At 42.1% G+C, this 139595-nt stretch overlaps 4 protein-coding genes across 4 annotated transcripts in view; 1 reads left to right on the top strand and 3 right to left on the bottom strand.

Annotated features, from left to right (window-relative positions):
* The window catches only part of TGM4 (transglutaminase 4), a 13295-nt gene extending 5222 nt beyond the window's left edge, over window positions 1–8073 (bottom strand). The window contains exons 1-8 of the mRNA XM_066572016.1: window positions 7743–8073; window positions 4477–4656; window positions 4238–4341; window positions 3789–3918; window positions 3025–3143; window positions 1602–1709; window positions 875–1049; window positions 235–373 (exon numbers count right to left, since the gene is read on the bottom strand). Coding sequence (XP_066428113.1) covers window positions 235–373; window positions 875–1049; window positions 1602–1709; window positions 3025–3143; window positions 3789–3918; window positions 4238–4341; window positions 4477–4656; window positions 7743–7758 — 971 coding nt within the window. The 5' untranslated portion in view covers window positions 7759–8073. The remainder of the gene's footprint in view (window positions 1–234; window positions 374–874; window positions 1050–1601; window positions 1710–3024; window positions 3144–3788; window positions 3919–4237; window positions 4342–4476; window positions 4657–7742) is intronic.
* A 10446-nt stretch (window positions 8074–18519) lies between these two features.
* TMEM42 (transmembrane protein 42) lies at window positions 18520–25511 on the bottom strand. The gene is made up of 3 exons (XM_066572003.1): window positions 25395–25511; window positions 20696–20842; window positions 18520–19907 (listed from the first exon to the last, which is right to left on the bottom strand). Exons 1-3 carry the CDS (start codon window positions 25509–25511, stop codon window positions 19767–19769), a joined length of 405 nt encoding a protein of 134 aa, XP_066428100.1. The 3' UTR covers window positions 18520–19766.
* A 993-nt stretch (window positions 25512–26504) lies between these two features.
* On the bottom strand, window positions 26505–60218 carry KIF15 (kinesin family member 15). Its single transcript, XM_066571990.1, has 35 exons — window positions 60200–60218; window positions 58611–58653; window positions 57249–57432; window positions 56038–56114; window positions 54850–54887; window positions 54621–54718; window positions 54070–54249; window positions 53203–53412; window positions 52979–53104; window positions 51512–51634; window positions 50690–50813; window positions 48932–49023; window positions 47908–48117; window positions 46659–46836; window positions 46111–46252; window positions 43680–43821; window positions 43152–43340; window positions 42157–42264; window positions 41288–41393; window positions 40608–40773; window positions 39594–39744; window positions 38506–38591; window positions 38047–38122; window positions 37696–37782; window positions 36634–36738; window positions 35657–35779; window positions 34079–34225; window positions 33006–33110; window positions 32673–32837; window positions 32113–32219; window positions 30182–30254; window positions 29526–29563; window positions 27725–27890; window positions 27260–27391; window positions 26505–27003 (listed from the first exon to the last, which is right to left on the bottom strand). The coding sequence occupies exons 1-35, from the start codon at window positions 60216–60218 to the stop codon at window positions 26923–26925; spliced, it is 4197 nt and encodes a 1398-aa protein (XP_066428087.1). The 3' UTR covers window positions 26505–26922.
* A 203-nt stretch (window positions 60219–60421) lies between these two features.
* Window positions 60422–72663, top strand: KIAA1143 (KIAA1143 ortholog). The gene is made up of 3 exons (XM_066571979.1): window positions 60422–60547; window positions 62022–62181; window positions 70212–72663. Exons 1-3 carry the CDS (start codon window positions 60440–60442, stop codon window positions 70421–70423), a joined length of 480 nt encoding a protein of 159 aa, XP_066428076.1. The 5' UTR covers window positions 60422–60439; the 3' UTR covers window positions 70424–72663.
* Window positions 72664–139595: the final 66932 nt, after the last annotated feature.

The raw sequence follows: 139595 nt of genomic DNA, 5'->3' as shown, positions 1-139595 counted from the left end.
GTGAGTTGTTACAGCCTGAAGAGTCATGGTCTCCTCCCTTAATCCTTTAGTAAGGACAAATTTAATGGGTACTTGTAGGTAACCCTGTGAAACCCCTGGCTTTCTCTCTCTCTCTCCTGGGCAACAAACCCCAAGCAGTAGGGAAATTCTCAAAGGAATTGCTGGGGCTGGGAAATGGGGCACTGCAAGGCAGCACAGGGCCTTTCGGGCATTGTTAGCCCCACTTGGCAGTACCAGACAGAGTCGAAGGACAACGAGTTCAGCTTTTCTCCTTTGTCGTTCAGGTAAACATCAACCCTCAGGTTCTCCTCCGTGTCGTGGGCCGCGTCAAAGGTGCTCACACAGCGGCATGGCACCCCCAGGCAACGCATGACTGCAGCACAGACAGACAAACACAGGGTCACAAAATCCCTCAGCCTGGCGGGCATCCTCTCCCCTGACCCCTCTGCCCACCCAGGCTCCTCTAGAGCAGGTGCTCAGGACTGTGTCCAGATGGCTTTTGAACATCTCCAAGGATGTAGATTCCATAACCTCTCTGTGCCAGTGCTTGGTCATTCTCACAGTGAAAAAAGCTGTTTTCTCAGGTTCAGACAGCAGAACCTCCCATGTTTCAGGCTGTGCCTATCACCTCTGCTCTTGTTGTTGGGTGCCAATGAGAAGAGCCTGTCTGCACCCCACTCCTTCCTGTCAGGTATTTACACACAAGGATCAGACCCCCAAAGCCTTCTCTTCTGGCTGAGCAGTGCTGGATCCCTCAGCCTCTCCTTACAGACAGACCCTGGCCCCTCTGTTGCTCAGAGGCACAGTAATTTGGCTTACGAGCACAGTAATTGGGGTGTCAGAGAAGGGAGGCAGGTCACTGTTCACTGCTCACCTGTGTTGAGGACTCCTGCGAAGACCCAGCACTGTCCATAACGCACCGGCTTCTTGGTTTTGTAGTACTTCTGCAAAATCATCACACTCCCAATCCAATCCATAGGGGATGTTCCACTGACGTAGTTCCCTGACCAGTTCCCCAGCAGGACTCCGCTGTCATCATTGGCATTAACCTGTGGCCACACACACACAGAGAAAAATTAAGGGATGAGGCTGAATGAGGCTTAAACCCCAGGGTCTGTGCCTGCCCTGTGGCTTCCCTGGTACCCCACAGCCATGTGGAACCCATCAAGGCTGCTGGTCCTGGATGGGGGCTCCCCTGGTTAGAAATTCCACCTGGATATCTAGAGAGAGGTGTAAATTCTGCTCAGGGCAGTAAAAATTAACTCTGCATCCTGTGTCTTAAGCCACAGGCCTCCAAAAGGGTCCCAGCACAGAGAGTAGCTACCCACCCAAAACACAACCCTTTTCTTGGCCCCACCAACACAGCTGATGAGGCAGGACAACCACTGGGGCAGCTGCAAACTTTGGAGATGGGAACGTGCTATATTTTGGGTTGCCTCTTCCCTCCACCCCAAAATGCCTCTGTCTTTTTGCTTGCAGTTTCCCAAAAGAATCCCATTCAGATGCCTCCTGAAATGGTGTTCATGGTCCCAGGGAAAGAAGAGCAAGTAAGGACAAGGGAAGATATGAAGAGGCAAAGCACTTCACTGAGAGAGGCTTACCAAAGCAGACATGGCTCTGGACACATGTGCAGGATCCCTTCTCTGAGCCAGGCTGAGCTTGCTTTTGTCCAGCAGATACATGCAGGCATCCAAGATAAATTCCTCAAACTGTTTTGGGGAGAAAACAGAGATATTTTTATATGCTGCTCTAAAACAGAATTTGCTTGTTATATTGAATTTCCAAGGCTGTGGGTCTTCCCAAAGCTGTTCTCTCCAAACAAGGGCTAAAATGAAACCCAGCCTTGTAAGACAAAAGGCTGTCTCGAGTGTCATACAAAAACAGTTGGAACCTGATCCAGCAATCTTTACTCCTGTGCACAAAAATCACCAACGTCATCTCCCTGCAACTCTGCAAATTACTCACAAGAGTAATGAAAATTTAAGATCTCTACTGATATTTAGTCTATTGACATAGGCACAAAATGAACCTTGGAAAAAAGAAAGGTACATAAATGCTAATTATTACAACAAAGATTCCTAATTAGCAATTGCTGATAAAGCTCCCTGAGGTCCAGTTCAGAAAGATGTCAAACATAGGATCCAATGAAGCTTGTCAGAATATCAATATCAATTCTCATTGCTTAACAGCAGGATAAATATTAGGATAGGAACAGCCCTACAGATTATGCCCTTTGGCCCCTTTAGTGTAAAGGCATCAGTGTGAGTACCTTTGGGCTATGTATGTCCTGCAGACACATACTCTGCAGATAGCCTGCAAAAATTGTAGACTTATAAAACAAAACAAAACAAAACAGAAAAAACCCAGATTTGAATGGTTTTTGCTGGGGATTTCTGTCTGGATAGGGTGGGATATACCATGCTTGGTGCCTGTGTGCTTTGTACAGGGTGAAAATAAATCTGCTCTGGCATCTACCTCTTATCTCTAGCCCAAACCAATTTGACATTCCACTCCTCTGGAGTTATCTCAGAGGCAGCGCGCAGGAACACCTTTCCTGAGAGAGTGGCTGATTGTGTCCTGCCCACAGCTGTCAGTGAAGGCATCACTTGAAAGGTGATAACCTCTGCCAGTAATTTTACCCTCTTTATTCCCAACTACGATACAACAGGTAAATCAGACTTTTTTTTCCCCATCAGCCCTCTCCATGTCTCATTAGCTGATGAACAGCACCTACAGTTGCATGAGAGCAGGAATTCCCTTATGGGAATTTTTTCAATCAGAAATATCCTGTCCCCAGTTTCCACATCCTTTACCAGGGGGTCACATCATCTGACTATAAATGTGCCGCTAAATCCCATTCTCCAGCTGTGGGTGGGGAACACACGTAGGCACACAGGCTACTCTAAGCAGGTGAGCCCTCCCAGTGAAGCTGGCAGGGTCATTCCAGCACTTTGAGCTACTCATGGGCTCCATGCTGAAGGGATGAAGGAGGGTAATAGGGCTGACAAGACAGCTGTGTTTTACCTGCCCAAAATTCCAGGGCCTGTCGTAGATGCTGTATGCAGACCCAACATAGATGGTGCCAGTGTCGTTGAGCACATATTCCTCCTTCTCTGCATCATTGGCCATGTAGACAACATCATCTGCAGAAAAAAATCCCTCAGATGTCAAGTGGTTTGCACACCCTGTATGAAATCTTCCATGAAAAGCTAAACTGGGGTAACCAAGGATCTGCAACATTCACACAAACAGATGACCATGCAGCATTCCCATTTTTTTGCTCCTATCATGAAAGAATTTCTAATAAGACTAATCTTTAATTTCCCTTTGTAGGTCCATTGCTATGTGACCACTCTTCTATTATTGCCAAAATCTTATTTCTGAACACTGTGGAGTACTAGGTATACAACAGAGAGAACTGGGGAACTGATGCCCACCAACCACACAATTTTTTATTCCGGTTATATTCTCTGGATCTTAAGCCAACCCAGTTCTCTCAGTTAATCTTTGGCTGGCTCAGGGAAACAGAGAGGGATGATACAGAGGTGCAAACAGATGTGACAGATAGATGTCCCTCTATGTCCTGGCACTGGAGAATATCCAACGAGGAGCTGGCTTGTTGCTATTGCCCAGCTTCCCACTGTCTCCACGAGGATGCTGCTTACAGTGTTTTATGGGGAAAAAGCAATGTATGTAAGAAAGGAGAATAGGGAAAATATGAGGCAAAAATCCATCTGGGACAATCCCTGGTAGGAGTAATTATCACTCCCAGTTGCAGGACCACTCACCTTCACACCAAGGATTGAACAAAAGGTAGATGACACCATTTTCAGGCTTGTAAATGTTACTGCCAGTCTTCACATGCAGGTTGTATTTTCCCACAGGGGCATTGGGCGAGCTGGTGACAGACAGCAGGCACTGAGGAGACAACAAGGAGAGACAGCATGAGGGACACCCCACCATGGCCACATGCATGGCACAAACATGGTGCCACAGAACTGGCACGAGTGGCAAAGCTGGGGGCCATGCAGATCCCTGTGGGGAAAGAGGGGAAGGCAATGGGATAAGGCAAAGCCTGCCTGTGCGTGGGGGGAGCAATGAAATAAGCAGGACAAGGCTGCTGCCCATCTAAAATCAGAGAACCAAGGGAAGCAGGACAGGGACATGAGGATGCTTTGCTCTGTAGCTTCTAATGGCCTTGGTACTGGGCATTGGGCCCCTTGCCCACAAGCTTTACCTCTTTGCCTTTCCTCTCAACCATGGAGATTTTCCACCCATTGAAATCCTCCCGCTCCGGTTTCAGCGACAGCAGGCTCCCATTGTTTTTCATTGGATTTTCACCTGGAAACATACCCAAGACAATATGTGTGAGGGTTGCACAGGTCTGCAATGCCTGTGCAGTGCCAAGAAGAGGCAGCTGGATGCTCCTGGGGCTCTCTGGCTTTGCCTGGTGGGCGCAGAGGGACTCCTGCTTACCGATGCCAAAGCGCAGAGTCAGCTTGTCGGCAGCCCTGAGCTCCCTGCTGAGGCTGACCTGCACCTGGAAGGGCTGCCCGCGCCTCACCACCAGGCTCTGGATGTTGTACCCATCCGTGTGGTGCTGCCGTGTGTTCTGGCTCTTCAGAAAGTCAACCCCAGTGACCTTCAGACTGCTCTCTGGAAAAACATCAGGAGACAAGGAGAAAGGAGAAAGAAGAGATGGTGATTTTCTCAGTAAAGACAGTTTTCTTCTTCTTAATGCGGCCCTGTGAGTCATCAAAATATCTAGAGTAACAAGAGATCTAGCAAAATACAATATAAAATAAAATTTTAAAAGACACAATATTGAAAATGACTGCCTCCTCTCCTGCAGCTCTGGATGGGATCAGGGCCAGGAAAAGCCTCAGCATCTCTGTGCCCAGTGGTTTGTGGTTCAGGGCTGTGGCATAGGAGTGGAACTTCGAGAGGCACAACCCAGTGATACACCTGAGCAAAAAGAAAGCCCTCAGCTTTGAATGATGATGGAGATTTGGGGGTCACTGCATCAGGCTTTGGCAGCCTGCCCAGTTGTGACAAGAAAAGCCAGAGCATGCTGGAATGTGGCTGAGCTGTATTTCTTCGGGAGCGTTTATGTCTTGTACCTGCTCATTAAATATCCTCAAAGGATGAATTCTGTGTGAACAGCAGGGAGTAACAATACCTCATAAGCACTCTTCTCATGAGTGATTCAGATGAAGATGTGGGAGAGGCAAATACGGGTTACGGTAACCTTTGATATTAGCAAGTCAAAAGCATAATGGTTGAAGAGATTAATTCACCAAATGTCTTGACAGATTTGCATGGTACCTGGCAACCATGTTATTATCAACAAGAACCATCCCTAACACAGAAGAGGCTGGAATCTGCTGGTAGCTGGTGTGGCATGGGAGATGCCACATGCAGGGCTAGTGTCAGGGCAGGCTGAAATCAGCAGCACGCTTCCTACTGCAACCTGTGCTGCGCAGCGACTGCAGCCCTGAGTAAACAGAACTGACCACCTCTGGATCCCCACCCTATCTCTGTGTATTTCTTCTTCGTAAATATATAAACCATATTTATCTTCATTACATACCAGATATAACTGGCACAACAAATAGACTTAAAATTGACCAGCATCTTTTGTTAACCAGCTTAATATTTGAGTGCTTTTTTGTTTGCTTGCTGCATGCCAGTAGCCAGCCTTGAGCTGACATTTTGCGCAATGGGGTGTGTGTGCATTTATATCAAAAAATTTCAGCTGGAGCTAGCTGCTTAACCCTCTTGAGGACAAAGAGGAAGTGCATCTTCCTCAGCATTAAGAAATCTCCAAACACTAAAGTTGCTCAACCTTGTTCTTTATGGAAAACCCTGGCGCTGGGCTGAGAAGATCCCAAAAATTCTTGGCCCTGGGAGAGGGATGCAAAGGGATATGAGAGTTGAACACATAGGATAGCTGTGGGAAAGGGCCCAAGGAAATCCATTCATCCAGCATTTCTTAACTTAGGGACTGCATATCCATCCCATTTCTGGACATCACCAGTGCTGTTGAGGATGCAGGGAAGATTCACTGACAACAGCTGCCCTAGAGCATGGCCTGACTGTGCCGAGCACTGTGCCAAAGACCTGTCTCCACTCAGCACTGCCCGTCAGTTGTGCTGCATTTATTCCTGTGCAAACACACCTGCGATACCCTGTGACCTGCCTGGCACGGCGTCCTGTGCCAAGGAATGCCTCAGAGTGAGCCAGTGGCGCACCCATCACCACATCCCAGGGGGCTTGGCCGCAGCTTGCCTTCCCTGGGCAGCTCTCACCTGCTGCTTTTGTCTTCCTGCCCTGCTTCCTGCCCATGGAGCTGGGCCCCCACACACCCTGAGTCTGGCTGCCTGCAGGCACCTTGGTGTGCCAACACGGAAATTCACGATTTACAGAAGAGCTGAGTATACCTAGAACACGGAGGACAGAGGCTCAGGCTGTGAGAGGCAGTTCTGTTTGTGCTCACTCCTGGGCCGGGCCAGAAGCAAGCCCAAACCTCAAATCCTGTCAGATTTCTTTTCTTTTTTAATAGAAAAAAAAAATCAAGGCAGTATTTTGTCACCTACTTCCATGATTTATCCTTTATAGAACTCCTTTCTACACTAACCCACAAGCCCCATTGCATCACTGCCTGCCTGGAGAGATGTTCAGAGCTTCAAGAGAACAGTGATCAAAGATGGACATATGAGACCTTATCACTGGTAAGTATGTGGGGCCTTCTTTCCCTTATGATGAGGAGGTGATGGGGTTTATAACCCTATCAATATGGAGCAGGGTATTTATAGTATGTCTGGCTTCAGTGGGAACAAGGGCTGCTCAGAAGGACAGAAGAGAATGGGAATGAGAACTGTAGTTTTTCAAGACAGAGCATAATTTGTATACCTGCACTTCCTACTGATTTTTGCCCAGCCTCCAGGCAAACACTCAGGCACATCCCAGAGATGTGAGATCACATCCCAAAGATGCTGCAGTCCAGGACTTGGAAAATTTCAACTCATCCGCACTCAAGAGTACAGAGGTTTAAAACTGAAGGACTCAGAGCGGTGTTAAAACACCCCTCCCCTCCTGAAAGCCATGGAGACCTGCTCCCAGCTCTGCTGTGGGCACCACCCAGCCCACATGTGCATCTGCTCAGCTACATCCCAAACCCCAGGGGTTCTGGGCATTCTGAGGCTGGGCTGGGCTGGCCAGTGGTGCTGGTTCAGCAGCTGCTTCAGGAGTGACCCAGGCACCTTTCTCGGTAGGTGCAGGATCTCCTGACAACAGGGTAGGCAGGACAGCCATGGGACAGAGCTCAAGCCCAAAGAAATCCTCCTTTCGGTTATTTTGAAACTTCAGATGCTATCAGCCATCACTAAGGAGCAATAATCTACATGATAAAGTAGCCTGAAAGAAAGAAATTATTTTAACATTGATGTGGAACAAGTTTAAAAGAGCTGCATTTCTTTCCCATTGTCACTGACAGAACCAGATGTCTACAGGTTGAAGAACAATGATGAAAAATGAGCTGTGTCTTGCAGTTAGTTTACCAATCTGTCAAAAACAGAATTTGCACAGCCAGAGCAAACTAATCCCCTGTGAGCATCAAAACTTCTTTCCTCAAGGTGTCACCCATGGCAATCAGAGAGCTGAGAACCTCTGGAGCTGCAATCCTCCCTGCAGGAGACTTGCCAAACTTCACACCTAACATATGTCAAGCATTAAAAACTCACCAGTGTTGCTGAACATGGTTCTTGTCAGAGTTTCTACCCGAGATGCTTGCAGTGCCAGCAGCTTCCAAACTCCTGAGCAGTCTCTGCCACTTGCCTCTGAGTGTGGAGAAAGAAGACAGACTGCCCTTTTTATCTGTGTCTTGCTCTGAGGTGTCAGCAGGTCCACTGCCAAGGGGTGGTGTTTCGAGAAAGGAAGTTCCTGTGGAAAAAAAAAAAACTACAACTCCCTCTGCACATAGTCAGACCCTGAAAAACAGCGAAACTTAAATCCCGACTCACATGGAAGGTGAATTTGCATAATCAGATGACAAGTGGACAGACCCTTCACTGACAAACAGTAAAATCATGGGCTAGGTGAGTAACAAGAATTCACCTATGCCCTAATATCCAGGTCACCAGGACTGCAACTCCAGGGCTAACTTTACAAGGAAGCACACAAACATTTAATCCTTAGGAGAACAGAATTCCCCATTAGGACCAGTCTAACATGCTTATAAGTTAATGAGGTTTCTGTCATCACATTTGGGACAGAAATACTTGGAGCCGTGGGCTAAAATCCAGCATTTACACATGTGGGTTGAAAAGCTGAAGGATCCTAGCACTGGCCCCCTCCTCACAGGATGAGGTAGACTTCAAGGGACACAGCCCAGTGGGAGCACTGAGTGGGAAAGAGGAGAATCAGACTATGTCCAGGAGGAGAAAGAAATGTGATGGAACAGGAGCTGTTTTCTGGCTGCTCTCTGCTTGCAGCTCTGCCAAAGGTCTCTGCCAGGACATGGTTGAACCCCACATGCCTCACTGCCACCCTGGTCCTCAGGGCAACCAGAGATGGAGAGATGAGCCTACAGCACAGAGAGGAGAGCTGGTGGTATACAGGCCACCAGTGACACGGGCACAGTGTCCAGAAAGAGATACAAATGTCCCCAGGCACCCAGAAACTTAGAGATGGCTCAGATGTGGGAGCAGCCTCAGCGTCCTGATGCCTCCCTCAATGGGAGCAGCCCAAGGTTCAGTAAGGTAGAATTCTGTTTTCAAGGCTGCCCCGTCTAAATGTGGGTTCTTCCTAAAGAAGATCTCCCTGTGGAAGCCTTCAAAGGCACCGACTTTTCTCCACTGGTTTGGGTAAGCAGGTATTTCCTTTTGGGAGGACAGTTTCCCTTGGTGCAAATGTGGAGCTGAGTTAGCAGATACCACCCTCCGAGCATGTCACTGCTTGCTGGCAGGTGTGTGTTGGGTGTCCTTGCTTGAGAGCATGACTAGGGCACCACAGGGCACCGAGGGTTCAGCACACATCCCTAATCTCACTGGACATCTGAAGATGAACAAGAACATTGGAACCACCAATGTTCTCAGCAGACGGAGCATCACTCAGCATTCAGCCCCAGACAATGCGCTGGCAATTGCGTATTTCACTATTGACAAAAACGCTGCAGCCCTGATTTACCTTTCCGTGCCCCTTTTATTCTGCATTTCCTTCCTCCTAGGGGGTGAAAGACATTTTTGTTTAGGAGCAGTATGGGATGAAGTGAAGTACACACGGAATGTCAGTACAACAACATAACCAGTAATGCGTGTAATCTGAACATTTATGATGTATCTTACTGGTTTTCACTTAACTGCAGCAAGAGTAATCCACATCAGCTGAAGTCACTGACAGTAGTTTCCTAATCCAGTCTCAACCTGTTTTATACATCATTCTATGCTTGGTTGGAGGCATCTTAAATTGTGTTGACACAATAGTCCTACAGCAAAATTACAGATTTTTGCAAACAGGAACAGATTTATGTTGGTAACACTTTGCTTCTGAAAAAAATGTTCTATATTTGTGCTGGAGGGTGAGCAAGGGAAGCAGGGCATGTATTCACCAGGACAGTCATACTTCCAGTCCTGTAGAGTTTTGCAAAACTTTGATTTCAACAGTGTGCTTGTCCTGATCCTCACTTTAAACCTCAGAGTTCAAGGAAAGATTGTAAAAATTACATGGATGTGGGTTCTGCCCTGCCACCTTTGAACTTACTCCATCTTGGAAGGTGGCTGACCTTTTTTGGGGGGGGAGGTTTGGCACTGGGGCATGGTTTCAGTTCTCCTTTTGCTTTGTGCAGCTGCTGCTCTAGCCTGTTCCCATTATCTTTCTCTACACACTGGTAGTATCTCAATTCAACAAAACTAAACTTGGCGCATGGTACCACACTCCCAACACAACCTCCCGCCCCTGGCTCGTACCAGCCTGCCCTGCCAGGAAAGGCCATTGAACTCTAATACTCTCCAGGAGTTGTTGGCAAGGTCTGAGAAGAGGAATTTCAGCTTAAACTACAGGAATGTTTTTAAAAGATGTGGTTTCAAGTTTTTTCATGTTGTCAGCAGGTGATCTCTATCTTTTTACAGGTAAACCTCCTGTCTTTGCTGATCAGAGTGGCTGGCTATGGTTCAGCTCCATGGCTTTTTTCTTCTTGGTGAAGCAATGAAAAAGCCCATTTTAATTTCATTTTTTTACCCCCAAACAGTTATAACAGTTAATCACTTCAATCTTTCTCATAAAACTATACTCTTTTAATTAACAGTAGGAGAAGATTTTTTCCCCCACAGGCAATCTCCCTATTCCCAATAATTTCAGCAACTTACTTCCCAGCTTGCAAAATAAGACAACAGAGGCGGTGAGCCTTATCTACATCTGTCTGTTGCAAGGTCACCTTATTAGCTGGCACAAGAAGGTAATAAAATGCAAACAAATAAAATAAAATTCCCCAGTGGCTGCTCCCCTATTTGCAAGCTTGCCTTTTGTCTCAGGTTTTGTTTATTTTGTGTATCAAAAATGACAAAACAAGTCAAACTTCCAGAGCATGACCACAGGTATTGATGCCAAATACGAAAGACAAATCCTTAGCTTAACATTTTCATTCATTTGCAACCCCATGAGAAGCTGCCCTTTATAACAGCAATTTACCGAGCTACATTTTTTATAAACACCTGAGGCTTTAAGTTGATTTTGTTTTGTCGGGTTTTTTTCCTATGTCTAGTCAGAGTAACACTCAAAATAAATAAGAGATCAAATGGTTTCCTTTTCGGTGCTCTGGAAGGGTGAACTCATCCTGTCAGCCTTCCCACGGGGTTGCTCTGAGGTGTCAGAGGGTGAGCAGTGCATGTGGCATGGAACACATCAGGACCTGTCTGGATCCTGATGGCACCACGGTGAGGAGATGTCCTCCACTGACCACAGCAGGACTGCTCCCACGTGCACCACCTAGTAGGTGTTGAGTCCTGCCTGAATCACAGCCTAGGGAGTGATAAGTAGTGAGAAATCTTGGGGGTGTCCAAGACAAAAAAAGCACAGAAGAACAGCTGAGGATCTGGTCCATCTCATTTGAGCTGGATTTGAGGTGCTACGTAGGTCCTGCTCTCACAATTTCATTAAGATGTACCTCAGTCTTTAGGAATGTCCTAGTATTGAGACACATCACATCCACACAATGATCTTGGTGTGCCAGTGCTGCTGTTACTCTGAAAGAAGCATTGATTTGATCACTTCTCACTCACATACTTCGACCATGGACCATGACAGTGGTCTGTGCCCAAAGGGCATCCCGTGTATCCAGCAGGCAGATTCACTTCTAATCCAACATGAGCCAGCTTGTGGTAGGCATTCGGACGTCAGGGGTTGATGAAAGATGGCCAAGCCCAGATCTTAACTGATTCCAAGTCATCTGGCCCCAGGTACCTGGTAATGAGTTTCTCACAGGCAAATACCAGAGAAGTGATTGATGCCAGTATAATTATTATGGAAATTCCACTGTTTCACAGCATCGTGAAGTCATAGACAATCCTGAGTTGTAAGGGACACACAAGAGTCATGGAAGCCCAACTCCTTCCTTCCAACTAAACACTGAAAGAGGATTTTTGGACCTAAATTAGGGATATAGGTGACTGACTTTGGACATTTACCTGCAGAAGGAATGAAAACTGTTATCACCCTGTGCCCAACCCAGCACCACCCAAGGGTTCTGCTCCTGAAGAAGGCAAAGACAGAGATCAAACAGCGACCATTCCTCCACATATATCAAACATAGACTTACAGCTACTCAGGCAAAACACTCTCCTGCCCTGAAAGAGATGTTCTGTGGGCCCAAAAACTGAGGTTTTAGACCACTGACAAAAGAGAGAGCTGCTTTAAGAGCAAGCCAAAATTCTATGATGTTAAAATATTTTTTAAGATCCCTTTCCTGGCAAAGGTGCAAAAGGCAAAATTGCAATATCAGTCTAGATATATGGAGCAACAACGTGTGAAGGCTGAACCTGGAATTTCAGTACTATGACTTCTTGACGCTCAGTTCTAGTACAACTGTTGCACTGGAAACACTGAAATATGCATGCTCCAGTGCCAAGATATTATGTATTAGTCTAAGACAACTCAACATGAGGTACTTCTGCTTCTCGGCAAAATACTCTAGAATTTGTCATGTTTTAAAAATATTTGCCCACTTTTTGAACCTGATGAGCCAGCTAGCCTCTGCTGCTTCCTGCAGGCAGGAGTTCCTCATCCAAATGACACACTGCAAGAAGAGGAAGCTCCTTTGGCTTTGACGCTTGCTGGCTTCCCTTGTGGCCCCCATCCTCGTGGCAGAGGAGACAATTGACAGCTCACCTTCTCCATTATTCTAGCTTACTTTCTCCATGCAACTTAGGATCTTCTCAGCCCCTATTACAAAGCACCATGGTCTCTTTTGCAGTCTGAATGGCCCTAAGCTGCTAACTCCCTCCTCACACCTTCATCCCATCCAGAAACCTGAAATGGGGAGAAGGACCCCCCTCACCATGCCATCCCATAACCTACAGTGTGTGTTTGAAAAGGGTCCAACAAGTGGGTGGGTGTAGTTATTCCAGGGCTGTATCCACCCTACTGCTACTGACCCATGAACTTGCTTGCATGTATGACCACACTGACTGATTGCAGTGTGAACACATACCCACAGCCTACACCTAAAGCAAACAATATGAAAAGGTACGAGGAAAAATAAAGCAAAAGAGGGCTGCAAAAAATAAATGGTAAGGGCAAGGAAATCAACAGGCAAATATTGAATCAGGGATAAAATAGTTTATCCATGTATTAAAAACAGCTCCAGTGAACAAGGAAAATACTGAAAGAATACCTTCCCACCTACAGGATATGTGTTAGGTTGTAGATGTCTAAGTGAGAAAACAGAAACTTGCATGCCAGTGTCTTCGAGTAACATTTCTTTCTGCAGGGGAGGTGTAACAGCTTCTCCCACCTGTCTGTGTGGGTGTGTGTCTAGATACATCAAGATGTACATGGTCTGCAGACTACAGGTCACACTGAGCCATGCTGCATTCCCGCCAGCCAGCGTTGCAACTGAAATTGTCACGTGGTTGGAAGGGAGAAACTTCCTAGACCAAAGTTTGCAGGGAGGAGATGATCCTGCACAGTGCTGCACCAGAGCAGACCAAAACCACAGCAGGTACAAAGGTTTTGTCCCATCCCTGAATGCATCCATCAAGTGGCAGTCTCCAGGTATGGCAGGACTGACTGAGCCAAGGGATCTGTGGCTATTTGCTCTGAAAAGCAATCAAGCCACAGTATTCCCATCGACCCCTTGTCACAGCATCCAGGCTATTGTCCTTCACAGCAGCTCATGATGCTCCACTCCATGACTACCAGGGTTTTCTAGGAAGCATTTTCATGCAACACTGGTTCCTAGCAGAATCATGCTTGTGATTGCCTGACACTGGAGTGTCCTGAAGGGAAGAAGTCACTTAATTTACCTCCTATCTGGATGAGGAAACAGTCAACTGGCGTCGGAAAATATATTTGTAATGCCTCATCTTTCCCTGGGGCACTGCTCATTTCTCCCTAAGTGTTTCCTTAATTTACTGAAAGCAATTAGGGTCAAAGCCCTGGCTGCTGTTCAGACATTGCACACTGCAGGTCCCAGTGCCAAGCAGAGCTGTCCAACTCTCACCTCTCGCTGCAAAACCAGAGATGCTCTGCTTGTGCCAAGGAAGGCCCCGAGCTGCTCACACGGCCGAGCCCCAGCCCCGACTCCCACAGGCAGCTGCAACTCTCACAGGCTCACAGTGACCTCTGAGGAAAACGAGACTGAGCAACAGGTTCAAAATGTACAAAAAGTGGTGGCACCATCTACAGCACCCCACCTACTACCACTCCTTGCAGCCCTTCCCTCTCACTTATTTCCATTGTCATGGATTTATCCCCTCAGGGTGCAGTGGAGCCTCTGTGTTCTGCAAAACCTGTGCAGGGGCTAAGCAGGGTGTGCATCATCTCCCCCCAGCAAAATGGGAGTGGGAGGCCCCACCCAGGAGTTCCTCAGGCTTTAACCCAGCAATCCCTCAGGACTTCAAGGGCATGAAGGGAGCTGCTTAGGAAATCTTGGCAATTAGTACAGCCACTCAAAGACACCCTTCCTTAAACCTCAAAGGAAAATTGAAACAACGAATAATGTTATTAAGCAGTCAGAAACCGAAAAACTTGGTTGGAGAGTGAATAGCATGGCTGGCTGTTTGGCTGCTCCAAGGGCAAACAGTCCCCTGTGTGTGCCAAGCGCTGTTGCTGGCCATGGGTCACTGTGGTGCTGCACACAGCCAGGGGATGGAGCAACACGAGGTCCAGGCTTCCCAGTCATCCCTCCGGGCACCCCACGCTGGGGAGCTGCAGCTGGTCAGCCCTGCCCAGCCCTGGGAGCCATGGCTAACACTGCAAGAGTACAAGCCTCTGGCATGCATGGTGCCTCAAGGGGGAGCCTCCTTTCTGTGGCACAGCAGGATTTAATGGGAACTACTAAACATGGAGGCAGAAGGTCAAACCAGTTTCCAGTTATAGATGATGGCATTCATGAAATTGGCCCCTAGGTCACAGGAAATCCATCTGTCTGCCCAGACGGGATGGTCACCAACACTAGATTGAGTCACTTGAGGTTTTGTCTAGCTGAGTCTTGAGAACCTCCATGGGCAGAGACCCAGCTGCCTGTATAGGCAACTAACCTCCTAGTGACATTTTTTCCCCTGATGGCCAGCTTGAAAGTCCTAAGAGACAACCTGTGTCTGTTACCTTGTTTGGTAGTGGCCATTTCTGTGCTGCCTCTGGAACTCCTTTCCAAGGCTAATTGGGTCAGCCCAAGCCTTCCTTGTCTCCAACCAGTCCACATCCCTCTCTCCTCCTAGGCCGATGCCATCTTGGAATCCTTGAGCCAGATCAGTTTCCTACACCTCTCATGAATTTGGGGGTCCAGCACTGGATAAAACACTCCAGGTAGAACCATTGACTATGTTAGGACTCTGAAAGCCCCACTGGGACTGGCTGCCCCTGCCCAACCCACAGGGCTTCCCCCTACTCTCTGCCCATGGCCCAGGACCCCATCTCAGATTTTACAAGCAAGTTGCTGACCTTTTTTTTGGTGTTAAATACGTGGAAAGAGACTTGCCTTAGAAAGGGCGCTGAAACCCACAGCCCAAAAGCCATCTGCCTAAAGCTAGAAGGTGTTATTTTACAGTCTAAAGTACTTTGTTCTGTCCTCAGGAAGGAACATTCTCAGGAATGTTGTCTTCTTCAATTCTTTCCATTAGAAAGTCATGTGGTACAACACTCCACACACTTGATTTTTAGGGGCAAAGCCCTGGTTCTCCTGTGAAGGCTTTTACCCCTCACCTGAGCTCACCCCAGATTTTTCTCCAAGACCAAGTGAGCTGCAGGCACCACACCACTTGCTGTAGATAAGTGCCCATATTGTGCAATTTCCCTCTGCACCTCTCAGATCCCCAAAATGAAGGTTTGCTGCTGCTCTTCTGCAGAAGAGCACCCTGAACACATCAGGATTAGTACCCATTTATTCCTAATTTCATGGGGTTTTTTTTGTGCCAGACAAGGTCAGAACCACTCTTCTGGCATGTTGTGTCACAGAACTTCCTTCTTCAAAAACACCCCACTGCTTGCAAGATCGTGTAATTATGTGTGCATGTGGGACACTCTTGCAATGTGATCATTTAAGGTCTCTGAAGGGTCAGCAGAGGGCATTGAGTCAAATTCCTTGAAAATTTTGAATATACCAAACTTGGCAGAACAAGCTACCAAACTTATTTATCGCATCTACTTCAAATAATTATCACCTAGGCAAACATACCATCCTTCAAGGGATTTCAATATATGTTGTGACTGAGATGCTGTACAAACTTTCAGTGACTCCTTGTCAATGACAACAGGGACATTTAAAAGTTTTTATGTATCTTTCCTTATCTAATCAGTCAAATTATGGTTTATGGTTCAACTGAAACTGTAATTTCATTTGGCTTTGTTCCTTGTAAAGGTATATGAGACACTGTTTACCTTAGAATACAATACTCCTCGATCCTGTTTATACAACATTTTTTGCTTGTTTATACAACATTTTTCTGTTTCTGCTTCCCACCATTAATTCAAATATTCTTCTTTGAATCTTCCTGAGTGTCATTGTGAGCCTTCCTGTTAACCATGCACCTGCTTCTTCTACTCTTTAAAAGTATGACATGGTATGGCCATGCCTGATGATGAATAAGATGCTGAAAAACAAAGTGTTGTGTTTCAGAACGAGAGGCAGGTGCAGGAAAGACTCATCACAACCAGCACTTGGGAGGTGAGAGAATCATGGAGTGGTTTGTGTTGAAAGGGACCTTAAAGATCATGTAGCTCTAAACACCCTATCAGGACCAGGGACACCTTCCACTAGACCAGGCTGCTCAGAGCTCCATCCAACCTGGCCTTGAATAGTGCCAGGGATGGGGCATGCACAGCTTCTCTGGGCAACCTCTTCCAGTAGGATTTTTTTTCCTTTTATCTAAGTTAAATCCCCTCTTTCAATTTGTCTCCATTACTCCCTGTCCTATCACTGCAGTTCCTGATGAAGAGTCCCTCTCTGGTTTCCCTGTAGGCCTCCTTCAGATACTGGAAGGTTGCTATGAGGTCTCTCCACAACCTTATCTTCTCCAGGCTGAACAGCCCCAACTTTCTCAGTCTGTCTTTCTAGGGCAGGTGCTCCAGTCTCCTTATGAATTTTGTGGCCTCCTGGACTTGCTCCAACAGTTGGATGTTCCTCCTACATCAGGGGCACCAGAGTTGGATGCAGCACCACAGGTGGGGTCTCAGAGAGCAGAGCAGAGGGACAGAATCACCTCCCTCCACCTGCTGGCCACACTCCTTTAGATGCAGCCCAGGATTTGTTTGGCTTTCTGGGCTGTGAGCCCACACTGCTGGCTCATGTTGAGTTTCTGGTCAGCCACCACCCAAAAGTCCTTTGCCACAAGTCTGCTGTCAGTCATGTCTCTGCCCAGCTTGTAGGTGTGCCTGGGATCAAATCCATGTCTCCAATTTAGAGACAAGGATGTTGTGCAGGACAGTGTCCAATGCTTTGCACAAGCCCAGACAGACAACATCCATGGCTTTGTCCCTACCCACCACTGCTGTAGATACAGCACTGTGTTTCTGTAAGATTTTGCTGGAATTTGGCTGGAAATATGTGCCCAAGACTCTTCTCTAATAATACCTCACCTCAACTGAGCAAAAACTTCATGCATGCACACTGCTGTAGTTCCCACATAAAGGTAACCCATCTTCTGCCCTGGTTAACCAAAGTCTTGGAGTTGGCCATGATCTTCTCAGCCACCTTATAAGGTCCACCACATCTGAACCACTGACTTGCCAAACACAATTATTCTCACATTGCTTTATTGTCTGTGTGTGTGTGTTTGAGATCTAAAATATTTAAAAATAAAAAAAATCAGACACTGAGCTTTGGACACAGTTTTATATTGGAAATCCCCGTTTTTTTTAATTACCTTCAGCCACATTTTGGATGATCCCATATGAATGGTTTACCAGAAGTACACTGCTTTGCCACACAGTGATTACAGTTTTTCTTGTAGCCGTGGCTCCACTGGCAGACATGGCCAAACTCTTGTGTACACAAGAGGCGTGGGATTCTGCCATAAAATGAACCCTGCTTGGCTGTCTTTCCTTACCATGGGAATTGGTGAAAAACTTCCTTCTGTTTCCACCTTCAAGTATTTATGAGAGAATTTACAGCCCTGGTTTATATTCACCCTTAAAGGGAACACCACAAAGCAAAGTGCTGCTCACACCTTCTGCACACGTTCCACTTCCGAAGAAACAACTCCTAAACCCTGACCTCCAACAATGACCGTAATAAAGAAACGTCAGTTTTGAGATAGTCCACGTTAAAAAGCTTTCCAAATGGTTTATTAGGAAATGGGACAAGAGCCAAATTAACCAGAGTGCCTGGTCCTTCTAAAGCTGTTTGCACGAAGGCAGCCATGGCTTACAGGTGGCTGAGGGTTAATAACAAGGGCAAATAAATCAGGCTTCATTAATTTTCCATTATCTGTGAAGATCTAAGGAGACCTGATGTACTTAGAAATGCATGGCTCTTGGCTGTCATATCTGCAGACCTATGAGGTCCCTGTGTCAGGTCCCAGCTTCCACTGCTGCCACCCAGAGAGCTCCCCAGGTTCAAAGACCCACGGTGGCAGGGAGGGAAGACACTCAGAGCACTCTGCCCTCTCCCCCACCACACACGCAGCTCCCCTCTTTGACAGGAAGACCTGAGAGCATACTGAGGGGAAGGCAAAGGCTTTGCCCCTCCTGAGACACACCTGCCAGATGTGGTGAGCTAGAATGGCAGGGAACAGAAAAAATGGCTCTTGGCCTCTTCTGGGAGACAGTGACTCTGCTGATTCAAAGAAGGCACAAACTCAACTCCAGTGACATTTCCATCCACAAGTCTATTTTACAGTTGACACAGCACAGATCTGCCAGTCATGACAGACCTGACAGGTTCAGATACAGATGCTCACAGTGTCCTTAGGTTTTCTGCACATGCAACAACCATGACTCACCTTCTGTCATTACAAGATGACAGAGACAACCTGGCAAGCCCAGAGCAAGCAAGCAATATCACCACCATGATGCATACATTTATAGGCATGATTATATTTGTTAATTCCAACTGAAGAATTTCCAAGGAAGAAAAAAAAGAAGCGGGGAGGGGAATTAAGTCAATACCTTACAAATGATGATTCATGACACATTCACCAAACTGACACGTGGAGTAATCACTGATGCAAAATTTAGCAGATACCAGTGATCTGGTTGATCACATTACATCAATGGGAATAAGCATCATCCAGAAGTGTAGAAAAAACATGGCTTGAGAAACTTCCTTTTACCAAACATTAAAGCAATTTTCAACTTGAGTGGGGATGAGGGATGTATTGAACATGGACACTCCAAGTGGAAGCAGGTTGCCTGTTGAACTGTCCCAAAATTAGTTTAACCTACACAAAGCAGGAAGGGTGATCAAAACCCTATTCTGGGTAAGGGTTTAAAGGAAAGAGCAGCAACCTTACAGTGACTAACATGTCAGGAATGGGTAAGTGAAAATTCTAGAAGTCAGATACAAATGCCAAGTTCAAGGGTGTATGTGACTGATAGAGGAAGCTGAAGGAATTAATGAAAGTCTCTACAGCCTTACAGGTAGCAGTGGGCATAGAACCATTTCAAGAGACAAAAAGTCAGGAACAGCAGAGCAGAAATAACAACTGCCTTCAGCATCTAATTCTGATTGCTCTTCTATTTTGGGATAGGTCCTTTCATGGAAAAATACTGATGTACAAGCACCTTCCACAGCCACTATATTTACTTTCAGCATTCCCCTAACTGGGAAAGCTCCACAGCCACAGGGTGTGAAGAGGAGGAGTGGCTGATAAGCCTCTGGCCCTGATTTTCACAATACTGACTCAGAGTTGACCAGCTCCCTCCGAGCTGTCACTGCCACCATACCACCACCAGGAAAGATGTGACCAACGTGATTTTGCAAGTCAGCAGATGAGCACTGAGCAGGGGTTAGCATCTCGGTGGCCAACGTGTTGAGAGGCCGGTGGGGACTGGGGATGCTGTCATGAGACAGGCTGGAGAGAGGCAGCATGGCACCGTGGCCCCTGCAGCAGCTATCATTCCTTCTTCTCCGCTGGGACTGGCACCAGCTGGGGCGCAGCCGTGTGCAGCAGCATGAGCCCGCAGACTGTCATGGCGAGGCCGACCCACCACAGAGGTGTCCATGTCTCCCCGAAGAGCAATCTTCCCAGGATAGCCTGAAGGAAAAGAGAGACACAAAGCTTTGCTGGGCTGAGCTGCCCCAAGGCCTCTTGTGCTGCCAGAACTGTGAGGACTTCTGGGAGAGACAGCCCTGGAAAAGACCTGGTTGAGGAAACTCCTACTGGGATGGCCAACAGGAATGGCTGCTGAAGATGATGGTGGAGATGACCAACTCCACCAGCAGCCTGGAAGCACAACCATACTGTGGTCCCCAAGCAGAATTTGACAGATGCACATGTGCTTTGCTGCCTTCCCAGCACTTTTCAGGAGCCAAATTTCCCACTGACTGGGCATTTATTATGATTGTTGATTGCTGGACACCACCATGAGCTGTCTGCCTGCTGGAGCACAGAAACAAGGTGGACTGCTGTCAAGAGCAAAAAAGCACGTGGAAAAAACCTGCGGGTCAAAGACTCTCTTGCTGTCACTAGAGATGCTGCATCTTCAGACTCAGCTAGGATGACTCTGGCTTGTCACAAGTGAGGTGCTGCAAAGGAAAAGCAAAACGAAGCAAAGCTCCCAGCTCCAGCTCCCACTGGCAATCAGAAAACTTCAGTAAACTGTGTTGCTGCTGCAAGGCATGCAGCAGCACCCTTCTTCCTGCACCACACAGGAAAGTTCCACCACAGCTATCAGAGCAGCTGAGGCCTGACACAATCATTTCCCACTCTCCCTTTGTGGCCAGAGATGCTGGTTGCACTGGGAGATGAGTTACAACCAGCGTGGGCATTCTCACCTGGCTGTGCTCCTCAGGCTTCAGTGTCTGGGGAAGGGGTCTACTCACCGAAAAGATGAAGTTGGAGGCTGTTGTTGTCACAGAGGCAGCAGCTGAGGAGGAGGAGAGTCGTAAGGCTTTTGTGAAGACTGTCCACATCACTGCATTGCACACAAACACCAGGCCAACACAGCTGAGGCGAAGCAACACTGGCAGCTGCAGAACAAAATGGAAAATTCTGTGTATTTTCACCCCCTACTTATTCAACCTCAATAATTCATGCACACTTTGGAGCCAAACCTAATGGTGTGGGCTTTTAAAACTGAATTATGGCTGGCTGGTATTACACAAAGATGAACATATTAAATCACAGAAGGAAATGGAAACAAGGAAACAGCTCTGGACAGACTGTGAGCCTGCCATGTCCTGCTGCAAGCCCAGCCTCACACGACAACCTGAGAAGTGCTGGGATAATGTGCAGCAGCTGCCATGCCAGAAGCCAACCTGCAGAAAGCTCTCCAGTTCACGAAGTGGTGCCACACACAACGCCCATAAATGCCCCTCACTTATCACCTGATGGATGGAAAAGGGTCAAATTCAGTCTGACAAACACCAGAGATGTACATGCTGGCACTGTGTGTGCTCCAGAACCCAGCTGTGAATGTGAGCCAGGACCTGGGCAGCCCAAAGCACTGGTCCTTATGAGCTCCCAGGACCTGGCCTGCCCTACTGCTGCAGTGAGGGTAGAGCAGGATCTCTGGGAGGAAAGAGCAAGCTGAGTGGCTTCATGCCTTGTTTTGCACAAGGAGTGGCTTTTGCCTTGTTTTACTCACTGGAGAGCAGGGAAGTTTACTGATGGGGTCTCTGCTCTAACATTTAATAGCAATAAAACCAATTTTGAATTCAAGGGCCTCAAAAAAGATCTCCCTCCTTAGACAACCTGACCAGATGTGTAACTGCCTCAGTTTGAAAAAAGGGCACAGTTGCACCTAAAAATCCAGCACCATTCAGTGCCTCCCACCCCTTCCCTGTTTAAGCAGCTGAGGCCATCTCCCCAGCCCCTGGGTACCATGTAGTTGATGTGAAGACACCAAGGGAGATCACAGGCAGGCAGATCCCAACTCTCACAGTGACAAGTGAAAGCAAAGCTTTGTCTATGGCCATAGCAATCAGAGCTTCATAGCCTGCCACCTTTCAGTCCACGGTGGCATCCATCTTGTGGCAGACAGAAATGCAGGTTTGAGGCCACAGCTCAGAGGTGGCACCTGCCCTGTGGGAATGGCTGCAGTGTCCTCCTGCCAGCTGCCCAAATCAACAGTGTCCACCAAATGTGTCCTGCTCCCATTCAGAAGAAGAAATTACTAATTGCAAGCAGTGGGGGAGCCCACAGTTTTCTGAAGTGAGTGATATGGTAAGTATAAAGTTAAAAGGAAAACAACACAAAGCAAATCCATGCTAGGTGGTTGGCACAAGCTCTCTGAGACTAATCCCACTCCAGTGAGGGATGGTGCTGGTGTGTGGCCTCATTTTGCCCCAGTTGTGGCAAAGGTTGCCAACTTTTGCAACTAATCAGGACAACAGTAAAGATTCAGAATGATTCCCACCAGTGAATCAGTTTGTTTTCCCACTGACATCCCACTGACAGGAAAACCCTGTGTGGATGGGTAAGAGGGACAACTATGCCTAGCTACTACTGCTCCTCTGAGGAAGAAAACTTCTGCTGTGTTAGGGCTCACCACAGAATGGGGTTTGCCTCCCAGTTTCACTCTCTGCCTGTATGACCTGGCAGTTTGACTTTCCTCAGGGAGTTACGTACATCCACACACCTCTAGTGAGTAAGCAGACTTGGGAGTGGGGATGAGAGGGGAAAACATTCTCTGTGTTTCACCTAACTCTAGTATATTTCTGGAGCAGAAAGAGACCCATGCTGCTGAGGTAAAAAAAAAAAAAATACCCTTAAGAAATCTTGTTACTGCCTTCAACCATTAGCCTGAGGGTGTAGAGGGATGGAGCCCAAGCTCTTCTCCAAGGTCCATTAGGACATGACAAGAGGCAACAAGTGAAGTATGGAACAAAGGTCATGGGCTCTCAGACCTTCTAAGTATTTAAAGCTTAACTGGAGAAGATCATGTGTAAGCAAAGGTTGGACTAGAGACCTCCAGAGATCTGGCCAGACTTGAGCTAGTCCGAGACTACTGGTGATGAAGCAAAGCTGGCTCCCACCGTCACAGCAACTATGCCACCTTCAAAAGTGACCCAGAACCCACGGCTACTTCTGATCTCCTAACGCAGAGCCAGGGAAACCAGCTGCAGGTGGCACGTGCCCAGAAGGAAAGTTTATCAGAGAAAGGTCAAGTTTCTCTGTGCCCAGGGCAGCAGAGTGGTCACTGCAATGGTACGCAGACAGACAGATAGGAACATCCCTACGTGTTCCCCACAAGGAAGAAGGGAGATAAATTCCTCCCCTGCTAAGGACTCAGCTGAGCCACCCCAGTGAGTCAAGGATTACTGTTCTGATTGTTTTTCTAAGCAAAGATTAATTTCAGTGTACATTTCAGATAATCCAGAATCACTCCTGAAGTGGCAGAAGTAATTTTAGATGAAGATTGGCAGGGGAGCGGAGAAAGCAAAGAAAAACTTTTGTTCAAGTGCAATGACCCTTCCTGGTCACACTGCTCTCAGGCTCTCAGACCACAACACATCCTTGTGGCCAGGAAATCCATCCCTGTGGTGCCATGGAGTATCCTGCTACCCTGCATCATCAGCTCTTAGAAATGTCAATACATTTCTTGCTGCCGTGTTCCACACTGCACAAGTGATGGCTGCTATCCCACTTATTTTGGGATTTCTGTAGCTCTTCCTCCAACACAAAACCCCTTAAATCTCTGTCACCTTGTGGCTGCTCTGCAGAAATGCCTTTGCCACATATATGCACTGAAATACTTATGCATCTACAGTCCTGTGCAATTTAAGCTACTAGGAAGATTATGGCATTTATATAAAACTTGGCTAGTTTTACAGCTAAGATGATTAATTAATAATTGTCACCTGGAGTGGACCTGAAAACCAAAATAAACCAATCTGCCCACAAAAAAGAAACACAGCATGGCAGAGATTGAAAGGGATCTCCAGAGTTCATCTGGTCCAACCTCATCACTCCAGCAGATTGCCCAGGTCCATGTCCGGACAGTACATGATTATCTCCAAGGATGGAGACTCTACCACATCCCTGGGCAACCTGGGCCAGTGCCTGGTCACCCTCACAGTTTCTGGATGTTCAGAGGGAACTGCCCATTCCCGTACATGCCCTTTGCTTCTGGTCTAGTTACTGGGCACCACTGGAATGAGCTTGGCTCCATCCTTTGTGCGCCCTCCCTGCAGGTACTTCTACGCATTGAAAAGGTCCCCCTGAACCTTCTCTTCTCCAGGAGTAACAGTCCCAGCTCTTTCAGCCTCTCCTCACAAAAAAGATGCTCTGATCCCTTCATCATCTTTATGAGCCTTTGCTGGACTCTCAGTAGCTCCATCTCTTTTTTTGCAGTGGAGAGCTCCGAACTCAACCCAAAACTCCAGGTGTGGCCTCACTGGGGCTGAGTAGAGGGGAGGGATAATCTCTCTTGACCTTCTGGCAACACTTCACATCAACGACATGATACTTTGTCATATCACATTAAAAAAAAAAAGAAGTACCAACCTCCTCCCACCTCTGCCACCCCAAAAATGGGCAATATTTTTATAAATTTCAACAGAGAAAAATACTCAGAAAAGATGCTGTCAGCATTTTCAGTAATTCCATGCTCTGCCATTCTCTCAGTACAGAGCACAATTTGTGATTTTTGGGCACAGTGAAGAGTATCAGAATTTTTTTTCTATTTCTCCTTTCGGAGATCTCAGAAGGGATCAACAGGATTGGCAGGTACTGAGGTTTTGCCTTTTTAACTCTCTCTAATAATCACACATGTCAATTTCTTTTTTTTTTTTTTTTCCCTTGTGCAAGGCTGGATTTGTTTCAGATCTACCTTCCCTTGTGGGCTCCCTTTTGTACATTTGCCCTGTGAGTAACAACCTATGCCTAAATGAACCTCCCCAAAGTGCTTTTAGGATACATGCATGCTGCCTTCCTCCCGTCCCCACTCACACACAGCCTGGTGCCCATGTCCCCCTCTGCCGTGGCTGTGCCAGGGTCACTGCTGGAGGTAAGGACACCGCCTCTGAGCTGAAGGGCCAGCACTCCCATGTAACCTCAAGCACGCGGAGCTTTGTGAAACGCGACCCAGATAAAGATCATCACCAATGATGAACACCCAAAGAGAAGCAAGAGGAAATCAAGGGCTGCACCTCTCTGCTCTGCTCAGGGCCGAGCTGAGAGAGAATAAATGAGAGAAGGGCGCTGCTATCAGCAAAACAGCGGGCTGAGAACAAGCATTTGATGCTCATACTAACATCCTGCTTTAAAGTAACACTGACGTGGAAGGGCTGGATATGAGCTCCCAGAGCTGGGCTTGGTTCGGGGCATTCCCCTCACACCCGGCAGCCCCGCTGCGCGCCCCGCGCTGTTTACGTCGGCACCGCGCCTTACTCAGCCCCGCAAGGCTGGGCTTCCCCGGGGCTGAGTCACGGCTCCGCCCGCGGAGGCCGCCCGCCTTTCCCTGCAAATCCAGGGCAGCCCCTTGGAGCGCCGCAGGAAGAACCAGCGCGCTGCTTCCCCTCCACCGCCGCGACGAGCAGCGCAAGACCCGGTGCCGAGTGCCTCCCGCTCCTTCCTTACCGAGCCGCCGGCCGCCTCCCCGCCCGGGCCCAGCGCCAGCTTCGCCGCGGCGGCCGCCGCCGCCCCCAGGCCCCCCGCTGCCGCCGCCGCCGCTGCCGCCCCGGCCCCTGCCCGCATGGCCCGGCCCGGCCCGGCCCCGGCGGCCCCGCGCAGCCCCAGCGCCGCCCCGCGCGGGCGGGCGGGCCCCAGCGGCGAAGGGCCCGTGGGCCGTTTTCGCTTGTGTACAAAGGATTTATGGGAACAAGCAGGGAAGCACGGGGCCGGGGTACAACGCAGCTTCTGCTGTGGCCAGGTACAACACAGACAAAGGGCAGAAGCCGCTGCCGACATGACGATAGTCCAGAAACAGACAGGAAATTAATACTTGTAAACCTAGAACAGGGCAGTCACAAATAAAAACACCCTTGTTTAGCCCCTCTCGGCCTGTGTGCTCCTCATCCGTGCTAGTTCTGATCTCTACTCACACCCCAGCACATCTTCCCTTTAAGGTCAGCTTTTTATTCCTCCACATCTCAAGTGCAAACAAATCTGCAGCTTAAAATAGGTAAGGTAGTGGAAAGTCTTCTTTCCCTCAGCCAAATAATGTAGTAAATCATTAGGTATATTCTACCCTTTACCAGACACATCTTTCCTCTTTATTCCCTTTTGTCCCAGTGCTTGTGGTCAAAACTATTATTGTATGAATTACCCAGAAGGCAGAAAACACCCTAGTTTGATATTGCTATAGAAATCAACATTTTGTGTTCCACTAATAAGCATTTCAGTTATTTGCAATAAATTTAGTGCAATTAAATGAACTTATGGTGTACTCCTGTAAAATTTTCTGCATACTTTCAAATCTTCTTTCCTAACATTTTTCACTTCTTTGATAAGAAAAGGGTTGCAAAACCCTCAGAATCCTATAGTGTTAATACAGAGCTCAAAGTCTATACTAACAGAAAACAGGTTTGAAAAGTATTTTATTTTCAAATAAAGAAAGAACAGAAACAAAAAATGTATTTATAGTACTATTTACAAGCCTGTTACTAAATTCACATTTATGCTTTATTGAACAAAGTTTAATATGAAAATTATTTTTAAGCCACCCAGGAAAATCATTCTATGTCTAACTAAAAAAACAAACACAAAGAAATTGTGCTTTTTGAATTTTGGCTCTGATGGAAAATGTAGCATTTCAGAAGTAGTAGGAACCTGAATAAAAGTACAAAAGGAGAGAAAAATCCAGGTGTATTCCCAGGGAGAAAGCTTTTCCTTGGCAAGGTACAGAAGTTTCAAGGAAGTATCTACCTAGTATCTATAAAAATCAGGTTTTTAAATTGAAAAAAAATTACAAAAAGGTGTTAAAATTTTATTGAAAGCTGCCCACAGAGCTGGAATAACAATATTCACTTAGAGTTATTACCAGCAAAAAATCTACAAACTAGAATACTTGATTATTCCAGAACCACAGCAAAAGTCAGATTTGACAACTGACTTTTGCTTATTCTGTACACTTCAAATATATGGCTCTGCAGTTTTATTTGGGTCATTACCGCTGATTTTGTCTACAAATGTCACATTTTTTTGATTCTTTCAAAAAAATGTTTTCAACTCGTAGCTTTTCAGTCTCCTGTAAAACAGAGAAAAAACATGGATATATTAAGGAAATTATCCTCACTTAGTTATTTTTACACAAGCAGTATCTTGTTGTGATACTGAGTTATTCAAGTGTTTTATACACTATCTACTTGAGGAAGTAAAATGGAGATCAAAGGTATCTCTGTTCCTCTCCCACAGAAGAGCAGGAATTTTAGTCTTCATTCTCAAAGCTTAGCTCTTTGCTATGTCAGGCCATTACTACATCTGTAATCTACTCTGCAACTTACCTCTGTAAGTTTAGCATAATCTTTCTTCAGTTTCACAAGATACTGAATCTTCTGGTTCAGGTTTTGATGACCAAGTAATTTCCCATTCTCCTCAGCAAGCGAGTCAACTTGCTTCCTCAGCAATTTTATTTCCTGTAGTAATAAATACATTGTGTACCTCTTAGCAGTAGCCTCTCCTTCTCTTTTCAGAAGCAATTCTTAGAGCTATTATCATACTAACATTCAGGTTTGTTGTAACATATGATGCAAGAGTTGGTTCAGTCAGGAAATATATGTTTGTCTTATGTCTCCTTAGACACTATGTTATATCCCTCTAAAAGGCAAAAAAGGAGCACCATTTGATTTGTACTACTAAGTGATTTCTGTATCCAGACTTTCAGTAGCTAAACTGCAAAACAAACCAGCTGTACCTCTGCTAAATAAGATTCTGCTGTGAAGACAACAAAAAAATTATGTCTATGTAACCTTTTCAATCCTGTCTTTTTCTTCATATGCTTCCTCTAGTTTTGATCTAATTTCTTCTTTCTCATTAAATGCTTTGAGCTCCAATGTCCTTGTTCGTTCCATCTCCAAAGTCATTTCACGACAGCTTTTCTCTTGGATTCTGAGGATATTTTTGGTCTCTTCTAATCTGCCAATATAAAAGAATCATAAAACATTAAAAAACAACAAAAATGTCATACAACTGAATTCCTAAGTCATCTTGGACATGGAGGGAGGCTCCTTTAAAAGCATTATTTTGAGATACTGTATTTCCCTTAGAATTTAGTGCTAAAGAAAGGAAAAAATTCATTCTGCTTCACAGTTCTTGTGTTTGAGACTATCAACTAGGCAGTATTTTGGAGCTGCTCTTCTCTTTGGGAACTGTGCTGTTTGCAATCCTGGATATACAACTCCATTCATGATTGAAAACAGAAGCTTCACCTACAAGAACACTTTCAATTAATTCACCTAAGGAATGTAAATTTTCCAGCTAAACTCAAATGCTCTACAGGTTCCCTCTATAAAATGCTTGTTTGTCTGTGGCTTTTCCCCCCTGACAGCCTCATTGCTCAGAAACATCTCTGAGCACTTCAGATGGTCTGAGCCTGCTTGGTTGGCCTGGAAAGAGAATGAGTACCACTTCTGATAGAATGAAAACATTTTCAGCAAATGAGGTAACAGGATATTAAACTGTGCCATCAAACTTAGCAGCCTGTCAATTGCTTCCATGAACTTGAGTAATTTTGCAGATCAATTCAAATATTGCATACATGAAATTTCTGTCACCAGTTTGTTTTACTGAAGCATGGTGTTTAAGACCTGCTCTGTGAACAGTATTCATTTGCTGCATTTGGCAAGACGTTTTCTTGATGAGAAAAGAATGTTTTCCCTCTGTCCATTATTTGCCTGTAGGACACATTGTAGCACTGCTATGAAGTATGTTTCGGAGATCAGACAGGAATGCAAAATCAGTGCATCAAATAGCAAAATAATCCCTAATTTCCAGACTAGGGTTTCTGGAAAATTTAATGCAAATTACTTTTGAAATTACCATGTGCATAAGAACTACCTTCCTCCTTAAAAGAAGTTACTTGCATAGAAAGCATTCCATCAAATGAAAATAACTCTTGTGTTAGGAGATTCAGCCACAATAAATCCTGAAGCAGTACAGATTAGGAAAAGAACAGCAGGACAGACATTTCCAAAGTAATTTTTATCTACTGATTCAGTATTTTCTTTCTTTGCTATTATCCATCTAAGGTACAAAACACTTGAGTTTTGAGGACTGCTTGCCCAATAGTGCAAACACAATTTAGAAAGCCTATAATAAAAGAAAAAAAATTCATTTTTCAAACTGAACCACAGAAATTTAAACAAATAGCATAAACCCCAAATAATTACATTTTGTTTAAAGTTATAAAACATTTGCAATATTAATAAAGAAATGAACAGTATTTCAATTTAATTTGAAAAGGAATGCTATTGCAATTCACTGCATATAAATAACTTTAAACAATTAAAAACATCCCTTCCAATTCAAGTTTTTATGGTTCTACCCATTAAAATATTGTCCTGATATAATGCTATCTAGTAATAGGTGCTACTACCACCTACTGATGAGAAAGAGTAAGAACTCAAGGTATCTTGCCGAAGTGTAAATACGTCCAAATTATGTCTTTTGTCATTTCAGATCTTGGACTTCTATTGCTTAAATGTATCTTTTTTTCTGTCATTAATTAGTTTAATACTAGCTTCCAGTTCAAGGAACAATACTTAGACTTACTCTGCTTTGATTTTCAGCATTTCTTCCACTGCTTTATTCTGGAAAAGTTCAAAAACATTAGATGCAGTCTTAATGTTGAATACACACACATATATATATATATATGTTTAAAAATATCTGTTACTTAATTGATGCTACATATCTCATTCCAGATCATCCTGCTACCCAGTAGTTCACATCCCTAATATTCACTTTAAGTTCATCTCTTTGCTGTAGGCACTTATTTCCCATTTCATGTCAGCACAGCTGACTCACAGCAGTGTCTCTCTGCCCACACACACACAGCAGAGCTCTAACAGGGGGTTCTTCTGTCTTGGACATTCATGGAAACCTCTGCTGTGACATTAACTTCCCTTTGACAGAGCCCTGACATTAGCAAGTGGCACAATCTTCACTTTCCAACACTGGGGATGAGTCAGATTTAGCAATCTGAATCTGTTTTTGCTAATTGTGCAATCTGACACCCAGTTCACTAGTGTTAGGCCAAGATAGAAATCCTAAGAGATAAGTCTCAGGCTGTGCCTCTTAGAATTCACTAGAAATTGGTGTTCGTTTTGCTGCTATGAAAACAAAAAAATCAAACCAAATCAACCAAAAAAATCACATTAATACTTCACAGCAGGTCAACAGCAACTGACATGAGAAGGATAATATACCTTGGCAAGTCGCTCTTCAGCAATCTCTTCCTCTTTCTCTTTAAGGTACTGAACATCAAGATGTTTCTGATCACTATGAAATTCAAGAATGAGAAAAAAAGTTTCTCACAAACAGAGGAAGCCAGTTGTAAAAACATGTTATCCAGATGAAACCAGTAAGTGTGTGCAGTTGTTTTCACACATGTTCATACTCAAAATACTGAACATCATAAAAAAACTCTGGAAGGGTTTAAACTTCTGAACACATTTTCTTTCATCAGAGTATAAAGAAATTAATGTTTTAATGGAAACAACTACAAATGTAATAAATATGCAATTTATGTTTGTTAGACAGCTGTGCTGGTTTTGGCTGGGGTAGAATGAATCATCTTCACAGCCCACATTAGGAGGCTGTGTTTTGGATTTGTGCTGAACACAGGGTTGATAATGTAGAGATCTGTTTCTTATTGCTGAGCAGGGCTTGCACACAGCCAAGGCTTCTCCTGCCTTCCATACTGCCACACTGGCTGGGAAGCTGGGGCTGTGTGGGAGGCTGGGAGGAGACCCAGCCAGGACAGGAGACCAAAGTGACCAAAGGGACATTCCAGACCATGTGACATCATGCTCAGTGTATAATAAAGTGGGGGGGAAAGGAGGAAGAGGGGATGTTTGGAGCGATGATGCTTGTCTTCCCAAGTCAGTGTTGTGTGTGATGGGGCCCTGCTCTCCTGGAGATGGCTGAACATCTGCCTGCCCATGGGAAACACTGAATAAATCCCTTGGTTTGCTTTGCTTGTATGTGTGTGTGACTTTCACTTTCCCTGGTAAACTGCCTTTATCTCAACCCACAAGTTTTCTGGGTTTTGCTCTCCCGATTCTCTCCCTGATCCCACTGCTGGGGAGTGAGTGAGTGGCTGTGTGGGGCCTGGCTGCTGGCTGGGGTTAAACTACAAGAACAGCTTTGGGATGGAAGTACATATTTTATTATTTCACAGTGTTCATGTGTATGGAGACTGCAGAGGACTTCCCACAGGATCACTGCTTAGTGGTCTTGCCAAGTTAAGAAGGTAAAAGCTTCTTGTATTCAAAAGACTTCACTAATTTTTATTTTGGTAGTTTTTAATCAACATGGATGGAAATAAGAAAACACATACAACTAAAATAACTCACTTGTGTGCCATACAGTGTGCCATTGGTTAAGAGTTTTATAATTGCATCATATTACAATAAAACCACTGTTTTCATAAACTTAAAATCTTGTGAACAGATCAGGTAGGTTACTGAACAATGATGCTGTTTCTAAGGTGTTCTGCTTAGTTTGCAACAGACATTTGAAATTGTGTTGAAATTGTTGAATTGAAATGGAAATCAGAGTCAAACAACAATGGTTACATTGCCATGGAACACTGGATTCTGTGGCTTTGTTTTCAGTTTATATAGGTTTTCTAGACCAATTTTTTCCACAATAAAAGCATTATTTTTATGTTCCTCACTTGTTGGATTCCTGACTTGGGACTTTGGAATGTAATTTGGATATGCACTAAGAATTCCCTGCTCCTTTAACTAAAAGGAGTTGTGGTTTGAATAGACCAAAGACTAATTGTATACTGGAGGCTTTAAAATTTCATTTATGTCTATATTGAAACTTGTGTTGCATTTATTTGGACATTCCTTATCTACACAAGTGACATGGCAATATATAATACCCAGGAATTACAATGAATATAATGATTTTACATTATTTCCATTCCCTTTATAAAACTTTATTGCATTTAAGACCTTGTGATTTAAGGGTTATAAAATTTACAAGCCAGTAAATAATTTTCAAAGAAAAGCTTGAGTCAGTCTCTAAATAGGCAAACAACATAAGACTATACTTCAAATAAAACCTGTAAACTTTATCTTAAATATTTCAAGTTAAGAGAGATTTTTTGTGTTTTATTTTACTTTACCTGTTCTTGCTTGGTCTCTGAGTTTCTACAAGGCTCTGTAAACTCCTGTTGTTCTCCACCAATATCTGCATTTCCAGACGCAAGTTCTCCAGCTCATTTAATTGTTCCTAAGCAAGTGAAATCCAAACCATTTTATTTGAAGACCAAATTGCAATTCCTATTTTCATTTCTAGCTGAACTTGTTTTTGAGTAGAATAGAAGACAAAAAATAATTCTCAGAAAACAGGCATGGTTCTCTGGCAAATATCTGCATCACCCTTCCATCTATAGTTGCATTAGAAACTTTATTGAGAATAGTTTCAGCAGCAAATATTGAGAACTGTTTCAGCAGCAAAAGTGATGTTACCATTTGACATTCATGAACAGAAACTGGCACAGTCCTTGGGAAAATGAGATTTACAGACATCCCAAGCAAGTTGTCACCACTTGTTCCCAGCCTAGGTAAAGGGAAAACCAAAAACTGCCTTCCTGCACTAAGCAGAGCTCACTAAAAAAACTGAACTCTTCAGTCTGTCTCATTTTGACCTTGCAAATTGCCAGCAGAGATTAACTCATAGTACCTTCAGCCTTAGAATTTCTTCATTTTTTGCTCTTCGTTCTTCATTCAGTTCATGCACAAGGTGCTCCAGATTTATTGCAGAGGCCCTTCGATCAGCTATTTCTTGCTCATGAGTTTCCAAAAGCTTGGCCAAATTCACATCAAAATTAGGAGGAGTTTTAGGACACTGGCAAGTGAAAAAAACCAAACATACAAACTATTAGTAAAGGACTGCTTTCCCTGTGTATTGATTACATGTTTTAATACTTCATTGGAGACATAAATAATAAATTTTTGGCAGACAAATCATCAATAATTACAAAACGTGTGAAAATGTTTCTCTCAAATGCCATACCTGAGTAAATGTTACTGAAGATGAGTCCACAAAGCAATCTATTTGCTTCATTTTCAGTTCATATTCACTCTTCCTGTTCTCCAGTTCCACTGTCATTTTGTCTAACTATTAGAAACACAGGAAGAATTAAAGTAGCTCATAATACTCATAAAATAGGAAACAAAATAGCACTCAGATCTATATTTTGAGGAAGCTTAAGTACACCACAAGTTATTTTAGATTAACAAAGACTTCACTTTTTATAACCCTTCTGTATTTAGTCAATCACTGTTAAACTCTCAATAGTTGTATGCAACAAGCATTTTTGAAAGCATCTATACATCTAACTACTTTGTAGTTGATCTGAATTTTGTTCTTGTTAGTATTTGATTTTTTTTTGCCTTGCTAACACAATCTACCTTTCAAAAGGCATGCTAACACAGAAAAAAGCTATATGAACTTGGTTGGCAAACGTTACTGGTCAAAACTTCATTTGATACAAAGATTTTAGTGATATAGATTTGATCAGTTTCCCCAAGAGAATATGGTGACTTGACAAAAGAACTCCTCTTCCAAAAAACAACTTATTAGAGTCTTTGCCAACACAAATATATTATTTAGCACTATGATAGTTGTGACAACTAGAGCTATAATTTGTACAAAGGTTTAATATAGCTATTTAGTCTGCAGCAGCTCCAAACCACTGCATAATTTACAGAGCTCAGCAGTTATCTCTATTGCATAATGATACTGTTTGTGGATAAGTGTTAAGCAGAGGAAAAAGTAATCCCCTAGGTTACACTGCTGATAACCTGAGGTTGCTCTGCTCTTACAGATACTGATAATTTTACTCTGCTATCAGAGTACACATTTTTTGTGATCTCTAGACAACAGTTCCAAAACATTAAAAGTTACCTAATCTTTGTTCAGAAGTTTCTGAGCTACTACTTTCCTTTTACAAGAAGAAGCATTTCTCTTCACCAAGAGGACTATGTACCAGATGCTCTAAAATGACAAGTGAAACCTTTTTCAGAAGCTACAATTGACCACAGCTCCCTCTCAATGAGCTAACTGTGAATATTTCTTTGTTTTACCTGTTCCCTGAGTTCCTGGATTACAGCTTCTTTCTTTGCTATGTCTTCCTGTGCACACTGGAGCAATGCATGGTGTTTCTTAGAGGCCTCTGTTAGACTGATCAGCTGATCAGCAGTATGACGCAATTCTTCACACAGAAGGTCCCTCTGTTTTAAGTCGTGGGATGTGTGAAAAAAGAAATGTTAAAGTTATTGCTGTAAGTCAGTTGTTTCAAGATGTTTTGTCATTGGTGCTGAGATTGCTAACAGCTACAAGCATCTCCCTTTTCCTTCTACTTTTTCATCATTAATTGTAGCAAGCATTTATCTATAAATTTATTTTAGCATATTTTCATATCCTTGGTCTTGGTTACAGAACAAAAATGAGGACTCTTCCCCAGTATAGTGACAATTAAGATTCTAGTGGAAGATCTTTAGAATTAGTCACTATTTTAAAATATAATATGTACTTCAAAAGAAACCAGAAAAGAATGTATAGATTTTAATCACACTGAAGTGATAACAGCTTTTTTTAGTGCACTGATATTCCACAGATACCTTTGCATTTATTCTAGGATCTATACTCCCACCCTATCTGAAGGGGCATCATACCTAAAGAAAGATGTGCTAACACATAAGGAGAAACTTCATCTAGTATTTTAAATGCCACCTCAGATTTGTTCTTTTCCAGTTAAGAACGCATGATGAAATTAGTAACTGAAGTGTAAAGTAAAGGAGAAACACTATAATTTTATCAGGAGCCAGATATACCCACGGATAACATTGAAACAGGAACTGGCACTAAGTTAAAAAAAGCCAAAAGCCCCTAAGTAATCCATTTGCAAGACAACTCAGCTTTGGGTTTCAGAATGTCACTTTTAGATATGATTATGAACACAATCTGTTTATTTTAAAACAGATTTTGATTATGTTTAATGTCCTTTGAGAAACACACACCTCCCTGGAAGACTTTATTGGTGCTATCTGATTGGACTAGCAAATCTAAACACAGATGATCTTGTAGGAATTATATGTAAGGAGGTGCTAGTATTTGTGACTGCTTGACATGTTCAACAAAATAATGGTGACAGCAGTAATAGAAAAGACAGAGTTAAAGAAAGATACAATATTAAAAAGCAAAACCACATTTGAATCAAATGTGTGCCCTAGATCAGTTTCCAGCAGGTGGAGCTTTTAGTTAAAATTATGAGTAAAGAAAAGATATTGCTGAATATAGTGCAGTGAGGGAAGAGACACTGTGGAACATAATATATTCTTCTACGTATTTTAATTTCTCAGCTGCATCATCTAAAGCTGCCATTAAATTCAGCTGATGATTCCTTAGTGGCCTTAACAAAATTAAACCAGGCTCTTAGCATAGGCTTTTATGAAGTAGCTTATAAAATATTTATGTCAAGTAACATGGTAATTTAACAGAATTTGTCAGGTATCTCATGAAAAATTCTTTTACGAACAGCTTAACTAGCTGTAGTTTGAACTAAAATGAGGTTAAGTTTTACATGAGCATTTTAAGCAAAACTACATCCAGTTGGTCTGGTTGAAAAAATAATCATAAGACACCAACATTAATGTTTTTACCTCAATGTTATCAGCTATTTCTCTTCCTTCCAAGGCTTCCTTCAGTTCTTCAATCTTCTTTTCCTGATCTTCTATGATTCCTGTGCTTTCTTCTTTTGCAGCCAGAACAATATTATACTTGTACTACAAAAAGCATTCAATCAGATTTAAAATATTTTAGAAAAACATGTTATCAGGTAAAGTTGGCAAACAGAAACCAAATAAATGTACATCACAAATCTTTTGATGACAATTACATTTAGAAATTAGTGACAATGACTAAAACCAGAATGATATATTTTACTTGCTAAATTATACAAATTGTTTGTAGAGATTAGTTGTCAGAATGATATAAAAAGATTATTAATGTGAATTAGCCACCACAATACATATTACCCACTAAAACCATTATTGAAGAGATAGCCTTATTTAGAAATCTGTCTGATCAACATTTTTCTTCTATAGAACCTTTGGCATTCATAGTTCACACGTAATATATTATGTAAAGCATTCTGTTGGTTTCTCTATCAATTTTCAAACCAGACCTATTTTAATAAAGCAAAGGCATCATATTTATTCATAGTTATTCAAATACACAGTTTTAGTTCTTTATACTTGTTTTCAGATGTAGAACATAGTAATACCAGCAACATAAAAATTCACTCCATAAAAAATAAATTTACAATTCAGCTTCAATTGCTGAGGTCTTAAATTGCCAATTTCTGAGAAAATCTAAATGTGACTGTCAGCTGAGTGGAGTTTACAGTAGGTGAATAGGTCCCTTTAGAGACACAGCTTTTTACCCACCACATGGAGAGGGTTCACTTTTTGAGACAGCCTTAGGCATAAAATGTTCAGAAGATGTCAACATGTCAAAACAAAGAAGTTTCCTTCTAAAACACTGCAGCAAGTTATACTGTTTGAGACCTGTGATAAGACATGCCATTGCATCCCATTCTAAAGAACGATACCACGTCCTTCAAAATGACAGAACATACATTTATATCCTCCAGCTCTCTTGTCAGCCCATCTATGGACTCAGTTTTATGATTAATTGAAGACCTCAGCTCCTGGATCTGTCTCATCAAGTCAGTTACAACTTCCTGCAACATAAAAAAATTAATCCTGATAAAATACATATAAAATCCATATAATGTATAACTGGACTTTTTTGGTATATAATTTGTCAATCCTAAACATTAATCAATCAGGTGAAAATGAGTCCTCAAACTGCACATATAAAAATAGACAGAAAATTCATTGCTAAATCACTGGCTTTTGTTCTAAGCACTTAAAGAAAGAGCTAAATATCCTGCAGTGTTCCTTAGAAGAGAAGACTAGCCTGCTGATTTAGTCTTAGTAATGCTTTACTAATAGGAGAACAGAACTACTATAATTTAAGGGTATGTTTGTTTGTAATGGAAAAAGGCACATTCAAGAAACACCACTGCACTGACAATACCAGGTGATTCTGACTTTATGCATGTCAGATTTTTGGGTTTATGATGGAAAAAGCAATACTTATCATTGCATCATGTCAGGCAGTAAACACACCATGTGATTTCTTGTGCCTGTTTTATAGACAGCACATATGCTTGCACTAGGGGAACTCAGTTTTCATACTACAACAGTCTTGGCGTCAAGAAGTGCTTTGATTTTACTAATAATGTGACACACAATGACATTCTTACAACACCTTTCTTACCTTTTCCATCTGCCCATTACAGCAGAGCCCTGAATGGAAGGCTCTATTAATCATCTGGGGAATTATGCATTGTTTAGGCATTCAATGTTTTGCCCAGTAGACAGTTTTACCTTCATTTTTGGTTTTTGTTTAACTTTCAGTCAGCCTGTCTTTTCTCTGAATGCATGCCAGTTTCCTACCTCCCTACCAAGTCTGTGCTAGGAAAAAGTAGGATTTATTTTACTTGGCTATATAGCCAGGATTGCCTAAAAGCACAAAATTACTGAGCAGCACAGGAAGGCTCTGGTCTTTCATCTCTATTACAGAACATAGTTACCCACAAGAGTGTGTATCAGACACAGAAATAAGCCCAAACCTTATCTGTATCATTTGTCTTCTTCAAAGAAGCAATAGTCTCTTCAGCAGCAGCCAGCTCCTGTTCCAATGTCCTCAGTTTTGCTTCCTAGAGGAAATCATATTTATGAAGGAATGTCTTCCCTACCTTTGGTGTATTTTATAAAGCACCAAGTCATGAAAAAAAAAAGTAAGTTTTTAACCTTACCTAAAAAAATTAACCAGTAGCTTAACAAAACAGTACGTAGCCTGAGCACTCTACATTTATTTTGCTAGTGATCAAGCTAACAGTCAGTACACCAATAAAATTTGTTATTAATGCCCAAGGAAAGCCACGAACACACAATTCACATATTCAAATCTGCTGTTGTACCTGCTGCTCACACTGTGTTTCCAATTCTGAAAATGGTTTCTCCACCTGTCCCTTTTCAAGTACTTTCAACAGCTCCCTGGTAAAAATAAAAACATGTTTTGATTATATTTCTCACTAGAAATGTAAGAGAAATTTTAACAAGAACAAAGTGATATGAGTTTATTTTATTTGCACTTAATTTTTTTAAGTTCTTCAGTTATCACCTTCCCAAGTGCTATACAAAAGTCTAATACTTTAGTTACTAGCCTTACACTGCTACCAGTGGCAGAATTTTATCTTTGACATGAAAAACTATACAATGAAATTACTTTAAATAAAAAAGAATTGCTGTTCTGATTTGGATGAAATAAAAAGCCCATCTGGAGAAAACACCTCTACAAATAGGATCCCCATCTGAATATAACATATAGCACCAATGAGGGCGGATGAAAATAAACCCTACTGCTAATTAAAGCTTACCTTGAATTGTTTTCTTTGTCTTCTTGTAATTGTAATGTTAGTTTTTCATTATGTTCTTTTTCTGTTTTCAGAAGCTGCAAAAGGTTCTAGAATATCAAAATATATGTTTGCTATAAGAAGTTACAATATAAGGTATCTAAAGCAATTTAAGAAAATAAAAATCTAAACAAATCCTTAAGATGGCTGAAAAAACCCAACCACCCCAGAAAACCTTAACTGGAAACTGGAAGATCTTTAGTTTGTCGTGAAGACGTTCAAAAGTAAAGGCTTATTTCTATTAAGTAATCAAATCTTTTCACCTGCCATTAATAATAGTTTCATATAGCTATGATGTTCCTCAATATCCAAGGCTGTGAAGGGAAAATTTAGAATTTTCAATTGTAGATTAATTTGGGGGCATTTTAAATTTCTGTATTTGTTCAAAATATTGAAATATACAGAGTTTAAATCAATAATATTCAATCTGTCAGCATTCTCTTAAACACTAATAAGGAAAATTTATATCAAACTTGCCGAGCAGGCACTACATACCCTGCAGAAACACAGGCAAAATTATTTGCAAAATCCCTTGAGCAACCTTGCTGCTGTTTTGCAGTCACTGCAGTCTGACAGGCTTTTAAGGACAGTATCAACTAAATTGCAGCACAGTGATCCACCACAAGCCATAGATCATTTTAACAAGATCACATCCACTATGAAAATTTTTAAGAAACTGCTTTGTAAAGATAGAATAATTAGGCTAGTCTTGGCTAGCCCGGAGATAAAAGGTCATCTCAGCTTTTCAATGTCAAGATTCTTTTCCAAAGAAGCATCTTATTCCTTTAGCAATTAATCCATCTCCCTCAACATTTCCAGAGCAATTTCTTCAGCCTAAAAACTTACTATTCATGATGTTACTGGGTATTTCTGATAGCCTGTGGTTGCAAAAATCTTGCACTAAGTTTGGAAAAAGAATTTGGGTACATCTTCCAAATGAAATCACTAAGAAACCTATTACTACTGTGTAATGTTATCAGTGATACAATAATAGAAATTAGGCAGTCTGGGTTCTGTATAATCAAGTCCTTTAAAATCCTTGACTGTCTTACACTCAGCTCAGTTTTCATTGCTTCTGCTTCTTGCTTCCCCTCCTCAAGTTGTTGCTTCAGCTGGTCTGTCTCAAACTTGGCCACCTCCTGCAAATTGTCGTAGTCATCCTGCAGGCTTGCCTTTTCTTCAAGAATCTTTTCATGTTCTAGCCTTCATAAAAAAACCCAGACCAAATAATCTAGTAAGGGTTTGTGTCCTTATAAAAATACTCCAATCAACTGTATTTTAAAATATCCAAATAATATACAGAGGGAAAGAATACTCTCCAAACAGTATTTCTGCTGACACAGAATGCACCAATACAACCACAGCATTTAATTTCAGTTCCAGGTTCCTGGTCTTACAATGCCTCATTCAAAAAATTACTTCAGCTAAGACATGAGCTGCTATAATACAAAATGAGTGAAGTTTTCCAGGAATAAAAAACAAACCCAAAACATAAAACCAAAGCACAACAAAACAAACTAAACAAAACAGCAACAAAACCCAACATAACTAAATCACATTAGTGATTAAAAATCATACTGATTATCCTCTCCTGATGATAACTGCAATTATTGCAGACAAGGCAATGAGCTTTTCTGGCTTTGATACTCAAACTTCAGTTATTTTTTGTGATTTCTTTCTGCTTGTAATTTTTAGAGCAGTGTCATTACGTCACCTGCTTCATGCGACCAAACTGACTTAAATTTTGGAGAGCAGCAAGTTTATAGATATATCCTATTTAATGAGAAAATTATATAGGAAAGCAAAATTAAGGCAGGCACATTTTGTTTTCTTTCTAATAATTCCACCATGTTGTCTGAAATAGGCATGAAAGAACAGAGCAAACAAACCCCAATCAAACAACCCAAACAACCAAACACCCCCCAACAAACAAACAAAGGACAAACACAAACCAGCAACTTTAAAGAAAACATGTGAAGTGTAAGTTCACACACAGGAGAGGATGACTAAATCGCTGGATGCATCCAGAAGGGATGACAAGGCATTGTACCAAACTGCCATCATACCTGACACTGTCCAGCTGGAACTGTACATCCATATGTCTACCAGAAAGCTGACTTATTTCTCTCTCTTGTTTTTCCCTAAAGGCATTATATTCCAGTTTTACATCAGACAGCTCCTTGTCTGCAGACTGCAGGACAATACGCAAGTCATGGACTTCACTTGTCAATACTGTCAAAAAACCCCAAAATAATTTACATGTTATTTGGAAAACTGCGCTAGATATAGGACACAGAATGCTACAGATCCTGTTGGGATCACAAAGCTCTGCATGTTTTCAGTGGAATTAATCTCAAAAGTCACACACAAAAAGGCTTCATGATCGGAAAGGGTCAACAAAACACTGACTTTAAAGGTGAATCAAAAGCATTCCAGACAATATCACTGTAATTTACATAGACAATAGAGGTTTAATCCTTTGTTTTTATTTAATATTTTCATTTTAAATACTGTATCCTGTACCTCCTCCATATTCAAAGACAGAACCATTTTGAATATTGTATACTGTGCAAGACTAGGCAAAGATGATATGCAAGTATTAAAAATTGCTTTCTTTATAAGAAAAAAAAAAATCAAACCAGAATGTCTAACATGCCAAATAGTTACTCAGCATGTGCTATTGTTGATTTAAAACAGTAAGACACTTCCAAACTTTTAATGAAATTTTAGTATTACAAAGACTTACAATCAGCATTGTTTTGACTTTCCTGAAGCTGCTTTTCAAGTGATTTTATCTGTTCAAGGAGCTCCTGGCGCTCTTTACTCCAGTCATTCCTTTCAGATGAAAGAAGCTTGAAAAGAAAAGTAAAATCTTTTAAATAGAAGGAAGTGTGGGAGTGGGTAGGCCACACACTGTAACAATAATATAATGATGTATTAAAGCATTTCATCAACTGATTATAAACACATTTTTCTTTAAATTCAGTATTTGGTGACTCTGAAATCCCTCAATGTCCAAGGAAAAAATAATATATATAACTGAAGACATTACTTTATCTAAAAAGTTCATTTAAAAGGAACCCACAGCTTAGGAGCTGATATCACAGATATCACAAGTGAGACTGATGTGGAAAGAATACAGGGCTTATCTCCTTTTCTATGATAAACCAATTAAGAAAGACTTGCAAATATCTGATAGGTAGTTCTGACTGAGATGAATATTTTCAGCATTCCAAAGTTTAAAATCTCCTTGTTGCTATAGCTGTTTTCCAAAAATCATGAAGTTGGCCAAACCCAACCACAACAATGTTTATTTGCTTATTTTTAAGCTCAAGCAGGCTTGGATTCACAAGATTTAAAACAACAAAACCAAACTCAAAACTGCAGTGTTACGTTATATGAACCTTCTCTGCTTACTCCAACTCCAGGGGGGTTGGATTGGATGACCTTTAAACCAAACCAAACTATTCCATGATTTTAAATCCTTATCTTCTTGCAGTTATGATGCTATGTAAATTTGTCAAAATGCGAGTAACCTTGCAAGACCTCACCAGACAACAGAGCAGTATGACTGTAGGATAGTTACATGAGCCCTATATTACATTGTTCTCTCACCTCCTGTATTTGTGCAGAGTGATGCTCTAGTTTATTAATATGCTGCTGGAGTTTCATATTCTTGCTTTCTTCTTCATCCAGCTTTGTCTGCATTGTGCTCAGTTGCTCCTGTGACACAACAGACACTCAAAATTAGAGCACCCATCTTGCACTTTTTTTCACATGCCATATGGCAGTCTGTGTTTATTAAATATAGAAAGTCAACAAGTTTCTTTTTTTCTGACCTGAACCAACAGAAAACAGAACACTCAAAAAATCAACTAGTATCTTAAGTAGCTTATTTCTCCTATTTCTAACTTAACTACCAAAACACAAGAAAATCCATCAGTGAATACAAGGACTGAATCCAAAAAACACTTAGCTTTCCGACACATGTTTATCTTGGAAAAATAAGGCTTTAAAAAGAAATTAGTCAAAACATAGACTAGTTAAACTTCTTACAGGATCTCTGTACTATGGTAAGCATCAAAAAGAGGTTTTGGCTGCTGTGCCAGGGTTTTTCATGCACTGAAGTTGGCTCCAGCTTCTAGAGAGTAGTTCAGATAAATATGTAGTATTCTTCTATGTGACAAAAGACCTTCCCTGCCCACTAGAAAAGATACAAGACAATGTATAATGGTGGAAAAGCATTATTTGGCAGGTTTCTTCAAATAATGCAGTATTATATATTAAGCTTATATACTGTTCCAAATGTAGCTGTCAACTTATAAAGAGGATTCCTCAGAGACAAGTTATCAGGTTTATATAGAAAAAAGTATGAACATCCTGCAACAAACTACTTATGATATTCAACCTTCAAATCACTTTCAGTATTTTTGTTGTAAATCCTCTTTCAAGTACAATGTATAGAGAACTATTTAGTGTTAAGTATTAATGAGAGGCTTCAGTTTCCCATGCAAATCAAAATGCACTTGGTGCAGGGGAGGTATTTCAGGGCAAAGCCTGCTTTTTAATTAAGTTGCACATACACTTCACTTTCTATTCAGAACATTCACCTGTGCCATTTTGAGCTCCTCAGCAATGGCTTCACATGCTTGTTCACTTATCTCTGGAGGAACTGGCTCTTTTAGAATGTCATCCATCATCTCTTCACAATGCTGAAAATCTTCAAAATTATAATCTGGGCTTATTCGTGGCACAAGACGAGACCTTAGCTGGTAAGCTCTAGTTGGAGTGGTTATGCTCTGTTACAAAGATTACAAAGCAGCCTTTATTTTAACTGTAAAATGAAATTAAAACTTTGTCTGATATTGTATTTTTTGAATTCTATAGGCAGAATAATTAAATAAAATACTTAAAGTGGCTAGTTCTGAATTACTATTACTTCTTCAGATTTGTCATCTGATGACAGTAGCAGTCATTCAGTTAAAACTCCAAAAACAAAAAGTAGCCTATTTGTTTTATCATGTATGGAAAACATTCCAGAAAACTAGTTAGGCTAAGAGATCACACAAAGGACAGTCTGTACTCTTGCACAACTCAGGAGTAAGTATGTGTGGCCTTAAAAAAACTTATTCTCATACCTTAAGGTTTTCTCTATGTAGCTTATGGAGCTGAGAGACTTCTTGGCGCTTGTGTGCTTTGGTTGCCTCCAGAATGTTTTCAAGATGTTGGTTGGCTTTCTGAAGGGATTGGAGCTCTGATTCCAGTTCCATCTGTTTTTTCCTGTTAGGAAGTATTTTGCTACTGTCAAAATGACTCCATGAGTATGCCTTCCTATCAGTAAGGATACTCTACAGTAGTGCCAATGAGCAAACTGTAGCTGAACCTTTACCCAAACACCAAAATGCATTATTTTGAGAAGAAAGCCACTACTGCTGTATTAAAAAGTAAAAAATAACGTCTAAAAAATTAAAAAGCTAAGGAGCTTATTTGTGCCTGCATAATGAAGCAAGCAGATGGATAACTAAACATGTCAGAAAAAAAATCCGTTACATAGTAAGAAATAAGCTGAGAGCTCTGCAGTTCCTTTTATGAGAAAGTGATATCACCCATACCAATATGGTTTTAAGCTTTAAAAATGTTATCCAGTTATATGAGAAGTCTAAACTGGAGCTTGCCAGGATTAAAGAAAATCCTTTAAAGACTTTTTTTTTTTGAAAGTGCTGCTCTGTTAAGATTATTTTGCCCTTTAGCTGAAATCCAACAGTTGAGCAGAAATTTAGGAATAATTTTCACTAGGTATTTTGCAGAACTACATGCTTTACTGTGATAGTTGCCATTACTGTTATAATGGTAGGGTCAAAGTCTATGCACAAATGGAAACATGCTATTTAATCTCTTGGCAGTTTAATGCAATAATTTTCCCTCATGCTCTTGGCATCTGCAGCAAAACTTAGGGAACAGAGTAGAAGTTCTGACTGCAATTGGACAGCAGAAAAATTAGCATATGTTGTTTTTATGAAATGGCTATTTTACTCTACTTTTATTCAGCTACAGCATATGTAACCTGTATGTAAAGTTTCAGTTACTCTGAAACTGGAAACAAGTTTAAGTTTAGTGAAATTTAGTGACTCCAAAGGCTGAAAAACACATTTCTGTTTGACTGCACTCCACCAAGAAAATGTTGGTAATTGATAATAAAGTGCATACATACTAACAAGAAAGTAAGACATTCACAAAACATGGAATACATAAAATAAAAATCTATTTAATGGGCAGAAAAATAAACTAATCACTATATAAAAATATAAAGAGATTACTGCAATTAATGATATGGAACAATTGATGGACTGCTGAATTGATAATCTCAGTAGATCATAATACTATTATTTATAAAGTTGATAGGATTTGCTACACAGAAACCTAACAATAAAAATACAGATTTGCACAATTGCCTAAAAGAACAAAAAGGATTTAAAAGCTACTTTGTAAAAATAGAAGTGGGGAGGCAAAATTGTGCCTGATGCTTTTAGAATGACACTTTAATTTCACTGAAAACAACAGAAAGCAACATTGTTAGGTACAATTAAAATAAATTTTAAAAAGTATCAGGTCCCTTTTGCCTTCCAGGTTTGCATTACATTTGCTGGAAATGTTATTTTTCTTCTATCTGCAGTTACAAGATCTGAATTTTTCAGAAATGGGGTTAATCAAGTGAAGTAATGTATTATTCACATGCATATGAACACTGAAGGTATTAGTAAGGCCATTCCCATTATCTTGTGATGCCCTCTAGGAGAACAATGACAGTAAATTCTTTACTACATTAATAAGGGCATAGTAGAGCCTTACCTCATGTTTATGGATACAATGGATATAAATGTACTACTGACACCATGTCTTGGCTCTGATTTGAATTAAACCTTTGTTCCCATAACAAGTCTCAAGATAACAGTTTTATTGCCTTCTTAAAAATCTTTGAAATTGAGATAAAAAATTAACCAACAGGTCATCCAGAGTTTTCTCGGGTGCTTGGATTCTACATTTATGTTGATTCAAACTTGCAGACTTTTATATTAAAAATTATTGTTGCAAAAAACCAAACCCCCGAATACCCCTCTCATTCTCCCCTATCCCATCAACTCCTACTTCCTGTCAGTACCTCCACCTGTAATATTTCAATTACTGAAGACATCTGCTCTGCATGGAAACTAAGCCAAACTCTCCCAGTGCTGTTAAGGAGGTGACTACCAGAATTAAAGGGTATGTCCATCTCCTGCATGGTGTGAAGCATTTTTCTGCATCTTGCTATCAAGAGTGGCTTTGGAAAAGACAAGGAAACCTGCAGCAGTGCAGATATACCTTCAGCTTCAATGATGGCTGTTCCCTAGACTGGGAATTAGCAAGTTCAACAGGAACATACCCTGTGTGTGCATACCATTATCCTCAAGCTGGCCCTTTCTTACATGCAAAGAACCAGCCTAGTCGGTATAATCAGGATCTGAGTCTTTCAAAAATCGATATGACTTAAAACCACTTAATTACAGATATCTCAATACTGCTTTGTCTCACTTGGTTAGCTCTTTAAATTCTTCATATTCTTGCTTTGAAGATGCCAGTTCAGCTTGGGTCTGCAGCAGATGAGCTTTCAGCCTTTCCACAGATGCCAGCGAGTTGCCTTCCACTGACATGGTGCTGGAATGTAAGCGGTGACCTAAAGAACAAACACAGACCCTCTGAAATCACACAGAAGCTCAAATACCTAAAGTTTCACTAGAATGAAAGTGTTTTTCAGCTTTTGAACAGCACAGCAGCAATTGAAATTGACAAAAATAGGTACTGGCAACAGTCCACATGAAAACCAGTAATAATTAATATTACTGCAGTCTTCATGATAACTAAGGGGCACAAAATGAGATTATAGATGAGTTTCACAAAATGCAAATCAAAATTCCCTATTGCTGGAAGCCAACATGAATACAATTAAGTGAAATTGTTTTATCAGTCTTCAGGTACCACTTTGAGGAAGGCAAAAATACATCAAGACAGACATTTTCAACACTATGCTGCACACAGCAGAAACACAGTAAGCACATTGATCTGGAAAACATTTTTTTTACCTTTAGTACTTTTCTCTGTGGCTGAAGCTTCCAAAAAAGCTTTTTCTAGCTCTGCAATGGTCTGAGCATCAATTTCTTGGGCCTTTTTAACTGATTGTAAAGAACGAAGTTTTTTATTCTCCTCTCTGAGATTATGGTTCTCCATGGCATACTTTGCAATTCGTGGGTGTTGCTCCATCTGTGGTAATCAATATTTTATTCAACAGTTTTTATTTTCCAGACAATGCTATAGCTATCTAGCTGTTATTCTACTACCTTTAATAAGGATTAAACTGTAATAGAAAAGGAAAAGAGGCGTTTCCCACAGTGGTTATAACTACTCAGTTTTTCTTTGGTTAGTTTCCTTACTGCCTTGGAATCCATTCTCAAGACAGTGAATTTACATCTTATGTGATTACTCTTTTACTGGTAATAAAGCAGTAGGATGCTTTTCTTGCTGCTCTTGATACCCTTTTCCATTTTAATTTAAAACTTTGGCTTTCTAAACACCACAGTAATGGCATCTTCCTTGCAAGCCATAGTAATGTTTCTGTAGTCAATAAAGGACTGTCCTGAACTTTGTTTCTTTTCCTCCTCCCTTTCCTTTGAAGCTCAATTATGAGCTACAGATTTATGCTGCTCTGCCAAGACATTTACTCCTCTTCCCTCTTTGTGTTGGAGGAAATTGCTTTTCAAGAATTTGCCTTCTCTCTTGTGTTTCTTTGCTCTTCATAACTGCCTCACAAATGATACCACACCTACCAGACACCTGAATAAGCCAAAGCTGTTCTTCAAACAGCTCCAGGACCACATGCCCCTTTATATGTCTACCTGGCATGTGTATTATCTTTCAAAACCCACGGCATTATTGCCATCCTGCTGTCTTTCCCTTTCAACTGATGTCATAGAGCTTGAAGTCTGCCATCTGAATGAGGATTTGTGATTTGGAGACTTCCTTGAGTTGCTGAAAAGAAACTTGGTCCTCTGCCTAACCCAGATCAGGTGGCCTGTGGCAAGCTCCCACCACAACATCACTCCTACTAAACTCTCCTCTTAGGCAAACTCAAACTCTAAACCCAGCCATTGTCTCTCCCATAGGGAAGCCCTATGTGTTTGAGATGCTTCTATAAGGGAACCCACCACCCATCCTCTGCTTTTCTGCTTGAACTTCCTAAAAAGCCCCTATTCACCCATCACAGGACTACAACACGTGAGCTATCTCACAAAATAAAACCAAACTGTTCCAGAAAAGAAAAAACAAAGACTTTACCTGTTCTCTGAGTATCTGCACTTCCTCCCTCAAGTCACTGAGGAGATCATCTTGCTCTTTTGGCAATAACATTCCACCAGCTTCTTTATGCAACCTCTCCAAGCGAACAATATGGTGTTCCCGGAATTTAACAATCATTTTATTGGACTGAACAAATTTTTCCTTCTTGGCACACAGCTCTTCTAGCTGTGCCACTTTTTCTAATAAATTCTTAGAAAGTACATAGACAGATTTAGTGAATTTTTAAGGTGCACATCTTACATACATATGTCAGGCAGACAAATCATGCAAAATCTCAGATAACAGTAATTTTGTAAATACACAGACTATCATTTTTAGCAGATTTGTAGAGAGCACTAGCTCATATCAAGAACTAAAAGTACACGTGTTGCTAAAATTATACTTAGAAACTCCAATGTGATCTAGTAGAGTAAGTATTCTGTTAAGAACCTCAGATGCACATCACTAGAGTGCCTGTTTCAGTTAATTTTCTTTAGGAAAAAAAATCCATTTTGTCTGTTTCAGTACTATACCATCACCAAAGAACAATAAAATGAGAATGACTGGGGAATTTGCTTAAAAAAACACACTGTTGATTAAAACACTCCAAATTCAGTAAAACAGAAGCTTGTTCTGTTCAATTTTTTTAAATTAGAAAACACCAATAAAGCCCCCACTCCCTAAAATTAAATACACTATCAAAGTTATCCTATGGCTTGTCAGAATTTGAAAGACAGAATAGAAACAGAATTGTTTCAGTTGGAAAAGACTTTTATGATCATCAGATCCAACCACTAATCCACCACTGCCAAGTCCACTACTAAGCCATTGTCCTTAACCACTGTAGATGCTACCTTAAATGTCATTTGACTAAGTTCCCTTGTTACCAAACCTTGTTATCTTTGGACAGACTATTTTTATTCAAAATAAAGGAAAATCATTAAGAGAGTCAGCTTCAATATGCTCACTGGTCTCTCACCAGAAAGTACACTGAATGCACTTAGAAATATCAGTGTTTTCTTACCTTCTTTTCACCTTCTGATTTCTCCCAGAACAACATTGCTTCAAGAAAGTTGTTCATGTAATTTATGTTGTTTTTCCCTTTTTCAACAGCATCTGTAGGGGAAGTCAAAGAAACAAATGCAATATTTATTAAAATACCACTTAGGTTTTTCTACATTTATAACATGACAATTGTGCAAAGTAAATTCAAATAAATTCTTTAAACAGTGTAATTCTTCCACAAAGATCATGTGCCATACTCAGGGCACACTGTTTAGACAGTCATTCCGAGTCACCTGCAAGTGCTGATAAAGAACAGAGGTAATTTACATAATTGTATAATTAACAAAGTTGTTCAAGCATTAAACAGCCTTGCAATGGACTTTAATAAAAGTAAAAGAATCAGTCTGTTCAGCTAAGCATATCTATAAAATGCAAAATCCCTCTGAAATTAATTTGATAACACTAAGCCATTATTAGTACAGTTTGTACATATTAAAAGTGGACTAACTGGTTTATGAGAAGGAAGTTTAGGAAAATAAGCTTGAATTATGTGGACAATTAATGTCTTAATCTGGAAGGAAAGTGTCCACACAAGGGATTAAGAGGGCTTAATAATCCACTTAGAAATTAATTCAAAATAGCATGTCTGAATGTTCTAATACAGGCAAGTCTACTTATTTATGCAATACTAATCACCATAGTATCTATGTGCATGATAGCTACATTATCATGATTTAATATATTTTAAAATGCCATCATGTTTCTGAAACACACAGAAAGCAGATTTTGTATTTCTGTGACTGAGTATTGCAAACATAATTAAACTGCACAGAACAAACACAGCTCTGGTATATTTGGTTCTTCTCAAAACTCTTCCTCAGTGTTTAACCATCATCACTTGTTTTCCCTCAGAATTCTATCATGGGTCTAAACATTGAGCCCTCTGTCAATATTCATATATTTATGAACCATGATTCAGTGTCCTACCTCATCTCTGACTTGTTTTTACTGGCTGAACTTGTATGCTAACATAAAAGTACTTTTTCCTTGGGAAAACTCAAGCCCAGTTGCTTTATATTAGACAAGGCTTTCTAGCTTCTGTCATAACTTCTCCTGCTGTATCTTCTATTCCTTGGCAAGGTCAGGAAAGAGTTGATTCACAAAAACAGTAGGAATTACAAGACAAAGTTTACTACCTTGCAATCAAACATTATCAAGCAGTGCATTTCAGTGAGAAACAGACTGGGAAGCTCTGCTGAGATATATATTGCAGATAAAATGGCCTAATAAGAAGCTTATGGAAGATTACCTAATAACTATTTCCACCTTATATTGAAATCAAATGTCTGTTGGAAGTAAGCATCCCTCTTAGGTTCTTCTGGAAGGGGCAAAAAGGGAAAAGTGGAAAGAAAATCCTGCCCTGAGCTTAAAAAGAATGCAACATTGTGCCTTCCCTCTGACTAAAATGTACAAGGAATCACATGCAAACTTTTGGTTACTTAAAGGATTAGGCAGCATATATCTTAAGAAGTGGAAGAATATCTAGGTGTCATATAATATAACCATAGTCCAGTACCCAAAATCATGAGAAAGAAAATAAAACCACATGAACAATTTCTGCAAGGTAGCAGATACAAGTACAGGAAATAGGATCCATAAGCAAAATGTGACCCCTGTAGGTCATTCCCTACAGAAACATTAATTCAGAAAATTAATGAAGGCCCCCAACCTTCTGGGTTACAGAAGTAGCAAATTCTCCCTCACCTCCAACTCTTACCTTGTGATACAGAAATACTGCACACAGATGGCACTGAAGTTAGTTTAGCAAGCTGCTCTTTCAACTTCTTGACCTCAGCTTGCAACTGGTTCACATTTCCTTGTGTATCTTCATTTACTACAGCCTTTTATAAATAGGAGAAAATTAGGAAAAGGTATAAATAAAAATCTTACATGATAAGAGAAAACTCAAAGAATGCAAACCAGTAAAATTACTGAGAACTCCTTCCATCTTAGAAAAGGAAGAATTCCTTGAAAAAGCAAAATTCCATTCACTGAGAGATCAGCAAGTTGCACTTCAGATAGAATTAGATGTTAAAAAATGTAATGTTTTTGCAGAATTTTGTCTGGACCTTCTTCACCCACAAAGCAGTATACATCAGAGACAGTTTCAGCTAAATGACAGCATGCTTTTAAACACCACTCATGAAAAATTACATTTTGGGCACTAGAATTAATATAGAACAAGTGAACAGAAACAACATTGAATCAGAACGTTTTTTGTCAATTTGCATTTTTATAGATTTACTTTTTCCTTTCTAATGAAGTGCTCTGAGAGCAAGCAATGAATAAGAGCTGTGTGCAGCCATTACTTAGTGTCCAGCTGTTGTCCTTTATTCCGAACCAAGAGCAAACAAGCCCTTTTCAAAAACAATTTGTCTTTAAAAAAAACACAATGCAAATTATTGTTTTCGAATAAGCGAAATCAACTTAAATTAGTGAAAGCACAGGAGTACTTCGGTGAAGCTACCTTGCTTGCAGATATGTACCTCAAATGACAAGTGTCTCTTGCTACAATAAAGACATTAAATAACTTTCTTACCTTGTTTTTAATCAACTTTGCTCTCTGAGCAAAATTAAGAGTGGACAGTGTTTCACCAAAACATTTGGATCCTGGGTGAACGTTGGCAATTATACATGTTTTTGCATTACCACCAAGAGAATCCTATTTAAAAACATGGAAGTTAGTTTTATTTGCATGTTTTTGGTGACAATATGAAGCCATCTCCTAAAAGATACTGTGCATAATTTTGAACAAATTGCAGAAATAATTTAGTTTAACAAATATCCACATAGAAGGTAAGTTTCTCAGATTTTATTTCAAATAAAGGATGTGACCTTAAATAAAGATTTTATTTGTGGCTTCAACACCCAGACTATATGGAGATACTTTATTCCCCTGAACAGCAGGGAGAGGAAAAAATTCTAAACAACTGCAAAAATAATTTTGGTAATTACAGATTTGTGGTTACACTACTTTCAACATCATCAGTTCGTTGTTCCAACCTATGTTTCTTCTGGTTGCAACTATCAAACAAAATCACAAACCAACTTTTTGGGGTATCTGGTCAACCAGATTCTTGACCAAGGATATAAAAGGATACTCTCCCTTTTACATGCACAGCATTTCTGTGCTGTTAAATAAGTAGCTCTCAAATCTCAAGAGAAGCTAAAGACTAATAGTCTGGTACTACAGAATAGTCCACAAGCCTTGATGGCATTCTGGCTCTGTAGTAGTGAAGCTTATGTTTGTGGACTTCTTTGCAGTATAGACACCTCAAAAAAATAACCACTTAAAGTAATAGCTTACAAAGTTGTAATTCTCTTCCAATTTTTATGTATTTTGGGTTGCATTGGAAGAACATAATTCCTCAGAGTTTCATCAGTCTACACAGAATGGGATGGAACACTGAGAAATCTTGCTTTGATCACAGTACTGTGATGTAATACAAATATTGTATGTGTACAAATACTATATTATACTACAAAAATATACTACAGCCATTCATGTACACTTCACAGAATTTTGGTGAGTGCAACAAATCTTTGACTGCTTATGTCTTTGTTTTGTGTTCATTTTGAAAAGAGCCTATAAGCTCTCATGCAGGAGACTAAATCTAACTGATCTTTGACACTAGACCAAACCTAAGCCCACATATGCTAATTCTGGAAATCACAGCAAATGTATCAACACATCTCTAAATACTACACTTTGATGCACATTATTTCCCAAATTATAAGGATGAAAATGTGCTTTTTTTTCATTAAAATTTCCAAATATGTATGTAGCAGTTGCTTATGAGAATAAATAGATTTGTCTTCAGTTAACAGCACTGGATTGATCAGAAATCTGCTTAGGCTAAAAAGGTAATTTTCAATCTTTTTCCACTTGCCCAATAATGAAACAACTTTAATGCACTGGAATTCAGCTTTTAATAGTTAAAAAGCCCAATGAGATATATTTTTCTACATCCCAGGTAGCAGGTAAAATCCAGAGGATATACATTACCCGTAGCAGAAAAGTGAGCTTGGAATCCCGGTAACAAACGTGTCTCTGTTTGCCATTGCCCACATCAACAAGTGCTGTGATTACTTGGGCCAGGCAGCTTAGTGATCGATTGATGTTGCCTGCTTCCTAGAAAAGAGGAGGGAATCAGAGTGAATGGATTTGGTGGAAGGAACAGGGCACTGCATCTGAAAGGAGAAAGATGCCACAGATCCTACAGAACCAACCTTTAACCTCAGTCCTTCTGTATGAGTGTCTTTCTGTCTCTCAGATCCTGCCAAGTCAACCAGGTTGAGCAGGGAGGACCGAATGTTAACAACCTCGTTGTTTTTCTCCATGGATTCCACTGTGATAGTGAAAACTGCATGGGATCTGGAGGATTCTCTGTTCATGGAGGTCGATGCCACACGACGGTTTCTCCAGCCCGTGGTTAATACCTAAGCATGAAAAAAACATCACAATTTCAGCTGTATCAGACTGTACTTCACACACAGGTGACATGAGCAGCCATAGGCATAATTCCATGCAACAGATTTTAAAAATCTCAAGGACAAGGACTTTTTTTACTGTTCTCCAATACAAGTATTTTAAAAGCAAAAAAGATACAGCTGCAGTCAAGCTTAGTAGCAGAACTTGTTATAATATTCACTTCTTTTCTCCGAAAGTGCCACTGCTGTTTGAAAGCAGTACACACAAGAATAATTTAAAAAAAATTAAAGTCACACAAGTACTATCTATATGTGTATCATTCATGGAGAAATAAACCTGACAATTCTGGAACACATGGAGCCCACTTAGCCACAGAAAACTACATTTCCTGCTATTTCAGAGATGTGTAGGGCAAGCATTGGGGAAAGATTACTGTAATTGCCATTCAGGTATTCCAAACCTTTTTGATTTCTTACAGGTATGGGATAGTTAGGAAGCATTGACTTAAACAGCTTTTTTTACACTGTGTTTTGAAGTAGGGAGAAAGGGGGGGAGAAAGCATTACAGACAAAAATAAGCAAAAAAATGCGCTTTAATCCAAGAGGAATATTTGCCACGTAAGATTTAAGATGAATAGTCCAGCATTAAAAAGTGCCAAAAAATACCTGGTATGCTTCAGCAGCAGATGACACCACCTGTTCAACAGCACCATCAACAAAGACTCCCTTCTTGATGTGTTCTCTGAGAAAGAGTCCTGCTGAAGCAGAATCTAGCAAGTCAAATATCTGTTCATTGTAGATTTCAATAAATGAGCATTTGCAGAGAAAACTCTTTCCACTGCCAGCCTGAAAAACACAGTAATTTACACAATAAACAGATTGGTTTAATGAAGTCTGTCATTGTATGGCAGCAAATCTCTTTTCACATGTACCTAAAGCTATTAGATTGCATATATATTCTGCACACTATATATTCCTAGTGCCCAGGTGACAACCAACATCCAGAAACCTAGATGCATTTTTAGACTCAAAATATGAGCACGCTTGTGTCTGAAGAAACTGTACTATAATTTGGTAGAGTACTAGATGCAAGCATTTCTCATTAATACATTTCAGGCAATAATCTTGGTAACTTAATGGCTGCGCACCAGTTTACCAACCCTAGCTAATCTTTACTGTGAGACATTACTGCAGTAATAATTATAAAATAAATGTACCTTTTCCTTTTCCCGCTCAATTAGAAAAAATAAGTATTCAAAGCTCCGTGGAATTACACCTCTCAGACTGTGAGTGAAATTATCAGAATCAGATGGTCCTAAAGAGATTTTTTTAATTAGAAAAATAATTAATTAGTAGTACTCAAGAGTAGTGGCTGACATGAGGAATACATCTCAAGACAAAAAAAAATTAAGAAACCACTGAAAGATTAATCTCTCATGCACTTACCCATCATAGTAAAGGTTTTTCCTGACCCAGTCTGGCCACTAACAAAAAGAAAAAAAAAGTGAGACTAAACTTTAATCTGAATTTTTCAATTATCTGCAACTTTTAAGGAAAAGTCAAAGCTTAAAACAAGCAAACAAAAAATTTTCTAAACTGAAGATAAGCATAGAGAAGCAAGCTGAGAAATCAGTCAGCTAAAAAGGTATAAAAATAGAACTGCAAATTTTACCAAGAAATCCCATTAGATAAATCCCAATTTGTCTCCCCTACCACCCACCATTTCCTTCCTCATCTCTGTTGGAAAGGGAGATTAGCATTAAAATGAAGGTATTCAAATATATACATAAAACTAATTTTTGGGTCAATCTTTAGAGTTTTATGTCACTCAGGATATATTTGGATATAAGGATATATCTGACTTTAAAGTAATTTTTTCTTTTCGAGATTTTTTTTCTAATGTAGTTATTAATCATGCTAGAGAAACCTCAGGGCAATTTCACTTCATTTTTCCACATTTGTATGTTGTAACAAAGTGGACTTCATAGTTTTGCAAAAGCTGTGCTACACTAAAAACGCCCCAGTAAGATTTTGATTAGATTAGCCCTTTAAGTCAGCATTTTCTGACCAAAGTGCTTCCTCAGTTTTCAAAATGAAAAATTATTAAGTTACTGTAATGATATTCATATTACTAGTCATGGATATATTTCTACCTTAAAAACATTCTAAAACTTAGAATTATCATTCATGAGTTTTCCCACAGGCAGCCAAGAGTCACTGAGTTGAGTTGACCAAATGTCAAGTTAAAACAAATTTCATTTCATTTTACCATGGACATACTGAAAACCACTAGCTTTCTCTTTAACAGTACAGTAACTTCTACAATCACTAGCTTTCTCTTCCCACTTTTTAAATAAATAATAGTAAGATTGACATGGGTTTACATGGGCATTATTAGCCTTAAGTGTTAAAAGCATAACACCTACATAGAGATTCCTCCAAAAGAGGGGCAAGGAGTACCATCCAATACTTCAACAACATTCCTTATGCTGTGCTGCAGTAAGGAAGCACTTTTAAAGTTCACTGAAACCTCAGGCAGGCTCTGGCTCTTAAAACCCCAACTGCTTATTAGCAGGATCTCCTTAAATGTCACCATTGCTATGAAATGACTGTAATTGCTACAAAATCACTTACTATGCAAAGATGGTTCCATTGTAGCCATTCATACAAGATTCAACAATGTTTTTAGCCACACTTGAGAACACAGACTCCTGGGGACAAGGGAAAAAGAAAGCACTTGGCACCACCTGTTTAAGTATCTGTTATACCAGTGTTTCCTATGCCATAACTTTATAGTATATAATAGATGCATTCCTTAAGGGTAGACATGTATGATGAGCCCTGGATTTCTCAGAGTAAAATGATACATCCTAAGTCTTTGTGACATAAATCACTCGCTCTGAAAAAATTGTATTCCTTGATAAACTCAAAGAAAAATAATAAAATTCAGCATCATAGTAACAGCTCCCAAATACATAGTAATAATTTTGATCCAGTAGTTTTATGTTACACAGTTTATATCATCTGTAGGCCAGGTGCCTGTGCCACTTAAAAAAATCTAGCTTTCAACTTTTGCCACTGCACAATGGCACATTCAGCAGAGCTGCACAACTTAGTCTCATCTGTCTTCACATTTTTCTCTTGGATCTGCAAGAAGAGCCTAGCTACAAGTAATAGCGTAGAGCAGGTGAGGTTTTTGGGAGGTTTTGTTTTGTTTGTTTTTTAAACAGAATTTGAATGGAATTGGGAGTCCTAGCAGAATTAAAATTACGTTCAGAATGTCAATCACCATATTACAGAAATTAAATTGAAGGATTTTCTTTACAGTATTACTTGTCCCAGGTGAGCAATGCATCCATTTAAAAGGCAAAAGTAGAAGTAAATAGAGTAAATAGAATATAAACTTTGAAGTTCCTTAAATACAAATGTGCAGGGCCAAGAGTTGAACTTGATGATCCTTGTTGAGTCCCTTCCAACTCAGCATATTCTGTGGTTCTGTGAAATCACATCTTAATATCAGCTACTGACTGCCAGTTATTTTTATACATTTGTCTCAACAGGCAGATTTATTTTCTCTCTATGGCATTACCATAATGTTTACAAATAGAACCTTCAATTTTAATTCAAACTCCAATTAAAGAAATTAACAGCTAAAAAAATATCTCATCAAAACTGTTAGCAGAGTTTAGTACTGCATTGTATACTGTAACAACACATTTCCAATCTGACCACTGCAAAAAATTAGACCCGATGATGATGCACTATATCTTTGGAAAAGCTTAGCATAGTAGTTGCCAAAACTTGGGTGAAAATAGCAGTAGTTATGAGATTCTGGAAATGATTACCTGTGTTGTTTCCATATTTGCAACACAATCAAAAGTGAAGATCTTAGGCTCAGGCTTTGAGTGCAGGCGGATGGTGTTTGATGAAAGCACAGATAAACACAGGCCATGATCCCCATCGGTTAATGCAGTGCTGTCTGAAGGGGGGCGCACCCGCACAAAGACTTTGATAGCATCACCTTCAACACTAAATAAATGTTTATGCATTAGATTACTTCCAAATAGATCAGCTGTCTGATAAAATTAAATTGCAACCATCAGATGAAGCATATGAAGCCTTACAAAGGTCTGTCTGAAAATCATGCTACTTGTAGATGAAATCAATAGAGGTAAAAATGCGGCAGATTTAAAAAACAAAGAACACACAGTTACATGCAATTAATTGCTGTGGCACCTAGCTTTAGCTCTAAAAGAATACATTGCACAGTGAACAGGAGATGCCCTTCTTACTCCTGGAAGTTTTAATGGAATAATGGATCAGATAGTGCTATGGTCCAGCAAAAAAGTTGTCAGCATTTTTATTTGGTGCTCACAAGAAGGGGAAAAATAATCAATTCTTGATCAATGAATCAAATAAAGGATGGTAAGTGCCTGCATCAAAAACATCTTTAACCAATTTCATCACATTTATCAGCTTTAAGAAGTAACTGTGCATGACTTCCATCAAGGCTCTGAAGAGTTCTGCCATAAATACCAATACACCAATAAAATAGCAAAGAATTAAATTCTTACATGAAGTGGTAGGAAACTTTGATTTACTTTACTTCATTCTTTTCCAACTGTTTTAGCAGGAGGGCGTTTTAACTGCTATTTTTACTTTTGGTAACAAGAGAAGAACAGTTCTGAAAGTGGGGAAGGGTCTTCATGAATGAAATGTGCAGTTGGGTAGTGGCAGAGGAAAGGGCTGAGAACATAAGCAGCACCTGAGAAAAATCCAGTATAACATTTTCCCTAAGACACGCCAAATTAATTTGCCAAATGTGCTTTCATTATTCTGACTTGTGGCACAGTTTACACTTGGAAGAGGGCTTTTTGGTTTTTTGTTTTAGTTTAGGGCTTCCTCAGAGGACTGAAGTTCCTAGTGAGATATTTCTCCATATAAACTCTAAAGTGCAGCTGCAGAATTAGTGGACAAATGAAAATTTATTGCGTGGCAGCATTCCAAGAGGAACCCAACATGTCGGTGTAACAGTTTCATTTATGAATACATTTTTTTAAAAGCCTCTAAGGATATTAGGAGAGAAAGGCAGCAATCTTAGGCAGGTAAAGATTGAAAGAAAAAACTTTATCTCACAGAGTTACGCTAGGTTTTGTTTCTGTGCAATGTGATTAATAATATATGGGAACTGGCCAATATTATTTTACCTAGATGAGTTCTGCAAAGATATTGAAGAGTCACGCAGACCTCCTATAAAAGAAAAAAGAGACACACAAAAATTAAAATTACTGCTCAAAACTCCTGACTTAAATAGAAAATACTGTAAGCAGTACAGAGGGAAATAAATGGAGAGCCTTATAAATACCTGTTTTGTGCATGAACAGAACTGCATGAAAATATTTGGTAAATATCTTCCTTTGGCAGAAAGATTTCAGTTTGTTACAGAGGAAGTGAAACCTTCATTCCCGTAATGTGAATGTGCACACACTTATCAATGTGCCATTTGTTTATTCTGGCAAAAAGGAGGCTCTGGGAGACCATATCACTCTACAACTGCCTGGAAGGAGGCTGGGGTCAGACTCTTCTCCCAGGTGACAGGACAGGACACAGCCTCAAGCTGTGCCAGAGGAGGTTCAGGTTGGACATCAGGAGGAATATCTTCACTGAAAGGCTAATTAGACTTTGGAATGGGCTGCCCAGGGAGGTGCTGGAGTCACCATGCCTGGAGGTGTCTGGAATTGCACTCAGTGCCATGGCCTGGTTGACAAGGTGCTGGACAGTCATAGGTTGGACTCCATGATCTCAGAGGTCTTTTCCAACCTCACTGATTCTGTGAGTGAGGGTCATTTTGCACAGCTTCAGATTTCAAGGAGACAGCACATATTACCCCATAGGCAGATTAAGGGACATATTTTTTACTTAAGTTGACATCAAAGTCCATAATATAGTCAAAACATTAACAAAATAACAAAATTGTATTTGGAAAATAAGCAAAATAACAATGAAAGACAATACCTTAAAATATTCCAATAATAAAGTATTTACAAAATCTTTATAAGCACACGGGTTTTTTTGTAAGAGGATCACCTTTAACAGCAGAACGAACGATGATGTGCAAAGATGCCTACCTTCTCTTTGACGTTCACACTACCTAAACATCCTGCTGCTGCGTGAGCTTTTTATGTGCTGTTTTGATTTACTCAACATCTAAGAAATATTTTAGCTTCTAATTAAGCAATTTATTCTTCAATTAAACAAGTCATCAAGGGAAGTGGTGCAGTTAAAAATTGAAATCAGACTGATAGGTACTTGCACAGCCCTGGGAATAGCCTGAATTTATGTCAGCGGAGGTTTGGGTTGGAAAAAGGCTCTTTACTCAGAGGCTGGCTGGGCACTGAACAGGCACCCCAAGGAAGTGGTCACAGCACCAGCCTGGCAGAGTTCAGGAAGCGTTCGGACAATGCTCCGGGGCACACGGTATGATTGCTGGGGATGGGGCTGTGCAGGGCCGGGAGTTGGACTCGATGATCCTTGGGGTCCCTTCGGACTCAGCTTATTCTGCAATTCTGGGAAAGGGCCGACTCCCAGGTACCCCGACACCACCGGGGCAGCGCAGGACGGAACCCCGGGAGACACCGAGCCCCTTGGCACCCGGCCCCACTGGTTCTCCCACGCGGGTGATTCCCCGCCAGGGCACGGCACAGCGCTGCTCTCCCGGGAACAGCCGTCCCTCAATCCCCCTGCTCCCCGAACCGCGGGCACATCCCCAAGCCCCTTCCCGGCCGTTCCCCCTGACCTTTCTCGCCGGGAGCCATGGTCACTCCAAGCCCGGCGACTCCCGCCCGCCCGCCGCTCCAAAATGGCGGCGCCTTCGAATTTGGCGCTCAGGGCCGCGGCCCCGCCTCCTGCCCGAGCCCAGCGCGGGCGTCACCATTTCCACCGGCGCGCGCGTGCCCCGCCATTGGCCGGGAGCCCCGGAACGGAGAGCGCGTGGCGCGCCCCCCCCGGAAGCGCGCGCGCGGCGGCGGCGGCGGCCATGAGCAAGAGGAACCAGGTGTCCTACGTGCGGCCGGCCGAGCCCGCCTTCCTCAGCCGCTTCAAGCGGCGGGTCGGGTATCGGGAGGGCCCCACGGTGGACACCAAGGTAACGCCCTGGCCCGCGGGTGGGAGGCGGCAGCGCCCGCTTCCCGAGCTTTGGTGCCGGCCCGTCCCCGCCCGCTCGCGTTGTGGGCTGTGGGGAAGCAGCGTTTGTAATGCAAGGGGGAGCCGTAGTTACTCGCTTAAACTGACTGAAATCCTATGTGTAACTTGGTTTTGCTTTGTCTTGGAGGATCAAGACAACTGCAAGGCTGCAGTGGCGGCCTTGCGGAGCAGCCGCTTCAGCCTCTCCGTGCCCGAGGGGCCTTGTGGGGGCACGGGGCGAGCAGCCGTGGTGTCCGGGCTTGAACGGGACTTTAAAAAGCCCAGGGCGGTGGAGGAGGGGCGCGGTACGGAAAAAATGTTACAAAAGTGCGGTAATAAAATTACTGTAAAGGAGTTAACGTGAGTTCGAACTGGAAGAGGAGAAATTTATGTTCGATACATAGAAAAAAATTCTTAGAGGGTGGTGAGACAGGCTGCCTAAGGGCACTGGGGATGCCCTGTCTCTGGAACTGTTTAAAGCCAGGTTGGATGAGACGCTGAGCAGCCTGGCCTAGTGGGAGGTGCCCTGTCCACGGCGAGGGGGCTGGAACTGGATGATCTTTAAGGTCCCTCCCTTAAAGAAAAGGAAGGCACTCCTAAAGCATCTTGCTGTAGGTCCGTGGTCATGAACTGTGTTGTGATGGCTGGAAAGGCAGGGGGTTAAAGGGCAGCCTTTCCTGAGGCACAGTTTTTTTTCTGCTTCCAATGTGATTTTGCATGTGTTTCTCTCTAAATAGGATTTTACAGGATACCTTAAGGAATGAACTTCTCATTTTTTATATATATACGCATATTCAGTAGATTACAGTAATACTATCTATACTTTTCCTTACAATATAAAGTTTTCAGGTCCTCTAATATTGCCAAACTTCAGGTTGGTGCACTGAGGTTTCCATGCCAGAAGGTTTATTTAAAAAAACCCAAAAATTACCAAATTGATTCTTCTGTCCCAGTGCACAAGTTTGAGAGAGCAGAAACAGGAGCATGACATTCCTTGTGTCAGTGCTGCTTACAGTGATTTGTTTAGCCAGGTTTAATAACCCAGCCGCCATGGACCCACGTTTCCCTTTGTGCTGCTTTCAGTACAGCATAGAAGGTTCAAGTTTGGAGCCTTGCATTTAAAGCTTTTCTTAATGTTGCATAGCAGACAGTGCTGCACAGTCAAGATGGCAAAGAAAAGGAATTAATTTCTTGCTTTCCAAGTTCCTTTTGGTCTCTAATTGAAGAAGCCCATACTCCCATGCTAAAGTTTCCAATGGAAAGCCATGTCTCAGTGATAGGATTGGAGTGTCCTTTGGATAGCATGTTTTGGGAGGGCCTGGCACTGGCAGCTATGCCAAGTCTCCTCAATAAGCTTTCTGCAAAAGTGAAACCAAAGAGTACTGGCCCACAGCTGGAATGATGATCAGGATGGCTTTTATTTCTCTCTTGTCCAGAGAGAGCAGCTTCCACTTGCCGATGATGACAGTGACAATGGCAGTGACAAGGAAGATGAGCAGCCTCAAGTGGTGACACTGAAAAAAGGAGACTTGACTGCAGAAGAAGCAATGAAAATTAAACAGCAAATCAAAGAGGCCTTAAAATCAAAAGAATCAGGTGAATTTCAAACTACTTATTTCTTGCTTTGTGTAGTCAAAGAGATAACCCACAAAAGCGGGTCTGATACTTGCTCAGCTTTCTACTGTTTAATACTACCTTTGATTAGTTCTGAATTTTTCACCTAAATAATTTGCACTTCTGGTTCCAAATCTCAAGTCGTTAAGTACATATTCAGGCTCTCTGGCTTTTGATAATGATGTAGTTCTGTGCTTCTTGATTGTGCACCATCCTCCCTCTAAATACTCCCTTAAATTAATTCTTTTTGTATTTTTGTAAATTAACTTTTTTGTTGTATTATTCCAGTGCACAGTCTTTTGACATCACCTCTGATCATTTTTTAACTCATTGACTAGTTCAGTCGAATTTGACAGTGGAGTGGATGTTTAAAAGGTAATTGTATGAGTTCCTGAAAGAGGTTGTCAGGGTAAAGGGATTCAGGTCTGTGGAAAGAATTGCAGATGTGTGGCTTGGGAACATGTTCACTTACCTGACTGGTCCATGTGATTACTTGCTTAAAATCAACCCCAGTATGTGTTGTGGCTTGCAAATGCACTAAGCAAGATAAACAGATGATACAATAGTGCCAAGGTCCAGAAAAAAATGTTTTTCTATGTCCTGGTTTAGGGCAAATTTGGTAGAAAACCTCCAAAAGGTCCCCCCTCCCCCCAGAAAGCAAACTCACGCGGCCCCTTCCCCCAGCTGGTTTGGGAAAAATTTCCTTGGACAGAAGTGGAAAAAACCTGTTTATTTAACAGGTAAAGCACTCCCCAGCACAAAAAATGAACAGTATCAGATGACAAAACTTACTCACTGCTCTGAAGAGATGGCAAATTCAGGAATTCAGAAAGTCTCTCCTGGGGTGGTCGCTCTGTTATCATTTCCTCTGGCACTGGGAATGGCTGCTGCCCAGAGAATGGCCCCATGGCCACAAAGTGCAAACTCTCAATGCTCCTTGGGGCCCCAGTCCAGAGCAGGTTTGAACAGTTCCAAGAAAAGGAAAAGAAAAGACAGTTCAGGGAAGACTTCCCTGCCTCAGCTAGCTAAACTAACTAAAAAGCAAAAAAGGGTCCTGTTCTGCTCCATCTGTGCCCAAACAAAACAATCCAGCAGAGCATGTAGAGGAGCAGTGCAGTTTCTGATTACAAACTCCATGCTTCTTCTCTCTGCCTTTGCTCTCAGAACCAGTCTTGAAGGCACAGAGTATAATACCCAGCATAAACAGAGCAGAGGATTGGGGATGCAAAAATCATAAAGTCACCCTAGGACACTCTGCCACAAAGAATTACACAGAATGGGAAGATGGAAGGGGTGTGGGAGGGGCTGCTGCAGTTTTACAATAAGGATGAGAAACTACAGTTGATGGATACAGTTATGTTAAGAATTTCTCTCTATTCATCATTCAGGTGTGATTGACATAAGTGCTTTGAGTGTCCAGAAGCTTCAATCATCACACAGGGTGTGATGAAATGTAGCTTTGTCTTTTGCTGACAGAAGACCTGACAAATTGAATGTAGCTACTGTTGTCTCTCGTGGAAATGTCTTGACAATTAAGAATATAGGAACTGGAACCCCACAAGTATAAAATAGGAAGGTGAATCATAGAAACTGGACATCTTCTGTGGTTAGCCATTATGGCTATTTACAAAAGCTGCCAATTGAATTTAGAGCACACTGTGAGGCCTAGCACGTGGCTGTCAATATGACATCCTTAGCCTCTCTCTTTGTCTGCCATTTGGATTTGAAAATTCAGGTTCATGGTGTCTCTGTGTAGATGTATATGTTAAAATTCAAATGGTATAAATGGAGAAGTCAGTAACAGAAGTGAGAGAAAATATGTTGAGAATCTTATATTTTTTGAAAAGCAGATTGATGAGAAATCTTAATTTTTAATAACGTAGGTTAGCTTGAAACTAAATAAAGCACGTCCTATTTTCTGCAGATAGATCTGTATTTGTTAGGTCTAAGCAGGTGTATGACTTGAACTCCTCTGAGAATATATGCTCAGCTTTGGGCTTACTTCCTGGTGTCTTGTTTTTGAAATGTAATGCATATAGATGCTTGGTGTCGCAGTTTTTAAAGTCATCACAAAATTTCTTTTCACCCTCCTAGTATTGGGAGAAGTTTCAACTTATTGGAAAGAAATATCATGGTTCTTTCTGAGCATTGGCTTCCTTTTCATATAAGCAACTTGAACTTTGAGTGATCACAGTAGGAGGAAAAATGATTTTGTAAGGCTGGGCTAAAAGAAGTAGTTGTCCATGAGAATCTATTGAGGTGGAGTCCATGCTGTGAAAAAAGTCCAAAAGAGCTACCAAGCTGAATACACAGTGTGAAATGGAAGTGTATTTGAATAGAGTGACTGAACTTACTTGGTGGAAAAAGACATTCCTAAGACATAATTGTAAGTAGTGAGGATGGCAGTATTGAGTCCCTGTAGAACTTTGTCACCTCTGCTTATTACCCCTTCAGTCCTTCAGTAATAGCTTGCATTTGGAGGAAAAAATCCACAGAAGTAGGTAGCAGGAGTGTTGGGGACTGCTGCCCTCTGTTCTGCATTATTGTGTTACTATTCATTCATCTTTGCAGTTCATATGAGGTCTTCATGTTCTTTTCCTTTTTATGGCTCATGGGAATAAACAGGGTAAGCACTGTGCACACTACTGTGTTCCTCTGCTATGGAGAGAACCAGTGTGAAATCTCCAATGAAGGGAGGTGAGTGTGACTATGCTAGAACTTGCTGAAGGCTTTTTTGCATTTTGGGCCATTTTTGCACTGTCAGTCTGACCTCTAGATTTAAATTTTGATTTCTAGTCTGAGACAGATATTTAGACAGCTGTTTACTTCCAGCTTAATAAAGAGAGTTTTGAGTAACCTGAGAATTTATTTTTTTTTGGCTCTCAATTCTGAAAATGGGAAGTATAAAGAATGTTTGGTGCTGCATGATTTGGTTGCATTTCATGTTACTTTGATTTTAATCCCAGAGTTGAAAGTCAATTTAATAGCTACTAGACCTTATTATATAGTCCCAAATCAGATCATTAGTGAAATTACATGAAGCTAAAAAGGTAATAGGAAAGTAAATTTCCCAACTGATAATCTTCCTTTCCAGCATGCATCAATGCTGAGGCACTTTGATAGATCCTTAGAAATGTGTTACTAACTATCTGTTGTGGATACAGACAGTTTTTCAGAACCTGCCAAGCACTCAGTTTTGAGGTTCTGCCATCTCTTCTCTTATATTGTAGTGATTGTCTTCATTTGAAGGACCTTGTCTTCAGGTTTAGGATATTACTCCAGAATTGTCCATATCTCATTTACATACTTTCACCTTTGTTTTCTTCTATAACCATTTAACCGTCTTCTATAACCATATAACCACGGACACGGCTACAGCTTTTGTTCGTTTTGGTTTGTTTATTTTTACTTTTAGACAGATGTTCCTATGACTTGATTTTCTTTTATAGATGAGTAACATTTTTGCATTAATTTGGTAAACCCACCTGATTAATGTCCTAGCTGCACTTAATTGCTTCCTAAAGCAGAGCAAATCCTAGCTTTTCTGTTGGCTTTTGCAAGTAGAGTCACAGGGATCTTTTTTATTTATGACCAGACCTTTCTTATATGAGAAAACACACTTCTATATTGAAACCTTTTTCTCCATAGAGCAGAGACTCAGAGACTTTTAAAAAAGAAGTAGTTTGTGTATCAGCAGTGATTTTGCTTAATGTTTTATGCATAATTTTAAAAGTGTCACTGTTGGTTCAGAGACAAAGAAAAATGGTCTTATGAAAAATGAAATTTGCACAAAAGAAAATATGTGAATTACTGCAAGATAGTTTATCTCAGCATTCATTACAGTCTATAAAAATATCTGTAGATTTTTTTTCTACTGCTTTTCTACTTCATATGGCCTCTGGGACACACTGACATATGCAGATGACCAAATTTGGCAAAAGGTATCCTTTCTTGTTCAAAGCCTTAGAATATTTTTCTTGTTTCATTCTATATGCTGGCTTCTGGGGAAGGACAGTAGAGGGAAGAGGCAAGGAGAATACAGTCCCTGCTGTCTTGGCTATTGGAGCCCTTTCTGAATAAGCACAGGCTCTTCTGATTTAAGCAGCTGATGTATCAGATACATCTCACAGAGGTAATGCTGCTCTGTGAAATATGAAATATTTCACATATATGTGAAATAGCAGGAACCTAAATCAAAGCTAACTTTGCAGTATTTAAGTAAAGAAAATTTTCCCAAGTGTTCTCATAAACAATTTAAACTAACTATGGAGTAAGAGTGACTTTCCTATCTTCAAACCACAAGTGTGCTGAATTCCTGGAGTAAATGTTTCCAAAGGCATGGATAGAGAATGGATGGCCAGAAAGCATTGGAAGGAACATTGAAATGGCTGACCTGAACTTCTAACCTTAGAAACCATTAAAAAATTTGCCAGGTTATTGTAATTTCTTTCTTACCCTCCTATCTTTGAATAGATGTATATGGGTTCCACTGTTCCTCCTGTTGCTCCTGACACTTTAGTGGCACTTGTGTTTCCTGTTGTTGCCTCATTGACATATGTGGACAGAAACTGCTGAAAAGTGTTGCTGCTAACTACACAAATGACTACTAAATAAAAAACCCTCTAAACTGAGGAGCGATATTTCATTTTCAGGCTCTCATTCCTACTTTTATTTTAATATATACCTTGAAATAATTAGAAAAGAAGAAATTTCTGATTTTGTGGTCTCTTAAATTGATGTCACTTATGAAGTAAGTTTTCGGCTCAACGTCTGACTGTGCTCATGTTGGTAAGCCAGTGGTTTGTGATCCAGGAAAAAGCAGCAATGACTAAGAACAATGGGAATTTGAACTACTAGTGTAGTTTTTGACTCATTTTTGAGAAGTGGATTTTATTATTTCTCCTGTAGTGCCTTTATGTATTTTACTTCATATGTTTCAGAAATCCCACTTTCCATAATTCATAATACTAAGAGTCTTTTATTGGGAATCTGTTTTAAAAACTACCAACACTGAGATTGTTTCTTTAGTCTTTTTTTTTTTTTTTTTTTTTTTTTTGCATTGCTTAATACAAGTCGGTTTTTTGTAGGTCTTTGATGCAAGCAAAAAAGATAGCTGACACATAAGAACCTCGTGAAATTACAAAGGATAAAGTGAAGTCATTTTACCAGCTGAAAAAGACAATCTTAACACATCAACACAAATTCCTTGAACTGCCTCATCAAATTTTTTCAAAAAGCATGGTCTGTCCTCACTCTCTCCACATGTAGGCCAGGCCTACTGTGTTTCCTTATCTGCTTCATTCTTTGTCGAGCACTGCCAGCACTCACTGCTCTCTGAAGCTGGCCTGGGCTTCCTGCTGAAAGGAATGTCCTTGAGCATATAATGAAATTTTGACAGTGTTTAAGCAGGCCAAGAGCTAAAATAATTTCCTTTGATATGGAATGACCTGTGAATAGTATTGTAACCCTGGAGGTCAGAGCTGAGCCAGTTGCCATTTTGGTGGAGTTTTTGAGCTTTGCTGTTTGTGCCCTTAGCTTATTACATGTTGAAATTCATATTGCAAAGATACTTATCAGTTTCTCCATCTGGTTGGCAAAATAAAATTCTTTTGTGCAGTTCACAATGTGGGTAGCAGGCCAGTTGTGAGTAAAATTAAAATTTCTGTCCTCTCTTTTTCCATGGATTAAAACTATGTAGCTGTTTATCTCTTTTCTTTTATGGATATGCTTTGAACTATATTTTTAGAAGTTAGGTTTTCAAATTTACCACTTTTAAGAAAATGTAGTAATCCATTTGTTAAAGAGTATCCAGTGGGGTTTGATTTTTCTGCTCCTCATGCTTATCCAGTAGCTGATTGTGTCATTTCCACAGCAGTATGGATACTGTATACAGCACATAGACAGTTGTGTCTGCACATAAGGGACTATCTTATAGATAGATTTTTTTTTCAGAATTTGGCTTAATTGGGCCTTAGATCTTGTTTAAATTAAAAAATCTCTATTTCCAAATAAACACTGTAGTTATGTAATAATTAGTAAGAGGAATCATTTGCTATTAAACTTCTTAGCCCAAAAATGAAGGCCCAGTTTCTGAGAAAAAGGATGCATAGTGTATTCTGATTCATTAGGTGTAATATGCTTTCAGGAGTTCTATTTCCCTCCGAAAATTTACTGTAGGCACTTCCTAAACTTCTGTATCACATGTACAGCATCTAAACACTTAAGCTTTCTGTGCAGAGTTCACAATGAATCCATTGAGAACTATGCTTTTCATAACTACAGTTTATTATTGCTGCTAATTCCTTGTAATGGTAATGCTTTTTTAATGTGCCAAGAATGAAGTATTTTTCCCCAAACCTGGTTATTTTCTGCAGTAGTATTTTCTCATAAACTAGTGTAGAATCATAGAATCAAGGTAATGTTTGGTCTGGAAAAGACATCTAGGGTCCATGGAGGCCCACTTACCAACCTTGCACTGCTTTGTTGCCACTAAACCATGTCCCCAAGTGCCATGAGTTCTTTGAGCACTGCAAGAGATGATGTTTCCACTACTTGCCTGGACAACTTGTTCCAGTGCCTGAGCACTCTCACAGTGAAGAAATTTTTCTTGGTATGCAATCTAAACTTCCTCATGTTGCCATTTCTTGTCCTATTGCTTGTTACTTGGGAGAAGAGACTGATGCCTACCTCACTACAGCCTCCTTTCAGGCAGTTGCAGAGAGAGATGAGGCCTCCCAGAGCCCCTTTTCTCCAGGCTGGACAACCCCAGGTCCCTCAGGACTTGTGCTCCAGCTCATCACCATATGCACCTTTTGGAAGGATGCATTCTGTAGAAGCCATTGACAGACTTGCCTAGTTTTTCAAGCTAGGTTTCTTCTTTAAGAGGGTCTCTGAAACTTAAGGCATTCTAAGTTGATGTCTTTCTTCATTTGTACCACACAACCCTTAAGGTACCAGATTTATTAGTTGTATTGTTTTGAGAATGCACTGAAGAGAGTTTCAGCCAGTGCTGTGTAGATAACACTGAAATGTTAAGTCTTTTGCTGTAGTGCTGATATACCAAGGAAAGAATTTGTGCTAAAGAGAAAAGTTATTTATTGATTTTAATTAAACAGCACATAATCTTGTCAAACACATTTCTGTTGAGTAATGAATTTCACAAAAGTAATTTAGGAAAAATATCTTGCACAGAACCTACGACTCCTTAACATTCTGTCACAGATACATTATAAAAATTGCAAACTACTGCAGCATGAACCTTTGTGTCTGATTCACAACTTTACATTACACTTTGTCTTCCAGAAATACTGCCCAGATGCTGTTACTTACGCAGTAGCTTTCCCATTCTGCCTGATAATCATGGAAGGGACTTCTCCTGTTTTCAAGATTGTTGTCTGCTCCTCTGCATGCACTAGAGCAAAATTGGTCAGTTGGAATAGTTGGGTGATGTTGCAGATACAAAGAAACCCTGAAACTTTCATCCATTACGATAAAAAAGGGGACCTTTATTGCCATGTGATCTTTTCAGCTGTCTCAACAGGACAGAATATATTAGGGAAAAAAGTTTTTCTTGTATATGTGCCATTTTGTTATTCAAAGAGATGCTATAATTCTGAAATAAATGCATTTGTTATCATAAATTTTACAAATACTGAAGCGGAGTGAGAGGATCCTATGAAGTTGTCCTCTCCATTTTGGTAAGTGGATGTGAATGGAATGTGAGGGAAGAGCTCTCATTCTGCTCACAGAACTGCTCACAATCTCTTCTAAGTTAGAGCTCTGGTTAGTGAAACCCCATTTCAATAGAAACTGCAGGAGGATTTTCTTCAAGGGCTTGCTGACATGAAGCAGGTGTGTGTACATGAAGGCCATTCATTGATACAGAGTTTATGGCCAAACGTATATTTTCATGATTGTTGTATTCTCTCAGAGGCCTTACTGATTTTGGTTCAAGGTCTGTATGTGTTTGTGAACATATGCAGATGAGTTCTGACTTACTCTCTTTATTACAGATGATGAACCAGAACCTGCTGATGGAAAAATTATGTTCAGGAAACCAGCCAAACGTTCATCAGAGAAGTGTTTGGACTTCAATGTAAGTTCAAGTAAGAAGATGAAAGAAGCAAAGAAAACCAAGGGGGAAGCAACTACTTCTCAGAGTACAGCTAAGCAAGTGAAAAACAGCAGTCTTCTCTCATTTGATGATGAGGAAAATGATGATTAGGGGTTGTATTTTTGTATGCTTAACTTGCCTGTCTAGAGACCTGGATAACATTGGGGGCTTTTGTAGGAATTGAAGCATGGTGTCTGAGTCTTCTCTTACTTTGCTATAGTCCAACTAGAGAAATAATGTATAAAATTAGCATGAGCTAAGTCTTTGCAGTTAGTTGGAACTGTATGTCATGTCTTAATTTTAAAGGAGAATTTAACCATGTATGTAAAAGCTATTTGAGGTCACAAATGAGTAGCAAATTATACCTGTATATATTTAGCTTACAAATTTTCAGTCAATTTTAAAATGCCCTCCATTACTAAAATGTATTTCGTCTATATTGAGTAGCCTTAGTTGACAGTTATGGTTTTTACCTGTTATTATTGACATTCAAAAGAGAGACACTTCATTGCTGTGAAAGAGATTGAAGTTTTCTGTCTCACAGCTTAACAAAAGTGTACACAGCCTTTACATTTGTGATTTGCAAGATTAGCTCTTGCAGAGCCTTGTAGGAAACGAGGCTGCATTTGCTAAATTCATGTAGTCTTGATCCTTTGTTTGGTGAATGCAGTCTAAGAAGCATCCATTTCATTTGAATTGGTTGTAATAGCAAGGTATAAAGATTTTGATTCTAGTTGATGGTATCAACTAATGCTAAAGAAGCCTAAACCATTGGAGATTGTGCACTTTGGTTTTAACACTGATGGGCTCAGTGGTTTGATCGTGTTTTGGGGTTTTTTTTTAAAGTATATTTGTTCCAGTTAACTACTTACATGTTCACAATTATTTAGGATCTCAGCCTGTTTAAAAACTGTATTTCATCTTTAAGCTGTGGAAAAGCATTAATTTAGTATTCTTCAAGTAGGGAGGAAGTTGTAAACAGGGAATTTAAGCCAAGAAACACTATAGGGGTGTGTATCTTGGTTTAAGACAGTTTCTGGGGCAGACACTCCAAAATGAGTTACTGCCCCTTTTAGCTTTAACTGCTTCCCTTTCACTGATAAGCAGAGATGAAAGCAAGAACATATAAGTGAAAAAATTAAAGATACTAAAAATTGAAACAGCAACAGGCATGATAACAGTAATCATCACTAGATACAAAGGTGCTGAATCCCATGGACTGCTTGGGAACAAAGAAGATAAGATGGCAGAGAAACCCCTCCTCAAAAATGTTGGCCTCCAAAGAAGACCACGTAGTTCAGGGGACAAAGACAATCTGGTGGAGAAGCCCCTTCTCCTAACCATGTGCTGGAGAGAGAACAAAGAGAAAAAGCCACCACAGGATCTGAAGCTCTGTGATTATGAAAGTCCCTCTTCTCCAAACAGCAACCAACGAGGAACAAGGACAAAACAAAAAGAAACCTGAACTCCAAAACCAGTCAAATGCTGCTGATCCGTTTGCTCCATCCACATCACTGGACAAGGTCTCTCTCCTGGCAGCAGAGCAGCTCCATCAACAGTGGCAGCTGGAACTGGTCAGTGGCTGGAACTCCTAGGGGGACTTGGCCTCCTCCTCAGCAGAAGATGCCAGGCAGATGCCCAGGGCAGCCCGGGCTCCACGCCCTCCCCACTGCAGCTGAGCGCTGCTGGGGGGCTGGAGTGACCGTATGGAGCAGGAGCTGTTCTGGTTTTCCCACTGTGGTGCCATGGCTGGCCAGCCCAGGTGACAGCAATGAAAAAAGGTCAGAAGAGAAAGAGAGAAAGTCCTCCCTGGCCCAGAGACCAAAACAAAGAGGAGCTTCTGCCTTGCACTGCCTCAGCTTCTCAGTAGCTAGCGGGAATGAAAGAGAGGCCTGTGTAAGTGTTGTCTCATTTTAAATGCATCTTCTGCCTCCGTGAACCTGGGGCAAGACCCTCTGGTTTTGCTTCTGACCCCCAGGTCTTAAAAAGGGAGAGTAAAAATCTTGGGCAGAGGGGGGTAGAAAGAAAGTGTCCATTTCAGCATCTTTTCTGTAACAGGACAGAAATAACCCTGAGAGCTGATGGGATTTTGGAGAACAACGTGGTAGGAGTGTCACTTGTGACTTTGAAATTATTTGGATGTATGGTGTGTTCTGTAACCATATGAAACCAGTTCTGCTGTGTGACAGGACATTTGAAATTACTTGGCCTGTAAAGCTTCATCGAGGAGCAAATTTCAAGTTGCTGTGTGAAACAGCTGGTTTTAGTTTGTTCATCTGGTAGTAAATGATAAATTATGCTTTCTTTTAAGTGGTCCAAAGATATTTTAATAAAAATTTCAGTACATGAAATGAGATTTTTTTTTGCCTCCTGATATTGGAGCCTCCTGTACCTGCTGCCTGTTTCCCTACACACCAGCTTCCTGCAGCATAATATCATATGCAACTCTGCACACTGTTTTGCACTGTTTGTGTGAGTACATGTTACCCTGATTTTGAAAATGAATATATCTGTTGTCCTTTTAGAAAATTGAAACCAGACCTATAAATGGATATTAAAGTCTTGTTGCACTGGTTTCATATTAGAATTGTGAGAGAGGTGCTGTGGGACAACCTGATTATTCCCATGAGGACATGCTACATTTGTAAATACATAATTTGTCTGTATTCTCTACGTATAAAAGAAAAATAAATTTAAAGAAAAAGTACAGAACCAAAGGTTCCCAGGAATTAGTATTTCCACTTATTTTGCATACTTAAAACTTGTTTGAATCCATTAAAAATATATACCAATACATACATACACACTCATGAGTAATCTTGTAGCATTCCAGTGTACAAAAGGAATATTTGGGGATATGTCAACAATGGAGTAAATACTCTGACTTGCTGAGACTCATCTGAAAGAATGAATTAACCATTGGCTGCTTACCTAAACTTTTCTGGTTCTGTTTGTCAGTACAGAAATATATTTGCATACATTTTTCTTGCACAACCTGGAAGCTCATAACTTGAGCTGTGAGGCAGTTTAGGAGACATGGCTATTGAGGTAAATGCTTGCCAAGGACCAGGGGGAATGTGGTTTTACCTTAAAATTAGAAAATCCCTCAAATACGCAGTTGATCTGGCCTGTTCAAAATAAGATTGAGATCTTGTTTGATTCTGGATAGTAATTGCATTTAAACAAAAGTTACCATTTTTAGTGAAAGACTCAGGAGACTCAAGGCCAGTAAAGGGAGGGTTACCTTAAAGTGCAGTACTTTTACTTATTGAGTGTGGTACTTTTGGTTAATCATGTTTCTTGCTCTACAACCTCGATGACAGATGTCTGGAATGCAAATAAATGGATTGAGTGTACTTGGAAATAATAAATTAAAAGATATGTTGTTCAGGCAACACAGCAAGGGAAAGAAAGGTGGATATGGAAACCCAGTTTCTTTCCTTCATTCCAACTGATTTGAAGTGCTCTGACCAGGAGGAGACCTTTATATTCATTGTATTTAACTCCCAGTTCACCCAACAATAACTAATTGAATAGATTTATTAAGAGGTGTGAGTGATGCACAAAAACATTGTAATCAGGTAGTCATGTGAAAATTCAGTGTTTTTACCATGACACACCAGGAAAATCACACACACTATCAACTCCCATGAAACCTGTGGTTAAAGAGAACAATTACTTGTTCATTTAGGAAAGAAATCTGAAACTCTTAAGCAATCACCTGTTCTAATGGGCCATGGGAAAATAATAATCACAAGTTTCTTAAAAAGGGGAAGCCAAAGCTAAGTACATGGAACATGAGGTTAGGACAGAAAAGGACAATTTTCCTGGGTTTTCTTTTTCTCTTGCTCTTGCCCACATTCCCTGTCCTTTTCCCCTCCTGTAGTGGAGAATGTATATGCCTTTATTTTCTCATGGAGTTTGCTGAGTTAAATGTGAGAGCAGTGAAGGAGGAGTAAGGTGAGAGTAGCTGAAGATTGTTACCCAATACAGGAATCTTGGTCAGATGTAGCCTATTACCTCATATGGGAATCTTGTACTGTTTCGATTAATAAAATACTTGAAATTTCCTAGTTCATTAAGACTAAAACATTTATTGATGGTATTAGCTGAGAAGTGAAGTGCAACAAATCTGGTGAACTGTAGTAGCATTGCAGCAGCAGATGCTTATAATGGAGGCTTTTTATGCTGCAAAGGTACTTGGATGTCAGTAGGAGAGGTGAGATGCTCTGTCATCTTAATTTCTTTTGAAGAACCAGGATTTTTCTCTAAATGATAGGAATCAAGGTGAATCATCAAGAATGCTGCATTCTTGATAGATAGAATAAAAAAGAAAATGCATGTGTGGGCAGATGGCCCAGAAGTTCATACCATTGACTGTATTTCTGAAATAAAAGCAGATTTGTTGTACTGAAAAAGTTCATCTCATTGGGCTAAAGAGGAAGGGATGAATGAGAATTATATTCTGATAGTTTTTTTTGTCTAGCACTTTTTCTATCATTTGGAGGATCAAAGGCTGTGTTTTGCAGACACTGAGCACAAGAAGCCTGTATTTAGCGGTTTTAATTGCACATTTTTAAGTTTCATCACCAGACTTAATGTCCTTTTTTACAGTGCTTCAGCATATAATCCTGTTAGGAAGCTGCAGATTTAAAATTAAGCAGGAAGCAGCAATGTCATCGTTTCAGCTGATTGTTTCCCTTATGCTGTAGTGTATTAACTAAGTAATGCTTCACTTGGCTGTGCAGAGCCAACTGCCTTCTCAAGGACATCAGGCTTGCCTGCAGATGAGTCATTACCTTTTGTGCGGCACACGAGGTATGATGTGCAGCCTCAGCGAGTGTTTGTCCATTGAGGCTGGTTAATAACCTATAGGCCTGTCCTGTGGCAGGATGCCATAAATCAATCCTTTGTGCATTCAGCAAACAGAAGGGCTTGTGGATCAGCTGCCTCTTCAGTATCATCCCTTTATTCCCATTCCTAGAGCAAGGTACCAATCTGCAAAGACATTTTTCATGTTGTCGACCTTCCCTTCTGCCCCAGTTCCTTGAGAGCATTTCACAGGCAGCAGTCACAAAAGATAGCCATTAAAACCAGGGGAGACACACCATAGGGTTAGATGTGACTGCAACCTCCTGTAGACTTCCTCAAGATATTGAGAACCTATAAAATCTCAGAGGCAGCCTCTGGGAAGTAATTTCCTCCTGGAGAAAATGAATGGGACCAGCCAGGCAAATGACACAAGATTGAATTTTACTGTTATTTACCTCACTGTTAGTGTATTTTCTGTTGAAGGTAAAGCAACAGCTGGTAAATCAGGTCTTTCCCTCTTATCAGAAGTGGCTTTGGTGCCATTCCAATCCATATGGCAAAGGATTCCTTTTCCTTGACTCTGGTGGCAGTCCTCAGTGCCATGCCTGATTAGTTAAGGCCGTGGGCAAGTGGGAGCTACCTTGTAAGAGGCAGAAGTTATTAGAGGAAGGTGTTGTCAAGCCTCTGTAGGTTAACGGTGATCACTGCACACTTTTAGTTTTGATATCATGAAAGAGTTGTTCCCTTAGGGACAGCACACTAACAACGAACTTTAAAAGGGCAGATTATAAAACTATGAGGAAAATGGTTAACAGCAGGCTGAAGGGCAAAGAGAAGTACTTAAAAACCATAGAGATCTGCCTGGAGGCTATTTAAGAACATTGTATTAGAGGCACAGATGGTTTGTATACCTCTGAGCAAAAACAGCCTATGAGGAAGGATGAAACTCACAGGGTTACGTGGGAGAAAAGCGTGAGTATAGAAAGGCTGAAATGCATCCCTTAAAGATGATGACTGTGTGAATGACAGACGACGGAGTGTTACCAGGAGAGTGGAGGGAGCTGGAACGTCAGTGCCAAGGAAAAGACTGTAGCAGCTGCTGACTCTGGAGCCCCAGGATGAAACACCAAAAAGGGTGAGTCTAATAAAGTCCAGACAACTCTGCCTCTGAAGACTGGGCTACTCCACATGAGACTTAACCAGAAAAAGCAGAGTACTGTTAATCTGAGTCAGCTAGCACGAGCCAAAATCTTATTAAAGCAGTCTACATTTTTAATATGTTACTGGGCCAAATGTAAGAGTAAAGGAGTAGATTCAGTCACAGTTACTCTATGCTAGGACTTTATTTTGACCTTGTGTTTTATACGGTGCCAAAAATGCTTTCAATCTTCGCTGAAGAAGGTAAGAGATTAAAAAAAAAAATTGAACAGTCCTGAAAACTCTGATTTTAGTAAAAGCAAAAAGCCTACATGAAACCCTAGTAAAAGAAAAAACTCAACCTGTTCTCACACAGCTTTGGTCTGAGAGGGACTATTTGATAAGGATGAAGTGAGGTTTGCACAGCATTTTTACACCTATGTGTAATTGGGCACATGTGGAATTTTATTGTCTTATATCAGAACAAGAACACACTGATTATAAATTAGGCAGGGAACATCTCAAGTATCACAAACCTGATGATGTGTGCAAAAAGAGTCCCTGTGAAATCAATGAAAGCTATTTTCTGGTTTAAAACCAAGGAAAGGCAGGGGAAGGTTAGAACAACTTATTTTTGCAATAAAACCTTCATGCACACAGTCTCACTGGAACTAGAGCCCTGGCATCTAGGCTGTTTTATTCTGCCCTGTTAAATTGAAACAAACAATTCAGCTGCCTGAGTCCCTTCTTTTCTCCTCTGACAAGCCAACTGTCTTGAGAGAAGAGATTAGGCATTGTTCTGATGAGTGCTGCAGAAGCAGCAGCTTTATAATTTAAGGGCTACATAAAATTTATGGAGCACTGAGAAGAGCTTAAATCAATTTTATGATTTTCATAAATTATTTCAGGCAGATGAACTTTGTGCAAAAAGCCAGTGATGTTTGAGCTGTTTATCCAATGGAAAACAACACTGAAAATAGGGATTTTCAAAGGCACCTGTGGGAATTACATATCTGAGTTTGATGTGAGTTCAAAGACTTGTCCCTCTGAGCTACTCAGTATTCCAATGTAAATTTTTAATCATTCTAAATTGCTTAAAATACTTGGTAAAAATCAAAACTAGAGGAGCGGTAAATTTACAGCAATTTTGACATTTCATTTAAATGCTGCATATGCTTATAAACAGTGGATGGATAGCCTGTAATTCTACTTCAAGTGACAAACCAGTCCAGCACTTGTAGAGTTAAGCCTGTAATTCTACTACAAGTGACAAACCGGTCCAGCACTTGTAGAGTTAAGCCTTTTCTTACAACAGTGTATTTTTGGGTTGTTTAGGCCCCATTCACTAAGGAACCTTGTCCTGTCTTCTTCACACTGTGTCTGCAAATTACTCCAGCTGCTAAAGAGCAGGATCTGCCTGTACAGCAGAAAGAGAAGCTAGCTGGTTTCTTATAGCACATTTCAAGATTATATAATAGGACAAATATAATTCCATACGTTACAGAAGTTAATAGAGACTGAACTTCCCTTCTGGACAAGTAACTAAAGAGCTGATAGCATGCCATTCCCATTTCGTCATAATTTTGGGTATTATTGGGTGTGATTTAAAGAGCTTTCCTCTCCCTGGGTGTTATGGTCATCAGGATACAGGTAGATTGGAGACCTTTCATCTAATTGGGACCCCTCTGAGCTACAATTTTCATGTATAATTTTCTGTATTTTAAGCTGCTCCAACTCCTCTAAACTGACATCACTGTGCTTCAGATGATTTCACACTGAATATACTAAACACGGTACTAATAGGAAGAACCACTGCTGAATTCCTCTAAAATGGATGGGCAACTTGGAGTAAATTATTTACTGATATTACTGCATTGCTTTCAGTGAAATGACACTGATAGATACTGAGCTCCTTACTAAACCCGAACAAGGTAGTCTCAGGTGAGTGGGTTTAAATTCAAAGTAGTTAAGTGTGGGACACTCCAGGATCTTGCCACTGAATTTCTATAGCCAACAGTATACATAAATAATGGGAGCTTCTTACTCAGTGGTCATTATTCTGCAGGAGGGGATTTGTGACTGCTCTGAATTAAACACTGAACACAGTCCATGGTATGAGGAAAACTAATGGAATTTCAGCTCTAAAAATTAATGTGTCATGGAGAAGAAATGAGAAATAATCTTAATTAATTATCCTCTGCTTCAGAACTTAGCTGGAGTGATGTGTCTACTTTTGTGCACTATATTTCAAAAAAGAAAGATACAGGCCAATTGGAAATTCCAACAGAAAGCAGTGGTATTGATCAGGAGTCTAGAAAACGTGAACTGTAAGACTGAAAGAAGTGGGTAGTACAACTAGAGAAAGGAGATGCAGGGAAGGGAATAGGAATTGATACCAGTGTTCAGACATATTGCTGCAAAGAGAGAAGTTGCAAATTGTTCTCTGTGTCCTCTGGGAATACAAAAAGAGTGAAAGGATTTAAATTGTAGCCAAAGAGATTTAAGGAAGACATTAGGACAGGCTTTCCATCTGTAACAGTAGTGAAATATTGAAACAGATTGCCTGGGGAGGTTGTGGGATCTTCATTGCCAGACGTTTTCAAGAACAGGTTAGACAAACTTCTGTCAGGAATGATTTGGGTATAATTGATCCTGCCTTAGGGCAGAGGGCTGGACTAGATGACCTTGCAAGGTCCCTTCCAGTTCTGCTTTCAATGGTTCTCTTATTAGAAAAGCTGATGTCATGTTCCTAGAACCTCACCATCCCTTTCAAAAGCAAAAACATGCTATAGTGATGGCAAGAGTCAGATTTAAACTGACAGTATCTGGGAAAAGGTACCAGCCAAAGGTTGATATCCCACCTTTAAATACTAACACTTGAATATATGCAATGCAGATGGACTTGTTCAACAGCTAAATACTTGTGGGTTACACTACTATGAATTTTTTGTGACCAGACTATGATCTTTTTAATGGCATGAGAATTTGTTTCTTGTAAAGTGTATTAATCTTATATATTGCAACTTCCTTTTTGTCACTTGAGTAAGTAGCAGGCAGTGCTATTTGGCATCTAACATGTTCCAGGTGGGTCACTCTTATTCCACATGCCATGACACACATTTGGCCACTTGCTATGTACTCACTCACTCACTCTCACTCCCTCACTCCCTCACTCCAAAGCTCATTCCCCTGTTCCAATTTATTATGGTGCTGATGCTCAGCTTCATTATGTGGCTGTGTTTAAATAAACTAATGCGACTGCTAATGTGCTTGGTATCCTTCTTTCCATCCTCAGACACTGGATATGCCTCCTGCTGCTTTCTGCTCACATGTTCTTTTATTCCTGTTGATAAATTTCATTTTCATCTCTTTTGCTGCTTTCCCTTCAAGATGTGCTTGCATTACAAACTGCAGTTCAGCAGTTTAGCAGTTGGATTGCATCCAAATATTACCAAATGCCACATCTTTTAATATCAGGCAGAGCAGCTTGAATTTTCTTCCTTGGAGTACTGTAAAAGACACACTGACATGTTTTCTGTGCAAATGCCAAAAAGGAAAAAAAATGCTTAACAAAAGATGGAGGGGTGTGAAGCAAGCTGAAAAGTCTGCATTCCCAGGATTTTCTATTTTCCCTGATTTCTGGATTTAGTTCATGACCCAGCTGCTGATCTCTGAAACTCTGTGGAACCATGCCAGTTTCTAGCAGCCAAGAATTTGTTGCTGTCACGTTTGTGACTGGTAGTACCTTTGTGTTCAGCTAAATAACCATATGTGTTTTTATCCCCAAAGGCCATGCCTGGCCACTGATGATCACAGTATTGCCAAGCCCTTAGATTCTAAAAAATTCATTGTCAAACCATGAAGTGGTTTGACTGTATACATGTATACATGTGTGTGTGTGTGTGTGTGTATAGATATATATGTGTGTATTTATATACTATAAATTTGAGTTTGAATTTGGCCTTTCAGCATTCATGAGTTTTGAGTTTTTCTCTACATGGAGAATAAAAACTGAAGTAAAAATAAAACCAAAAATAAAAACTGAAGTAAAAATAAAACCAAAACCAGAATAAAACTGGGCTTTTTGCACACTCACATAATGCTTCTAGAAGCTGAGACATGGAAAACATTCCACTTATACCATGAAATCTGGTAGTGCTATAACTGGATATTTGGCCACTAAATTGTTTTACTGCATCCTTCAGGGTGAAAGATGTTATCAGTTGTTTTTCATAATGGTGAAATGCTTGTCAGGATGCTTTAAAATACCCATTATTCTATGTATCTTTGCCATTTCCTTGTTAGAGATGTTCATGTGCACTGCAGCTGTGGGTACTGCATGTGGTTTGCCCTAGAGGATTTCTCTTGATTGCCCGGGGCTTTGGATCAGAGTCCAGAGTAACTTTTGCTGTGTTTGTTCATTTCTTTTGCTCAAGACTTGTCCTTCACATATTTTGGAGGTAAATGGACAAACAATAGAGATACTCTGATGCATCCAGGTCACATGGCTATGTTCCTTGTCTGTCAGGTTTGCTGTTGTTGGAAAGGCTCCCGCGGTATTAAAAAGTTGTTTTTCCCCGCCCTGCGCTCGAAGAAGAAGATGGGATTCCTCGGCTCTGGTTCTCAAGGTTTTTTATTTTCTTTTATCTAAAACATTCTTTTTCAGACCTGTGGAGTTCTGTCCAGCAGGCTGGGTTGAGGCACACTGACTGCCCTCAGGGCGGTGTTATCTTTTTATACTAAAAACTATGTGTACTTTATTTACAATAATTTTCCAATACCCATCACCTATGTTAGGCAGTTTGTCTCTACTCTAAACCAATCCAAAAGTGCCACCATCACAGCAGAAGATGGAGGACAAGAAGGAGAAGAAGAAGGACAGGACACTCCCAGATTCCTCCGTCTGCCTCTTGAACTCCCATTCTAAATCCCCAAAATTCTACTTTTTCACCCTGTGATAAATTCATTATCATTCTACTCAAACCCTTATGGCTTGTAATTCTTTGCACAAAGTTGATAATTGTTTCCATGGGTTAAAATCAAAGGCACAGGTGTTTTTGACTCCATGCCAAGGTCTCTGAGTCCCTCGCCAGGGTCTTGAGTCCTCCAGGGCAGTCAGAGGAATGTCCTGGGTTCCGACACTTGGACATCCAAGTGTCCATGTTGTGCATTCTGTGTGTGTATTCCCCAGCTTCTGCTGTGGTTGTATATGGTGGGCAGGGGGAGAGGGTAAAGTGCACCTCCAGGTCACTGCTCCAGAACCCATGTGCCCCCCCCAGAGTTTCAACTTGAGGTGCACTGCCTTGGCAAAGGCTTTTGTCTGAGGGCAGATTTCCCCCATGTCACTTGCTTCTGCTTTGTGCTTTGCATTGCTCAACACACTCCTTTTCTCTTCCCTGTGCCTACTGTCTGTGGCAGTACCCTTTCTTGACCCTGAAACGCAGTTTCATTCATTCTGCCCACTAGATAATACTGAAATTGAAAGGAAGGTAAATCTTGTTATTTAGACACAGCAACTGTGATCGTTTCCTGCACATTTCCTGTGCAACCGTGCTTCCTAATGTCCTATTTTTCCATATTGGCACTTTCTGGTGGCAATGTATTTGAATTGTGGGTGCCTCAGTGTATTTTTTCATGTATCTCTTGGGCTGTTTGCTCTTTAGTTCTTCCTACCTCTAACAGCCCCAGCACAGAAGCTAACACATCATGCAGCAAATCTGCCTTGCAAGGAGTGAAGGGGCTGTTCACTGCACCTCCTGAGCAGAACCAGCATGAGTGAGCATTTGCAATGTGAGACTGCTTCTCAAACTCACTGGTCTAAGGTGTTGTACCTCTGCAAACCTCCTGTGTTGCTCTCTTCTCCCTCAGCTTTGGCTTGGCACAGACAGAGGCCAATCATGCCTGTGAGTTGCACTCTTATCAATTTCCCCAGCTCCTCTGCACCTCTAGGGAGTTCAGAGTCCACAATGGCTGCAACACCAGCTGAATTTGGGGCTTGAGTGAGTCAGAGACTTTTATGTGTGGATGCAAGCTTTTTAAAGTCATCTTTCAGTGCTTAAGAGCCTATGTAGGTTCTAATAAATAAATGCTTTTGTCTTAGGTGTTGACTTTAGTGCAGTCATTCAGTACCACATGCACAAATACATACCCATGAATCTTGTTGAACTCTGAGGTTTAGAAAGCCATTTTCTTAGTCTTGCATCACAAGTTTGCATGGCACTTACATTAGTGGCGCCCTAATGTGAGCCACAGACTCTGGGGTGCTACTTTAGTACAAAAATATAATAGTGATTTGTAAATGAATCAGGGAGATTTTAAAATCAATTTCCTTCAGCAAACAGTGATTATTGAAATGGTTGCAGTTATCGCTGAGGACTGAATGTATAAAGTGCTTCAAGACAGAGAATTGGATTCTCTAAACATATAATTCTTTTATCAATAATTCTTATGGGCAGTCTTCTTTCTACCCTCTCCCTTTTGACAAAACTCTCCCATCTATTATCTACTGAGCTCATTTGCCTCCTGGATAGCTGTGGATTTGTTGGTATACAAATTAATTTTGTTATTGACTAGAATGAACATTTGGAGGATAAGAATGCCATTGCTATTCACACCTAAAGGTAATCAATAATGGTACAGAGGAATAAATATTTTCTAACCAAGTAAGCATCCTCTCTAGCCTTATTTCATTTTTCTAAACCCCACAGGTCTGTATCCTGTAAACAAAGCAGTGAGGGGCAATAGCACTTACATCTTGTTACCAGAGGAGGATTGAGAGAGAAACTTCTCTCCTAGTCTTGGCTCTTCCCATACTCCAGCTCATCAGTCACTCACTCATAAACAGCCTCTGTCTACTCTTTGACTGCAATGGTGATAATTATTTGTCTGTCATCAATTTATTACCACCAACACAGAAGAAAGAAATCCCTTCCTGAAGAGCCTTGATGCCTCCTTGGGAATGGCAGAGACATCAAACGTTTAAGAGAGAGCATGTGATGGGACATTACAGTGATGTGCTGTTACTTGCTTCAGCCTGGCATCTGTTCTGCAGAACAAGTATTATTAGCATGTAAAAAGCAAAAGAAAGGGGAAAGAATAGCAAAAAGTAGTGGAGTTTGCCCTGTTCTAGGGGTATTCCACTGGCCAGTTCCAGATGCTCATGACCAATCGTTGGTGCCATTTGGGGTTTTTCAGGATTTCCTTGGCAAGAGACACCAGGTTTGCTCTCGCCTTGTAGCCAGACTCTGCCTTTATTTACGCCTGAAATGAGTCGGGGTCGAGCACAGCGTCAGAGACGGATTTTGCAAACCCCTCCCGGGGGCTCGCCAAGGCTGTGCCTCCCCAGGCGAGGCAGGAGGCCGCGCAGCCGGGCCTGGCCGGGCCGCTCCTTCCCGGCGCTGCCTCCGACCGGCAGCAGGTGGCGGCCGCGCCTCAGGCTCGGCAGCGGGGCCGGGCCGGTCCCGCGGGGCTGTGGCGGCTCCGGGAGCGCTCGGCGGCGCTGCCCGCCCGCGGTACCGCGCCCGCCGCACCGCCCGGGCCTGCCCTGCCCTGCCCTGCCCTGCCCTACCATGCCCTGGCAGCGCACAGCGCGGGGCCGGGGTTGGCAGGGTTATTCTGTTTGAGTTTCTCTATTTCCCCCTGTCTTCCCTTTTTCTCCTTCCCTTCGCCTCCTACATCATAGCTAGGGTAACACCTGCTGCTCGGGTTCGTGTTTGATTTGGGATGAGTGAGGAGCAAAGTGCTGCAAGGGACAAGTTAGAGCAGCGATGCTTTCCTCTGGTGCAAAAGCTGTGCTCTTCGGTTCACAGAATCACAGCAGCACAGAACATTCTGAGTTGGAAGGATCATCGGGTCCGACTCCTGGCCCTGCACGGGACACCCTGAGAATCACACCACGTGCCCAAGAGCATTGTCCAAACGTTTCCTGAACTCTGCCTGGTTTGGAAGCTGTAACCACTTCCCTGGGGAGCCTGTTCCAGCCCCCAGCCACCATTCGAGTGAAGAACCTTTTTCTAATATCCAGTCTAAACCTCTCCTGGCAACTTCAGGCCATTCCCTCAGGTCTTGTCCCAAGTAGTCAGCAGTGGCTGCTTGTTGAGGGCTGCTCTGTAGGGGCACCTGCTGCACTCCCAGTTCCCACTGTTCTACCTTTGCTGGCTCTTGCCGTGCACTGTGCCATGGGTTGGAGCCATTAGGAGCTGGAGCCCAGGGTGTCAGAGCCTCAAGGCGGGTGAGACCCAGGATGAGGATGAGGATGGGGATGAGGCACACCAGGGCTTGCACACTGCTCTGGCCACTGACCACCATGACCCAGGGTTAGTGACCTAACCGATGGGTAAGGCAAAGTGAGGCCCCTCATCTTGGTTAGGGATGGGTGGGAGATTAACTGCAAAAAGAATGGGGGACTGTCTGTGGAGCACCCAGTAAAAAGACCTAAAATGGAGCTTAGCGAGACATTTAAAATTCAATGAAGAAAAGCCATAGTGGAAAAGAGACTCCTTTCTGAGGTAGGGTACTGGTTATGGGCTGTATCTTGCAATTATAATACACACAGTTGGAAACTTATTTAAGTGAAAAGTCTCCATTGGCTTCAGCAGGAGCCTCTGTAACAGCCTCATGGGTGTGAGGGAGCATAGCAGAATTCTGTGTGCTACTGTTGAAACTTGAGTATCATCAATATCTGAATCTTGCAAGTTCTCTTTGATTTGGCTGGCTCTGTTTGCAGTGCCTTGACCTGTTATCTGTACACATTATTTATCACTTATCTCCCGGCACAGATGTGCCCAGAATTTTATTAAGCAGAACAAACTGTAGTTGAATATTTAGGCTGAAGTGCAATTGGTAATGCAAAAGCAGTGGCCCTAGCAAGGTGTGATTTCTAATATGCTATAAAGTGCAGAAGATTTCAGGTCAATTAATCAATATTTGTGGAATTGCAGAGTAAAATTTCCAAGTACTGGATGTTTGATACCTGGATATTTAATCATTAGACCATGTATACTTACAGAGCCTGGACGCATAGGTTCCATCTAAAAAAGGCTGTATGTGCTGGAGATATAAAGTCATGCTGGAGACATAAAATCATTCTGGAGGTGATAAGATGTTCTGATATCTCTGAATCTGACCTCTTATGGGAATAGGATCCATGCACACATCAGGTGATGAAACTTGCATATGATATGGAACAGCTCATTTAAATGAATCTGGCGGCTGCCTGACTACTCACAGCTTCTCTTGAGTGCCAGCCCAGTCCTTTTTGAAATGAGAACAGTAAGATAGCTGTCCTTAGCAAAACATGATGAAACCTGCCAATGAGCATTTTCACATGCTGTTTTCTCTTTGTTTTGTAATTGTATTTTTAAATAGAAGTGAGCAGACACTGAGATTTTGAGCTGAACACTTAGGAAGGTAGATGTAGGAAAAAAGCCAGTCCTATGTCCACAAGGTCCTTCTTGTCCTATGTCCAAGGTTCCTTCTTAAAATATCAATCCCATAACCTTGAATGCTTTTTGGAGATACCTGTAGACTTAAGTGAATGAAAGCAAGGGATGAACAAGCCATTTTGTTTCTCAAGCAAATAAGTACATCTGTATTATTAAACATAGATGTCTGTAGTTAAGCATCAAAAATCTTTTCTTGGTATCTCAGCATCTGTTCTCTGTACTCTCATTAGTTTTTTAGGTGCTAGATTTTTAGCTTTCTGTGGCAAAGACCAGTCCTTTCTCCATGACAACCTCCAATTGCTTCAGCAGAGCACTTTCTTTAAGCGCCGTGTCTCTTGAGCATTTTGAGGCATTGAGCACAGCTTTCCCAGCCCCACAGTTGGCTGCTACAGTCCTGTTGATGGTATTTCACCCAGAAAACACTGAGATACCTACCAAAGAGCAGGGAGAGAGGAGGAAGAAACATGATATTGTCTCTAGATATCTTTATTCTGTTCCACTTTTATTTCCCTGCTGCTGGGAAGCATGATTTCTATACAGGCTGTCTGTCTTCATTTGTGAGTGAGGGAGACAGTGGCAAGCCAGACACTAAGACAGCAGGGCCATCACTGCTTCTCACAGCTCACAAGGAATAGGACCTGTGGGAGCAGCTGTGCCTTTGCCACTGAACCACTGCAGGCCAGGGATGATGCCACAGCCACCGAGGTGAGATCTCACCGAGATCTCACTGAAAGCTGGAATTTTACCACTCTGCTTTCTCTGCCAAGGTGACTGCTCACCTTGCATATTCCTCTGATTGGCCCTTTTTATACTCCCAGTGATGACAAGATACTCCTAAGTGCTATTATTGCAAATAAATGGGCATAAATATATATTAAGAATTACAGAAAGTAATGCTACTGATAATTAAATTGGCAACCCCATCTGCTGTGCAGCTGACCAGGGTTAGCTTCGCCTTACTTCAGCAGCTGTGTCCACACTGTCTTGAGGTGAAACTTAAGTTCTTCTTTGTCTGTCTGGCAGGCAGTGATCCTATAAAGTATAACTCTTTGAAGGCAGGCCTCTTTACATGGCTAAGCACAGCCAACATGCTCCAGGGCCACCCTGCACACACAGGGAGCTGGGCCCCAAACTATCTGTGTGGACAGCAGAGCTCCCAGTAACTAAAGCCACTCCAGAAGCTGCTCTTTCAGAGAGCTCCAGATGAAACCAGAGAGGCTGTTTACTTCATGTGAAATAGAGGTTTAAAAGCTCAGGCATCCTTTCTAATCTAGAGCAAGGGGGGCTCTGTTGGTTGTATCGTGGGTATATTGCTCTATTTCAGGAAGTCTCAGTGTGGGGCAGTTGTCCCCCCTCCCAGTGGGGGACTACAAACAGGTGGCAGAGTTTTATGACCATCTGGGCCTTCTCAGGTTGCTAAATGGGTGGGGGAATCCCTTCTAGATTCTGCCCAGCTGAGAAGGGGATTCCAGGGGGTTCCGACTGTGGAAAAGGCTGACAGCCCAGCTCTGCTCTAATTGCAACATCAGAAGGGGGCAATACTAGAGATGCAGATGATGGAGGGTATTTACTGCTCCTCACCACCCTGTTTTCTCCAGGAAGCCCTTTCTGTTCTTTGCACCCCATTTCAGCAGCTCAGGAGTACTGAAATGTCAAGAGCTCTTGGTGCTTAAACCAAAAATGAAACAAAGAAAGAATGAGAGAAGGTTGAATCAGTTTCTTGTATAACAATCTCCACCCTTCAAACTCTGGGATAAATGTTGGCAGAATGAGACCCTTCAGTGAAACACCCGCTTTGAATTTCAAGCCCAAACTTCTCCCACCATATGCAAAGACTTTGTCATCACACAGATCCTTGTCATCACATCTGTTTGATCAAAGCGTTCCTGGACAGAAAGTGGGGGTTGTGACTGCCAAGCAGAAAAAAAAAATAGTAGCTGTGTGCCTTATCCAAGCCTGTCATTGCTCTTATGGCTGCACTCACAAAAGCTGCTGCCTTTGCCTGCAGAGCCAGTGTTTAACACCTTTGTTTACTAGAGCTCCAGATAACCAAAGCTCCAGTTCTCTGCAGGAGGTGCTACAGAAAAGCAAGAGTCTCTCCTAGCTTATTTAGAATCCTAGGGTTTCTGAAAAATGTACAGGAAGGCCTATCTAGGAATTAATGTTCCCACCATCCCTTGCCCATTTTTCAAAACTTAATTTTATTTAATGGAGTTTTAAAATCTGGGTAGTCTTTTCCCCATCCCTTCTCCTCCTCTCTATGGCAGTTCATTTCTGGACTATAGGCATTTGCACCAACCAAACATATCAGCAGGTTTAAAAAAATGAAACAGGTACTTTACATGTAATTAATTTAGTGATTTGCTCAGTTGCTGATTCACGTGCATAACCTCAATTACCATTAATGAGAGTTATGTAGGCATGTCAAGGGCAGAATAGACCCCTAATAATCTAACATGGAATATTATTACATTACTGCTGTAATTATATCCTGCACACACATCATTTCTACTTTGCTCCATGAACTGCTCTTCAAATGTGGTGGCTACTCATCTATTATGCTGCATATGTTAATGCTGAGGTTACACTAAGCATTATCTTTTCCTCTTCATTGTTCTGCTGCCTGTCCACAAGAGATACATGGAGCTAAATAAGCAACCTGCCAGTTGGTGTTTTTGCAAAGCTACAAGTTTTGGATTTTTTGAAGGTGCTCCTGGAAGCCAGAAACAATCGTAAAACAACAAACCTCAGCAGAACAGCATGTCATCTCTCCTTCAGCATTTTATTTTTATTTATTTTTAATTGGAATCTGAGCAAGCATTGCTGAGACACCTTTAGCCTCATGGTGAAAGAAAGTCACACGTACATGAATCATACCTCTGAAGGAGGTGTTGAAACAATTCTGCTCTTCCAGGGGATTTTTAGTCTTTGTTAAATAATTTTTCTTTTGGGAGAGAGAAGGAAGAGGGGTAGTCCTATCCTGGTGCACCAACTGGATGTTACTGGAAACTAGAGAAATTGAGAAAACGGAATGTTATCTAATTGGTGTAAATAACAATTTTCAGGCAATAAAGCTTAACACAGCTGGTTCAGCCTGCTCTATTTCTTGTTTTGTCTAGTGAAGTTGTTGTATATGGACAGCTACTTTTTGGTGTTGGCTGTGGGACATATTCTGCCTCTGTGTTTGTGCCACTGCTCTCTGAACTGTCACATACATTTCAGTATCTTTGTCTTGAGGCTCCCTCCTGCACTTGTGCAGAAGATAAGGCCTAATACATTTCTGAGTACGTGGGCTACTGTTCAGACCTGTGTATTTGCAGTAGCACAGTACATCCCTGCCGCTAATCATCGGCTCCCTGTGGCCGTCTTGCCGTGACAATCGTGCCCAGTGCCTTGGATATTATACTGCTGTGGAATCAGAGGTATACACAGTATGCCTGCACCTTTACAGGATCACACAGCTAAGCCAAGTAGTTCAGATTAGCTTGGCAATTAAGGGATAGTGAGAAGCAGGGAATCCTTAATGCTGACTGACAACATGGCACTAGTCGATGGGAAGGGAAAAAAAGCACTTGCAAAAACGTGAAGATTGTGAAACAGCCAAAGCCCCTGAGTTGATGCTTTCTTTATACAATCACCATCAGGCAGGTGGCATGTTCCAGGCTGAAGGTAAATACTGATACCAACATCCAGCAATCTCTTACTGAGGAATTTGATTTTACTACTTCTGTTTGTGTAGTGCCTAATGTTAGTTAAAGTGTTTGCTAAAAGAGAGCTCTGTTTCCAAGGTAACAGCTACCTAACTTTATTACTAAAACTGTACTAATTCAAACAGGGATCTGAACAAACAGATTCATGTTAATTTCAAGCTCCATTAAAAACACAAGGAGAAAAAAATCAATGTTCACCAAATGGAAAAAGAAGAGAAATCAATAAAGAAATTTTATTTTCAGCCTTTTAAGTGGCTTTTTGTAAACAGTAGAGGTTAAAAAAGTGAAACTACTTGAGAGCAATACACAGCATCCTTGTAAGCTGTACTGTAAACAGGAGAACAAAAAGATTCAGTGATAATGTACGAGTAATTATTAAAGCTGTAAAAGTTTGAACAATAGAAGCACAGAAGTGGAATGACCTGTCTGAAGCCACATGCAGCCAGGTCTCCTAGCATGTTGTCCAGTGCCCCTGGGCTGTGACTCAGGAGCGATGGCCAGAAGTCTGAAGAGCCCAGGTGTGGTTGTGTCATAGCCTACATTACCCTGAGTGGTGTGGGTGACAGCAGCTGTGCCTGTGTCACTGCTGGGACTCAAACATTTGCTAGCAACCAACACACAAACACTCTGGGGATCCTGGTGGTGTCTTTGACTCCCACCATGTGCCGAAGCCCCTGCTGCCCCCGTGTTCCCTGCTGTGGTGTCCCTTGCTGGCAGAGGGGGCAGGAATACTGGCACAGCTGCAGGCTGGGCACAGCTAATGGCACCCTGGCACAGTGACAGCTGTGACTGTCAGGTGGGATGTGCCGCCCAGAGGGGTCTGGGAGGTGGGGTTTCACTTGTGGTTGAGACACCAACCTAGTACTCGGGAGATCTGCATCCATCTCCTCCCTGCTCTCAGCCTTTGTGCTGCCCCTCCAGCTGTAAAATGGGGGTCCAGCTCTCTGGTGCTGTTTTATGGCTAAACCCAGTATTGGGAGCAGGGACTCAGAAGGCAGAAAGGTTTGGAGGGCACCACGTGAGCCATTTTGAAATCAGGCCTTTGCATGGTAGCTCAGCTCTTCATGCTTTACAGGACATTTATCTGATCCCAGAAGCTGCAGTTCCTTTCCTTTCAAATTAAGGCTGTCTTGGCAGGTCCATGAGTTTTGAAACTGTTCAGAAAAGATTTTTGCAAGGAGTAGCAATGGCTTTTCCCCTTCACCGGGCCGTATCTTTTCCAATTTGCCACTGTTAATAAATATTCTCATTTCCAAAATCTGGATGGAGGAAGGAGGGAGCTATAAAGAGATAACTTTCTGAATTCTCCACAATACTGTGTTTCCCAGACAAAATATTGTTTCATTATTTAAAAGAGTGAAAATAATTGGCTGTAGCCTTGAAGTGCCCAAAATGCACTTAGTGGCAATTCCTGATAGAAGTCAGCTCTTCAAGAACCAAATTATTTCAATATTTTCTGGAACACAGTATCTCATTCCTTTCTCTAAAACTTTTACTACTGAACACTCTCTTCAAATAATGAAGTTTTAAATAGGTATGTGATAGTAGGTTTCATCTACCTGGCTAGAAAACAGTGAAAGTAATGTCACATGGCTGCCCCTTGTGAATAACAAATGGTCTTACTAGAGCTCTCCAAAACAAGGAGGGAAGGGCACAGAGTAAGCAGTCAGTGCTTATACACCAAGCATCTAGGTATTAGTCTTTACATTCCTTGTACCTGTAAAGAAAAAATCTGGGAGGATGAAAGACAAAATCTCAAGGTCATGCACTGATAAGGCCTATCTGGTGAAGAGACAAAGCAAATAGAACAACAACAAAAACATCTACGGCACCATGCAGTTTATTTTAGTAATCTTTCTAAGGAAACTAATGATTGGAATGTTTTTCAGAACACAGTAAAAAATGGAACAAAATAAAACCTGAGTGCAGCAGTCCTCTGAAAGGAGAGACTGATGACAACAGAAGTCTGGCAAAATTTGTGATGATTTTTGTAAGGACAGCTGTTTTCTCCCATCATTAGTCTTTTGTAGAGGCACCTTCTATTAAAACAGCACATTATACCCTCTCCTCTCCTCTCCTCTCCTCTCCTCTCCTCTCCTCTCCTCTCCTCTCCTCTCCTCTCCTCTCCTCTCCTCTCCTCTCCTCTCCTCTCCTCTCCTCTCCTCTCCTCTCCTCTCCTCTCCTCTCCTCTCCTCTCCTCTCCTCTCCTCTCCTCTCCTCTCCTCTCCTCTCCTCTCCTCTCCTCTCCTCTCCTCTCCTCTCCTCTCCTCTCCTCTCCTCTCCTCTCCTCTCCTCTCCCTCTTCCCTAGCCACCTCACTAGTATTACACTGTTTGCCCCAAATTCTAAATGGTATTTACTTTAAATCTTCTTTGATTCAGTTACTTCACCTTGGCATCCCATCAGCTGGCAAACACAAGTAATGAAATGAAGGGAACACAGTTAAATTGCTATCTTAAATGCACACAAATCCCACATGCTGTGGCAACAACAAAATGAATAACAAACACACTGCATGAAAATCCTCTTAAGTTCCTTTTTTTTTCAATTTCAGCCTTGCATACAGGAGGAGGAACATCTTAAAAATAATCCCATAATATTCCTGAACTAACAGCATTGGCATGAGGCACTGGATGGTCTTATGCTTCTCTGCATATCTCAGACAATCACAGCTGCTGCTAGTAAAATAATGGCTGCAAGGAGGTTGGAAGAGGGAGAACGAGGAGAAAAAAGGGAAACGAAAGCCTTGTAGGTGGCCTTGTCTCTGCCAAAATGAAATATTTTCATTGGAGCTTTTTCCATTCAACAATTGGCAGCTTTATCCAGAGGCCTTAACCAGAAAAATTCTTACTTTTGAGAGTGGCTGCTAATGGGATGCAGCACTATCTGCTAACGTACATGAATGAATATCTATTTAATATTAGAATTGTTTTCTCTTTTAGGTGCCTTTCCTTTCCTTTCTTTTCATTTAAATTCTTGCCTACCAGGTCTGCCTGCTTCCCTTTGCCCTGGAAATTAAACCTTGGTACTTTATGCAAGATTTATGCTGGAGACGTTGGCTGGTATTTCATTGTCAGTCAGGGTGTGATTCTGCTGTGACAATTTCAGCTATATTTTTATGGTAGCTGTAGTTAAACCAACATGAAGCATAAAAACAAACACTTTTTTTTCCTGACAGAGTTCATTCATATCAGTGAACCAGACTAAAAGGTGCACTATCCAAAGCAATTTTGGCTGGTTTTATTACATCTGCCCTAGGGGGCTTTGCTAGCCTGGACGTAGCTGGGCTGCCAGCAGCTCAGATGGAGAGTGGGGGTGTGGTGTGTCTGTGCATGTGTGCAGGGAGGGTAGCTGAAGTGCAGAATGAAAGAAAAAAATAGGTCTAATTATTCTGGTGTTTGGGTGAAAACCCCCAAAGTGCTGAAGTTAGGAGAAAAATTAGTAGGGCATCCTGACATGTCCAGGACCCACTGACTTCTGTTGTCTGTTAGATTCGGTGGAGGTGTCTGAGGAGGTTGCTGACTTCTGCCTGCTCACCTCACCTCAGCTAGAGCTTTCTGCTCTCTGAGGCAGGTTATGATGGAACAACTGACCTGGTTGTTCCTTCAGCTGCCCCAAGTAATAACCAACCATATTTGATTCACAGAAATTGTTCTCAACAAATGCTTTATTCGTAACAGTCCTGTAAAAGATCAGATTTTCGATGTCAAAGTTTCCTGCCTGCTCTGGGCTTCTTCAGTTGGATTAGAAGGGTGAACAGTGCACACAGGAAGAGTACTATTAAGCTAGACAGTGATTTGATGGCCACAGCCATCAGCAAGGACTTTAATCAGCAAGGACTGTTATCCTTGGGGCAGAAGTCCTTAGTGACAGTAATCAATGGCCAATGGTTCTTTCCTTCCTCCCACCTTTATAAAGCACAACCCACAAAATCAGTGGTGAAGGGACATAGGAGGAAAGGAAAAAAAAGCCAAAAGGAGATGCTAGGCAGCCCCTTTGGTGGTGGGAGGGCCAGAGGGACAACAGTGGGAATGGAGGCATGCAGAACTCCAGGATGCAGGAGACTAGGAAGATCCTGAGCAAGGAGGGAATGGGAACCCGTGATCAATGGGCTCACATTATTATGAACCCTTAATCTCAGCATGTAGAGTAGAGTGGGACTCGCTCATTTACCCACTTAAACCTATGTTTTCCCCTTCAGTTCAGAACCGTTTAGCTGCAATGCCTTTTTTATTGGAAACTTCTCCCAGTTTTATTGGAATGTCCTTTGTCTCCCTTTTCCCTTTCTGGCATGTAGTCTTTGCTCTGTTAAATATTGATGCATTCTCATTCCACAAAGTTGTCTGCCACTTGAATTTCTTTAGCCTTGTATGCTGTTTTCTCTTCAGTGCTTGCTTTCACCCTCTCTGGACCCAGAGAGAAGGAGGAGTGGGGGCAGACTGAGGTGAATTTATGATCTACAGTAAGCCAGTGTAATTCCACTGACTAAATGAACTGAATTACTGTAGCTAGAATCAGCTTTGTCACGTCTCCCTCTTCTGTGTATTTTGTATTGCCTGTTGTGAAAAAAACCCCACAAAACAACAGAAAACCCCCACTCCACCAAAACTCTGGTTCTTTCTGGTTTTGCTCTGCTAAGAGGTGCAGCTGTATGCTAATAGTGTACTTCTCTAGTGGGAGATAGAAAGGGCTATAGCATGCTTTGATAAACCAGGAAGCAGACTCTGACACTAGTGTGCAGGGAGAGAAACATATGGAGCTTTTTTTCCCACTTTCTTTCCCTCACATCAATTTTTAGTTCTGTTGACCTCCATAGAGTCCCTCCTAATTTACAGCGCCATAAACAAAATCGGAACGATGCCCCCTAAAATGTGCAGAATTGTTTCTGGCTTGCACTGAGGAGCCTATCCCAGGGATTTGCAAAGGCATGTCTCTGCACGGTGAGTTTCTTGCATTATAGACCTTCTCCCATGATTCGCCTGCAATTAGTGACATATTGTATTTGGATGGGTAAGAAAGATACAAACAGCAATGCAATCACATAATCTGCTGCTTTGGAAGAATTGGAGAGACAGTTTCTGGCATGTTTTCTTTTAAACTCCTGGAAGTTGCATGGTCAAGGCTGGAGCAACAGTCAAGCCCTTGACTATGACAATACCCTGAGGATGTGTTTGGGTTTACAGCTCTGCTGATTGAGTTCATGCCATGAATGGACTGGAAGCCCTTTATTTTGCCCTGTGCCTCCCTGTGCCCTGGTGCATGTCCTGGGTGTGCCGTTAATCAGACTATATGGGCTGTTCCATCTTATTGCTTAATTAAGACTTGTCAGTAATTTACATGAGATTAATACCTATTTATATGGAGCTGAGTTTCCTCTGTTTGGGGGATAAGTTATTGAACTACATTATATGAAGTAAATCAATAAAATCTTGCTGGGAATGAGAATGACGTTCTCTCTCTTGCACTTCAGTCCTTTCACCAAGCGCAGAGACAAAACTCACTCAAGGGAGATGTTCATGTCAGCTTTCCATCTTCCAGCTGTATGTAATGTCTATTAATATCTCTGATCACCTTGCTCTCATGACCTGAATCATAAAGTCGAGACCTGAGGGAGTGCTGCCAAGAACGAGAGGTGCTTTTAAGCAGTAACAGCGTAGTGACCCTGTTATGATTTGACTCAGATCCCAGTCTTTCCAGGGGTGACTACAGAACCAACACCCTCAAACTGGTCTGCAGTTGCTATTAAATGAGTGCTTTGTATGACCATATGTACTCATTATTCATGAGGAACAGCAGAGAAGTCATCAGTGGGTGATGTCCAGAACATTGCGGGGTTTTGTTACACTAATACAACCTGTTTACCAAATGCATATATCTTCCTCTTAATTTCATGTTTTGATTGTATTCCAGTGCTGATGAAGATTTTTTCCTGACCACATTTCCTGCCTGTGGTCACTTCCCTTGAATCAGGCTGAGCAAGACACTCCTCTCATAAGAAGCACCCTTCCAGGAAAGCTCCAGATGCTCTTGAAAAATAGAGCTAGTCTTTCTGTCTTGTCTCCCTTTTTTTTTCTTTTTTTCCCAAGCTTGACCTCTGGGATGGATCTGACACATGCCCTCTCTCCACAAAGACATATAGTTTCCCCTTATGGGTGGCTGGTTACTTTCCAGTGCCAGTTTTCCTGCTCTTCCACCCAGCCTTATCCCAAATGAGAAAGTGCAGAGGCTTTGTCCTTTTGTCCCTTTCTGTAAAAAACATTTACTTCTGATACCATTTGATTTACAACCTGTCACAGAAAAGGGTTTCCAATAAACTGAAAGCTTATTTTCTTTGTAATAATTGTCCCTCTCTTTGTAATAATCTATTCTAACACATGACCAGAGTCAGGCCCAGAGATGTGAAATGGTCTAATATTCATTGACTCAAGTGGTTGCTATAAGAAGTGCAAGGAGAGGGGAAAATGCTAATGTGGAGTGAGGGATGGACTTCAGTTCACAGGTGTTGGCTGAGATGGTAGAATTCATCACTAGCCTGGAGCTTCTGTTGGTTTGAAAAGAACAACTCATCTCCTTCTAAAGTTTTGGAAGAAGAAGAGGGTTTTTCTCTCTTACTTGTAAATAATTCAGAAGAGTCTTTTGAGTAGATAATAAAACAAGGACAACCTTCACTTCTAACCAGCTTCTCATTGTCCCTCTTCCTTTGTGGCTTGTTTTAGCTTTGCTGCCATTATCACTGAAAAGTCTTCTTGAATGCTTGTGCCATAGGAAAGTGTTCACAGAGCTAAGAAATGAGATGCTCTCTTGACAGCAGGCACTGCTTAAGCAGGGGTTAATGTGCTTTTCTGGCCTCAGATGAACCCAGTTTCAGGGCACTCCTGTGTTCCAGCTGTCCTTTTCCTTTTCTGCTAAACATCATCTCTGCTTTGTATCTGCCACCATAACTGCAGGTTGGAGGTGCTCCCTAACCCAGTTCTGTCACAGTAATCTGGGTCAGCCTCAACACTTCCAGTACTATGTTTATTTTAGTAACTCTCATCACTTCAGCAGTTGGGTTAGAGAGCTCTTTCATGTGCAGTTATGCTGACAAAATTGAGGGGGAAGTGAGCTCCAGAGGGGGCTGAGCGGAGCAGGACAGGGGTGCCAGTGACCATGACAGCAGGCTGACCATTCCCTGAAGCACACAATAAACAAACCTGGGAGGAAGGGACAGCCCACAGCAGCTTTTTGGCATCTTGAGTCATTTGTCCTCTCCTGATAATGAGAATAGGTGGGAAGTATAGAGATTTAGAAGTTAATTCCTAAATTCATTATGTGCTTGCATATTAACAAAGGCTAAGTTGTTAGCTAAACTCCTTTCACCTTGCCACTGATTTGACTGTGACAGTGACTGATTTGAGACTCAGCATTGCAGCGGGCCTTGTAGGGTGTAGATCACGTACAGAGCTACAAAATATTTTCTGAAGAGAGGGTCATTACAGTTTCTCAGGTGTGCCTTCAACTTGCAGAAAATGTGCATGGGCATCAAAATAGTGCAAAAGCTGATGATCTCAACCTCCATGGAAACAGCACAGCAGCAGATGGATTTGCTGAGGAATGTAACTGTTGGCAAATGCTAGGATTTTTTATTTAATATCAAAAAGGAGGAAGCTGCAAAATTTGGATCTTAACTTCCCTGAAGTTTAGTAGAGGAGCAGGAAGGAACTGTTTGTATCAGAACTTTTGGTCTATGTCCTTTTTTGATATTTAACTGTTGTCAAAAACATCAGTGAAAGAAAGAAAATAAATCATCTGGACACTTTATTAGCTACGCTTGATATTTTCCAATCTGCTCTTCTTCTAACCCTTCTCGCCTCTATTTCCAGCCTTCATTTCACTGAGATTATTCTACATGCTAGACCTGTTTCTCTATAAAAAAAATCAACTACAAAATCTTTAGACATTTGCCCCTGGAAAAGCAGCACACTGTAAATAATATACAGGAGTAAGAGCCTCATGAGGCTCTGAGTCCAAGCAGATGTCACTAACTTGGAACTGGGTAAAACATCCCTACTACCTCTGAAAACAAACCAGCCCTGCGGTCCCAGCCTCTGTCACCTCTTCAGTAATACCTGATCACTGGAGTGGGCTTGGCAATTCAAGGAAAGCTGTACTTTGCCTCTTGTGAAAGTGGCACACAGGCACACACTGCCAGCTCAGTGTCGAATTGTTATGACACCAGAGTCGCTAAACATTTTACACACAGTTGGAAGCAGCTTTTACATGACTTCCATCTCCTCAGGCTTTTTTCAGCCTCTTTTTTCAACCTCTTTTTGCAACCTCTCCCTTCAGCCAATGGAATGAAAATGTCAAGAGTGTTCTCAGACCCACTCTCCTGGGCACAATCACCTGAGTGAAAACGAGTTTGTGGCTGTGAGTGCAATATACATTTATTGAGCTATCTCCTGGGATACCTGTGGTCACTTTTTCAATTCAGCCTTAACTAACTCCATGTCATGGTGGAAATGAAGCAGCCGGTGCAAATAAATAGACATTTTCTGCCTGTGGTTTAGATCACTTAAACTGTCATTTAGAGTTGAGGTAGAGAGTTAAGAACTGGCTGTGGAGGAGAAATGTTAGCAGCTGCTCACAACGCAGTACACCTCGAGCAAGGATATCCACAGAGGACAGTGCCTGAGTGCTTGGAAGTGTTTAGATTCACACTTAGGTTTATAGCACTGTAGTTTTCCTGTGGAGCCAAGCTTTTAAATGTTAACTTGAATTGATTCGCAGATTTATATTGGTATTTGATATGCACACATGTACATATTTATACCCTCATATACCCATATGCTTAATCTAACTTTTCACCTTTGATCACCTCAGTGCTTAGCCCTGGTTGCTTGGGAAGGCTTTTCTTTGAGAACAACTTTTTGGTTGTGAAGTCCCCTGGGATTAGGTAGCTGGAAATCTCAACTCTAATTAGAACAAATTTATCTACTTGTAAATGTGAACATATAGCTGAGATTTCATGCCTCAGACAATTTCCTTTAAGCTTCTGTACATGCTCTGGCCAAGAGCAAAAATTTCTTTTTCAAATAAAAAGTCCTACTTCCACTCAAAAATCAACCATCCAATCCATTAACTAGTTTGTTTGCTGGTTTTGCAGTATGCACAATATTAAATCCCCTGAAAAGTGACATTTGTAAGAAACAATTATCAATATATATCATTATAAGTGCTTGAAAAGAAGACTTCCTGCTACTGCATGTCTGAGGATTTCCAGAGGAACACAGCAAGGGTTTCCAATTGCAGCAGGCTGGAAAACATAAGATTTGAAAAAGTCAAGATGACTGATAGAACTGCTGTTTTAGGGAGATGCTTAGACATTTTAAAATGCACCATTTATATTTATTTTCCCATCCAGGTCTCTGCTAAGACAAATTAGCAGTTGTCATCATTTGATGCTGGCGCAATGCCAGCACCCCCATGAAAATACACTCTCCTTGGTTTCTGCTGTGAGATGTGACCAGGAATAAGCAAAGCAGGCCCCCACTTAGAAATAAAGAAAAGAAAACTTTATTAGCTACACTACAACTATATGTAAAAAGGAGCACACAGGAAAAATGAAAACCTTACAAATACATTTCCTCCTTCCCCCACCAAATTTCCAATACATCTATCCCCCAAATTTCAACTCTCGGTCCAGCACCACCCTTCAGACAATCAATTCTCAGTTCATCAAGAGGAGATGAGTCCTTCTTGTAGAATGGGCTTCCCCTGGAAACATCGTTGAAACCTTGTGTGTTTCCGTGTCACTCATGGCACCGCCCGGAGAACATCTGCCGTCGTGACCTCTTCCTTTCATGTCCAGTGCTCTCACCACTGAACACGGACCAGAGCTGCTTCTAGGGTCATCTTTTAAGGATGCTTTGTCCCGTTCCAAAAAGAGCTCAGTCTCACTTTTGGGACACCCTTCCCCCCAAATTTCACCCCCTGGGGCCGAGGGGTACCAACACTGAACCCTCTTGGCTCTGAGCCATTGCCTCCCCCTGGATGCAGTCTCTGTGTCACAGGAAACATTGTTCTGTCCATGGCTATAACAAGAAGAGTCCAGTTAAAACCACTCTATCATCTCTTCCCACCTAAGATTCTTCTCTCCTGGCATCTTTCACTTGCCCAGACCTTCATCACACTTGGCCATTGCCTTCTTCATCTTCCACTCTATCTCTCTTCTAGGAAAGGTTAACGTTCTGTAAAGTTTTTATTGTCCATAAAAGGGTTAGAAGCTCGGGCTCTGCCCGCCCAAAGCTCCCACAAGCGGCCGGACACCTTCTTGCTGCACCCCACCCCATTCTCCGCCAGCTGGGCTGTGCTGCCAGCACATGATATCAAATTTCAAGGTGGCACAGGCTCTCTCTCTCTCTCTGTCTCCTGGGGGGGGCTGCCCGATGCCTCCTGGTGCTTCTCTCTTTTCCACCCTTCCACCCTCGGGGCCAGGCCTACCTCACCAGCAGCATGGCTTCCCCTTCCCTGCCCAGCAGCAGCAGCTGGGCCGGGGGAGGCCTGACCTGCTTCCCTCACCAGAACCCAAGAGAGCTTCCCCCCCGGAGTGCTCTGCTTTTTAACCCCTGTGTTCACAGAGGCAAATCCAATGTCCCCAGTGGCCACACCAGGTGCCAATATTCAAATCTGAGCACCCATTGGTGTGACCACAGCATCCCAGAAAACTTACTTCCTCTCAAACCACGACAGCAGTATAGATCAAGGCATTAAAAAAGAAGACTTTAATAAAGTCTCAGATTTAGGGCTTGTGCCTGTAGATTCCGTGACATAAACAAGAGGCAGTGGTATGACACAGTAAAAATCCAAGTGTCAGTCATGCCAGGATGACTAATATAACTCACTTGTGGCCTCATTAATCATGAGTGGAGCAGGCATCTGAAATTCACGTCAATAACAGCTTTACGCCACCCTGGTAAATAAGAAATCCTCTATAGATATCCTCAGATAGAGTGAGAAACCTTGCTCCTTTCTGGTGTAAACCACCTGAGCTCTGCAAAGGGCTGACAAGCAATGATCATTTTTCTTAGCTGAGCATCTGACCTACATTTGCTATTCATTATTCCTGTATTATTTTTTGGGAGTCAGCAGAGTTCTTCTTCTGGCTCTGAACAAAGTGTTTGTCTTGTAATCTAACCAGACCAGGGATGTCTCCAAATACTCTTTGGGAATTTTGTAAAAAATGCAGCCTCTCCCTAAGCTGTAGAAAATAAATTGAAGGTTTGTTTCCCCTCAGGTGAAACTGATACCATCTTAGGACACTTTTGATCACTAGATAAGGAGATCACACAAGCAATCCTAAGAAACATTTACCACTTGAGTTGTTAGATTGTGAAAGGGTGGTAACTAAAAAAGGAAATATTTGGATAAGTATGGCTAGATTTCTTTAAAAGCTCTGTGCTTCCTCCTGTTCCAAGTTTTGCACGTGGAAGATTTTTCTTGCCTCTCCCTGTCTCTATTCTTCTAGAGCAACCTTCAATTGGGATGAGGGAGACTGTCAGGACTGACTCAGTTGAAAAGCCATCACTGCTTTTTGGTGGGAGTAGTGTCCAGGTGGATTGGGTCCTTGCTCTGTGTGACCTCACTGCCATGCACTAGCAGGACAGAGGCAATACAGATGCTGGGATAAGGGCAGGACCCTCCACCTCTTTTGGGGGCTCTCTGCATGTGGGTCAGCTTAGTCTAAGAGCCAAAAAACTCTATGAGAAAGGAGAAGATCCATTTCTCTCCTGCATCCCCTCTAAGTATATCTCTATATATTTGCTTCAGAATTCAAACTTTCATCAAAAAGCTCATTGTAGAGTGGTGCTGATCAGTAGCTCTCCTGAATGCTATCCAAGACCTCCATGTGGTCCTTAAAGGCAAGACAGTCTGCCTTTCCAGCTCATCTGTGCCCAGCCCAGATGGCCCCTGGCCCCAGAGTGTGAGCTGCACTTGGGGTCTGCCAGCCTGGAGCCTGCAAGACGCCTGTGGGGCTGTGTGAGGCTCCTGGGGCTGCATCTGCCACGCCTGCCTCAGCAGCAGCAGTGGAGCATCTGGAGGAAACGTGAGGTTCAGATTTCATGGAGCATTCTCAGCCTGAAGGAAATGGCACAGCTGACTGTTCCTTTCAACACGAGCTGCCATGCCGGGTGACAAAAGTGCAGCTGAGGGGACACATGCAGCTCCTGAGTGCATCTGCTGCTGCTGCTCATGGTACTTGGTGAAAACCCCCAGCAGGCTTGAAGCGTGGCAGCCAGATGTGACCTCACCTTCTTGCCTCCTCTCCATGTGGCATCATGGCAGAGGAGGAAGAGCCAAAAGCAGCAGAGGACACATCACCAAGCACCCTGATTTCCTCCCCACCGGAAAAACAGAGCTCCCTATAGGCAGAAAATTGGTGCTGCAGTATTCCTCCCAAATCCCAGCATGTTTAATGCGCTCTCAAGATAATTGAATATCCAGTTGATGATGTGTAAATGCTTGTCATCGGGAAGGTCAGATATTTTCAGCTGAAGTTGATAGGCTGGTCATATGGATGAATGGGGACTGAAAAAGAAAGACCTGGACCAAAATAGTTTTCTAGATGTTTAGTGAGAAGGTGAAAGTCATTCCCTCTCTCTAGGGCAGAGCAGCTCCCATACTGCTTATGTAACTTGCAGGTCTAAGGCTTCACCTATAATAAACTGACCACATGAAAAGCAGCATGTCCATGGTAGTGGTTGTTCTTTTGGCTCCAGTGCTGATGATTGCTTTGCTACCAGGGAAATTTGTGGGCAGCTGCTCACACTCTCTTGCACACTCTGAACTGACTCAGGTCAGACCCACTTCACAGCTCTGAAGCTAGAGCAGGTGCCTCTTGCCCTGGAGTTCACTCATGCACTGAAAAAAGGGCATGCCCAGTCTCTTGACAATAGACATTGGTGCAACTGTTGCAATCCCAGAGTATAACTCCATCTTGGTGGTTGCTGTGGTTCTCCCCCATGCCTCATTTGGGGGGAGAAATGAGATATTTAGGGTCATACAATTAATTAAAGTTGAGGAAGGCTCCTGGTGTTGGACCCCAAGTGGAGGGGCACTCATGGGTTGAGCTAAATGACTGCCCCTCTGCTGAACATCCTTGATTAAGGTCAGTGTGTGGCTACAAGCCCTCCCAAAGTTGAGCACTGATGTGGTGGAAATTGGATCTCACTGGGCTGGTCAAAGAGGAGTTCTACTTCCCAGCAATTATTGCCTGGGGAAGGGAAGGGGAATGGAAGGAAAAAAACCCCAGACCTGGAGGCAGGGAATTAGAGTAAGTGCTGATGAGTTGGCAGATGCTGCCGGATCAATCGGCATATCATGGCAAGGAAAACAGTGACAGCCCTCTCAGAGCCATCAGTCACTGTTGTTTTGGGTAAATGCCAGCAAACAGAGCGAGACGAGAGAGGAAAGATGGGGGAGGGAGGCACCAGCCTGCTGGGCCACGTTTAATTACTTTGGGTCACATCAGACAGAGAACTGCCCACTGTGACAGATCAGTCCTGCTCAGAGGGCTTGCACGCAACCCAGGGTAGCAACCAGGACTTATGTTTGCAGATCTCCTTTTATCCAGAAAAAAAACCCTGCACAACTCAAAGCACCACCACAGCCAAATGACAGGCAGAAGCATATTGTGCACATCCACACATCCCCATGCCATGCAGGGCTTCCCTGGGCTGCAGCAGCAAGGGGTGTCTGTCTGACAGGGCGTGCAGCAGCACTACACAACTTTCCAGGCAAGAGAGAGGGCAGGGGAGGCTTGGTGGTACCATTGCTTCCCTGGATGGGAGCCAGAACATTAGCACATCTAAGGTAGGGCTTGTGTCTCCACATGGCTCAAGTTGTTGCCACAGCCTCCAGAAGGGGATCTTGCCATTTTTCACTCTTTTTCTCCTTCAAAACTTTCAGTGGGTCTTATGGCAGCACAGATGCTCTGAAAAGTCTTATTTATGAGTGTTTTTTGCACCAGCAGCATGGTGCTGTCATGGGAATGGTCACTGACTTTCTGTACTTGATTGCCATCACAAATTCCTCAGAAGCTTTTAAAAAAAGAAAAGAAAGAAATATCACCATTCTTTAAATATTTTTATGGCAGAATCCATCACTGTCACATATGAAGCTCATATACGATCCTTGTTTTCTTCACACACAACAATTTCCTGTTGACTTCACTGGGATCTGCATTTGCATTCAGGTTGCACAGTCAGGTTGTTAATTATGCAAACTCACCTGGTCCTCCTGAGCTCAGCACAAATTCAAATGGACATGCCCTCATGAAAATAAGTCCTTCATTGCCCTGCTGCAGATTTTAAAATACTAGTTTCCCCAGTGGAAACAGTATTTGGTGTTTCTAGAACACTCTGATGATGTGTGGCTCCTCCTACTTTCTTCTCAGCCCCTGTTTTAGCGATGTTTAGTTTCAGGCCTTCTGTCCCTGCATCTGTGCTTCTCCTTCAACTTGATAGCTTGTGGTGCTGGGTTTTTGACTATGCTAATGACCTAATCCAAGTTTAAATAATAAAAAAGTCAGGTTGGTTTTACTGTGCAGGGATGGAAAAAAGCAAAGGAGAAGTAAAAATGACAAACTGAAATTTGCTGCCACAGTACTAAATTGCAGTAGGAGCCAAAATTATACTGCTCGTCAGCCACACCAGCGCAGATAGGAGAATTAGGCATTGTTTCTGTTTCAAATCAAATGGGTGTACAGTCCAGGGGTGCCAGTTTAGCTCATATAAAGGAGAAACCTTCATTATAAGTCTGAGAGGCCACTTTAATGAGCTGTTTTAATCTGACGTAGTTCAGCTGATTGTGGTGGCTTTGGCACAGGCACTGCTGAGCTGTGTGGGGGATGAGATCTGCTGTGTTCCCCTGGTGCCACTGCCATGTGTGGCTGTGTGCCCCACGGGTGTTACCAGCACACCTGGCTGCTGGGTTCTCACTTGCCCCATTTGACTCTGGTATTTTTCTCTGCTCTGTTCTCTCCCCACATTTTCTTCAGCTGGCGAGGTCTGGCTAACAGCTTTGGCTGGGGGATCTCAGGAGCAGGCAGCTTTTGTTTCCTGAAACATAGCAGCTCTAAATTACTGCCAGACCGGATTTTTTGTCATGGGTTTTCCCTCCTATGATGTTCATGGTAGTGTCTTCTTGTGCTACTCTGTCATTTAGGGGGACAGTCTTTCTGCTGGAAACACACTGCTTCCTTCTTTCCCCAAACACCTTTTAACTTCAACAAGGTTAAAGCCTGGCATTCATATTCTTAGTGTATCAGGCTGCTGCAAGCAGAGCAATAGAAAAAGAAATTTTAGTGCCATCCTAGACTTTGTGTGACTTCAGAATGGTTATTGTAATGGCAGAGTTGATCAAATACAGTAGAAATGTTGTTTTTAAATATTTATTGCTATTCCAACTGATGACTACTCAACAACAACTCATACTTTATTTACTTATTTGTTTGCTATTTGAACATCTACCTAAAGAGACTTTTCACTTTTCTTGCACAAATACTAAGGGAATGGCTGCTCTTTGTACCTTCTGTATCTTCAAGCAGAAGTATTTGAGAAACGACAAGAAATGCATGTTTCTCATTGCTTTCCAGCTGCTCTTCTTCATCAATTATTGCTATTACTCCTATTGCTACAGAGTCAGATGGTCTTGGACAATTGGGTACAATTATTGTGTGACCTGGGTGAGAGCTGTTCTGGCTTGCTGAGTTAGGTGATCTAACTCTGTAGGTCAGCAGCAGGCATTATCCAGCCCTGTGGGAACGAGGATATGCTGTGAAGGTCTCCCAGGTGAGAACTCTCCCGCATTTACAGGTTCCAGCACCAGATCAGTAAAAAGACTAGATCTCATTTGTTGACAGGAATACTCCGTGCAGGAAGAATTCCTGCACGGAATATTCCTGTCAACAAATGAGCAATCACAGCAATCACAGATTCAAAGGTTAAAATCAAGTTGATAAGTCTCAATGAAGAAAACAAATCAGCAATCAATGTAAGTAATGCTGGGGTTAAAGAGGCTTGGAGGGGGAGGGGAGTTGACATATTGAGACAGAAGGTTAGTGGATGGAAGTACACTCAGAAGGTGATAGGAGTCTTTACAGTGGGATAGAAATATTTTTCAATTGGGGGTTAAAGATTCAGATAGCTGCTGAAATCTGCAGGGTGTTCACTGGTTGTTGTCCCACTTTCTGGTGGTAAATTTATGCTATAAAAAAAGCCCCCAAAATACTTGTCCTCCTTCTTTCTCAGTCTCTGCCATGTTCAGATGGAGAGGGAGGAAGGACTTCTTCATATTTTTCTACTCTGTTACCTCTTCTTTTCACTACAAATGTCTGTCCAGGTCAAAGCATCCTAAGATGCACATCTCTCTTCCTGCTGGATGTGGGATAGGCATTTTGGTCTTTGTGCTCTGGGCTGCCAGAGCAGTAATATTTTTTCCAGGAGTGCTAAATTCTTGCCAGAACTATTTAAAACAAATAAACAAAAAATTTCTTTTTGCCAGGCTCTTATTCTATTACACAGGTCCAGTGGTAACTTTTTAATGACAAATACTTCCTGAGGTTTCTGTTTATGCTTGGACACAGCAATTGCTTACAGAAGCCACATTATGCACACATTGGACTGAGCGTAACAGCACCTGCTGCTGCTCCTGCTGCTACTGAAGAGAGAGAAACTAATCTCTTTAATTATTGGAAAAGAATTAAGGCTTTGATTTTTCTTATTGCAGAAACATAGATATTTTTCCCCCCTGCAGGCTGGGAAGAGGATGCTCTTTGCCTTCCTGTTCTGCTGCATGAGTGAGGGGCTTAAACCATTGGGTGGGTGGCCTCCACTGGGAGCACCCAAAGGAAGAGTAGGATTGTATGAACACTCACCACTCCATTATCTTTGTGAGGATTGGCATTCATGGGTTTTATCCCACAATGTCAGCACTACATGCAAGAGAGAGGGGCCAGTTTGCTTGCTGGAACTGTGCTTGAGGCAATTCCTTTTGGTCCTGTGGGCAGCAAAGAGGACAGGCTGAGGCAGGGTTAGGCTCTCTCTAGGAGCAAGGTGAATGCAAATGGCAGCAGGATTGTCTGGGCACGGCTGGAGCCCGCATGTCTGCAGGTGCGCTGTGTGTTCCGGGTGTGCGGGGAGCCACAAGACCACCAGCACATCGGCTGTCCCCAGCAGAGAGATGGGCTCGTCATGCCAATAGCACACCTGCTTCTTTTGCCTGGGAGGAAGAGGTGGGGAATCCAAAGTAGAAAATGATCATGGGGAAAATGTTTTCTTGATGAGGATTTTGTAGCTCGTTTTTAGGAAGACCTTCCTGGCCACTCGCTGCAAAGTCATTCTCTGAGAGGCACCGGGAGTTAGAGGAGCTCTTGAAGTGTGGGAACTCAGCACATCCCTCCCGATGTCCAGAGTTGCCAAGAACCCCATCGGGGGGCTCGGAGACCCTGGCATGCTGCCCGGAACATCTGGTGGCTTGATTTTGATCCTTCCAGTGAATTGCCAGCTTGGCATGGGGATGTGAAAGCCACACAGGTTTGAATGGTGTAATAACAAGGTGTTCACAGGGTGAAAATGTAGATTTTGGGAATTTTGGTGTAGGGGTTATGGGGACAAGATGGAGGAATCAGGGCGTGTCTAGTCCTTCTTCTTTCTTCTTCTTGTTCTCCATTTTCTGCTGTGATGTTGGCACTTGGGGATTGGTTTAGAGTAGAAATGCACTGTCTAACATAGGTGATAGATATTGGGAATTAAAAGTAAATATGATATACGTAGTTTGTAGTATAAAAGGATGACACTGCCTCGGGGGTGGTCAGAGTGCTTGTGGCTGCCGTGCTGAGCGGACCTCGGCTGGGCAGAAAGAAAATCTTGTAGATAAGAAATAATAAACAACCTGAAGACCGAAAAAGTGAAGAGTCCAGACTCATTCTTCAGAGCGTGGGCTGCTGCGGAACCATCCCATGCATCTTGGGGCAGAGAACAGACAGCCGACCTGAGATTGAAGGACTAAGGAGGGTCTGTTACCAGTTGTTCCCCATACTCAAAGCTGGACCAGACTGGGCTGTAGTGGTCTTCTCTCAAACACTACCAACATTTCATTAGTCTCCTTGTCTCAACTCCCCTCCCAGTCCATTTTTCTCTGCTTCCAGACCCTTATCTCCTTGTCAATGTTAAAGCAAGAGGAGTGGAAAAGAGCATGGAAAAGAGCAAAAAAGATCCTTTCCATCCTTTCGGCTCCCTGCTGCCCTCCCACCCCCCCACCCCTTCCCACAAAGGAGCTGCAAGTATTCCTCTGCACAAAAAGGACCTGCCAATGGGTCTAGGACAGAAAGAGTTAAACTCAGACGAGCACTAGCTCCAACACAGTTAATCCATATAAAGCTCATGGATTTCTCTGCAGTGATCTTTGTGGTTGTCATTTGCATTTTTTTCCTTTTGTGAAATCTTTTCTTCTTTCCTTTTACACTCGTATGCATGCAGAAATTAGCATATTGTACCGAGAGTGGGAGATGTAAGAAGCCGACCCCCTGCTGTTCAGCGGATTGTGCAATCTGCAGGCGGCATCAATTTTTCAGCAGTTTTCTCATTTCTCATTACAGTCAGGGCACCGCACAGCTCCCGATTCAACACAATCCCTAGTGGTCCTGCAGACAAGCATATGGGCTGTCGAATAGCCGTACTGCTACTTTCATAGCATTAATATCCTTGTTTATGCTTCCACCATAATTAATCCTGGTATTAATATAGTTTGGGCTTAGCTTTACTAATTATGTATGGGCTAGCAGGATAATTATGTCAGCAGACTCCAGCGCTGATACTTGACAGCAGTTTGCTAACCTTAGGAGCTGCACATAAGCACTTTGGCTGATCCTGCCTTGGAAACAAGGAGGGCAAAGAGATGAGGAGGAGACTGTACATGGCAACTCAATGTCTGATACCTATAAATACTGTTTTTAAAATAAGGAAATTTCACAAGCACAATAAAGTTGTCCTCAGGTATCAAACTCTGTGGTTGTCATAGTGATGTGTGCATTATTAAGAGGGTGTTGTTCACTCTGGCATCTGAGCTTATAATGAGGACAGCTCATTATCAGCCCAACGAGAGTTCTTTCCCCACTGACCACATTGCAGCTTGATGGTGCATGGGGCTGAGGAGAACTTTTTTCCCTGTTGTTCCTTCCCTGCCCTCCATCCCACTCCACCCCGAATAATCTCAGCAAGCTATTGGTACAGCATACTGCTGTGCAGGGTTAATGAATGGCTAGTGCTAGGAAAGCCATTTCCCAGTTTGCCTCTGGTTTGGAGCATGCCTGTGACTTTAATGGGTAGGAAAAATCACGCTTTGGCCACTTTAGACTCTTTGGCTGTCCCTGGCCTGCACGTTCATTAACATTGCAGATTGGGAAGTTTAAAACAAGCCATTAGTTTGCTTTTATTTCTGCACCTGTTTCTGCTGCCTGACTGTTCCCAGCAAATATCCTTTGCGGGGTCAATGATGCCCCTTTGCGCCAGGCACATGGCTTAATGGAACTTCCTTTGCTTATCATTAGCCACTTTGCATTTTTATAGAGCACTATTAACTGGGATGCAGACTTGCTTTTAATTCCCTTCTGAGGTTTGTACACAGCGGTCACATCCCTCCCCCGCTCCTCAAACAATCCAATTATCACAGTTTGTCACACAGGCGTGGATGACCCACACACCACCTGCTCCGCCAGCGAGCCCGATCCTCCGGGATGGCAGCCCAGCATAGCAGTTCAAGTTTTGCCTCAGAGGGGCCCTTTAAATGGCTTTAAATGTCATATATCTGCTTTTGTTGGCAAAACCAAACCCAGAACCCAAAATCAGCTGTGAAATTACATTATTTGAAGGTATGAAAGGGATGTGAAGATGAATTTAAAGAATTTCATTTTCCCCTGTCTCTCCTTTTTTTCCCCCTCTTTTTTTTCCCATGGAATAGATTTATGTCTAGACAGGCAACCTGTGTATTGTTCAGCCCCATTAGGCAATCCTGGTGATGTAAGGATCTGATCATCTGGAAAGTTTGAAAAGTGAAAGTTAGTGAGAATGCTGCTGTTGGCCTCCTATACAAGTATGTATGTAAGTGTGAGGTCAGAATTAAGGATGTGATTAAATGTCATCAACTTCAATTGGATTATGTGCTGATGCATTTTCCTGAATTGTCTCCCAAACCTTAACCTAAAGACATGGGTGAAAATGTTCCCCATGTCTTCAGTTCATTTTGGAGCAGACTCTTTGAGCTTTGCCATTAAATTCCCCAGGTCAGACTTACCTCTGCCCAGCCCTCACTGTGTGATTTCTGTGCCTTTCTAGCAGCATTTGGCCTTTGGCCTGTGATGGCCCTTGGACATCTGCCTCTTGTTCAAAAGTGGCTGTACCATTGTAGAGCACAGTACTTTGGGTCCTGCTCCAGTACCTGTTCTTTTAAATTAAAGGTCCACTTGCTAAAACATGCAAACGGTCCTAACACCAGAAACTTTGTCCCATCAAATGCAGAGATTGTAACTGGAGAGGCCAGAGCTGTGTGCTCTCTTTGGCCCTGAACTCTTGAAATTTTCTTTGCACAGCAGCAGAGTTTCAGGAAGGGTAGAACCTGGTCTGAGTGGCCAGTGTGTGACCTCATGAACATGGGTGCTGAATCCATGGCCTGGGTGATCCTCCTATATCTAGCCAAGGGTGAGCTGTGAGTTGCCCAAAGAAGAGGCAATCCCCCTAAATTCTAAAGCATTTGAGAGATCTCTTCCAACAGAGACTTTTGCATGTTTAGAATTGCACTAGGGGTTTTCCACAACTTCCTTCCAGTTTTATTTTATTTTTTTCTTTTGGCCATTGTATTTCAATGGTCAAAAGTAATGAGGTCCCTCCAGTAAGGGTTTCATGCTGCATGTTCTCTTTGTCATACAAAAATCAAAGGGAATTTCATATGTGAATAAAATAAGAGGCCCTCAAGCTATAGCTAGAAGGTCCTGGATTACTCCATCAGTCTACAGGAGAAATCCTCCTGCCCTGAAGCAGTCATCTCCAAGGAAAAACTCTCTGTGTTTTTAGACTCTAGAGGGAATTTGGATACACTGTGGAACTGCATGAAAGTGTTTACTTTTCCACCAAATCCCAGATTTCTGATCTTGAGATGCAGATCATCTGAAAGTTACTTATTGTTTAAATGCTAGACATTCTTCTTAGTTCTGTATCATTTGAAGGCTGAGTCGGTAGCAGGGAGCAAAATAAGCCAAATGTTTCAAGTATGTGTGACTAGTAAATGGATTGGCATTTTGTCTTGTATTTCAAAAGGCTTTTTCTACTGGGAAATTAGTCTCTACTCACAGCATTGGAATAATCTGCTTATAGTCCAGTTCATCAATATCTTAAGTACCCACATGCTTTTCCTGTACAACAAAGTAACTGATATTTAGATGCTGGTTGTTAACCATCTCAAGTAAATTTCCTAGCAGAATATGGGTGAGTTTTAGACAGCTGTGCACGCTTTATTAGCACAGACTAAAGATGCCTATCAGTAGTTAACATTTTCCAGAAGCTTTAACATACCAGAAGCTTGTTAGACTCTTGGACTACAACTACATTTCTCTCTATGCTCAGGACCTTGCAGGCTGACACAAGGTGCTGTAGGGGAAGAGAAAGGCCTGGAGGAACATGGACATCAGCACGAGACTGTGGGTGCTCAGCAAAGGTCCACTGGCAGAATGGAGAGATAATAAATTGACAAGATAAGTAGCAGGTCCCTTTTGTTTGGCTCATTCTTGATCAGCTACTTCAGCCTGTAATCTTGGTCTTTTTGGATTCCCTGAAATGGTGGAACATAGTCCTCAGTTTCATCTTCCAGTACTCAGTGACAGCGGAAATGGCTCATGGAGCTACAGTCAGCAATTGCTATGGCAGCCCTGGGTGGATATGGTTTTAGCAAAATTCAGCATAGAAGTGGAGATGAAGGATCTACTGGTGCCTAAAATATAACCTGAGACCCACAGGGTGCCTAAGCTGTTTACAAGCAGAAGCTGTGAGGGCATATAAGGGAAAAATCCTTGTACACAAAATGTGCTTCAGTTCTTTCTAAACATCTGCTTGACCACTGTCAGAGAGAGGCTACTGGGCTAAACAAACCCTTTTTTTGATGCAATATGGCCTTTCTTAATCTCTTTCAGGGTGTACTGTTGCATACCCAGTGCTTCTCGCTCAGCGGCATTCCCTCTATTGCAGGTAACACTGCGGACACCTGGGCAGAGATCAAGGCCCTTGCTCTCCATCTCCATGAGTCAAGACAATGAAAAGTCACTTTCATTCCACATGGGGACAGAAATACTAATGCAGAGGGCAGCCAAGAATTGCCCTGTTGCTCTGGGGTCTTGAAAAGGCAATCTTAGCAGATTGGGGCAGGTATTAGTTTGTTTGCCATCTCTGCCCTGAATTACTACAAGGGAGATAAGTTGGACCAGAAAAGTTGGACCAGACATAAATGAAGCACAGGATTTTTTATTAGGGCATGAACACAGAAACTGCTACTCATGGTGTATAGTTTGCAGTTTTAGGTTATTTGCTGCATGTATATTCACCAGACATAAATAGCTGACAGCAGTTACACTTAGTGATATGTTGGAAACCAGAGTCATGTCTCCTTTATGAGTTTATGAAAGGACCCTTTCAACTTTAAAACACCAAGGTAGGAAGCCAGTTATACAGATGTGTTATTTTAAACATGTTCTTTCATCCAGGGCCAGTCCTCTAAACAAATGTCAAGTTGAGCACGCAGGGGAGTAGTTTTCTCAACCAGACCTAGGTGTATTTTCCAATCACTCTTCAAATTAAAAAAACTGGAGTTATCTTGATATTTCTGAGTCTTGTCTTTTTAAGGAGGCCATACTATGATAAAGTATTCGTTCATTTAAGCCAGTGGAGGAGGAAAATTACAGTTTTGGAGCAGCTTCTGTGTTTTGCGATTTGTTTTTATTCTTCCCATCCAACATGGTAATGGTGATGGATGAGGAGGTGTCCAGGTGAAGTACCAAAGGACAGCTGGGTTATTGGGTTATTGTCTTCTGTCCAGAGCTGTGTGGGTAACCCTGGCTTTTCTTTCCCAAGGCTAACAGGGAAAGAGGTAAACAGTGCTGTTCCAAACCTGATTTAGACAATATAGAATGTGGTCTCTTTTGAGAGACGGTGAACAGGTGAGCTCACCCACTTGTTTTTATTCACCACTACATGCAATCTTTGTTGCACACAAGGACTTAATCTAGTCTGTGACAGCTCTCAAGTATTTTATCTCTCATTTAACTTTTCTTACCTTAAGGAAGGTGATTTGCCTTAAAGCATGTGGGCTTCCCCAAAGCAGAGAAATCAACAAAAATGTCCCTACAGCAATTTCTTCTCTTAGGATCTACCCCCTTTCCTGGTGATGTCTGTAAGGGCAGCAAGGCCCAGGTACCACTTTATTCTTTAGTCCATATAACACTGAAGGCTCTTGGTGATGGTGTCCTGCTCCTGCACAAGCCCCAGGTATGCCAGTGGTGAGCTGAGAGATCTGGTCTTTGTGTAAGTAAAAGAGGTAAGGACAGAAGGAGCGGGTCTCTGATGAGTTGCATGCTAAAGCAGATCCACATTCTGCCAGTTGCGTGATTATACACTGGGACATGATTTTTTAATGGAGATGGAAAACAGACATTTTGACAGGACTGAATTTTGCTCAGGGCTATCTGCGCTACACTCAGTGAAGAGTCTTGGCCGAATTTGTTCCTGGATAGAGAAGACACAACTCTGCTGAGGCATGATAGATCTGAGTTTGATACTGAAGTGCAGCTGTAGACAAGTATTCCATGTTGTCTCCTGTCAGGGCAGAGAGAGGAGCCCTGTGAGATGTTAGTTATGAAGTCCTACTGCTGCCCTGTGCCTGTTTGTCTAGCAAGCATGCTGATTTAAAGAAAAATGTTTTGGTTATCTAATTGATCTTTAATTTCAACTCTTTTAAGCTTGTCTTGTTGAACATGCTCCCTGTGAATAAACTGTTGTTGGGGCTTAACCTGTTCTGAGAGTTCAGAAAATCTTAAAGAATTTCAAAGTTTTGTGGGCAGAGAATTGGATTGAAATATAAATAAATGAACAAACAGAGAGAGAAAGAAAAAATTGCTGAAAGGAGTAATCTGTAGTCGCATTTCAACTCCTGCAATACCAGAGGAGAAAAAGTTTTCTAAGTCCTTGGATGTGCATCTTGCCAGAAGGGATCATGTCAGAGCAAAGTGACATTTTTTTTCCCTTTGGTGATGTGCTAGCAGGGCTTTGGAAAGCACTGGTGCTGTAAGTATGGCAGCATTGTCATGATATAGTTATGGATGGAATTTCTCTCCCCTTTTAAAATGGTACTTTTCTTGAGATGCCTACACTGGTACTGAACCACCTGTCTGGAAGACTTCAGGGCAAATCTGAGACTGTGTTGGAAGGGGAACTGTAGTCAGACAGAAGTAAGCTTGGCTGAACTGCAGAGGGGTAAATGTATCAAGTGTATTATTCCTTGGGCCGTATCAGACAGGAAGTTAGATTAGGTGATTTGATAATCAAGCTTAAACCAGCCACTGCTGAACTAATAGGAGACAGCAAACACCTAAGTTAATGCCAAGATATCAACAATGATGGGTTCCTCAGAGGACTTCAAGAAATACTGGAAAGGGGTTTTAGTCCAGCAAATTAGATTTCCCAAACTCTGTGCACGTTTGGCAATCCCACTGAAGGTGTAGCATTTATTCTTTTCTCCTGGCTGAGCCATGTTTAGCTATCCTGGTGGACTATCAGCTTAACATTATCCTGCAAGGAAGAAAATAGGGCCAAGCCCCTTGTGGCCTCAAGGATGGTAAAGGGAATGGTTTGGCAGTATGATTGGGGACTTCCCCATACAAGGAGTGCTGTATAATGGTGCTAGAGATGGATCTCACCACCTTCTGTTGGCAGTCCTGGTATTCCATAGATAGTCCCACCTAACTGACCTGATGTTAAAGATCCTGCCAATAACAGTACTGGAGAACAGCACCCTTCATTTATCCATTGAACTCACTGAATGCTGCTTGCTTCACCTTGCCCAGCATAGCTGTGCTACCCTGTAGAACTGTGTGGGCAGCTTGTATTTCATATGACAGCTCATAGGAGCTCATATGAAGTCAATTTGAGTTACCTCCTGAGAGGTTCAGAAGGCCATTTCTGGGTGGTGGCCAATGGTTGTCTGCCAGCTGTGATAGCTGGACCTAGCTGACTCTACCTCTTGCACCAAAAGTGACTTTACCACCTCATGCCCTCCATTGATGAGCAGCCAACCACTGAAAATTAATTTAAGTATTTTCTGTCTCTTGCAGGGCCCAAAATGAATGTGCAGAAGGCAAAGCTCTCTCCTGCTACTATTGTATATAGCAGCCTGTTTACTCCTTATTTCTGAAAGAATGTTTCTTTGAGGTCTTTTTAGGAAAAGTCAAATATGATGAAAGGGTGTGAAGAAAAAGGATGGAATCAAGCTGCTTGCAATGAAAGAGGAAATAATTCTGAGAAATACAGCAATTTAGACATTAAAGTCTTCTTTCTCCATGAGAGAAGACCCCATCCATTAAAAAAGTCATAAAACCCTTTAAATCAGGCTGAGGTACCTTTCAGGAGGATGATTGCCAGTTCAGGATCTGTTCAATGTGGGGAAGTACAAATGTACCAGTTTTAATCATGATAAATAACTTCTCTTTTATCAAATCATCTCTGCTGGAAATAGTTTCTCTCTGTGCAGTAATGATAATTTGCGCACTTATCATTCAGTACCTTCCCAAGACAAGCAGCCAGCCATGGGATGTAATTTAACGACTTATCAACCACAGTTTCATCCAGCCCTTTCCAGCCAGAAGGGCATTTCACACTATTTAAGTGACTTCACCATATATTGCCATCAATTCAAGATTTTACCAGCCCCTAGTCATTAAAATTTTCCACTCAGCACTTCACTTTATAACCTGGGGACGTAGCTGCTGAACGGCACCAGCAGGCCCACGGAATTATCTGCGTTGTGCAGGTGATGGGGTAATCACAGAAAGAATGCAAATCACTGATTGGCTCTCAAAGGATGCAATCATGATTAGCTCTATGTGTCATGTACAGAGTCTGGAAAGGCATGGGGGGAAGAAAAAAGGAGTATCTGTGGCATGCTTCTACCCTTCCTTGTGTGTTTTCCAATGGAGGTGTCTCTCCGGGGTTGTGTCTGTTGAGCTTGCAGAAGGTGGGATCTGGCACCAAACTCAGTGGGTTGCACTTCATCCGCAGTGCAGCAGAGAGGCAAGGAATGTTGGAGAGCTCCCACAGTTCACTGCCCTGCAATCCTTTGTGGTAGGTCCAGGTCTGGAAGAGCCCTGGCTTCAAAGTCAGAGTGTGTCTTGGTGCAGAGGCATTATTGAAGTCTTGTTAAAGTCAGGCATGCAGGAGTTGTGTTCAGCAGTGGTTACTCATTTTGGTCCTAGTGAGGAACTGGCTGGTGGTGGACACAGGAGAGCACTTCTCTGTGTTTAAGGTGCAGTGTTTTGAGGGAGTTTGGGATCTCCCCCTCTCTGCTGAAAACATCTGCTTGGTGGTGTATCATTTCTTTTTGGATGACAGGTTCAAATGAAAAGATGTTAGAGGGACTTACCCACCCAAGGAAGGTTTTCCCCATCCCAAATTTCTACAGCAGTGACCCTAGTCTTCCATTATAGTCACAAAACTAATATAGTGTAGGGTCTTCTCCTTCTTGTCCTCAACCCTAAACTGTGTTGTTCTTCCCCTTTTTATAAATAGAGATGGGATGAGCAGCTTAACAACAGACTTTTGCATTGCAGTGTGAATAGTGAAAGAGTCCTATTTGCTCCCATTGGGATAGATTTTATGAGACTGAGGGCCATCCCTGGCCTTTCTATGACAGCCTTTCCTCTGACAGTCCTACCAGCACTTACTGGCGCTGCTATTACTATCTGAAAAAGAAGCACAAATACAGTGCTTTCTGGCCTCCTGACAGACAGAATCAGACCCTGTGCTCTCCACCTGGCTATTGGAGCTGTAGCAAATTTTCCCAAAGCCTGCTAAAGCCTCACTGCAGCATCCTCAAATTCCTAACTGCACCCCTTACCCCTTCTGGGAACACACATTGCTCATGGCTGCTTCTTTGCTCTTCCTTCCCACTCACATCTCTGTTTGGATGAGGAGACTGGAGAAATACTGACAGCCTTCATAATTATCAGCACAGTGGATGACCTAACATGAGCCTTTTCTCCTCTTATGGCTGCCTCAAAGCTCACAAGAATCTGAGGTGTCTGCCCATTTGGCAAACTTGGCTGAGCCCAGATGTTGTTTGGGGAATTGGTCTGCAAATCTCTTTTCCTTTATTTAAAACTTTGCTTCATTTGAACAGAAATCATTCCTCTCCTTTGGCTACTTCTTGCTTTTAAAAGGTCCTTAGGACCTTGGAAGAAAAAGCATATAATACCATCCATAAAGGGTTTCACATCTGTTTAAAACCCCCACAAAACTTGAAAAAGTCATCTGCTTCTACCCCTCTTGCTGCTCTCACCTGGGGATGTCAACATAAGACATACAGCACAGGAACCAGAAGTCAAAGACCCAGACGAGCCTTTTACAGTCTGTGTTGGCATAAAAGAGATAGAAAAAGGCAGATAGAATAGGATGGAGAGTAAAAATACTCACCTTAAGATGAATTCTAGATGTATTTTTCCCAGTCATTTTTCATGCTGAGGTGGCTTCTGAACAGATTGCTGTGCATGGCAAGTCAACCAGACCTGTTATAGCAAAAGCTCACTGTGCAGCACAATTTAATTACAAAAAAACATTGTAGGATTCCTGAGCCTCCTACCACCTCTGCAGTGTGGGAAGTTGTGCAAAACTGGGGGCTGAACTGCACCCACAGCGCTGGAGTCCACAGTGCCTCTTTTAGTCATCACATAATTTTTCTCACCTCTCCTAAGGCTTTGTTGCCTCATGCGTAGGCAGTGCCTGGTGTTTTTATGGTTGGGTACAAGCTGTAGGAATCAGGGAGGGGATGAGTGAGAGGGCTGGGCATGCTCCAGATGTTTCCCCCTGGCACCACACTAATGTGCTGACCATCTGGCCATGTGCTGCTGTTTCCTTCTGCAGTGGCACTGAGTGCTGGAAGACGTGGGCCAAAGCACAGTCTCACATTGTTCTGAGAGAACCTTTTCTTTTTTTGCCAGCTAACAAAGTGACCTTGCCATCGAGTTGGTAAAATGCCACTCCACTGTTTGAGAAAGGAGGAAAATTCCCATTACCAACTGTGATGAATTTATTCCTGGGTTTACACCTGTGTAAACATGAGGACAGAGAGGCCGGGTGACAGGAGAAGATTTATAGCTGAGAGAAGTCTTTAAAAAGATGGTGGCAAGAATAGTATTTTGCCTCTGTAGCCAGGATCATTATCTCTTATTGCCATAACTTTGGGGTAGGCTGCTTGTGTCTGTGTAGCTGTTTACCTTCCAGATGGCCTACAAGTGCTATACAGAATTTAAGTCTGCTTGCATAAGGTTTTAGATAGGGACCATTCATTTGAAAAATACCCCCAGCTTCTCAAAATGCATAAATATTCTGTTATGCTATGTTGTTAAAATGCAGAGATTGGTCAGTGGATTTTTTTGAGCCAGAATCCAGATGTTCAAATGCTTTTTTGTTTAAGAAGGGAGATAGGCTTTAAGAAGATGCCCCTTCTTGCCTAGTTGGTAACATCAGGGCAGGGTCTACACCAACACCAGGTGTTTGGCAGCATGCAGGGAGCTGCTCAAGGCTAGAATTTCTGTTTTGCAGAAGCCAGTGGATGTTTTTGAAGTCTGATGTCTTCTGAAAAGATGTCTGGGTTGTTCTTCAGTGAGATACAAATGCCTGGGGGAAGGCTCTTTCCTCAGCCCAGCTTCACCTCTCGGCTGCAACTTTGGAGGCTCTCCCCATGCTTTTTCTCCACCCAGGTAAGTGAGGATATTTTTGCCATACTCTCAGTCCTGGGATTTCCTGTATTTTGGATTTCTGGATTCTGCTGACTACACTGCAGTTTTGTCTTCAGTCTTTAAGACTTTTCTGGGGTTCGTATTTTTTTCCAGAAGTCCTGGTGAAAGCATTTTCTTGTATCTGTTGTTACCTCTTGGCAGTGTGGTTAGGATGCATGTGCCTGCTCTGTTTCTGAGTGAGCATAGCACAGGATGTGTCTTTCCACCTCCTCTGGCTTTAGTGTCCCCTGAACACCTCTGAACACCCAATGGATGAGAGATCCTGCCTTGGCAGCCATCAGCACTCATCCACATAGGCTGAGATAGTTCAGCAGAGCATTTCACTTCCTGACAAAGCCACTTGGCTTCACCTTGTTTCTTCAAAGAGGGCTCTGATCACTGATGCAGCACCATAAATCATCATGGCCAGGAAACACCCTTTTGAATGCCACAGTATAATTTTAAAGCTCTGGACTGTATTTGGTCTTTTGGCAAATACCAAATGTACACTTAAAAACTGAAGGGTGCTTTTCCCCCTGGAAGTGATCTGGAAAGGAGCAGATTGTCCTTGGACTGTTTGCAGAAGCTGGAGTTCAGCAGCTGTCATTTGTTTGGCTTCTCCCAGCCGCCAGGACTGATGATATCCTGGAAGGCAGGACGGGGATGTGGTTTGGAGGGGCTGGGGCAAGTGGAACAAGGTTTTGAAATTTTTATCAGTGTAATACTTTCACATCCCAAAGATCTCTCTTCTCTCATCTCTTGAATGTATTGTGCTCATTTATTATTTTCTTTGACCAGAGGCCAACACACAGCAAGCAATACATATATATTTTGTAGAACAAAATTAAGAAGTGGTTTCTGGTAATAAGCCTTGAAGAATTATTAAGGTGTCTGTGTTCACTCTGCATGATAGAATGGGAGGAATCAATGCTGCAATTGATACTCACAAACAACACAAAAAAGTAGAAAACTTCCACCCTTTATAAAGAAAGGTGAAAAGCAATATATTCTGAGCAATTTTAAATTTGGTAAACATTTTTGAAGATCTGAAACAGATTACTATGGGGAGCTCAGAACGGAGCAAACTGTGGTTCACTATCCAGAGATTTTTGTAAAAGACTGAAATTCAATGAACTTCATGCTCCTGAATGTGTTAAAAGACTAAGAAGCTTTATTACATGCTACTTGAAGACAATGGAGCTTTTGACTTGGTCAAACAAAGGTCAGACCTAAATAAAGGACTTAGATTTTCAACAAAGCAGATGTAATGTCCTGCAAGTTGTGGGCAAAACACCTCTGTCTAATCAAGCAGATCCTGTTGTCCTGGCCAGAAGCCAAAGCTCATGTCTTCAGGGAATGCCTTTTTCTTGCCTTAGGAGAGCAGTCTCCAACTGCAGCTGCCCAGGAGAATATCCGATTGCAGAAGGCATGAAAGTCAGTATCTACTGCAACCATCCCACCACAGTGTATCCATGTTTTATTTCTACCTAATTCATCTGCTGCACACCCTTTTAAACCAATGAAGGGGGCTACAAAATTTGCCCTTGCTCAGATAGAGTACAGCACCACGAGAAGCTCAGAGAAGCTGGGCAGGGAACACACTAGCTGCCGCCTTTTCCAAAAAGGAGCAAATTCCTTTTCTCTGATATTGCATGCTGGGCCCTGATGGTAGTGGGCTATTAATAGGAGAATGCATGAGGAGGGTGACAGGTATATCCCACAGGTTTTCATGCCTGTTGAAGGATGTTAGTTTGCTTCATCTGGGTCTCTCTGCTCTCACAAGATTTGTCCTCATGAATCTATACACTTGGAACAGGCTGTACCAGCAGTTCCAGTCACTCTGGGGCTTCAGCCTCAAGTTGTGCAAAACTGCAGACATGAACAGTGCAAAACTGTCATTAGCTCTTTGTTAAACCAGGAAAAGAAAAAGCACAATATGTCACCATCCTGACACCTAGCCTAGTACATGAGTTTGTCCAGAAGGCAACCATATATATGTTTGTCTCTCTATCAGAGAATCTAAGTTAATTTAGTTGTTGGGATATTTTTTATGCCAAGGATAATAAGCAAAAGGGCTCCACACCCAGCAGTAATTTTGTAGAGTGGTGTCATGAATGTGGACCAAGTTTACAGAAACAGATTTTTATTGTGCTTATGCCTTCTCTGTTAATATCTAGATTAACAGTAGAGATGACAGGCCATATAATCCATAAAAGGCAAATTCTACATCACCATAGTTTCACAAAATGAAACTCCCCTGTATAATGGTAGAGTAGCATAGACATGTATTAAAAGTGAATGTATCTTTCTGACAGCTAAAAAAACAAAGCACTCCCTCACCTCTTTTTTAATAGCAGTGGTTCTGGAAAAGGCATTAGTTTTACTGCTGTCCTTAAGGCTAAAAGGAGAGCACATGTGACTCTTTGGTTTCAAATAAAATGAACTTTATTGCAAAATGTTTATTCTTTCATTGTCTTGCCAGTTGGGTGGTTTCAGGACTTTGTGTAATACATGGAAAACATTGTATAGTAATTGTTCCCATCCTCAAAAATTCACAGATTATGAATTCATAGATTTTTTTTTTTAATGCAGTTGAGTGTGGCTGTGAGCTTCTCCATAGCTAGGAAAGACTGAAACCAGTACAGACTGCATGTGTACAGCTTCATTTAATCCATATTTATCCTTAGAGTAAGTTATCAAAAAATACATCAACCTCAAGTCTAGTACAAGGGGTACCTCAGGGTGGCAGGGTGTGAAGCCCAGATTTATTCTGGGTGCCCTTAAATGAAGGGAAATCTAACTGAGGTGGCTGGTTCAGGAATATAACCAGAGCTACAATACCTACAGCCAGTGTAAGTAAGACCACTCCAGAGGGCAATGAGATTGGGATGCATCACCCTACAGTGCCTCTTTATCTATCTAGGGAGAAGTAAAATAGAGCTTTTAGGTGGCCAGTCAGTAAAACAGAGTACAGGTAATGTGTGGAGTTGATATGTACTGAGGCCTGTGTGTCTGAAAGTGTTTGGGCCCTGCCAGAGAGGGCTATGGAGGTAGTGAAGTGTCAGAATAGCTGCTGTTGTATTCCTAGCACTGCTGGGACCTAGGCAGAAGAATGACCTCACAGCTGGAGGTGGGAAGGAAAAAGTGAGATAAAGACAGAGGAGCAATTAGGAATAAGGAATGAGAGTAAAGGAAGGAGAAAATGCAAGGAAAGCTAGAACAAAGAAGCTGAAAAGGACTCAACACTGCGGTATGTGCACTTTATAGTGGTGTATATATCTACAAACCTGCTCTGAGCAGTGTGTTTGTTCCTCTCTCAGCAGAATGCACGTGTGCTTCAGTTCCTCACCACTGAGCATCTCTAATGAATGCTCTTTTGTAGCCTCCTGAACACCTCCCATGGCTAACGCAGGGTACACTAACAGATTTGTAAAGGTTTGCTTAGCAATGAATAGATCTGCTCTCACTTCAAAATACATCAGTGGCATGTAGCCTCAGGACCCCCTGTATCTTAAACACATCCCTGGTGGCAAGCCAGATTTAACTGCACACAAAGCCATGCTGCTTTCCTTCTTTAGGGCGCCGCCTCCACATTCAGCCAGAGGAGCTGCAGCCATGCTCAGCACATCACCCTGATGTGAGCCCACAGGGAACAGAGGTGTTCTCCTCACAGGTGAATTCATCCCTGCACATCCCATCGTGGGCCCAGGCATCAGCTTCAGCACTGGAAAGATTTATTATATCTGATTGCTCTTCTTTGAAAAGAATGCCACTCTCAGAGAGAATTTCAGCGCCTGGGGGCAAAAACAAAGGATTGTTTTGGTTGTTTTGAATTGATCGTGGGCTCTTTGCATGTCAGGGTACTCTGCTTAGGTTTTCCACTTGTGGGTTCTCTGCGTGCATGCTGGAGTCTTCCAGCAGACCTCCCTGGTAGCACTGCAATAGTGGAGTGGGTTAGTCACAACTTGGAGAGGGTTTGAAACTTGGCAGGAGTTTTTCTATCTCTGAAACAATGAAGTTGTTCCCACAGGGAGGTCCTGAAGACCTGGCAGGTATTCTTGGTATAAAAATTGGACAGAAGTCTCAATCCTGCATCTCATCCCACCATATGAAGACAAATGCTCCATGGAGGATTCCTTTAGGATGGATGTTGTGCATGAAGAAGTAATTTTGCAGGGTGAGATTGATCTCTGCTGCCTCTGAGCACTGTTCATGAGTGAAGTGGGAGAGGGAATGGCACTGGGGGAGCTGCAGCCTGACTGTTCTGTGCTTGACAGACATCAAGGGTTGCTGCCTCTGGAGTATGGTTTGAGCAACCCTATGTAACATCTTGAGCAAGAGGATATGGGAATCTCCTCTTCAGTTCCTTCATCTCTCTGGTGCTGAGATCTGACTCCCAGAGATCTGAGGATTTGAAGAAATCATCGCCCATTCCCAGCTTCATAAATCCACAAGGTTACTGAACTTAGAAAAACTGCTGATGAGTATCTGTGAAAGGAGGTGGTGGCTTTAGAGTGAGGATTTGCTTATGCAGAGTGGCTGAGAAAAACTTACTCTGAATTAACAAAATACGTGAATGGAAAGTGGATTATCAATGCCATATAAATGGATGAATTCCTTAAATTCTTCTTTTCAGAATTAAAATTATCCTAATTTGTTTCAGTACAATTATGGAAGGGAATGTTATACTGGCCTTTAATGAGATAGAACTTACTGACCGTAAAACTTAGCCTGGGTTAATTTTTTTGTGTCTCCCAGTAGGGGTGAGATTGGAATACAGTCTTGGATTTTTTTGTTAGTAGGAAGCTTGTATTGTCTTTGCTGGGGATTTCAGTAACTGCTTCTGGTAATGTAAGAATCGGTTTTTATTACGATTGTACTATTTATAACATTAGGAAATGAAATATCTGAATAAGCAATTAATTAATCCCCACCATGTTCCCTGTGAGGTTGGTAAAGGCTTTGTAGCAACTTCTCTGTTCATTGCTGTGCTATGTCTGCTTTTAGCATGGAATACAGCAAGGCAAAGCAGTGCTACAAGATATAGCAGGGAAGATGAGAATCAAATCTTACTGGACACATGGGAGGAATTAAGCAAGTAAAAAAATGTTACTGCCCAGCTTAGAATTTGGTCAAGCCACTGTGAGAAAATGTTGGGGGAGTTTCAGCAATCAGGGTGTCTGCTTTATGTCTAACCAAATCCACACATGAGGGTGCCACACACACAGTGCACTGTGGTGAGAACCAGCTTAATAGCAGGGTGTAAATATTGTCAAAATAATTGTAAATATGTAAAAATAATTTATCTAATTTTCTTCTGTTCAAAAGGAGAATTTATCTATTTAAATTAAATTCCTTTAAAAAAAATTAAAGAGGGGGAAAAAAAACCCTGAAAAGATGACTGCCCTCTGAAGGCTCATTCTCCATTGTCATGGCTTGCTCCATCAGTGTTGCAGTGCAGAGTATTACTCCTCATAGTCCCTTCTCTGCACAGGCAGCTTCTTCTTTTCCTCAGAAGACAGTTTATTTTGTACCCAATGCTAAATCTCATGTTTGTCTTACTTCTTTGAATGAGCACAAGCCCTGTGCTTTTGTTCTTCTCATTTTCCAGTGCCTTTTTGCTGATCTTCTCTGCATGTATCTGAAAGGTCAGGAAAACAAATCAATATGGAAAAGGACCTCTTGCCCCTTTTTACCTAACCTGTAGGAGGGAGGGAAGGGAGATTGCCACTTACGTGAAAGGGAGTTTTAAATAAACTTGAAAAAAAGCACTGCGGGAGTGAGGGTTTGGAAGGACAGGTGTTGACAAGACCATTCTCTGCAGTTCACAGGGTGCCTTTGTGAACTCACAGTCTCCTCCTCCACAGAAGTGTATACAGACAGAACCATAGAGCTGAAGCATGTCCCAAGAAAGAGGCACTCTAACAGGGAATGGCCCTCTCATTTCAGCATCACTGACCATGAAGGTCAGGCACAGGGAGCTGGACTGAGACACAGCACGTCGTTTGAGGGCTCCCAAATGCTGACCTGGGATTTCTTCTGTACTTTCTGGTTATTGCTCTCTTATTTCTATTCCTCAAGGTGACCAGCTCCTTGCTCTGCACTTAACTCCCCATGCACATTCCAGAGCAGTGGAGAGAGCCTCCACATCTGCATAGCAACCAGATTCCTGCTGTACCATCACTGTTGCAGTGAGGCCTATAATTGAGTTCTTGTCTAATCTCTAGCCTGAATACAACAGACAAGTTTACAAATCATGTCCTCTGCAGCTAACTTGCAGCCTCAAACATTCTACTCTGTGTTCCATTAGAAGAGCACTCCTGGAATCTCCTTGGCAGTTCAGTGGAGAGGAGGGAGCTCTCCCTTTACTTTCCAATGATGAATACTTCTTGATTGCTCATATATGATCTTCACACAAATGTCTTATGATAGGTGCTAACAATTCAGGCCTTAATTTCTGAAATTATTTTAGTCTTTAAATACCTGTCTTTGAATTTAGCCTTAATTGATCTATCAGATGCAAGACCCTTGAACACCCTGCTGAGGTACCTTCTTTTCCCCCCAGCCCCATCCCAGCTGTTTTTTTAAAGAACAGCTGTTCACTTGCTGCTTATTTGGCTTGCTTATTTTGACAAGTACTGGTGTGGAAAAGCAGCTAATTGCTCTGCCCTCCTTCCAGCAACAAGGTCAGAAAACAGAAATGCAGAGAGCAAAGTGAGCCCCCCCTTTAAAGCATGGAATTGAGTTTCAAAGTGCAGCCATCCAGCCTGGATAAACAACAACATTTTGCACAGGTATCAGTGGGGTTCTGCAGCCCACAGTATCTGTCTGCTTTGTTTGTGATCTCTCTTTTGTGTTACATTTGTCTCACGGAATCAGCAGTAGCAAACAAACCTTTCCTTTTTGCATATATCCACACATATAACCCTCTTGCTGGGGAAAACAACAGCTCCTGTGTGTCTCAGAAAGCTCAGCATTTGTGCTGCTCAGTGCAGGATGGTAGTGCTCCTTCTGCACGCTGGTAGTGTCAGCCACCAGAGCAGAGAGACACAAGGAGGGGACAGAAACAGTGGCGTAAATGTATTTTACCTCTTCCTGGTATCATCTGTTGAATTACTGAAAGTGCTTCATGGAAAGCTTTTTAAGAATACCTTTGCAGCAAAAGCCTTTTGCAAAAAAACAGCTGTTAGAAAAAGGGCATTCTTTTGCAGATGATAAAAGCAGAAGCCCACATGGTGGATGTTTTTCAGTCTTCCCTTTCCTTCCTTGTTTGTGTCCTGCCCCAAGCCAAGCCACTTTGGGCCCATTCTGGCTCTCAACTGACTGCACAATTCCAAAGGCAGAGTCAGGCTGCAGACAGATGATGCTGGTGTGTTGCACCTTCCGTTTTGAAATGTCTCATGTGGGCAAGCTTCTGACATCTGCTTTAAGTTTGCTGTGCCTCTTGAGACACTGCTTTCACACTAAGATCAAATCTATGATTCCAAAAGGAGAGACCAAGTGAGGAAAACTTTCAGGGTCTTGAGCTTGTTGGGTGAAATTTCTTAGACTGAAATGCCCAGTGTTGTCAGAAAAGGGAGCCCAAGATTTATGCACTCAGAAATGAAAACTGAAATTGGTCCATTAGACTGAGCAGAGAGCTATTTACCTGCAGATGCCTTTACTCTAAATGAAACCACAGACACTTCACTGGGCAGAAGCAATTGACTTTGAGATAAGATGGGACTGTGAATTTGGCTTCCTTTGCAGCTCCAGGCAGCTCTGGTCCTCTTTCAGGTCTCTGGAATGCTTCAAAAAGCTGATACTAAAGAGTTATTAACAGAAGAAGGCCCTGTACATTGTGATTGTCATCACAGACACCTTAATGAGCCCTCCCTATGGAGGGGGACCAGATTTTGATCCCAGTGGTGTAAACCTGGAGTAGTAGATTTTAGTGAATTTCAGCAGGATTCTTCTAGAAAAATCCATGTATAATGAAAATGAAACATTTTTGAAGCAATACATTTTTATACTTCTTAGTTGTCCCATCCTTCAGCCTTAAAATTTTTTTTGGGATTCTCATGTTGGTTTGATATGGAAGGGCAAGAAGATATCTAATTAATCACTATTCACACTCTTACAGGAATTTCCTTCTTGCAGTCCAATGCACCTCAGAAAGTGACACTGAACAGCTCAGAACCTCTCAGAGGTGACAGTATGGTCACCCATCTCTATCTTGCCTGGAAGTGTTTTGCAGACCTTTTGAGGCTTAGTTGCTCAAAACATCATAAAATGGTGTTTTGCCTGAACTTCTGCTCCTCTCTGTCTCTCAGTGGAGACAGCAGTAGCAAAGCAGTAATTCCCCCTGGGACTCCTCACCTAGTGCTATGCTCTAAGGGATCAAGACAGGCTGCTTACTTTCTCATCCACAAAAAGACAAGTAGGTGCCTTGCTAAGATTTGAGCCATGAAAGAGCAAAAAAGCTGTAATGAAGCGGACTGATGACAGTAAAAATAGATAATTAATAAGTAAAAGCTAATTGCTGAAGGCATTGCATGTGGACTGAGCTGTTTTGTCCAGACACAAGCTTGGCTGTTTGCTGGGATATAGCAGGATACACTGAGCGCCCATGGGCTTACACAGGGTCTTCACACCAGGGCTACATGTTTATTCTGATGATCAGATAACTCTGCTGGCAGCTGCTGCCATCACTCCATGAAGTTTAACTTGTACATGGGCTGAAGTGCTTGTGAAATGGCACAGTCCCAAGGCCAACACCTCAAATATGGTGTTCGGTTTTGGACCCCTCGCTACAAGAAAGACATTGAAGTGCTAGGGCATGTCCAGAGATGGGCTATGAAGCTGGGGGAGGGTCTGGAGCACAGGTCTGATGAGGAGTGGCTGAGGGAACTTGGATTGTTTAGCCTGGAGAAAAGGAGTCTCAGGGGAGGCCTTGTTACTCTCTACAACTTTCTGAAAGGAAGAGGGAGGGAGTTGGCCTCTTCTCTCAGGTACCAAGCAATAAGACAAGAGGAAATAGCATCAGGTAGCACCAGGGGATCTTTAAATTGGATATTTGGAAAAATTTCTTCATGGAAAGGGTTGTAAAGCATTGGAACAGGCTGCCCAGTGAAGTGGATGAGTCATCATCCCAGCAGGTATTTAAAAGATGCATAGATGCATAGGGACGTGATGAACCTGACAGTGTTAGGTTAATGGCTGGACTCAATCTTAGAGGTCTTTTCCAAACAAAATTATTCTATGATTCATCTTTCCTCTCCTGCTATTTTAACTCTGACTCTGCTGAAAATTTGGCACCATGTTCCGGAAGTTAATCAAGCCCTTGTCTACTCTACTTTGCTCACAATTTTCATTTAGAAAAATGATATTAAGAGCAACCCTTCAGGGAAAATGTCGTAAAATTATGCTGAAGTCCCATGCAATGTGAGCCTGCAGAACTGAGATCCTGATATCTCTTATGGTTTTGATTTAAGGCTTCAGATTAAACCACCAACCACATACCATTCTGTGTGTATGCATAACACAATAGTGTTTTTACTGCACACAGATTCATACATACAATGAGACAGAGCAAGCTGTCTGTAAATTTGGATTCCAGAAACAGATGTGCCTGTGTCTTGCAATGTCCTCAGGTGTCTAAAGGAGACAAACTTCAAAGATCAAGAAGATAAATTACTTTAAAAGTGGATCTCCCTTATTCCTGAAGAAGGCAGGAACAAATAGTAAACATTTACTCTGAAATTCAACATGGCGATTTCTAATTTGCAATATAATTGCACTTGCTTATGTCATGACAGAGAATCCTGAAAATGTTACAGGTGGCCAATAGACCTAATAAATGAACCTCAGCCATCTTCTTCTGTGAAATCCTTGAAACAGTGAGGCCCATGCAGCACCACCATGCCTTGGGGTCAGACTCCTCCTTCATGGAACAGAGCTGACAAAGGTCTGGGTAGCTTCTTGGAGGGTATGGAAAAGGCCATGGTTGGCCAAACCTTTAAAATTCTTAAAACCACAAAAGGTTTCTGAAACAAATCTAGTAATTGTTGATACACTTGTCCATGTATTTCCTCACATTGGAGAGGTAAACTAGGACCTTTTTGAGAGGTAAACTAAGACCTCTTTTTGGAGTCTCTTTCCCTGGACTGTTGGGATACAGATATGATGAGATCTGGATGTGAGTCATCCATGGTTTGAGGTTTAATTTTGCAAAACATGACTCTCCCATTTGAACTTTCCCAAGAGCATCTTCCAACGTTATCACATGTCTGATTTTCCCTTGTGCTGGCCAGGGCTGTGGGGATCCACCGTGAGCAAAGGGAACATCTATAACTGTGTGACTCCTGTCATGTTGGGTGATCTTGTGGTTCAGTCCTTCATCCAGCAGTAGGGAAAGATTGCAGGGGAAGGGTGAAGGCTACACCAGCTATCGACTCGGATGCTAAATTTTCATTTTGGCTAAGCTAGTGCCCTTGGAAAACACTAAAATCTGAAAAAATAATGGAGAACAGCACTTATCTTCTTTAATATATGAGCAATGTTGGATGCCACCAACTAATAGTAGAAGTAGTAATAAGAACAACAATAATAGTAACAACAACAATTACCAATTACAACAATAGTAATAATAATAGTACTCTGAAAACCTAATTGGTGTCCTTCATTATGAGTCAGAACTACAATAAGCGACATCTGGTTTTTGTGTTTTTCCTGTTCTGGGCTTCCAAGAGCTGTTTGTAAGTCTAACTAGGGCAGTAGCCTGAATCCTTGAGAGGAGAAATTGTCTTTCCTCGTTCTGAAGCAACCTCTCTGACTAATCCAAGGCCTCACCTGAAGTTGCCCTTGTTGTATCTTCTGGATAGTTGAGAGTTGATAAAAGGCAGTGAGAAGTGGAGGAGCCTCTGAAAAAGTAACATGCTTCAGATCCAACACTGTGAGTAACTTCATGTGGTCTAGGTTTTTATCCTTCAGTAAGGTGCAGAGCCTGACAGTGCTGTGTCACTACAAATTACACCATGGATGTCTCTGCTATCATTACTGCCTATAATTTGTGTCACAGCACAGCCTTATTGCTAATTTTCCTCCTCCTTTACTTATATAGGCTCCTTTCTGTCTGCAGGCAGGTCAGGCAGTGAGCTTTTCAGTGATGACAGCAGGCCACAGTATTTACTGAAGGCAGCAGAGTTGTTGGTTTGGGGACACATGGGAAGACTGAAGGACAAAGGAGGCCAGTCCCACTCTCTGCCTCAGCTTCACTTAGGCTGGAGTCTCAGAGGTCCAAGCAAGTCCCAGGAACTCTGAAGAAAGCAGGCATGAAGAAATCTGGAAGGGATTAAAAAAGTACATCTGTGTATTGTCACTCAGCAGTATTAGGGCCTATCTCACACCAGATACTGAGGCCAACTGCATGGGAATGACGTGCTGGTGTGATTGTGTTTGGGCTGGCAAAAGCTAGCCAGCCTTGACAGGAGCAGCCACAGAAACAACCAGCAGGGTTGGGTCCTGCTGCACAGGATGCCTGTGGCAGGGCAGCCTAGCACTCCTGCCAGCCAGAGGTGAAGGAGCCAGAGTGTGTCACCACCAGAGTTATTGACGCAGCACAGCCTGGTCCCTAGGGGCGAGTCTGCTTCCACTGGTGACCCAGGAGTGCTCAGTCACCGGACATCTGTCAGGAGCTGGGAAGGATCGGGAGCTGGATACACGTGGAACAATTTGAAGCATCTAGAATGCTGCTCTGGGTTCTTAGAAGACAAAACACCACTGCTAAAGTCAGTGTTGGGTCCATACGTAACCTAGCTTTGGAAGAAATCCCAGCAGTTTTGTTGGTCAATCATTTCTTCAGGGCTTTGAGGTTTTGTTTTCTTACTATAACTTTGATTTGCCCTAACTTCATATGGACAACAAAATATGTTAAGTGTCACGTCTTACAACCTACTTACATGGTGGAGAGTCAGAAAAACAGTGCCATACAAACTTTGAGGATAGAAAAGGTTGATTTTTAAATGAAACTGCTTTGATGGTCTGATTATTATACACTTTACTTGATTTTGGTATTTCCCTCCTTGAAACCTGAATGCATGCTTTGAAATAATGGTGGAGATTCTGTCTTTTAAAATACCTGCTCTGAACTTTATTGACAACACAAATTCCCCAGTCTCAGTTGAATTCAGACTTTGGCAGTAGCTTTTCAATCACACTGGCAACTGCAGGAGCAGAACGGCATCCTGAAAATTAAAATCTCTGTAAGGCATTCCTTATCCTCCATAACTTAAGGGAAAAGGCTGTAAACACTGCATCCTAAACTCTTTGTTATGCTGGCTCAGAAAATGTGGGCTGTGAAACCATTAATTTTCTTCTGTGGCACCGAGGACTAAATTTTACTCTGACACTGGAAAAATGATGCAACTCTGGATTTACATGAGTGAGGTTATGTTCTGTCTGGACCCTTTGTAGTTGAATAAAGTGGGGAAGATATGGGAAGAATTACTTTTGAGTGGAAGGGGATCAGCTTACCTTAATTCTGAAATGTGAGCTGAGATTAAAAGGTACAGTGATCAATTCCTAATACTGCAGGATAATCCAAGAAGAAGAGATGTCCTCCTCATTTCTGTACTACAGAGAAAAGAAACAAATAAAGGCAGCTTCCAAGAACACTTCTTTTTGCCTAAACTTTATCAATTGCTTAAACAAAAAAAAACCAAACACAAGTATGGTGAGTTGATAAATACAAAGCAAAATTTTTTGGAAAAGAGGAAAGAACCAGAGTTATTGACACTGTTTTGTAGCTTCTGGATGTACTCAGATTGAGGTTCCTGGAACACTTATGTTATGGAATTTCAGCAATCAAGTAATATCATCACAATGACGTGGCATGACAGGCCTCTTATCACACACAAGCTCTGTGTGTTTTCTGCTTATCATGTGTCTCACAATAGATGCTGGCACAGGGATGCCAGGTTCTTTGTCCCTAGGAGTAAAGAAATATTAATTCCACAAAAAGCCTTACATGAACCCTACGAGTCAGTCAAGACTGGTTTTTCAGGGAGTAGCTGCTGCTAGTTTTGACTTGTTTGGGTTTTGTTTTTAATTCATATTCCTGTTCCAACATGACTTGCAGAAGTTGCCTAGAAACCATCTCGCGTCAGCTCACTCATCCAGGACACACAGCTCCCCATATGCAGGCAAAGAGATAAGCCTAACTTCCTTAATTTTTATAGAAATGCAATTAACTCCCCTCTTCCTCCTCCCATGGATATGATATCTGAGAACTTGCTTTAAAAACACCCCAACATCACTGAGGTAGAAAAGTCTGGCAGATGTTACATGGGGAAGTGTGAATGGAGGAGGTTGTCTTGAGGTGGTGGCAGAGTCAGAGCCACATTTGTCCCCAATAGAAGGTCCAGCAGGCTTGTAGGGGACCTTTCACTGTGCCTGGTGCCACAAAACAGCCACAGACTTTGACACTTTTGCCTCCTGGCATGTAAAAATGCCAGTTATTTCCACTGCTCTGTATTCTGTCCAAAATATCCTCTTGGCTCTCCCTACATCCTATAGTACTTGTGACCCAGTGCTCTTGTGAAGCCACTACATGTTAGGAGGCCTGCAGATTGATGGAATTTCTTGTGTTCTTCCAGGATAAAATACTTTACATGTGATAAATCCAGAGGAGCTGATAGCACTAAGCACAAATCTGGTGGTGAAAACATCCTGTGCAAATAGAGCTTGGAAAAAAAAGGGCTTGTCTGGGCACCAGCTGGCCTAAAAGAATTTGGATCTTGAATCAAATTCCAAAGGTTTTATTAAGCTCTCTGGGAAAATACAAAACCAGAAAAATCATTTTGGGTTGACCTGTAGCACTTTATTTGGAAAATATTTATTTTGGGGTGCCTAGCCTTTTTGCTTGTAACTTGGGATGCTTTTCAAATGAAAAATGCCATCTCAGAAAGACATGTTGAAAGGAATTAAATACTTCTTAAGATGAAAATTAATGTTTCAACACTGGGGAAAAAAACCCCAAAAAGCAGCTCCCTTTGTGGGACTTGAAACAATTAAATTTGGATTGAATTTCCCAATGCTTCTTGTCTTCCCAATACTGCACTTTCTGGCAAGATTTGCTATGACTTGGATGTGTTTAATGTGTATGGAGGTAGAAGTAGAGGTTTCAAGGACAAGTGTGAGCCCCTGCAAAATAGGAGGACCTGTGTTGCAACTTCCAAATGCAATTCACTACCAATTTTAACCTGTACCCCCTCACTCCTTCCTCTCTCTCTTACTGCCTCTCTCCTGCTGCTCCTGCTTTTTTGATGGAGTGTTCTAACCTGTTCCCCATGCAATGAGCTTTCCCACCAGCACTTCCTGGGGCTGATAGATGTGCCTTGTGCTCTCACACCATTCAGCTCCAGGGGCCACACCAGGATGTGGTTTGTATACAGGAAGTTAGTACAGCAAAAAACTAAAATTGTGCTGCGCTTGTGGTGTCGTCGAGATGGGCAGGGATGGAGGCCTGAGCTCCCAAGGATCAGAGCTTGCCATACGTGGGGGAAAGAAGGGGAGAGCCCCTCACTGCAGTGGAGGCAGGACCTTCCAAGCTGACAGAAGCTGGACAAAGTAGCAAATGGTTAAAAAAGTGTAAATGGCTATTGACCAACTGAGGGGCCTTCAGGTTTTAAGCCAGCTTCTGTGCTTGCCAGGTAGTAGTCTGGATCTATTAGCACCAGGATGGCAGGCAAAGCTTTCATTTAGAGATGGTGGCTGAGATGGCATGGCTGAGGATTCTGAAAGCCTTGGAAGCTTGAGTGGTCTGGAGCAGTAAGGGTGAGTAGGAAAGGCAAGTCCTTGCTTGTGGTGTGGATTGTTTATCTGAGTTCTGATCCTATTTCCCCAAGCATTTTATCAGGTGTCAGGGTCAGGAGGAATGGGGACTTAGATAGCTTTAATTGTTAGATCTTAGTTTTTATCTGTGACTCAGAAACTATGAGTAGGTTTTGATCACTGCAGGGTAACAATGTTCACTTGGTTCTCTGGGTGCACCCAAAATGCAAAAGATGGGCTCCCATCAGTTCCAGAGCTTGTGGAGCCCTTCATGAGGATGGTAGAGAAAGTCTTTCTGGATTAATGCTTTAGGGAGCACATTGTACTGGATTCTGAAATGTAAGGGGGGTCACCTGCGTATACCTTCCTCTCCTCTGAGAGTGATAATGAGATATATGAGTACATGACAGAGGCCTTTGAGCTTTCATTTGTAGCTACTGATTGTTCCCACCTTTCACAGGGTAACGTGAGCACTGGAGAGGCATGGGATTTACAAGCATGGTAGAGGTCAGGCAGCAAGACATTGCTGTTTGGAGGAGGGATGCTATATCTCCTTACAGATTTAAATGAACACATTGCTCCTGGAAAGCCATTATGTAAGTCTTGAATACTGAAATAAGGAAATAATTATAATAAAGCAAACAATTTCCTGGAAATTAGGGTGCATTGTGGACCTTTATCCGAAATTGTGCAGATTATTATGATTCTGATGATCCAACTGAAGATGGCTTCTAATTGCAGTGCCAATGGCACTGCTACCACTGAATAAAAGCTCAGCTCCTCTGAGCTCAAGGAATACAGAGTCCTTTAAGATGGAGTGTTTATTTCAGCAATTCAAGGGTGAAAAGCATTCTAGGGAACATTTGAAAGAAATCTTTGTGTGCTGCTGCAAAAATGATACAGATTAAACCAATTGAAAAAAAATCCTAACTTTGCCCTGCAAAAGAAATTTAAATTTTTAAGTAAAAAAACTGATCTGGAGCAGTAAGTGATCAAGTCCCTTCTTGTATGGTTGTGTGGTTCCAACATGGTGTCATGTTCTCCCTCTATTGCTGCTGGAGAAAACTTTGGAAGCTCATTTAGACTAGGTGCAAGTGGAGCACGTTACCATCCACTGTTGCCAAGGCAGCATTGCTGCTGGTAGCTGGGCACAAACTCTCAGGCAGCTGTGGAAATGACTGATCAGATGGGTGGACCCTGCTAGTAATCTATAACCTTATATAGATTTATGTACACCTTTATAAATCATTACCATCTTATCTTAGTTACAGGCTGATGTCTTCAGTCTGGAAACACAAGGGTTTCCCTTTTAACTGTACAGGAATGTTGAACAGAGGATTGCAGAAGGTTAAGCATCATAGAGACCAAGACTTTATTTTTAACACAAAGATTGTTGTAAATCTCCTGAAAATTCACTTGACACTCGACGTGCCGCAGGTTTTCGGAGGTGTGAGCACATTAATCACAGGTAAGGAGATGGAGTTGCACTTTACAGCAGAAGGAGGGAACTGGTATCTGAAGATCAAAGCGTGGCTCGTGCTTCCCCAGCACAAACAGCAGTCCCTTATCTGTCCTTATATGAAAAGTATAAATTAATCAAGTTTACAAGGCAGAGTTGAACCCTGATTGAACAAGTTTGCCTTGACAAGAGCCAATAAATGGAAGAGCCACAAAACTAAGAAGGGAAGCTAATTTCAGTCCATGGAATTTGTCACTCTGCTTTTTTAGAAGGAAAATGCATTATATTCCAGAAATGTAGCAAACGTGCTGTTGTGGTTTTACAGTGCTGTGGTATATTTGTATATCCAAACCAGGCCTTTGCTACCAAATCTCTGAATGCTGGGGCTGTTAGGTCATGGTGTTATATTTTCTAAATAAGCAATCAGCTAATTAAATTCTTTGGTAAAAATTCACATGTCTTTTGCTGTGTCTCACAGCTTCCCCTACAGCAGTAGTTAAAAGCTGTAGTTGCTTTATTCTCCTGTTTTGTTTGCATGAAGCACTCTAGTTACTATCAAAGGAGCAAAGTTCAGAGAGATCACAGTGCAAAACTCAAGAGCTAAAAATAAAGAACAGGTTAAATGCTCAACACAAAATTGGGCACAATAACCGCTGAAGTCAAATGCAGCTCAGCTCCAGTTCTTGCCTACGTCTGCCTGCAGGAACTCTTGTATCAGGCTTAGTGGCCATAAATTGTACAGTCAAATTTGAATTTAATAAACCTTCAGGAATATGTTTCACAAAACTTTGACTAAACACATCCTCCCATGCTGTTTCGGCAGCTGTTTCCTGTGTCTCCCAACCCTACAAAAGCACCCTGAGTAAGGTGTCTGGCTGCTCGGACTCAGCAACTTAGCCATAAATCCCTAGCTGTCATTCCTGTGCTGAAAGCTGTCATGGGGCTGCTGGAGGAAAAATTATCCCCAGCTTCAGCTGTGCCTTCAGTCTCGACATATTCTCCTTACCTGGCATGCTGTGGAAGTGAGAGAGTATTCTGGAGTGTTCACTGATGCTCCATCTGGGAATCATGATAAATAGAAAATATTTGACAACTGAAACTCAGCTTACAGGCCCTAAGTGCACCAGAGCAGCTCAGCACCTGCAGCCTCAGAAGCTGGGCTGGAAGATAGGTCAATCTTTTCATACACTATGTAAGGCTGTTAGCAGCCTCCTCATTAGGGGAGGTAGTTTAGGTAGTGAAATAAAAGCCGGGAATCCAGGCTCTAACGAACAGTGCCACAGATCCGTGGATGGGATAAACTGGGGTGGATAAATTGTAGCTACAGCATCTGGGAGCAGAGGAGGAAATAACAAATGTACGGCCATGGACTGAAGTGAGGTCTGCACTTAGATGAAACATATTCCTTAGCAATATCAGGGCTGCTGTTGTGGACTCTAAATGGGTTCCTGTGATGAGCCCGATCTTTGATGGTATTGGATTAATATCACTGCTCATTCCAGCTTATTATGTGTCCTGCAGTACCTGTCATGTCTCTCTGCCATCTACTGCAAGTAATGACTCCAGCAATTATGAAGGCTTTGTACGCCTGCAGATCAGAAATACTGTCTCACAAAGGGCAGACTTTCCTCATCTCAGCACTGCAGATTCTTCCTCCACAGAGTGATTTGGCCCTTTTCGTCCCCCTTTTCCTCTGCACCCGCTAGTTTGTGAAACAGCAGAAGCTTTACAGAAAAGGAAAAAAAAAAGGAGAGACAGCTTCAACTCCTATACTTCCCATTTTTCTACCCAACCCTCCTCTTTCTCTCTGGAGACAGAAGAGTTTGGTATCAAACATGAGAGTTCTGCTTCACCCAGGGTCTGATCAAAAATGCACTAAAATCAATGGAAAAATTCCTGTGGATTTTGCTGTTCTCTAGATTATTTCCAGCCCCCCTCTGGCTACAGCCCTTTGACTGTACGGGCATGCAGGGCGGCTGTGGGAGCTCAGAGGGGAGGATTTTCAGCAAAGCAGCCCACAAAAGGGAGTCTCGTATCCCTTTGCAAAGCATGAGGCTCTTGAGGTTTCCACTTGCTCCAAATCTGCAATTCATCTGCTTTCCCTTGCTCTACTCACACTGTAACCCACCACCAGCCAGGCACTGTGCTGAGTGCAAGGCAGTTGAGAAAAAGTTTTTTTGCTGCTGGTTTTTTCTCTCATCTTTGGTTGTTGCTCCCTGGTCCCCCCCAACCCTCCTTGCCTCAAACCCACCCATCCCAGAGCACCAGTGATCCACTGCCTCACTTCCAGCACACCCTCCATCTCTGCTGACACCTGAGATGGCTGTTGGGGTTCTGCTCCCAAACGTGATTGTGAAATCCAAATTAGAGCTTGCTTTGCCATCCTGTCCAGCTGCACCTCCCATTGTCCCTGAAGTAGTGCCACTTTGTTGACTGCATCTTCACAAAATGATGTTGAAACCAGACGTGGAAACAGAACAACCAGGGCACATGGGAATGCTCTGCTCAGACAGAAAGTATTGGAGGTAACACTTCACATTTGACACAGATGGTTTCAGCATGGGAGCTTTGGTTTGGCAAAAATATGGAAATAATAATAGCATTTTTGATCTTCAAAGGGCTCTTCATTCACTAACTAAGGAGTGTAATGTTCAGCTTTACAAATTGGTCATACTCTGAAAATACATTTGGTAGCAAAGACAAAGGGTCAAGCTTTCTGCTACTTTAATGCCTTTGAAATGTCGGTGCCAATTTCGTGGTGTGAAAATTAAGGACCAAAGTCCATTGTAAGGGTACAACGTCCTGTTTAGTCAATGGGAATTTCATGCCTGTTAATGAGAGCAGAATCAGATCCTAATTAATTTCAGGCTTGATACATATATTCTTCCATTTTAATACACGATTACTGGCAACATCTGCCCTCACATATGAACAGACTTAAGCTTTGAAATATATGAATTGGATATTGGTCCTAATATGAGACTTAATATTTCTCACGGTTTCTGTGGGATCCTTTGCCTAGAGAGAGAGAATGAGCCAGAAGAAACCAGCCAGTGCCAGCTGTACAATGCACAAGTGTGTGTTTATGTGCACACCCCCCAACACACACAGAGGCTCAGCTGTAGCTTTGCAGATGCCCTAAGATAGCCAGGAATTAACCTGGGATGTCATGTCCATAGTTTGTCCATGGAGTCAGGAGTCTAAAAACAAGCTGCACCAGCTCTGCTGCTGATGTGTAGATGATGTGGCCATGTCTCCACTCATCCCAGCCAGGATTATAAGAAGTGTCCCACCCCAAACACAGCAGGAAAAGGGCAGGGGCTTTCTCCAGGAGCAAGACCTGAGTCCCAGCCTTGCAACGTAAATATGAATCAAAGTGGTTTTAAAGTAAAAAAAAAAATTATTCAGGATTGAATAATTCATCTCTGCAAAGCACAAGGTCCCTGCTTGGAATCATCAGAGCAAGGTAAAGGCTGGGCTGTGGCAGGCAGGTCCTAGAATGTCTGTATTTAAAAGCTGCAGACACTGATTCCCAGTTCTCTTGGGTATGAGACAGATCAGCATTGTGTTTGTGTTTTCAAGATTAAGTATCTCAAATCATAAATGTCAATAGAATTATGAAGCACATTGAAAGCTTCCAAGTTCTTTAAAATTAAATAACAACCCTGTAATGCAGCCAAGCTGAGTATTGCTCAGATCCATTCGACCCTTACAGGAGGCAAAGGAGGCTTTCAATTTCTTTGTTCAATCACTTCATTAAATTCCAATTCCTCTTAAAAGCTTGGCAGTCCTAATTCTCTCCCACTTATTTCTGATACAAGTCCCCTTTGCCTGCACTCAGATTTCTCATGCTTTCTATGCTTATTCACCTTCCTATATGCCCAAGCCTCACCAAGCCTCAAGGCAGTGCTCTAGTAAGGACAGTTAAAGGCATTTTTGCTAGAAATTTACTTGTCCTGTGTAGTCATTGCATTAGGCTGTGATGTGTCTGTGTGCAAGCAAGAGACAAAGCTGCTCCAGGTTTTTGTGGGATTTGTGATGGGAAGTGTGCTGCATGCTGTTAGCCAGTGATGCCTTTGGGGGAGATGAAAGTGTGTTGGCCAGCCCTGGTCCTCAGCAATGTACCTCTTAATGTGGAAAGAACCCAAACTGAGAGTCAGAGCAGTCATGTCAGTGGAGTTACATGATGGAGATAAAAGCTCTGACCTCAAGAACATCATTATTGCACAAGAGGCAAAGCAGGGCTGAGTCAAGAAATGACCTGTAAAATCCCAGCTCTGCTACCTGGCAAATGTCCCTGACACCTTGGTCAGACACTTGTAATGTGGTTTTAGCCTGTGAGAAACACCACTGCAAGGGTCTGTGGGCATTCCAGTACCTGGATGTAGCTCTAAGCCCATGGCAGGTACATTTTTTCCTGAGTGTTTCCCTCTGAGGACAGGATTGGTATCACCATACTCAGTGGTAACAGGGAAATACAACCAAGAGGCTGCAGCTCAGTCTGAGCTTGCACTTTCATGCTTGGGGTTCATTAGCTTTCCTCTTCCAGGTACTCAGGGACAGGCAACAGCAGAAGATGCTGTAAGATAGAGCCACAAGAAATAAACTGTAAGTCCCAAAAGATGCCATTTTTCTATTTCTAAAAGAAGTTATATTCACTGCTGAAGTTGCCTTATACTTTGACTTGCACTTACAGCAGCCAGAAGAAGTAGTGGGCTTTATAGCCTCTGATGTTTTCTCATTTCTGCTGGGCCATCCCACCATCACAACTGTGGTGCCTGGGCTTAATTTCTTTTATAATCTCTTTGCTGAGATTTTCTGTCTTGGGGGATCTTGCTTAGGCTGGA

The sequence above is a fragment of the Molothrus aeneus genome, chromosome 1 (assembly GCF_037042795.1).
Source record: "Molothrus aeneus isolate 106 chromosome 1, BPBGC_Maene_1.0, whole genome shotgun sequence".
NCBI classification, from domain to species: Eukaryota; Metazoa; Chordata; class Aves; order Passeriformes; family Icteridae; genus Molothrus; species Molothrus aeneus.
Note: the sequence above shows the minus strand (reverse complement) of the source record. Positions and strands in the feature narration are given on the sequence as shown.

Bases quoted from the DNA above. Each gene is read 5' to 3' on its own strand.
- KIAA1143 (XM_066571979.1), top strand. From the start codon at position 60,440: ATGAGCAAGAGGAACCAGGTGTCCTACGTGCGGCCGGCCGAGCCCGCC. The intron at 60,548-62,021 runs GTAACGCCCTGG...TCTCTTGTCCAG, and splicing joins GCCCCACGGTGGACACCAAG to AGAGAGCAGCTTCCACTTGC. The intron at 62,182-70,211 runs GTGAATTTCAAA...TCTTTATTACAG, and splicing joins CTTAAAATCAAAAGAATCAG to ATGATGAACCAGAACCTGCT.
- KIF15 (XM_066571990.1), bottom strand. The intron at 36,739-37,695 runs GTTTGGGCTTAT...TTTATGTTGCAG, and splicing joins AGACAAATGATACAGATAAG to GAAGTTGTAACTGACTTGAT. The intron at 27,004-27,259 runs GTAAGTTGCAGA...TCTGTTTTACAG, and splicing joins ATTATGCTAAACTTACAGAG to GAGACTGAAAAGCTACGAGT.
- TMEM42 (XM_066572003.1), bottom strand. From the start codon at position 25,511: ATGCGGGCAGGGGCCGGGGCGGCAGCGGCGGCGGCGGCAGCGGGGGGC. The intron at 20,843-25,394 runs GTAAGGAAGGAG...TTTGTTCTGCAG, and splicing joins GGGAGGCGGCCGGCGGCTCG to CTGCCAGTGTTGCTTCGCCT. The intron at 19,908-20,695 runs GTGAGTAGACCC...CTTTTCCTTCAG, and splicing joins CCTCCAACTTCATCTTTTCG to GCTATCCTGGGAAGATTGCT.